The sequence below is a fragment of the Arvicola amphibius genome, chromosome 11 (assembly GCF_903992535.2).
Source record: "Arvicola amphibius chromosome 11, mArvAmp1.2, whole genome shotgun sequence".
Classification (NCBI taxonomy): Eukaryota; Metazoa; Chordata; class Mammalia; order Rodentia; family Cricetidae; genus Arvicola; species Arvicola amphibius.
The window spans coordinates 77,630,804-77,774,982 of record NC_052057.2 but is presented as its reverse complement, the minus strand read 5'-3'; the positions used below and the strand labels follow the sequence as shown (position 1 = coordinate 77,774,982).

The 144,179-nt window shown below is 40.7% G+C and overlaps 2 protein-coding genes and 1 long non-coding RNA gene across 4 annotated transcripts; 1 reads left to right on the top strand and 2 right to left on the bottom strand.

The window, feature by feature from the left end:
* Window positions 1-62,593: 62,593 nt before the first annotated feature.
* Window positions 62,594-83,851, bottom strand: Ggh (gamma-glutamyl hydrolase). Its single transcript, XM_042055951.1, has 6 exons — window positions 83,659-83,851; window positions 80,225-80,339; window positions 74,510-74,560; window positions 66,490-66,601; window positions 66,303-66,393; window positions 62,594-62,754 (listed from the first exon to the last, which is right to left on the bottom strand). The coding sequence occupies exons 1-6, from the start codon at window positions 83,765-83,767 to the stop codon at window positions 62,654-62,656; spliced, it is 579 nt and encodes a 192-aa protein (XP_041911885.1). The 5' UTR covers window positions 83,768-83,851; the 3' UTR covers window positions 62,594-62,653.
* Window positions 83,852-92,564: 8,713 nt separating this feature from the next.
* On the bottom strand, window positions 92,565-115,861 carry Ttpa (alpha tocopherol transfer protein). Of its 2 annotated transcripts, XM_038348404.2 has the most exons (5): window positions 115,612-115,851; window positions 109,508-109,661; window positions 101,630-101,823; window positions 98,219-98,329; window positions 92,565-94,471 (listed from the first exon to the last, which is right to left on the bottom strand). In XM_038348404.2, the coding sequence occupies exons 1-5, from the start codon at window positions 115,813-115,815 to the stop codon at window positions 94,298-94,300; spliced, it is 837 nt and encodes a 278-aa protein (XP_038204332.1). In that variant the 5' UTR covers window positions 115,816-115,851; the 3' UTR covers window positions 92,565-94,297. The 2 variants fall into 2 exon arrangements, with proteins under 2 accessions (XP_038204332.1, XP_038204333.1); XM_038348405.2 differs by lacking the exon at window positions 98,219-98,329 and having other exon boundaries at window positions 115,612-115,861.
* A 9,175-nt stretch (window positions 115,862-125,036) lies between these two features.
* On the top strand, window positions 125,037-130,686 carry LOC119826524. Its single transcript, XR_005287441.1, has 3 exons — window positions 125,037-125,094; window positions 126,139-126,231; window positions 129,430-130,686. It is a non-coding gene; the product is annotated as an uncharacterized LOC119826524 (long non-coding RNA).
* The last annotated feature ends 13,493 nt before the right edge of the window (window positions 130,687-144,179 follow it).

Here is a 144,179-nt window from a genome sequence, read left to right as displayed (position 1 = left end):
TGGCCTCTCTTCATTTTCACTCTCTGCCCCCCATTATTCCCAAGGGATTGATGAAGTAGATCCTGATTGAACACCCTGCTTTCTTCTCTCTTAGGGATCTCCCTCCTCCACAACAGGCTTTCTCATTTCTAAGTCTCAGGTCCTAATATCCAGAAACAACTCTTACCTGGAACCCTCCACTGCCCCCACCTATCAAGACCCCAGAAAGTTTTCCTACAGTCAACACATAGTTCCCACACTCTCCTATGATCCAGGGGAAAAACAAAACCCAAAGGAATAAAATACCCACTAAACAAAGGCAAGACCAGGTATCAGCACGCAGCATTACAATCTTCCCAATCCTACATGCCTAGCTACCAGCATAAAAACACAATAACAATCAGGACAATATGTCTCCACTAGAGCCCAGTAATCCTACCAAAGCAGCAGCTGAATATTCCAATATAACTGAACACAAATAAAAGCCAGCCTTTATAAATATGTCAGAGGTTCTTAAAGAGAAAATTAATAAATCCCTTAAAGAAATCTATAAAAACACAAATGGCGGAGGAAAACAAATAAAACAATTTAAGACCTGAAAATTGAAATAGAACCAGTATTTTTTTAAAAGCCAAACTGAGGGAAATATGAAAATTAAAAATTTAAGAACACAAACAGAAACCTCAGAGGCAAGATTCACCAAAAGAATACAAGAGATGAAAGGGAGAATCTCAGACATTGGAGACATGAGAGAAGAAATGGATACATCGATCAAAGAAACTGTTCCATCTAAAATACTCCTGGTATAAAACATCCAGGTAATGTGGGACACTGTGAAAATACTAAATCCAAGAATAACAGAAGTAGAGAACAGAGAACAAGCACAGGTTAAGGCATGCAAATATTTTCAACAAAATCCTAAAAGAAAATTTCCCTGACCTAAAGAAGAAGATGCCTGTCAAAGTACAAGAAGCAAAGAGAACACCAATAGAATGGACTAGAAGAGAAAACCCTCTCAGCACATAATAACCAACAGATTTAATGTACAGAACGAAGAAAGAATATTAAAAACTGCAATGGAAAGAGAACAGGTAACAAATAAAGACAGAACTCTTAGGATAACACCTGACTTCTCAATGGAAACTCTAAGCATCAGAAGTTCCTGGATTGATGTCCTACAGATTCTGAGACCACAGATATCAGCCCAGACTGCTATACACAGCAAAACCTTCAATCACCATAGATGAAGAAAATAAGACATCCCATGACAAAACCAAATTTAAGCAATATCTTTCTACAAAACCCACCATACAGAAGATGCTAGAAGGCAAACTCTAACCTTAAGAGGTTAAATACAACCAAGGAAACACAAGGAATAAATAATCATAGACTAAAAAAGAATCAAAAAAAGAGAAACATACACACACACACACACACACACACACACCACTACCACCACCACCAACAACAACAACAGCAACAAAATCACAGGCATTAACAACTCTTGGTTATTGATATCTCTCAACATCAAGGGTCACAATTACCCAATAATAAAGACACAGACTAACAGAATGGTTATAAAAACAGGCTACATCCATTGGCTACATCCAAGAAATACACCTCAACATTAAAAACAGCCATCATCAGCCGGGCGGTGGTGGCGCACGCCTTTAATCCCAGCACTCGGGAGGCAGAGGCAGGCGGATCTCTGTGAGTTTGAGACCAGCCTGGTCTACAAGAGCTAGTTTCAGGACAGGCTCCAAAGCTACAGAGAAACCCTGTCTCAAAAAACCAAAAAAAAAAAAAAAAAAAAAAAAAAAAAAAAAAAAAAAAAAAAAACAGCCATCATCTCAGGGTAAATGTGTGGAAAAGGGTATCCAATCAGACAGACCTAATAAATATGCTGGTGTAGCCATATGACTATCTGACAAATGGGCTTCAAACCAAAACTAATCATAAGAGACAGGGAAGAACAATAGATACTGATCAAAAGAAAAATCCACTAAAATAACAGTTTAATTCTTAACATCTATGCACCAAACATAAGGACACCCAAGTTTACAAAAGAAACTCTACTACAGCTTAAATCACATATTGAACTCTCTCCAATCGACTGGTCATCAAGACAAAAACTAAACTAAAAACTAATACTGATGCTAACTGATGCTATAAACCAACTCCACCATTGTAATTTGAGACTGCTCTTTCATTCCTGGCCACCCAGACCCAAATAATCACACCGAAACTATATTAATTACAACACTGTTTGGTCAATAACTTATTTTTAGCTAACTCTTGTATCTTAAATTAGCCTACTTTATTATTCTGTGTATTACCACAAGACTGTGGCATACCTGCTAAGGTTTTAGCATCTGTTTTCTTCAGCAGCTACATGGCGCCTTCCTGACTCTGCTTACTCTCTATATATCTGTTTGGATTTCCCACCTGCCTTTACTCTGCTAAGTCATTGACCAAAATGGTAATAAAACATATTCATAGCATACAGAGGGGAACCCCACATCAGGCCATATGTACCTTGAACACAAAGCAAGTTTCAAATACAAGAAAGTTGAAATACAACCTTTCATACTAACTGATCACCACAGATTAAAGCTGGATCCCAACAACAGCAGAAACAGCAGAAAACTGACAAACTAGTGGAACAGGTCCCTAAGGAATGAAAAATGGGTCGGGATAAAAATTAAGAAAGAAACCAAAGACTTTCTAGAATTGAATGAAAAGATTACACAGCTGAGCACAGTGGCACACATCTTTAAACTCAGCACTCCGGAGGGACAGGCACATCTCTGTGAGTTCAAGATCAGTCTGGTCTACAAAACAAGACAGAGAACAGCCAACTATTCCACAGAGAAAACCTGTCTGAAAAAAAAGAAAGAAAATGAATATACAACATAACCAAATATTCAAACTTATGGGACACAATGAAGGTGGTTCTAAGAGATCGAACTCATAAAACCAAGCACCTACATTAAAAAAAATGGAGAGATCTCATACCAGCAACTTAAAAGAACACCTGGAAGGTCTCAAACAAAAGAGAGAAATCACACAAAGAAGGAGGAAATGACAAGGAAAAATCAAACTCAAGGCTGAAATCAATAAAATAGAAACACACAAAAAAAAATACAAGGAATCAATAACACAGAGACTCTTTGAGAAAATAAATAAGGCTGACAAATCCTTATAAAAATTAACTAAAATGGAGAAAGAATATTCAAATTAACAAAATTAGAAATGAAAAGGAAGACATAAGAACAGACACTGAGGAAATCCAGAAAATCATAAGACATGGTGTAAAATCCTATACTCCACGAAATTGAAGTGTCGGAAAGAAATGGATGATTTTCTCAATACTTACCACTTACCAAAGTTAAAACAAAATCAGATGAATAATTTAAACAGGCCTATAGCCCCTAGTGCAATAGAAGCAGCCATGGAAAGTCTCCCAACCAAAAAGGCAAAAAAGAAGAAAAGAAAAGAAAAGAAAAGAAAAGTCAGGGTCAGAAGGTTTCAGTTAAAAATTCTATCAGATTTTAAAGGACACTTAATGCCAATACTCCTCAAATTATTCCAGGAAATAGAAACAAATGGAACACTGCCCATTTTGTTTTACAGGGCCACTGATACCCAAATCACATAAAGACCCCCAAAAAAGAAATTCAATTTCCCTTATGAACATATATGAAAAAATACTCAATAAAATATTATCAAACCCAATCCAAAAGTAAATCAAAAAAAGGTCATGAACCATGATCAAGTAGGCTTCATCTCAGAACTTCAGGAAAACAAGGGACATAACTAACACAGTAAGGGGGTTTATGGCAAGCCCATAGCCATCCTCAACTTAAATGGAGAGAAACTAAAAGCAATTCTACTAAAATAAGGAACAAGACTTGGTTGTCCACTCTCTATATACTTATTCAATATAGTACTTGAAGCCTTAGCTAAAGCAATAAGAAAACTAAAAGAGACCAAGGGGATAAAAAATTTTAAAAGAAGAAGTCAAAATATCTTTATTTGCATATGATATGATATTATGCATTCATGACCCAAAAAAGTTTCACTAGAAAACTCATACAGATGATATACTTTCAGCAAAGTAGCTAGATACAAAATGAGTTCAAAAAATCAGTAGCCCTCCTATATACAAATGACTAATGGTTTGAGAAAGAAATTAGGGAAACAATGCAAACTTTTCACAAAGCCCTCAAGTAATATAAAATATCTTGGAGTATCCCTAATCAAGGAAGTAAAAGCCTTGAATGATATAAATTTCAAGTCACTGAAGAAAGAAATTGAAGAAGATATCAGAAGATGGAACATAGTAAAAATGGTCATTGCTACCAAAAGTAATTTAGAGATTCACTGTAATCCTCATCAAAATTCCAAGGCAATTCTTCAGAGACTTTGAAAGGAAATTTTCAGCTTCACATGGAAACACAACTCATTCACATACATACCCCAAAAATACCAAAACAGTCCTCAATTGTAAAAGAACTGCTTGAGGTAGGCACCATCCTTGATTTCAAGTTGTACTACAAAGCTACAGTAATAAAAAACCAGCATGGTGTTGGCACAAAAACAGATACATCAATCAATAGAATTGAATTGAAGACCCAGACATAAATCCACATACCTAAATGAACACTTGATTTTTGATAAAGAGTCCAAAATAGATGCTGAAAAAAGGCAGCATCTTCAACAAATAATTCTGGTCATACTGGATGGCTACATGGAGAAGAATCCAAATAAACCCACCCTTAACACCTTGCATAACACTTAACTCCAAATATAGCAAACACCTCAACATAAAACTAGATATACTGAATCTGACAGCAGACAAAGTGGGAAACACCCTTGAACTCATTGGCACAGGAGAAGATTTTCTGAACAGAACACAATTAGTTCAGGTACTAAGATCACCCGTTAGTAAATGGACCTCATGAAGCTGAAAAGTGTCTTCATAGTAAGGGAGGCCATCATTTGGACAAAGCAGCAGCCTATAGAATAGAGGGATAATAGCCAAAATATATAAAGAACCCAAAAAAACTGGATATCAAGAAAACAACTAGAAATTAGAATTTTTCTACCCAATTAGAAAATGGGGTACAGATCTAAACAGAGAATTCTAAATAGAGGAAACTCAAATGCCTGAGAAACACTTTAAAAATGTTCAGCATCCTTAAGCATCCTGGAAATGCAAATCAAGACAACTTTAAGACTCCATCTTAAACTTGTCAGAATGGTTAAGATTAGTAACACAGGCAGTAACTCATGTTGGAGAGGATGTGAAGTAAGGGGAACTTGTGTGAGAGGGAACACAAACTGTTATAGCCACTATGGGAATCTGTATGGTGGTTCCACAGCAAGATGGGAATACACTCTTGGGCATATGTCCAAAGGATGCCTTGTCCCACCACAAGGACACTCAACCGTGTTTGTGCTGCTCTATTAATAAGAACCAGAAATTGGAGCAACCTAGATGTCTTTCAACAGAAGAATGTATAATGAAATTTAGTTATATTTACATAATGGAACATTGTTCAGATGTTAAAAAGTGATATCATGCTATTTCCAGGTAAATGATAGGACTAGAAAAAAAAATCATCCTGAGTGAAGTAACCCAGACCCCAAAAGACAAACAGGGTATGTATTGTATTCTTTTATACTTGGATACTAGTTATTAGATCAGGGTTAACCAAGCTATACTACAGAGATGCAGAGAGGCTAGGTGTACAGTAAGGGAATAGAGAGAACAGACTGATCTCATTAGAAAGCGAAAATAGAATAGACAGTAAGTGTATAAGGGAGGTCTGTAATGGGAGTATCAAGTGAGGAGGAGGAGAAGGGGGGATAAGAGGGTGTGAAAGGGAATATTGGGGGAGACAGCTAAAACTAAGGGGCATTTGAAGAGTAGCATGGAAACCTAATACAGTAGAAACTTCCTAAATTGTATGCATATGTGAAGGCAATCTAGATGAAATTGCCAATAATGGTGGAGACAGAGCTCCAACTAGATATCTCTTGTCACCAAACAAAGCTTCCGGTATTGGGATTGGGTAACATCTAGTTGAATTGGTCTCCCAGGCGACTCCTCAGGAATTTCCCCAACAACCCAGGCTGTTGACAAGACTGTAGGTTGCTCTCCACAAACTGACAGAAATACCCCATTATTGAAGACAGCACCTACACAACTCATCAAACATGGAGATGTCCGGTCCATGCCTTGGTGGAACCTTCACTCCTGCTTTCCAGTGGCAGTGGTACAGAAGGTTCTCTGCATGCTATCCAAAGGTAAATGTAAATGCCAAGCCAGCCACAGACCCTTCGTTAGAATGGTGTACTGCCTGCAGAATATGCTAGTGCAATGTTGGCACAAAGCTTGTGGGAGTAACCAACCAATACCTGATTTGGCTTAAGGCCCATTCCATGAGATGGAATCAGTCAATACCTGACACTGCTTGGGTCACCAATAACCAAAGATTAGATATTCCAGGTACCTAAGGTAAAACCAAATACTATTGTTCTAAGAAAAAAAATAGTAACAATAAAATGACATTCTGCTACACTCATAGATAAGTGTCTTGTTCAGCCATCATGAGAAAAGCTACCTCCTGCAGCAATGGAAACAAATACAGAGACCCTCAGATCTCTGGGAATCCCTGCAAAAGAGGAGGCAGAAAGTGTGTAAGAGCCAGAGGGGATGGAGGACACCAAAAAAACAAGGCCCTATACACACCATGAACAAAGCTCTTATGAACTCACAGAAACGATAACAGCACCTACAGGGTCTGCACAGATCTGTACCAGCTCCTCTGTGTATATACTGTGGCTTCCAGTTTAGAGTTTTTATGAGATTTTTAAGTGTATTAATGAGGGGGTTGCTCCTTCTTATGCCTGATATTGGGCTCTTTTCTTTCTGCTGATTTATCTTGCCCAAATTTGATATGACAGTTTTTTATTTTATCTTACATTTTATTTTGTTATATTTTAAATGAATGAATGAATGCATAGCGATAGCTACTAGGATAAATGTTAACAACTGAACTGACATTTATACCTGCTGAGAGAGGGAAAATCAGTTTTCTCCAATGGAGTGACACTGGGTTTATCAACCACTTCAGGGAAGGCTTCATGTTCAGGAGTCATTGATCTATACATAGTGGACTTCAAAGTTTTTTGTGTGCTTTTGTTTGATACAGTTTTGTTTGGGATTTTTGTTGTTGTTGTTGTTGTTTTGTTTTGTTTCCTCTTTTGGGGGGTGTTTTATTTTGCTTTCTTGATTTGGCAGTTGTGTTGTTATATTGGGTTTTTGTTTGAGAAAGAATTTAAAATTGAGTGAGTGGGTCGCGAGGGAGAGATCTGTCAGGACTTGGGAGAGGGGAAGAATATGATCATAATACATTTAAATTTAAAATTGTTTTAAGTAATAAAATATAATAAAAGAAAAAACCTTTAAGAGGCTAACTCTGAGCAACAGTGACTAGAATAGATGAAAGATAAATAAATGATAACTGTCCTATGCTGTCTGCATTTGTTCCTGATAGGCTTTCACAGCTTAATACTTACCAAGAGAGTATTTTGAGATATGTAAAATCTGCTTGCTCTGTCCCCTGTGACACAGGGAATACTCTTAACAGACATCTGCTCCTAGTGGTGGCTGCCTGACTCTTCCTGTTGCTGAGCACAAGGTCACACTCATGGAGAGCCACCATCCATCCTTGGAACTGGAAGACACTTTGAGAGATATTAACCTTTGGGGACCATTTCAAGGGCACTACAACCGCAGCACACTCACACGGATTCCCTGTATGCATGCTTTACTTAGCACAAGGATAGCTGCATCCCAGCTATCCTTGCTCTCTCTGGTTTGGGAGCACTTTGCTTCTCACTGGCATTTGGTGACTTTCTGATTGATTATACGAATGTTAGGACTATTGTAAGAGCATATGCTAAAATGTGGCCATTGTGTGAAATGCTGAGTTTGGATGTAGATCAGTTTCATCACTATAGTAGGCTAAGTACCCCCGTCCTCACTGGAGAGGAAGGTAGTCACCAACACTGCAGATGTAAAAGTTCAAAGTGGTCACTACAAGCTAAGGTCAGTCAACTATCCTGCTCTCCCTGGGGACTCCTTCAACCTTTTATGTGACACTGTGAAATGCATCCTCATTCTCTGCCCCTAGAACTTTGTAAAACCCAGTTCTCGCCTGACTTAGTTAGGGTTTGTATTGCTGTGAAGAGATACCAGGACCATGACAACTCTTATAAAAAGAAACTTTCAATTGAGGGGGCTTACTTACAGTTTCAGAGGTTCAGCCCATTATCATCATGACTGGGAGCATAGCAGCATACAAACTGATGTGGTGCTGGACTTGAGAGCCCTACATCTTGCAGGCAACAGAAAGTCAACCGACTGTCACATTGATTGAAGCTTGAGAAAAGAGACCTCAAAACCTGTCCCCCCATTGATACACTTCCTCCAACAAGGCCACACCTCCTAGTAGTGCCACTCCCTTTGGGGTCCATTTTCTTTCAACCCGAAGGAATAACCGTGCTGCTGTAGATATAATGCCATACAACACTATACAAATTCAGATTTCTAATCACAGTCATTTTAACTTCTCTGTTCATCTACAAGGCACTTTAGGGCAAGAATAAAGTTCCCATTCATGCTACACAATCATTTATTTTTTAGAAGTAATTTAATATCTCTATCTCTCTCTCTCTCTCTCTCTCTTTCTCTCTCTCTCTCTCTCTCTCTCTGTGTGTGTGTGTGTGTGTGTGTGTGTGTGTGTGTGTGTGCCTGTGTGCCTGTGTGCGTGCGCTGTTTGTGTTCTATATGGCAGACATGTGGAGGTCAGAAGACAGTTTGTAAGGATCTCCCTCTGCTTCCACCATCTGGATTTGTATTCACATTAAAATACTATTTGCTTCTCTTATTGGAGTGGCATAATTTTTATTGACCGGTAAATCAAAACAGGGATCCAACTGTATCAAAATGGATTTTTTTTTATATTTCATTTCATTCATTTTACATACCAACTACAGTTCCCCCCTCCCTTTCCTCCTCCCCTTCTCCCCTACCCCCAACGTGCCTGGCACATTCAGCTGAGGCAGGACTAATCCCACCCCCATCAAGGCTGAGCAGGGTATCCCACCATATGGAATGGGCTTCAAAAGGCAAGCCCATGCACTAGTGATAGATCCTGGTCTCATTGTCAGGGGTCCCACAAACATATCAGACTACAAAACTGTAGCCCACATGTGGAGTGCCTGGTTAGGTCCCATGCAGGATCCCCACCTGTTGTCGGTCTAGAGAACGTGAGCTCCCAAAGTCCAGGTCAACTGTCTCCATGGGTTTCCCAGTCAGGATTTTGATATGACCCCCTCCCCCACCTTGCTCTTTCAAGACTGTAAAAAAAATGAATAAATAAAGACATTGAAAAGAACCAAAGAAAGGGTAGACCACACATACACAGACACATGCACACACACGTATGCACACCAACTGTATCACCAAGAAACTTAGAAAGCAAATAGAAAAAGAAATCCCTGCAAGTCTTCCAGGAATATGCAGCCAATGACACTCTGATCTAGCAACATCGTCTTCTGATGGACTTGCGCTCTGCCTTCGGAGCAGGGTTCATCAAGCCCTTGCTGAACTTTATGTACATATTTAAAGTGGGAGGGGATAGCATGATTTCAAGGATTCAAAATGAATGCACTCATAATACTAAAAAAGATATTCTGTGTTCTTAGATGTACCATGTGAGAAGCACATACCACCACTTACAAAGCGCCCATTGATAAAGTCAGGCCTGACCTTGATCTACTATTGTAGAATAATGAGTCAAATCTGGATATGCATAATAAAGTAAGAAAAAATTAAATATGAGAAATTGTTAATAATTAAATAGCTTGAGAAGGCATAATGGTCAAATAGAATGTAAATTATCATCTCAACGAATCTACTGTAATGAAACATTTCTAGATAATTAGAGAAATGCAGATATGAAATCTATATTAAATATTATTAAGAACTGTGGTGATGGAGACAAGGTAAAAGCAAGCAGACAAGTTGGTAGACTAATTTGTGCAGTCGGGCAGGTTGTGCTGGTCTCCGCACTTTGTCACTGGGCCAGTTAATTCCTTGTGTCAGGCTTTTTCCACTGTGGCAGGGAAATGCAGTGGCATCCTTAGCACCCACGTACTAGACACAGTAGATCGTAGCCACGTCACCGAGACCGGCAACGTGTGTGCACAAAGAAACAATCTTTAGAAGCTGTACTCTTCCTGCTAACTTAAGATTGTGGAAAAGTACAAAATTCCATTTTTATAATCACATCTCTCTATCACTCCATGGAAATCCCTGTTAAAATGCAGAGGGAAAGGATTAGACTTAGTGGTTTGCCATCCAGACTCCAGAGAAGGAGAAGCCTGAAGTAAATGCTGCCGGGTGACTCCAGAGGACCAGAGGCCTCCTGGGGTGTGCGGGGGGGGGGTGGACTTAGAAAGTTGGAGATATCTTAATTATTTCAAATGATGGCTGAAAAGTCCATTCTGAGCCATAGAGTCAGTCACTGAATTGAGTTAATGGAAGAGACAGGGTTGTGAAATTGGTTGAAACAGCCTGAATTGCTACTACAATGGTTACAATGATTTTGGAAGGGAAAACTCACACGACTGAGAGAAGCAGGGTAAAATCACCAGGGACACTAGTGGCCACGAGCTGCACACAGGGAACGGTAGAGCACACCTGCGTTCTTGTGACCCAATACACCTCAGCAATGCTGAGTACCAGTAGAAGTGCTCAGAGGCCAGTTTCCACGCGCCTGTCAAAGGAGAGTCTGTTTTAGATCAGGTAAGACTTCACAGGAGAGAGAAATGCAGAGACCTAACACGCCCGCCCGATTAGCTCTTACTGGGTGCTGGCTACGCAGGTACTGTGCTGAAGCTGACTTTGTGCATGAACACATCATTCAGATCCTCGCATTCCAAAGACAAGCAGAAGAGGTGATGCGCACCGCCATCTCCAAATGGGGGCAGCAGAATGACCAACACAGAAGGCTGTAGTGCTCCTGTTTGCCAGAGAAGTAAAATTTACATCGGGGGCACAGAGGGGATCTGCTGGAGAGAGACAGGAAAAAGAAGGAGAAATGGAAGGTGAAGCAGGGAGGAGGGGAAGCGATGGAGGAGGAAAGAGAGAGGAGAGAGTTGTTGAGAAATTGGTTCATATTGTAATGGAGCCTGGAAAATTGCAATCCGCCCAGGAGGCTGGGAGATGGAAGAGAAGGGGTAAGTCAAATGCTGCCAGTGATCTAAAGAGACAAACCCCCGTTCCTCTGTGGTAAGGTTTTCAACAGATCCCACGATGTTCACCCACACTGTGGGGCAAAATATAATTTAGTTGATATATTTATTTAGATGTTAATCTAATCTTAAGGACACTGACAGACATGGGCTTTTTTTTTTTCCACCAAATATTTGGCCACGGTGGCCAAGGCACATGGATACCTAATGTTATACATCCCAGGGCAGGATGTTTGTGAGGATGTTAGGTCCATGATTTGTCTCAGACCAAGTTGCCTATTAACAATCTATTAGAACGAGGCTAGCGGGCTGGAGCTAGTAAATGGGAATGTATATACTGCCTTCGCCTCTGAGACAGCAAGACCACTTCATCCCATAATCTTGTGGCTGTCAGGCCGCAGCCCCATCCGCGTGGCCATTTCCACAAGCGTTCAGAAAGCAGGGGAGCTGAGCGGTCTGCCCACCTAGCTGCAGCTGCGAATCAGACAACAGCGGGTTCACCCTAAACTGCTTTGCATTTCAAGCAGCCTGGAGAAAAGGGCAGGCTTTTTAATTTATCAGCATATCATTCATTTACCAGTTCTTTAAAGCTATTCATATTTTCTTTTTCAGGTCGAAATAAGTAATGACATTGACTCTGAAATGCGGCTCCTGGACTTGAGTTAGGGAACAAAGAACCACTGGCCTCTGGCACTGGGGATCCTACAGCGTCACCTTCCTCCCAGACAGCAGGACTGCAACCCCAGCGGGCCAGGGAACATGGAGCTGCGAGGTCTTTGGTCTTAGCCTGTGTAACATTAGCGTTGTTTGCTAGATGCGTTCTGGGTGCTTGGGTGGGTATTTTTTTAGTCATCTCTTTCTGATATGAGCACTTGTAAATTGTAAGCAGAAAAAAAAGAAGAAAAAGAAAAAAGGAAGAAAGAAAAATGGTTTTTAATTTTTTTACAATATTTAACTTGAGGCATGCAAAACTGTGAAAATATTCTCAAAGTTATTTCTATGGAGACTGTCTGTTGCTGAGGTGGGTGTGACGTCCGTGCTGCTGAACCCTGCTATGCTAACGGGTTTGTGTGAACAGACATTGGCTGTGGGCACCAGACCCAAGGGCAGACCTGCTGCAGCTTGCAAAGAACTGAATCCAACCTTCACACTAAGCACGGATCACTGTTTAAACAGCACCAGACACAGACAAAATATGGAGTCCCTTGTTCTCAACTTCTGAACACTCCACAACAATATTACGGCAACCTAAATTTCCAGATTCACGCATATCTTGTTCTTGCAATATTCTGAGACACAAATTTATGTATGCGTTATATTATTGTGTGTACAAAAGGAGAGAATCAATTAGCGGAGGTCACTCTACTCTGGAGGGAGGCTGGCTGGCTCTCTGCTTCATAGTCTCTGTTTTAGTTTGACTCCCAACACTGATGTCAGACCTAAGCATACAGCTCAGGGGCTGCAGGCTAGAAACCACAACCACAAATCAGTAGTCAGGAACTTCTAGAATATTCAGAGAGAACATTCAAATTCTATGGAATTCTCTATAGAGACCTGTAAAGAAAATATGTATGTTTGAGTTACATCAATTTTTCATTTTCCCATCCATCCCAGTCACCAAGGAAATTACATGGGAAACCTAATTTTCTAAGAAGAAAATGGTTCATCTTGAAAAAAAGTAAAACAATTGTGGGGCTTTTTTAAAATTGAGACAAAATGCACACATGGTGGAATGCGTAGGTTTTAAGGGAACAATGTAAGAAATTTTGAGAAATGTACAAACTGAATAACCAGTGCTTCAATCAAAATACAGAACATGTCTGACACGTGAGAAAACTTCCTTGGGCCCCTTTCCATTGTCTACGCTCAGTACATACCACTTTATGAACGGCACTGTGCCTGAGTGTGTCTGCCGACGTAAATGCTAATCTCATCTGGTTTTCTCCAAATACCTGGACAAAGTGACATGACCAAACGGATAAAACTGGAGTCGGCTCTCATGGCTGAGGTTTAACTGCATCGCTGATTAACTGTCTGCTCGTGACATAAGGCAGGCCCTTGTCTCGCATCAATGTTTTTCTGTCTCTCTATTAGTTCCCATGTGAAAACCCAATTGGCTCCTTTGGTATACACATGAAAAGGAAGTTTTCCTGCCGTTGAGGTTCTGTCTGTGCACTGTTTGCTCCAGGGATGAACCAATGTGGCTCACATATCTCTAAGACTCCCGTAAACCACTGGAATGATGCAAATGTTTGTTTGTGGAAGCCTCTCTGTTCCCCTTTCTTCCTCTTATGTGCATAAATTCTGTGAGTCTGTTAATGATCAGAATGTAATGCACTCACCTTTGCCCTAATGCCTCTAAGTTCATGTCCCCTAGGATATGTCCCTTCAGTCAGCTGTCACCAATACTTGCTGAGTTCTATCCTACAGACTAAATCTTGATTCTGAATGAAAAGCTCTTGGAACCTGAAAAGATGGTGCCATCAAGTTCCAATTCCACAACTGAGGGAGCTGGAGCCCAGGACTGTGGCAGAGAGTGGAAGAACGACACCGAGCCCAAGTCTTGTCTCTGTGCCACCTTGGCACCAAGCCTTGTCAGTCACGGCCCAAAGAAGGCTGTGCCTCCTATTGAGTGAATGACATCTTTCTTTGGGGTCTCCTGCTGCATTATGTGGCAACATAGAAAGTTGAGATGGCTCCACCTTCCAAACATGTTCCAAAGTCAGCAAAATTTAGGCAGGAGATGGATAAAAGGATTAGAGAACTCTCAGACACAACAGGCCTGTGCATGGAGCAGTCCCATCGGGGGAAAAAATGTGCTCCCCAAGGATCTTAGCCTCCCTTCCACCTGCTGGATGAAGGAGGAAGATGTATCTCCAAAGCAAAAAAAAAAAAAAAAAATTGTCTCCACACTTCTCCAAACCTTGAATGTGGTTTTTAGAAGACCACTTGGCACCTTGCTCAAGCAAAATATTAGCTCATTTCCTTATTCTTTCAGAAAAAAAAAAGCCAAGCCTTGCTGTTCCCATAGATCTAATAAGAGAGAGAGTTACCTTTGAGTAGCTGAACCTGACAAGAGATGGTAAGGCACTACTTCCTGCCTCATCCAACAAAGAGCTCACTTCTGATAAGAGAAATTTATCTCCATTAGAATCAAATAAAATTCATGTTGTGAAGACAAGGGAAACCATCATGACTGCTAAATTGAGTAACAAATAAGAACAAAATTTCACTTTTCATCTCTAAAAATTAGAATCTTGCCAAGATTAAACATTTTGTACTTAATTTTAGAAATGATGCTCCCAAGATGGTATCCCTAGGCAAAACATCCTGGGTGGAAAGTTTTTAAAAAAAAATATTTACCACTTGTGAGTCACTTTAACAAGAAAGTTGGAGAAACTTTTCAGTTGGTTAGAATTGAGTGTTTCTGACTTGACATTTTAGATCAAAACAGTGTCTGCTTCCTTTCCAGGGGTTGTTGAGTAAAGTAGAAAACATATAAATGACTGATGTGTTATGGACTAGCCACAGGCAGCTCAGCTACAGCCCAGTCAAGACAGGCATGTATATGTTAATGAACTAACTCAAGGGCGGCCTTAATATGGTAGTGAACCAGCCCTAAACTGTGAGCAAAACTACTGCCCTGTACATCAAAACGTGCGACTTTGGAGATGACCACTAGATGGCGCTGCTCTGACCCGAGACCTGGCTTCGTTAGCCTAGGCACCCATCAGCAGGATGGACGACTCTGGCTTCTGATGTGGCTCCCGCATTAGTGACTGTTGAATTTCTGGCACCATTGTTGAGCTCATACAGACCCACCTGTCTTAAAGATGTAGAAACCTTAAATTTGGAACTTAGAAAGTATGTGGGAACTGGGATAGGTATGTAAAATGAGAAAATATCGTTTTTAATAATTTAAAAACTATTTCCTCAATATACAAAAGGCCCCTAACATTTCAGAGTCAAGGAGTCTTTTAAAGTGTCCGGAAATCGAGTTTAAATATTTTTTATAAATAAGACAACAAATTAAGACGAAAAGCAAAACCAATGGGGCAAAAATTACCCCTTCTGTGACTAAGTAGTGTGCCATTCAGAAAGGGAGTGATTACATTTAAAACAATAAAAGAATGTACTTATTGATTTAAAAAAAGCTGGGGAAAATTCTCAAAATTCTCAAAAATTCTAGAAATAAATGCATGTTTTTGTGAGTAGCATCTGTTTCCTGCCTGAAAAGTTTAGAGAAATTGGCAGTTCTACAAGGTGCATAAATCTCCTTAAAAACTAGGATTTGTTGTAGGGAAATGGTGGCCACAGAGAATTAACCATTTTCTTTGAACTTGCATTCATATAAAGGGCATGAATCCTGTTAAATGTTAAATGTTGAAAAAATGAAGTATTCAAATAATCCAAAATATGCTTTGGCTTGAACTTGAGAGGTAAGTTAAAAGAATAAAAGAAAAAAAGGGAGGGAATAGAACAAAAAAGAAAGAGCAGGGTGAGAAATAGGATGAAGGAATCGGAATGGAAAGATGTCTCTCCTGGGTATGGACAATGCCTGTCCTTACCTTGCTTTTGCTTGCTTGGTCAAATGGTTTGTTTCACTGAGTGAAAACAAATGAGTTATTTTTCCACCAGGAGCACACTTTCCCCTTCCTCTTCAGAGATGAAGAACTAGTCTGAAGAAATTGATAGTTTTTCTCACAGAATTTATTTTTATAGAGAACCGTGTTGAACCATAAATGACTGTTACCATCAACACCACTAACAACAAAGGACTACAGCTTCGCTAACACTGTAGCCTATTCCTCCTCACATTCTAAACTTCTGGAGATAGCCAGCAGAGATTAGTATGTGAGCTTCCTAGAGATCTTGATCTCTCCTTGTTTCATCCTTTGTGGCTACCATTCTTAAATCATAATATCATTCAAAATCGTTGTGGAAGCTTATGCCTTTGCTTTTTTAATTTAGCCAAGGAGGGGGTAAAGTCATAAAGAATGATGTTTCTTTTGCTTAAGAACAAGTCTCAGAAGCTGACTGTATAGTATTTCTAATTACATCATTTGTCAAAGTTTGTTCTACACCAAAGGTTGCTGCAAAAAAAGCTGGGCAGAATATATAGATCCTATATTCTGGATGCATTGTAACCATCTAAAACTAAGAATAGTAAACACAGAGAAGAATATTGAGCAGATTCTACCACACACTTCAAGTGCACAGTCTTGTTGAAATGAGGTCTCAATTTCTTTTTCCTTTTTTTCCTTTTTGGTTTTTCAAGACAGGGTTTCTCTGTAGCTTTTGAGCCTGTCCTGGAACTAGCTCTTGTAAACAAGGTTGGCCTTGAACTCACAGAGATCTGCCTGCCTCTGCCTCCCAAGTGTGCTGGGATTAAAGGTGTGCACCACCACTGCCCAGCTAAATGGAGGTTTCAATCTCTTAATTATTGTAGATTATAAAAATGAGAAATATACTTTACAGCACTTAAAAAATGTCCTCATTGACTCCATGGAATAAAAAATTCTACTTCTTGCTTTTTATCCAGTCTCTATAGTCAGAAAGAAAACCTAATGTAAAATCTGAGAATAGTGAGGAGAAAAGACCAAATCCATGATTAAAGCAGCCTTTACTTGGGGGTACACCCAGGACTGACAAGCTAGCTGTCTTACCCTGAATAAAGATTAAGCCTCTGCTGGCCTCTTGAAATCCCTTTCACAGGAGAGATAAGGTGTTCCCAAGATCAAGAGAGTCGACTGTTGCACATCGTTAGAAAAACACAGTGAAGGGGAGGGAACAAGGATAAGGATGTACATCATGTTAATGGGGTTGCAAGCTTATGTTTGGCGGTTTACATCAGGCCTAAGAAACAGGAACTTATTCTTAATTACAAATAGAAACTTTTACTTGCAAGGACTTAACACAGGAACTTACTCTTTAACTACAAACAAATTTTTAACCTGCATCGGACAAACAGGAACTTATTCTTAACTGTCTTAACTACAAACAGAACCTTAACCTGCAAGGGATATTTTTTTCTGTTTTGGTCTCGCATTAACTTGCAAGGTATATTATTCCTGTGTTGGTCTCACAGTGTATGATAATAGAGCGTTCTGTGTTTTCTTAATTCTACAGTATGCATTTTGTCTTTCCTGCTCTTGGAAATGACTCTAACTTAAAGAGCCAGGCCAACACAGGGCTCAGTCAACACAGAACAGCACCAACAGGGTCTCTCTTCCCCTGGGAAACAGTCCGACTCAGTTCCACAAGGTCTTTGGAACTGATCAATAATGTCCTTATTTTATTTTATTTAGTTCAACAAATGCCTAGAGAACACAGTGCTTAGGAAGGAAGGTGAGGCAGGCAACTGAGAATATATAATCGTTTGTATGCTGGTGTTCTCTCTCTGTTAAAGTTGAGCTCAGCATGGTGGCACAGACCTACAACCTCTACTGCGTGGAAGCCAGAGACTGAATGAACATAGACTCAGGAACAGCCAAGGCAGCTTGGTAGGAGTCTGTCAGAAAAATTAAGAGAGGGAGAGGAAGAGGGACAGGGAGAGAGAGGAGAAGGACCAAAAGAAGAAGAAACAAAAGTAGTTGAAGTGTAAAGATTAAAATGGGCACTGGAGGGCACTTTAGCAGTGGATTGAACCCAAGACCCTAGATTCAATTACCAGCACTGTAAGAATTAAAATTTAAGAAATTTGAGCCGGGCGGCGGTGGCGCACGCCTTTAATCCCAGCACTCGGGAGGCAGAAGCAGGCGGATCTCTGTGAGTTCGAGACCAGCCTGGTCTACAAGAGCTAGTTCCAGGACAGGCTCCAAAGCTACAGAGAAACCCTGTCTCGAAAAACCAAAAAAAAAAAAAAAAAAAAAAAAAAAAAGAAATTTGAAAATACAGCTTTTTAAAGTTTGGCTGCTTTTCTCTTCTTTTTTTTTTTTTCCTCTTGAAAAATACATTATTTCCTAAGAAACTTACAACTGAGGAGAATTGAGAATTGTTTGTCTTTAGACTTTAGTGTGTCTTCTTCCTGGACTACTTGCAAGTTCTGTTTACTCGGCAACACTCTAGGAAGTGATTTCAGTCACTGAAGAGTGCCAGTCAGAGTCTCTCTGAGCATAAAATGTCTCCAAATCCCACCGCCGCGACAGATAATTTAAAGATGGCTAGGTGAACAGGGAATGAGTGTCAGGTAGCTGGAGCTCGGCGTTCAGAAGCCTCAGGTAGAATGACTGCTTGACCCTGGAAGTTTAAGGCCAGCAAGATACTGCTTGTTTGTTTGTTTGATGTTTGTAGTTTGTTTGTTTGTTTGTTTTAACATAAACAAGAAGGGCTGGCGAGATGGATCAATGGTTAAGTGTGTTCTGCTTGTCTCCTGCTCTTGCAAAGGACCCCAACTTAAGTTCCCAGCATCCACCTTGGTCAGCTCCCAACTGCCTATAATTCCAGCTCCAGAGGATCCGATTCCCTCTCTTGGCCTTCGTAGTCACTTGCACTCAGGTACACATCCCCACAAAAGTGTGTCCTTTCTCTGCCAGCTAAACCCAGCACTGAAAAGACCTATGCTATCTCCTTGTGCCCTGCCCAGGAGGACACTGAGGCTACTCAGAGCAGCAACATCACCTTGTGCCCCATTCGATCTGTGAATCAGTCTAGCCTGTTTCCTCTGCATTCAGGCCATGGCTCTCTTCTGCAGAGTCCCTACTGACTAGGCCTCTTCAGTCAGCTGTTCTGTGGTGACATTTGGCGCGGGTCTGCATGTTCACGTTGCAGACCTACTGTTGGCCACCTATCTCTGTTTTTCTTTTAGCAGAGTGACTGGCAAGAGGACATTGTGTTCTCTGGAGTTTTTGGTTTTTTCTTGATTTCAGGTTTGTCTTCTCAGGGAAACTTGGAAGTCCCAGGCCACCTGTCGCTGTTTTTTACTTTCCACAAGATAGAGCAGCTTGGTCTCACTGTACCTGATTTCTTTGCTTGTAGCTTAAGCACAGACGTGTGGGCTCTAAATACCCTGCACACTGTGTTTTACCAGCCTGCATGTAGATAGCTTACTTGCAACAGTTGGAGGACAGGTTCTGGGGAAGTGAACGTGCTAAGAAATTGCTTAAAGTCACTTTTGGGGCCTGCTTCACATTTTCATCCCTCATAAGCCTCCTTACTCAAAGGGGAGCGCTGGCTGATTTCTGGCATCATATCTATCACAGCGAAAAGCAAACTCACGTACCGCAGTTTTACAGTGGTGTATGAAAACCACCTACCATCTCATGTGAATATCAGAGCCCAATAATCACAATGATTACTACTGAACTCAGGTGTTGACGATGGAAACAGGCATTGCTGTGGCCATTATCCAGCTTTTCGTTCAACACCTGCTTCGTAACCTGCAGCCTTCTCTTTGCATTGCCTAGGGTTTGTATAATTATAAACTGTCATCAATTAATCCATTTGTTCATCCAATATATTTAGGCATTTATCTGTGTTCTCATGTAGCTTTACATCTTTAGCATGCTTTTAAGATTCCACCATTTTCTGGGTTTGGTGCTTTAGGCAAAATATACTGTGTGAAGTAGTAAGGTACATATCTTTGTTTGTTTGAGGCAGAATCTCATGCCCTGAATGGCATGGAACTCAGAGACCCACCTGCCTCTGCTTCCTGATTAATCTGCTGGGATTAAAGGCAGGTGCCACAATGCTCAGCCTGCAAGCAAGACTAGAGCTCAGGGCAAGTCTTGGGGCTTACTTAACTTGCTTCTAGAAGACAAGCAGAACTCATTAATTCACTGTATTGTTTTCAAACCCCTTGCTTCTCATAATGGGTTTAAAACATCAGTTGATGACTGTTAGACTTTTTAATGTCACAAAGAAAAGTACTGAGGACAGACATCAAACTACCTGAAATAGACCCAGAGATCTGAAAAATGTCCCCTGAATCTGTAGGCCCTGCGGGGTCTGCTTTGGCTAGATCCTTGGCGAAGTAGGAGGCTTGGGCAGTGGTTTTAGCGGGTTCTAGTCATGTTTCTTTTTTTTCTCATTTGTTTCCGAGCCTGTAGCCATCCCCCTCTCTTGATTTCCTTCCACACACACCTTACATTTCTATACCTATAACTAAGGAGCTGAATAATAATTACACGCAACCTTTAAGAAAATGAAGTTCTTGTTAAAGCTCTGCTGCGGATCTGGGCTGCCACGTAACGGATGCTGCCACAGGCCCAGAGTATTATTAGCATCGGTAATAATTGTAATAAAAACATGCCTCTTCTTCTATTAAGGATGTCGCCGTTACACTTTTTTTTCCATTTCACATAACTCAAGAGAAATGTGGGTGTGAGCACTTCAAAACACTTTCAGAACCTCAGGGGAGACTCTGAAGTGGAGAGAATTGGAGTTAGTAGCTACATCAGTTCTCAGAGAAAATGCCTGCCATCGAATAACGAAGCAGCTTCTTTTCTCTTCCCCTCCTAGGAACTCCTAGGTGAGAGTTCCCACTGAGAACTCCAGGGCTGGAAACAATGAGAGGTTTCTGACTTCATAGGATTTTCCTGAGACTTCTTACAGATGAGGAGAGCGAGCCCCACTGCCTAGCAACCTCGTGCATACATAGCAGAGCCAAGGAGCAAAAGACAGATAAAAAGGTCTCTGCCACTCCCAGTAGGTTCTTTTATATTCCACATTCTGAAACTCTTCATGGGGAAGCTCTCCAACCTAGAATGTACTCCTCTTAATTGAACCACAACTTGTATTCATGTTAATAAAATAATTAGGATTAGGAGCAGAGAACATAAAAAACAGCTATTGGATAAAATTTAAAAAATACTGGCAACCATTTAGACCACGGCCCCTACAAGAATGCAGGGAGAAAATAGCGTAAGGACCTGAGTCGCTGGTTTATGGACACATTTGGAGGTAAAAATTGCCGTCATGGAGTCTTCATGCAGTAGGGCATTGCTCCACAAAGCAGTGTTTCATTTCGATGATCATAAACCCAGATGTTAGTTAAAATCCTGCCCGTGTGAACTGAGAACGAGCACGCCTTTCTCAGCGCAGCTCTGTTTCAGCGGTCTTGCATCACAATCGTTAGCGCCCTCATCTGTGTAAAATGCACTAGGTTCGGCTGCTGAGCACACAGACCCTCGTTGTTTATGCTTCTTGAATGTCGTATTGCTGCTTGCGACACAATATGCCCCGAGTAGGCAGCGGCCCCGTGTGTATAAGCATCCTCTGATACAATTGGGTTCATGTAAATCTCACTTTCGTCTCTGAAAATTTTTAAGTTAAAGACTTAAAAAGATTAAGAACATGGCATAGTTAATACCCCAGGCATCTCCCCTGCATGCCCCACATAAGAGCCTTAACATAGTAAGAAAGTGTCTGAAGTGGAGGGAAATTTGATTTTCAAGATTTAAGTTCCTAAAACCAGTTCCTGAGGCTTATCCCTGTAAGAGATTTTTCTTTACCTGGTAGTTACCAAATTGTCTCTTTGGGTGCAATAGCCAGCTTCCTCAGGCACAGACTTCTCAAAGTCCTGGGATATTTTACAGAAAAGGTGGAGCTCCCCCCAAAGCATGCCCCATTGATCTGGTGTGCGCTCTCTCTGCAATTCAAGAGTTCTGGCTTACATTCACCAAAACCAAACCTAGCTTCCTGTCCCATTTTCTCATCTATCGATAACTGGTAAAAAGAAAATCACTGAGCCGTACTTCTCATTCCTGGATGAGTCAGATTTGCCCTGTGGTGTGTAAAGCTGAGCACCCAGGAACTGCGACTGATGGGGAAATTTTATTGCAGGTCACTGCCATGCTTGGCACACTTGTCAGTGCAACAACTGGCACTGAGGGACACAAGAATCCATGAACCCCTCCAAGCCACATCCTTGCAAGCTGTGGTGACGAGCAGTGGCTACTGTGGTTCCCTCACAGCACTCGGGCGGAGCCCCTCACGTGGGTGGGGCACTCCTCAGGTATTAGAGAAATAAAGCAAAATAGCAGCAGAGTCGTCCACGGGGAGTACACAGTCTAATCACGAGGAGATATATTCATTGACAAAGCCTCAAGCATTTAGCATTCTAGACTGTCTGGGCCCTGGCAGGAGGTATGGGGGACTTCCCTTCCCACAGATTCTGAGTTCTGATGAGCAAACATGATGTCCAGCCCAAATGCGACTTCCTTTGCTACCTTGGGATTCTTTCAGGAAACACTTGCTAAGAATCTGCTGATGAAAGAACCCCTCAGCCCAAGGGGGAGCAATGAAAACAGATCAAATGTCTGATTTCTCCTCCCGAGAATTTTATTATCGGAATCCTCACAGCTTCGGGCAGACTTCTTTCCTTACAGAGCGCAGGCTCTGAGACACCACAGCTCACTCTGAGATGCTCAGGACACTGAAGTCTGAGCCACCTGCCCATCTGAGCATGCGTGCGTTTGAAAATAGGTGCCCTGTTCTTCGGGACCCTAGGAACAGATCTGAGAACCACCGGTCACCCACAGCACAGGAGCCAAGGGCAGTCCACGGCACTCCTGAGCTGTAATTAAAATAGGCCACTCTGCAGCCCCTGACAGTCCGTACAGTTATACTTACCTCAGCCACACACAGATACCTTCTAGTTAGCTCTGATGACCTTGGAAGGCTGCCACAGGACCTGGTGTGATTGGGCATGAAAGAAACCCAGCAGAGACAGCTAGGTGTAAGAGAACCAAATCAGGAGGGTCCTCGGTGAACCCAGGTATACTTGGGGGTTCACACACACACAGCTGTTCTCTTGCTGTTGTTTCTGACAAACTGGGAGCTATTAGTACTGTTGCTGAGTGCAGATATTGAAAAGGGAAGAATGACTCCAAGCCTTCTTTTGTAACTGTGATCAACAATGAATTTGCTCTCTCCTTTGCTACACCCAGTCTGCCATCTTGTGGAAAGGAATGGAAGCACCCGAGCGTTTCACTCTGTCTGCTGGTAAAATGACAGATCACAGCATCTGTGTCGACTTCTAGTTGCTTTTAAACCATCAGTATTTTTACCAGCAGAAATATTTGTTTTTTTTTAAATAATCAGTCTTTAATAGTTCTCGGATTGCTTGCTGACCAAGATGTCTCTCAAACTTGGCCCTGGACCTCTATGTGAAACTCAAGTGATATTTTGTATTAATATGCGTTTCTACTGTCAAGTAGCACTGTGAAGTGACTTCACCGTATACGAGTGTCTTTTCTATCATAGCTTGAGCTACCAAGTGAATTAAAGGAAAATAACTAAACTTATCAAGGACTGTTCTGTATAATATCGGTAGCCTGTGAGTAAATGAGTCTTTTTTTCTTACACACGCTGATAATGGGTCTTGTTTTCACAACTACTTTTTACATTTTTGTGCATATACCCGTATATTAAATTCTACAATCATCAGAACATTGTCATTTACTAAAAAATACATACATTTTATGTCTCTCTGAACACATTGATTCTGAATAAGTTTACAAGTTAGATCTAGTAAACTATTATTCTCAACCATGAATAAAGATGTACATTGAAATAGAAGGTGAATGTTATTTTTAGTGCTTTTCTTTGTAATATGGTTCAACAACCTGAATCCCCAAATCCAAAATTTAATACTTTTCTGAGCACTGGCATGAGGCCACAGGTCCAGAATTCCAAACCATGAAACTGTGGTTCACATGGCAAATAAGTAATCTGCATATGTTAAAATTACCTTCTGAGGCATCCAAAGAAAGGAATGCTGCATTTAGCTTTAGAGTTTAGCCTTAATTTCATTGCAAAAATATAAATATTCCAAAATTCAAGACCTGCGCTTCCAAGTATTTCAGAGAGGCATGCGTCCCCTCTCGTGTATTAGTATTAGTGTATTAGTGTATGAGCTTGGACAAGCATGCATCCTAAGTGTCCCTGAGTTCTTCAGATCAGGCGTTTATACTTCTGTTTCACATGCAATGAAAGACTATGGCTTTTGTGGAAAAAATAAAACAGTCCCTTTTCCAAGAAGCCCCAGAAGACTTGAAATACTGTGTACCCACTCAGCTGATTTGCCACTAGACACGGCTAAGTTGGTTTCTCAGCCAATGATCCACTCAGCCTCCACCGTTCAGTTGTGCTACCTGTTCCAAAGCAGAAACTAGGGCTATCATTTTAGTCTCCATGCAAAGTGAGCATAAAGCCTTATAACTAATTATACCAGGGTTTGATACTAACCATGTAACTATGTAGAACACAGCAGCACAGGAAAGAAATGCCTAAAAGTAGGCCTCAGGACCCAGTGTGCTGAAAATTATAATCAGTTCTTTTGGCCAGGCCTCTCCTCCTTCCCCCTGCCTGTCATCATGTTGCTTGTTCTAGTGATGCTCTTGAGTGGATCTTAAATGTCCCCCCAAATCCATGAGTTAAAGGCTCACTCTGCAGCCCGTGCACCACAGCAAGGTAGTAGAGACTATAGGAGATGTCACCTGGTTGGGGAAAGGGGACTCTTAGGTCACTGGAATTGTTCCCTTAAAGAAGATAATATGACCCTTCTTTCTTCTTGCTTTACTACAAGCTTCTGGCTTCTTGTTTCACCACCTGCTCTCCACCATGATGTCTTGTCTCACCAGGAGCGGAAGAAGAAGGAGACTAATGAGTCATGAGCTCACAACTGTGAGCCAGAGCCACCCCACTCTCCTTGTCACCTGGCTTGTTTCAGATATTCGGTACAATAGCAGAAGGCTGACTAGCAGCATAACCATGGCATAAACATAACAATATAAAAAAATCATAAATGCCACATCCCTATCTCCAGTGATCAAAGACTAAAATACAGTATATTCTCAAAGCACCAATTCACTCCAAAACAAAGTAAAGACCAATTTAAATTATCATGTTGAGTTTCCCTTGACTTAGCATGTGAATTCTTGCATCTAGTTTGGCAAAAAAAAAAAAAAAAAAAAAAAAAAAAAAAAAAAAAAAAAAACACCAAACGAACGAACAAAAACAATGACATTATCTCTTCCCCATACTCTATCGAGGCTATGGGATTAAACCACAATCAATCACATATTTTTCTCACTCCTTCCCTTTCTGCCTATGTCAAAGTAACTTTGATAGTATGGCTCATTTCTTAGCTCCTACTCTCGAACCCCACAACCTCTTTTTCAGGTATGAGTCTCATCATCTCTGCATTTAATGGCCTTCTGGGGGAGCTCAAGTGTCCCAAATGCCTTGCTTTAAATATCACACACACACACACACACACACACACACACACACACACACACACTTTAGGAGAGAAAGCCCCTGTTTTCCCAGGCTAGCTCTAAATTCTTTGACAGAAGAAAATGTTCCATCTCAGACTTCAAAGGGTGGGAAGACAGGTGCATGTTTCTGCACGTGGCAATGTAATGATGTATTTCTAAAATAACAAACCTAAGCTTTGTTTTCTTAAAATTCTGGAGTAGATGCCCGACATGGTGACACACACCTGTGATCACAGCCTCTGGGAAGATGAGGCAGAAAGAACAACACGAGTTCAGTGTCATCTGAGTTCCACATCAAAGGGTGGGGAAAGTCCCTATAGAGTTAAAATGTTGGAACAGAAACAAGGACTTGATTAAAGCTTTTCAGTTTGGTGTCTGAGATCTTCCATGGCCTGATGCATCCTGAATGATTGGCCTCCTTTCTTGCTGCTCCCCTATTCCAGCATGGGTCCCCACTTGGATTTTGTCCAGCATCACCCTCCTCTCTCATCCTTACAAAACTATAATTTGTCCAACCACTTAACTTGTCCCCTGAGAGTCATGTACTCAAAAGTCAGCCCTGGAACATCATATTGAGAAGTGGCTCTTCTGTGTAATTGGGTCAGGTCATGAGACGTCTGCCTTCACAAATATGAAGCGCTCTATTATAAAGGCAAGACTGGAGAACAATGACCCCCCCCGAATATGACAAAATATGTATATGTGAGAATATTGTAATGAAACCTATGGTATTGTGCAGCTAATATAGGATAATGCAAAATAGTCAAATATGTATTGCTCCAGCATGGTCTGTCTCACAGGTGATCAACCACGTGACAACACAGCAAGGTCTCACCAGCTGCTACCCTATAACTCTACCCTATAACTCTAGGAATTATAACAAACAAATCCCTGTACTTTTTAAATTCCATACTCTGTGGCATTCTCTTATAGTGGTACAAACAGATGAAGACAATACATCATTCTAAATTCTGAACATGCATAACATCTGAATATTAATTTCTAAAGAATCAGCTTACCCATTATTATGCTCAGGCTCATGGCATTTGCAAAATTTTCAAAATTTTATATCCAGAAAATGCTAATAAATAATTATTACCAAACTATCACATAATTCACAGCAGGCAGGACCCAGTGAGTCCTTTGACTAAGGATGTACATGGTACTAGATGGAGGGCCCTTCTGAAGCCTGGGCTCATTATCTCTCTGATCTCTCCTGCGGAGGCTAATGCATTAATGAAAATACTAGCTCTCTGGTCTAAAGTGTTCTGTGTCCTGTCATACTGTCTCTGGAGTCTTTCACTGACTTTGTAATATTTCATATGTTAACATCTTCCTTGGGATTTTCACTAAATTCATAGGTGATAATTTATAAAATCTTCTTTCTTTCATTTTCAGAATAATTCATTTTGTCTTCTAGCACCTCTCTCTTTCTCTAATATTCTCCCAAGTTCACTAATAACACTGTTCCCACCTGCACTTCTGGGCATCTAACATTTTTGAAGTAGTTGGATCTTCAGACTCTTCCAGGCACTGTGCTGGGCCAGAGGATCATTTCAAGGCACTCAGACAGAAAATTTTTGATTTTCTGTTTTAGAGGGTAAGTCATTGGGATACCAGCTACAAATTTATTTTTTAATGTAAAACTTGACTTTCTTTCTCATGATCTCTCTCCATCCGCTCCTCATCAGAACTTTGGGAGCTCAGTCCGGTGCTCCAATGTGGGGCTCTGTCTCTATCTCCATCCATCGCCAGGTGAAGGTTAAGGTTCACAGTGAGCCCGTCCATGCTGTAGAGTTCACATTCATTGCCGTTGTCCTTGGTTTCTGTCCTCCTCCACCGTCAGCCACATTCAGAGAGCCCGGTTTGGTCCCCTGTTCCGATGCGTTCACCCACTGAGACGGCAGGACAGAACTAATGGGAGACCACCAAGTCCACTTGGAATGGGACTGATGGAACATGCGACCAAATCGGACTCTCTGAGGGTGGCTGATGGTGGAGGCTGACCGAGGAGCCAAGGACAATGGCGATGGGCTTGGTCTCTACGACATGGACGGGCTCTGTGTGAGCCTTGTCAGTTTGGTTGCTCACCTTCCTGGACCTGGGGGGAGTTGGGAGGACCTTGGACTCAACATAGTGTAGAGAACCCTGATGGCTGTTTGGCCTCAAGAGGGAGGGAGTGGGGGTGTGGGTGGAGGGGAGGGGAGGGAAGGGGGAGGAGGAGGGGAGGAGATGGCAATTTTTAATAAAAAATAAATAAACTGGGAAAAAAAATAAAATGATTGAGAGAAGAGAAAAAAAAAAACTTGAAACAAACCAGTAAAGGCGACAGAATTTTCTTTGCTCACCTCAGCAGTCGGATTTTATAATTGGGACAATTCTGGAAAGATTAATATGGCTCCTATGTGGAAATGGTATGCTGTTCCCCTGGAATGGTCCATGTTTTAAATCAATAAACAGAAATGAATTGTGATGATAACAAGTGCCATCAAAAAGTTAGAGGAATGATGTGATAGAAGTTAAATGGGAAATAATCCCAAGAAATATGTAAACCTGGTACAAATTAGTAAGCCTATTAAAATTCATTCACTTTGGGCCACTCACATCACCCTTTCCAAGGCTCAGAAAACATCATGGAAAAGGGAGATAAAAGCATGAAATGCTGTCATGTGAGTGTGACATCGTCACAGCACTCATGAGTTCACAGGAGCTGCATGGGGTCTTCACGATACTGAGTGTGGACAGGCAAAACCAACAACCGAATAAAGCCTTGTTACTATGACAGTAACAGTGAGGGAAGGAAGGGTAGATGGTTGGGTGCAGCTAGAGTGTATTACACAGAACATATATGAAACTGTCAAAGAATAAATTGATTTTTAAAAAAATCAGTTCGTATTGGGACAGTGGTTTACAAAATGGACTGAATGATGTGATAGCAGCCATGCATGCGGTGGGATGGAGGGTAGGCCTCCTATTCAGAGTGGCCACGTAACCTTCCTCTGAGAGTGGACCACTGATCCAAGACCAGAAGACTGAGCAACCAGCAATGCGGATAACCTTGGAAGACGCCTTTGGACCTGAGGAAGAAGCAACCGTGAGGCTACCTGGTGAAAAAGCAGGAGGGTCTCACAAGCTCAGAAGCCTTGCAGGTAGCGAGAAGCCAAAGGTTGTTCGGCAGAAACCACTGGAGTGAATTAGTTTTTTATTATTAATTTTTAAATTAGCATACAAGGTAGTGGGTATCATTATAGCATTTTTGTATGTGTGTGTTCTTTATACTTTGCTCTGCCTCTCCCATGCTCCGTGTTCCCATCTCACTGGTTCACTTCTCTCAAAGTGACATACCCCTTCTGCTTTCATGACACATGTTGTATTCCAGCTCTCTTCCCTGACACCATGTCTTAATCATGACTGGGCACATTTGATCACCTGCAACAGGGCCTGTTAGCTCAGGGGAAAAATAAATAGTAAATGCTAAGATCTGAATTTATTGCCTGCTTATTTGTTGTTTGTCTGTTTGCTTTGAAGACAGTGTTTCCATCTGCAGCTCAAGATGGTCTTGAACTTAAAATCTTCCTGTTTCTGGCTTCCCAGATCAGGAAAAACAAGCCAGTACCAAGGCATCCTGCCTCATGTACCTTTAGGAACCAGAATCCTTCACAAAGGACACAGAGTCTGTATTCTTCCCCTTAATAAAGCAGAAATTAAATTTAATTATCTTCCTCCCTGAAGTCATCCAAACTGACGCAGTGGCACAACACACAACAAAGGACACTCTTGGTTATCTCAGAGTGATGCCTAAGAATTTGACATTAGTCGATATGGAAATTCAGTCACAGAAGACATTTCTGCCTCCAGATGTGTCAGAGTGACTTCATTAAGTGAGCTTTCACAATGCCTCTCCCGTAAAGCGGCCATCTCCTGTAAGAGCTGTATTAAAGGTCTCTAACGAGGAAGGCTGGCATTAATGGTACTTGATTCTGGCCTTGTCATTTTGTTGTTGAGAAATAGAAGATGATGGCATGTCTCCAGTTACTGCAGTCCTTTTAGAACTCTGATTGAATACCTCTTTAAGGACGGTGTGTCCTGGGGAATGAAAACTGAGGGAAATAGTTTCCTGGAATGGCAGTCCAGGTGCACAGTGAAGAGAGAAGCGAGTGACGCCACGTATCATGCTCCACCCCTGCTCTCTGTTCTCCTTTATCTTTTGTTTTTCTTCTCTGCACTTCCTCCCTCCTGCATCCATGCTTTCTGCATTATGTGGTCACCATATATTCTAGTTTCCAGACTCACCAATCGTGAACTCCATGCTTGTCTCATTGACACCGCTTATAAATAATTGACTTTTTATCAGTCTGGGTTTTCTGATCTATAATAGAAACCCAACACGATATGCTTTGATTATAAAGAGAGAAAAATCTATGAAAAGCAGACAAGACAGGCCTTGACATCAGGAGAAGACCTCCACAAATCTCAGAGATTCCACACCCATCTCACCCCTCCAATGGTCCTTTGTTCTCTTTCCCTAACATCCACAAGACAATGCGCTTCCCATGCCTCACTCAACACATGCACCCGTTTGGCATCCGAGGACTAGAGGCTGTGAATACAGAATTCAGGGCACTTGGAAGCATATTCTAGCAAGCAGAGTACCTATACTGATGTTCATTTCATAAGTATTAAGAGGTTTCAAAGACGATTTCCCAAACCTTACCATAGAACACTGGAGAAGAGCCACGGTGACTCCTTTGTATTGCAGCATTTGGGGAAAGGTCATGACCTTGACATCACTTTGCTTAAGGCATTGCCAAGAGAAAGTGTGGGAGCCCTGTGGTCTGCCTTCCCTCCACCCCAAGTGGAGTCTTTCCTAGGTGCTCACTAAAAAGGGTATTGAGGGTTTTTTTTCTTTAACTAAGGAAGGTTAGAATGTTTTCCATGGACAAACTGCCTTCTTACCATTTTTTTCAACTTGGCTATACAGCTCAGAAAAGCAAAAAGCAAAAGTAGGTGAAATAACAAAATTAATCCAATGGCCTTGGAGTGTTAACTAAAGCCATTAAATTTGTCATTCTGGGTCTAAATATTGAAATGAAACTTTAGTGATTCTGTGAAGTTTTACCAGTAGACAAATCCAGACTAAGGATACAGTAAAGAGTTTGCTTGAGGAATGTGAGGAACTTCTCACACCTGGCTTTTACATGAGTACATCCCCATCCTTGACGACATGAAGGGAAGTAGTTACACACATGCTTAGCCCATCAAGGCCCAGGGAAAGCAGATGGCTATGTAACTCTTCGATTAAACCATTAAGGTTCAATTAGATGGGCTTGGCACAGACATCTGTTGCTTGCTTAATCCCAGTGGATCTTTGAGCTGTGTGCCCCCTGGCCTCTTTGGGAGTTTATTCCAAATGGCTGCAGAGTGAGGGCTGGGTGAGTTAAGGCTATGAAGACAGACAGTATCTGGCCCCACCCCTCATCTGCCATGTATTGGAGTGGGTGAGAGAGAAATGTGTTCCTCCCCACTCCCCCCTCACTGCTTGTGGCAGGTGGGAGAGCTGACCCTGCCCCTCACTAACTGCCGCACTCAGGAGAGTGGGTTCTGCCTCTCAACCAGGCAACAGAGTAGAGCTGACCCTGTTTGGAGGGGCGCAGGAAAGCTATCTCTGAGAACAGGAAAGCTGACCCTGCATCCTTTCCCATGCACTATGTGGTGGCATGGGTGAGGTGGTATGGGGTAGAGGAAAGGGGGGGGGGTGGACAATGCTTTGGGGATTACCAAATCTTGGTATATTGTTCACAATGAAAGAGCTCCCTCCTTAACCTTTTAAAATTAAAATGAAGATAGCATCCAGACACCTACATTAATCTTTGGTGCTTTCTTTTTTTATAAAAAAAAAAAAAATCAGGCTTACATTTTCCCCTACAAGTGCTAATGGATTTGTATTATTGTGGCAGAGTTGTTAAAATTGAGAGCATGAGCCAGTACATTTTCAGTAGGCCTGGTATTCAGAGCCTCTGACCTCAGCACTTATCCACCGTATATTACGGGAGGTTTTAAACACCTTCGGGTTACCAGGTTCTTGTCACTCATTTTATGAACAAGTCTATCTGGTTGCCGTCTTAGAATGGGGTCAGAGTCTCCCCAGAGGTTAAGTGTAAAGAGAGCGTATAGTGTTAAAAGTAGTGAAAATTCCCTTAATGACGCTATAATTCAGCCCTCCAGCACAGAGCTCAGGAATGTGACTGTTCTCTCATGTGCATCCCAGTCAGGATTGTGGCTGGCACAGAGCACACTGCTCTTCCTTTATTTACGAGCCACCGGGCATATGCAGACAGTGATATAGGACAAAATAAAGTCCTTGTCTTCATGCAAATTGCATTCCAGGTAAGGAGGCAGAAAATAATTATATGAACAAGTAGATAAAATTATGTTGGATAGTTTTATAGACTGTGAAGACAAATGAGGCAGCAGACGGGAGCAACAGTGCCAAGAAAAGATGCTACTTACCACAGAGCTCGGGAGAGGCAGGCAGGAAGGGAGCAGAGATGTGTGTAAGGTCGATGCTTGGGTACAGAATGAGGGAGCATGTGCTGGATGGAGGTGAGATGGAAGAGCTTTTCAGGACCAGACCCTGTGACCTCACAGGCCCGTGTACAAATCAGATGTCACTCTGAGGGAGCTAGGAATCGGCTGCAGAGTTCAGACAAGGGAGCAAGAGGACAGAAGGATCCTTTGCTAACCAGAGACTAGTGAAGAAAGATAGAGATAGGCTTGGATGAGGAGGCAGAGGCAAGGCAGTATTCTCTCCACTAAAAGATGGGGTGGCTTTCCCCTCACAGTGATGGCCACAGTGGTGAGAGCTGACGGAATTCTCCACTCACCAGGTGTTCCTCATTACTTTCTGTTGCTCTGATAAAGCGTTGACCCAAAACAACTTAGGGCAAGAGATGGTTTATCTGGTTTACACTTCCAGATTGCAATCCATCTTTTAGGGAAGTGGGGGCAGGAGCAGAAGTAGGAACCATGAGAGAAAGCTGCTTACTGGCTGGCTCCCAGACTCATACTGAGCTACAGTCTTTATACAGCTTAGTCCTACCTGCCATATTGTAATACCTCCCTCAGTAGAGAGTCCCTCTTCCAGCAATTAGTGATATTGCCCCTCCTGACATCCCCACAGGCAACTCTGAGGAAGGTAAATCTTCAAATGGGATTCCTCTTTACAGGTGTGTCAAGCTGACCATCAAGATTAGCTGTCGCAGAGTCACGGGGTCAAGTCAGATGAGTTCAGTGGTAGAGGTCTGCTATGGTTTGAATAGATCCACAAACTAATTGGAACTCCATTGTCAAACTATGGAGAATTGGGACTTTTAGTTAGTGACGAAGTCATGAGGCAAAGTAAGCATGTATTAGTTAACACCTTCTTAAAGACCCTCTGGACACTTGTCAGCTCCTTCCTGCCCTTCTACTATGTGATGAAAATGTCACAAGAAGACCCTCATCAGATTCGCTGACACCTTGATCTTGGACTCTTCCAGACTGGTGAAGATTGATGCTGTGTGTGAGTTACCCAGGCTCAGTTATTTCATTATAGCAACACAGACAGACTAAGACAAAGCAAGATTCTTAGCGTAGAAAGAACCAGCTGACCACTCTGGACCTACCCGTCAACATTCCCATCATTTAAAGTAAGAACCGGAAGCTAAGTCCCCTTCTGTAGTGATACAAGGCCCTGTACTCACCCAACACCAGTATACTAGTACGCAGTGTTTCTGTCAAGGAGTAGATGCCACACAGACATAGAGGCATAACTTCTACAATGAAGAAACTGAGTGGCAAAAGAAAAGGAAATGCTGTGAGAATGTGGCTAATGAGTCACAACTGAGGATATTTATAGGACACTTTAGTAAACCCTCCAATAAGAATTGAGAACAAATTAAAAATTAAGCAGGAATGTATGGTCTAAGGAGGATTTTTTTTCTCTAGCCCTATTTGTGTTCAGCTTTACAATACATTCTCTCCCTGGCTTTTCTTGCAGATTCACAAACTATTTCCTGTGCATTCTCTGATTTTTGATTTTAGGCTGCTGTCCTATTGCTGCATAACAATTTATTCCAAATTGAAACATTCCATCTTAAAGACTTCTTGGATTCAGGAAGTAAAGAACTCACAAGTCTTAGAAAGTTCCTAGAACTTACATGATTCACAAGATCCTTTTCCAGAGTTATATAAACAGCAATGACTGCTAGGGACATTCTCCAACCTGCTTCCCTGTCAGTGAGTCACCAGGGAGCTCCAAGGTTGCAGCTTTCATAATTCATCAACCATGCTAGTAGAGGGATTTCCAGTGTTGCACATGCCTTTGAGGCTCTATCTTCCTGTAAGTAATCCCTCACTCTGAATCATATAAGCAATGTCGATAAACTCATTATCTTGCTAAGCTAGATTTGATTGGAATCTTCTCTGTGGGCAGTGTGTCCTTTGTACCTAGTGAATAGATATTTACACACACACACACACACACACACACACACACACACGCACGTCTCTCACGTGCACACATGCACATATATGCACACATTATACAAAACTTGTTCAGTGTGATTTCTGGTTCTTTCACAAGACAAGACTGTAAATACGCAAATGAGATTAGTCTCTGGATATTTCTAAGGCTTTCAGTACTTATTCAGTAGCTTCTACGAGTGTTCCTGATCTGTGGACAATTGTCTGCTATCAGTGACACTTCGGAGGTATTCTATTCACAGATTTTTCTCCTACCTGCACATTCACTCAGAGTACCTAGTGTGTGACTCTTCTAGATTGATAAACAAGTGTTCTGGATGACATTTGTGGTTTTGCAGCCTGTAGTACTCTTTATATTTACTTTTCTTTGTTCTCTCACTCCCAGCACGTGGCTGGTTCTTGACACAGCCCTCTTGCGGAAAGGGACTGTGGATGGTATCCTTGAGCTTTCTAATTTTTCTGCCATCCAGTTCTCTCAAAGTGGCTTTCACGGGTATTAATTTCCTCTCACTACTCCGGTTCATCTGTCTGGTTGTAATGATAATTTGAAGATGTTTAAACACTACCACCATATTGTGATACAACTACCTGATTAAAGAAAATTTACTTAATCAACCCACTAAAGAGATTAACCACCAAACCGCTAGCCTAATACTTAGTAAGGTCAAATGGTAACAGATATGATGGGATAGCCCATGATCATTTTAAGGTAGATTTTCTACTAGCAGTGATGTTGAGTACTTTTTTCAGAAATTTGTTGATGTTTTCTATGTCTTTTTTGAGAAATATTTGCTAAAGTCAGTTGAGAATCTACTTCCTCCAAGGCAAAACTCATATGATTCAGAAAACTAAGAAACTTACAAGGCTCAGGAAGTTGACAAAACGTACAAGTCTCTGGAAGTTCAGAAAATATAAGACTCACAAGGCCCCTCCTGAATGTCATACAAGCAGAGAATAATTGCTTAGAAAGATGAGATTTCTTTTCAAAGGAGTTTCCTGCAAGTTGGCAGGAAGATCCAAGAATCTCATGAATTGTCATGGAAGCTGGGGTGTGATTTTCAGTGAAGCAGCTGCCTTTGAGTCACCAATGTTTTCAGAAGTAATGACAATAACGTCCCTGAGGTTCAGCAGTCCCTCACCAGGACTTATAAAAACAACTTTAATAAACATTGACTCATCGAGCTTGACTTGGTTGAAATCCTTTATTTTTTCTTTTATTGAAAATAGATTGTTTTTATACAATATATTCGATTATGGTTCTCCCCCTCCCATAGTCCTTTTAGACCTCCACACCTCACCTCCCATTCAGATCCATACGCTTACTGTCTCTAGTTAGAGAACAAACAAACATCTAAGGAATAATGCTAATATAAAATAAGATAAATAAAAAACAAATAATAATATGGCAAAACAATGAAACAATAAAAATAGTTAAAGAAAGGGCACAAGAAATGCATATAGGTACAGATACACACATGTTCTCCCACATAGGAACCCCATAAAAAAGTGAAAATCAGAAGGCATACTATATATGCCAAGGACCTTATAAGGTTAAAAAAAACAGAGCTCTGATTATCATTATGAGACAAAGAACCTCCAAAGATGCCATTGAGTAAATGTTGACCTTTTATTGCTAATCATACTACCTACCCTTAAGACAAGTTTGTTTCCTGAGAAAGACTCTCTTGGAGAAAACTAATTTTTCATTTGCAAAAGGCTTTCAGTTTGTTATAGCTTGTGGGTTAGGGATGGGGGCATGTATCCTCTTCTTCTTTCAGCTCTAGGACCCCATCTGGTACAGTCCTATGCAGGCCCCATGCACAGTGCCATACAATCTCTGGGCCTCCATATGTGCCTTAGTCCTGTTGTGGCTAGAAGGCCTTGCTTCTTTGGTGTCCTCCATCCTCTCTGGATCTAACACTCTTTCTGTCCCTTTTGCAGTTCCCTGAGTCCTGAGGGAAGGGATTTGATAGAGGCATCTCTTTTAGTGTTGAGTTCTTAGGTCTCTCATTCTCTGTGTAATGTCTGTGTGTAGGTCTCTGTATTTGTTCCCATCTGCAGGAGGAAGTTTCTTTAACAGTGGCTGAGCAAAGCACAGACAGATCTATGAATATAACATAACATCATTAGTAGTCATTACAAGTCTATGTTTTTTTAGTAGAATAGTAATATTTGGTTTTTCCCTAGATCTCTGTCCATCTAGTCTCAGATTCTTGGCTACCCAACCAATACTGGATATGGGTTCCATCTCACAGAGTGAGTCTTAACTCAAATTAGACATTGGTTGATTACGCCAACAAGCTTTGTACCACAATTGCAACATCATATCTTGCATGCAGGTCACTCTTGTCAATCAATGGATTTGTAGCTGTGTTGGTATTTTTTTCTCCTTTCTTAGCATGTAGAGTATCTTCCAGTACTATGAACACCAGTTCATAAGGATGAAGACTCTAGGTAGGTATCAACTCAACTTCTTTGTGTTTAAAAAGTTGCTTAGATGTTGTCTTCAGTGATAACGGCCTTAGTGTCAGTTTGTGGAAAGAGGATAATAGCCTGGTTTGTTTGGGGGTCCCCATGGCATCTTTTTGGTAAACAACTCAATTAGTTGTAACAGAATCCTGGTACTGGAAAATTTTCTTTGTGACAAGAGATGGCCAGTTGGGAGCTCTATCTCCCAACTTTTTTTTCCTGATTTCATTTAGATTGCCTTCATATAAGTATATGTTTTAGGAAGTTTCTACTGTATTATGTTTCCAAATGACTATATGGCTTCTCAAATGCCCTTTAGTTTTAGCTGTCTCTCCCCATATTCTCTCCCTTGTCCCCTCTCCACCCCATTTCATTCTCTTATTCTTGTACCTCCCCTCATCTCTTCATAACTATCAATTCTGTTTCCCAAATCCCTTATGCTCTATCTAACCTGTGTGGTTATACAGATTGTAGTGATGTGGGATACCCTTCTGAATGCCATGAATTATTTTATTACCATTCGTTAATAAAGAAGCTGCTTTGGCCTATGACAGGACAGATTACAGCAAGGCAGGAATTCCAAGCAGAGATAGAAAAAGAAAGAAGGTAGAGTCAGGGAGATGCCATGTAGCTGCCAAAAGAGAAAGACACCTGAACCTTATCAGTAAGCCACAGTCTTGTGGCAATACATAGATTAATAGAAATGGGTTAATTTAGGATGTAAGAGTTAGGAATACCCCTGAACCATTGGCCAAAGAGTGTTGTAATTAATATAACTTCTGTGACATTATTCTGATCTGGGCAGCAAGGAACAAATGTGCAGTCTCTGTTTACATTGTAGCTTGCTCATAATGACTTAACAGTGAACATTCACATATAAGCAAATACGTACCATATTTGCCTTTCAGGATCACCTCACTCAGAATGATTTTCTTTCTAATGCCATCCATTTACCTGTGAACTTTATATTTCATTTTCTTTTAACAGCTGAGTAATACTCCTTTGTAAAAATTACCACATTCTCTTTTTCCATTCTTCTCTTGAGCAACATCTAGGTTGTTTTGAATTTCTGACTCATATGAACAGAACAGCAGTGATCATGGTTGAGCAAGTGTCTCTGTGGTAGGATAAAGCATCTTTTGGGTATATGCCCAAGAGTACTATAGCTGGATACTGGAATAGACTGCTGAGGAACCATCAGATTTCCAAAGGTGCTATACAAGGTAACACTCCCACCAGCAATGGATGAGTGCTCCTCTTGTTTCTCATCCCTACTGGTAGGAGCCCAAACATGTTTTTATTGATTTTAGCCATTCTGATGGGTATAAGATAAAAATCTCAAAGGAGTTTAAATTTGCATTTCCTTGATTGCTAATGTGGTGGTTTGAAAGAAAATAGCCCACAAAGGAAGTGTCACTATTAGAAGGTGCGGCTTTGTTGAAATAGATCTGGCCTTGTTAGAGGAAGTGTATCACTGTGGAGCCAAGCTTTAGGTCTGATATAAGTTAAAACCATGACCAATAAGATAAACCACTTCCTGTTGCCTATGGGTCAAGATGTAGGAGCTCCTTTTCCATTATGTCTGCCTTCAAGCAACTGTGACTCACCATGATGATAATGGGCTGAACTTCTGAATTGTAAGCCACTCAGTAAAATGCTTTCCTTTGTAAGAGTTGCCATGGTCATGGTGTCTCTTCTCAGCAATAGAAACCCTAAGACAAGCAAGGATGTTGAACATTTCCTTAAGTACTTCTTAACCATTTGTGTTTCTTCTTTTAATCTGAAGCCCATTTTTAAACTGGGTTATTTGTTTCCTTGATATCTAGGTTTCTTTGAGTTCTTCATGTATTTTGGATATTAGCACTCTATCAAATGCAGAGTTGATAAAAAATATTTCCCATTCTGTAGGCTGCCATTTTGTCAAAACAGTGGTGTCCTTTGCAATATAGAAGTTTCTTTGTCTCATGAGTTCCCATTTATTAATTGTTGATCTTAGTGCCTGTGCTAATGGTGTTCTATTCAGAAAGTCTTTTTCTGTGCCAATGAGTTCAAGGCTGTTCTCCACAATCTTTTCTATCAGTTTCAGTGTAACTAGTCTTACCCTGAGGTCTTTGACCCATCTGGAGTTGAGCTTTATTCGGGGTGATGACTATGGATCTAGAAAAATTATTTCTTGAATTGTCATCATTTTCCTATCTGGGGTAAATATATATTTTTAACATCTTCCCAGGAAAAGTCAAGTAATGAGGTCCTTTGTTCTTTTATTTTTTTTTCCTCTTTGGTGTTGTTAATTGGTCATTTGACATTCTTGTACATTTTATATATTTTCTTCCTACCACATCCATGGCATTAAAATATTTTCTTCCATTCTATGGGTTTTCTTTCTGTTTTACTAATTACTTCTTTGCCTGGCTGAGCTTCTCGGTGTAATATAGTCCCTCATCTAATTTTGTCTAATTTTTTTCTTTTTCATTAAGACTATCTTTGCACAGTTCAGTGTCATGAAGCTTTCATACTACATGTGTTTTTTCCAAATAGTTTTAAAGTCTCAAGTCTGAGTCTCACATTACTTTTTAAATCTGTCTTGAGTTGATATTTATATGGTACAAAGTGGGAATCACTTTTATTCTTCTGTATTCTGTTATCTAATCTTGCCAAAATTGTAGCTAAAAATATTTTCTATACCACTGGTCCCCTGGACCAGTTTCTCTCCACCCACCAGGTCCCCACAGCCACTTATGAAATAATCACTCAGAGACTAAATATCAATTATAATTGTTTGGCTAATGATTTAGGATTCTTACTGGCTAACTCTAACTATAAATTAACCATGAGGCTCAAGGCTTGTTACCTCACATCTTGCTTCCCCAACAGCAACATGACAGCTCTTTGACGCTACCTATTCTCTGTCTCTCTGTCTCTCTGTCTCTCTGTCTGTCTGTCTCTGTCTCTGTCTCTCTCTCTCTCTCTCTATATATATATATATATATATATTCAGATTATATATATTCATATATATATATGAATATATATATTCAGATTCCGCACCTGGATTTATTCTGTTAAGCCATTGGCCAAAACTGCTTTATTCACCAACCAATAAAAGTCTCACATATTTGCAGCATACAGAAGGATATCCCACATCACAAAATTATTTATTGAAACATTTATCATTTTTTTATTGTGTGTTTTAAGCATCTTCATCAAAATTCATTGATTGTAAATACATGAATTATTTCTGGTCTTGGCAGGAATATATAGAAAAAACTCATAGATTATTGTTGCAAATATAAGTTAATTCAGTCATTATAGAGAAAAATATGGAAATTTCTCAAAAATTGAAAATAAAAATACTGCATGAGTCAGCAATCCTACATCTTGGAATTTATCCAAAAGAATTAAAACCAGTGTCAAAATCTCTGTGCTCTCATTCTGTTTTTGCAGCACAATTGCTAAGAGCCAGCACATGGAATCAGTCCAAGTAGCAGTCAGTAAACGAATGGATACACAAACTTTGGTATATATGAAAATTGAATAATACTTCACCATTAAACACATGAAATCCTGTCACGTGTAACAATACTCTGCAGGGTGCTATGCTAACTGTAAAAGTCAGGCACAGGAGTACAAATACATGTTGGTCTCACAAATGGCATGTTGGGCAAGGTTCTCTAGAAAAATGGAATTGATTGAATGTGTGTATATCATAAAAGAGGATTTACTAGAAGGGCTTACAGCTAACTGATAGAGACTTGGCAGTGCAACAATGGCCATCTGCTTGCTGGGCAAGGCTGAGAGGCCAGCAGTGTTCAGTCCACAAAGTTGAATGCCTCATCAGTCCAAATTCAGTTCAGAAGGCCTAGAAGATTCCTGGAAAACTGTTGGCTTGGGTCTATGTTGGACGGCTGCAGAAGCTAACGTCTGAAGTCAGCAAAGAGCAGACATGTTCACAGCAAGAACTGAAGACAGGTGGGTAAGCACACAGTTCCTTTCTCAAGCCCTTTTTACCTGGGCCACCTGCCAGTAGATGCCATCTACTGTGGGAGGGTCTCCTCAGTCATCAATCCTTCCTATAAATACCCTCACAGAGCCACCTAGAGGTGTATCTCTTCATTGATTTGAGATTATGTCAAGTTGGCAATCAAGACTAATATAAGTTAAATCTTTAAAAAGTCAAACTCACAAAAGCAGAAATCAGAATAGGAATTACTAAAAGCAAAGGAACAAGAACAGGAAATGTGGAAATTTGGTTAAAAAAGAAAACAGTTTCTCTTAGGAAGCAGGAATACAATTTTAAGATTTATTGTACAATTGAGTGTCTACAGTTAACAATAATTTGTATTTTTAAAAATCTCAGAGAGTAACTATCAAATATCACATGACAGACAAGTAAATGAAAGATGTGTAACATTAATTTATTTGATTTAATCTCTCATATTTTTATACATATATCAAAAAACCACATTGTACTTCTGTCTTAGTGTGCTGTTGCTGTGAGGAGGTATAATAACCACAGCAACTCTTATTAAACAAAACATTTAATCAGGGCTTGCTTACAGTTTCAGAGGTTTATTCCATTATCCTCATGGCTGGGAGGATGTTGGCATGCAAACAGATGTGGTGCTGGAGAAATAGCTAAGAGTCCTACATCTCAATCCATAGACAGCAAGAAGAGCGAGAGCCATTGGGCCTGGCTTGGGCTCTTGAAATCTCAAAGTTCAGTTACAGTGACACACTTCTTCCAATTAGGCCACACTTACCCCAACAAGGCCACACCTCCTAATCCTTTTAAATAATGCCATTCCCTGATGACTAAACATTCAAATATATGAGCCTATGGTCCCCATTATGATCCAAATCACCACGTACTCCATAAATACATATAATTATCATTTGCAAATTATAACAATTTTTAAATTAATTTATTTTGATGACACCAAGTAAAGATTGTATTTTCCAAAGAGGGAAAAGACACAAAAAATATTTGATATATTATACTAGTCCTGTGGGAAGTATTGGTAACCTTGATAATGAGACATGAGGGTAAAAAATATCTAAGCCCAATGAAATAGTTCTGCAAGAATATGGAAGCAAGCTGGGTAATGGTAGTGCACACCTTTAATCCCAGCACTCAGGAGGCAGAGACAAGCAGATGTCTATGAGTTCTAGGCCAGCCTGGTCTACATTGAGTTCCAGCATAGCTGAGGCTGCCCAGAAATTTTCAAATAATAGGTTTACTAGTAAATTGAGAAACAAAATAGAGAGAATGGGGTAAACAGTGATTTTGAAAGTTGGAGATTATATATGAGCATGATGACCACAGTGATTCCGGACCTGGGGAGGGCTAGTGGTGTAGGAGAAATGCGGGTTAGTGTGATATCCCCAAACAGTGGGAAAGGGGAAGGACACAATATGTGAATGCCAAAAGAAGATACAGGGAGAACAGACAGCTCCTGTGCAGGTAGAGGCTGGCATGGCTGAGTAACGGAAGCTTGCAGGCATTTTTTTTTCCTTCTTTTCTGATTCATCTGAGTTCATAGGAGCAAGTGGATCTTCTTAAATGAAGGAGAAAGGAAAGTAGCTGGAACTTTGGAGGATGAGTGGGGAATCATTTACTAGGACAACGAGACAGCCACAGACTCGGAACGTACATTTAGGTTGCTCAGCAGCACTGAGGCTCCATTATTGCAGTGTCAAGCCCGACATGTTTGGCCTCCCAATGATCACCTAGTAACCATCTCTGATTGGCTGTCAAGGATTGTGTTGTGCATGAAACACAGATCTGGGGTTCTTTTATCATTACTACTTTTCCATTATTTTTCACAAGCTGCTGAGTTTGAGAAGCTGAGTGTCCATATGAGATAAATGTGGTGACTCACACCTGTATACCCTATCTCTCCAGAAACTGAAGCAGTACTGCTACAAGCTAGAGGCTCTCCTGGGCTACATAGTAAGCCAGTTTCAGCTATCAGGTGTGACTCTATCTCAAAGAACAAATGAATAATGTTTGAATGAAAGAATGAGCAAATGGTATCCTTCCCCTTTAATACAACGATTCACTCATCTTTCCAAGAATCATGGTTCTTGACCCACACTCATTCTGTTGTTCTCTCTGATTCTTTGCTCTCGGCAGCCACTTACACAGATGAGTGGAACACTGAGCCACTGTTCTTCAGATGGGACAGACATATGTTGAAGAAAACAAATAATAGAGGGTTCAGATGTAGCTCAGGAGTGGAGAACCCACTTAGTATTCACAGGGCCCTAGAGTCCACACCCAGTGCTGGGAAAACCAGCAAGTTGAATTTCCTAGTAATAGGCAACATTTGCCCTATCTGTTTTATTTACATCACAAGCAAGAATGCCATGACAGACTTAATCTTCAGACTTTCACTTCACCTCTTGCTAATAGTTTGCCTAATGCCCTTCCATTTTGTAAGGTCCAGCTTCTTTTCAATGGTTTATATCTCAACAGCTGAATGGTCACAACAGCAGGATTCTCTAAAGGATTGAAACCATTAAATTGGAACAGGAATGAGTCATTACACCACGAAATTATCAGAAATACTGCCTGACACCCTGGAAGTTAGCATTCCTTTTCTAAAGACAGAGAGCGGGGCAAGCCTCGAAGGACTTAACCTTAGAAGAATGAGATCCTGGCAGTTGTAAAGCATGTGCAGGTGCACTAAGGGCATTGTGAGATTGGCAGTAAAGCTCAGTCCAGGAAGGTGCAGTGAGAACAATTGATAACAGACCTCACTTTGAGAATAGCTCTAAGCAGAAGTCACATTGATAAGATGAATCGTAGACTTTTGTGGTTTGCTCTTATAGGCATTCAAAGCTCTGAGGGAGATTCATTATTCTATCTTCCTTCCTGTACAAATAGGAAGGAACTAAAGAACCATCGTGATTTAAAAGCTCTTCTCCCTCCCTTCCTCCAAGTCTAGTACCAGGGTCTTATCCTCAGCTCTGTAGAACACCTACTAAAGCTTCCTCTTTCTCTCAGACTCCCATCTCCAATGGGTCACATGGACTTTCTCCCCCAACCTTCCTTCCTCCAACTTATTCCATTATCCCATGCTCCAACATCAGCAGGCATTCCCTGAGAACATAACTATGTAAAAGCCACATGGGAGAAATGGTTACATCTATGTTTCAGAGGCTACAAAGATAAAAAGAAATGATAAAAAGAAATAAAAGCAACCTCAAATGCAATCTTTCCTGGGTATGGGAGCATGCACATGGATCGCAGCAGTCAGGAGTCAGAGGCAGATGGATCCTAGTGAGTGCCAGACCAACCACAGCTGCATAACAAAACACTGTCTTAAAAATACAACCCAAACAAAAACACAAAATAATACTTTTTGAGCTTCGTATATAAGTTTTGGCAAATTATTATCCTACAAATCCTTAACACTTGGATTTTATTTATTTTATTTGTTTCAGACTTTGTATATATAGAAAATTGTTGTGACAAATAATTTCTAAAGTTCCTTTAAATCATAGAATAGGCATGACCTTCCTGACCAGAGAAACAGATAGGCTAACTGCAGATCTCACCTCTTCTTTCTCTCCTCCAAATCCAATCCCATCTCCAGTTCTGTAACAGAACACCTGCTGCGGCCTCACCTCCCTTCCTGTCCTCATCTCCAATGAATCATCCAGACCTTCCCCCCCCCCCCCCCCGCAACATTTCTCCCCCACACTCATGGCTTACTTCCAGTCCCCAGCTCCAGCAGGCATTCCCTGGGAATTGAAAGGACAGTGGGGCTAGGGAAACATGAAGACTAATATGGTGACATTTCAACTGTATTTTAATAAATAAAGACTGCCTGAAGATCTGAGAGTAAAACAGTCCCACTGGTCAGCCTTACAGATGAGGTTATGGCAAAACACACCTTTAATCCAGGTAGCCACACTAGTTGCCATAGAAACTGAGTGGTGCGTGCCTTTAATGATGGTGGTGTACACTATTAGCCCCAGCCATAGAGAAGATTATAAATGGGTGAAAACAGCTCTCAACAGACAGGCTCATTCTGAGATTCCAGGAGGAAGGATCACCATTTCAAACTGAGATTGAGGTAAGAGCCAATGGCTGGCTGTTTTGCTTTTCAGATCGTTAGGTTAAACCCCAATTTCTGATACTGAGTTTTTATTAATTGTGTATCAGACTAACTGCAGATCTTCACCTCTCCCTTTATCCTTCAAATTTCCAAACCTCACCCCCATCTCCATAGTAGACCAGAAACTGCAGCTTCACCCCCTTCCTTGCTCCCATCTCCAGGTAGATCTCTTCTAACCATTGTCCAAAATCATGACTTATTCCCAGCACCCAACTCTAGCAGGAGTTCTCTGGAAACCTGCCAGCCAAGCCTGCCAGAGAAGCAAGTAGGACAGCAAAGCAGGTGGGCTAGCTTCAGATCTCCACTCTCCCTCCTCCCCTCCAAATCCAGTCCCCCAGTCTCATTCTCACTACCTGTTCTCCTCACTGTTTTCCCCCATTCTTAGTTGAGTAAATGATCCTAATGGAATATCTTGTTTTCTTCCCTCCTATGGACCACCTCAGCCATTCCCCATTGTTACGTATCAAGTTTCAATACCTAAAAACACATTTTTACCCAGAAACTCCAGGGAAAATAACAGAATCCATACCAGGCAACACACATCCACCACACCCTTCTAGGAATCAGAGAGGGCGACAGAAACTAAGGAACAAAACACCCACCAGACAATAATAAGACAAGATATCAGCACCTAGAATAATAATCTTCCCAAACCCAGATGTCTAAATGTCAGCATAAAACTACAATCAATAACAAACAGTACAATATGTTCCACTAGAGCCTAGCAACCCTACCATAATAGCCAACATACTTAAAGCACAACAAAAAGACCTTAAAACAGCCTTTATGAATATGATAGTGGTCCTTAAATACAAAATAAATAAACCCCTTAAAAAATATATGAAATGCCGGGCGGCGGTGGCGCACGCCTTTAATCCCAGCACTCGGGAGGCAGAGGCAGGCGGATCTCTGTGAGTTCGAGACCAGCCTGGTCTACAAGAGCTAGTTAGTTCTAGGACAGGCTCCAAAGCTACAGAGAAACCCTGTCTCGAAAAAAAAAATATATGAAAGCACAAATAAACAGTAGAAGGGAGTGAATTAAATAATGCAGGGCCTGAAGAAATAGAATCAATAAAGAAACACAAGCTGAGAGAAATATGGAAATTAAAAAAATATGAACTCAAACATGAATCTCATTGGCAAGCCTCACCAAAAGAATACAGGAGATGGAAGGAAGAATCTCAGTCATTGAAGACATGATAGAAGAACTGGATAACTTGGGTAAAGAAAACGCTAAATCTAAAAATGTCATGGCACAAAAACTCCAGGAAATCTGAGACACTATTTGAAAACCAAATCTAAGAATAATAGGAATAGAGGAAGGAGAAGAAATACAGGTCAAAGGCACAGAAAATATTTTTGAATGTTTATAGAAAATAATTTCCCTAACATAAAGAAGTAGATGCTTACATAGGTACAAGAAACACACAGAACACCAAATAGACTGAACCAGAAATAAAGTCCATTTGTCACATAATAATCAATATGCTAAAAATACAAAAAGATAAAAGAATATCAAAAGGTGCAAGGGAAAATGATGAAGTAATATACAAGGGCAGACTATTAGAACACCACTTGATTTCTCAATGGAGACTTTAGAAGATGAAAGGGCCTAGATATGTGTTCTACAAATTCTAAGAGAACACAGATGAAAGCCCAAACTCCTATACCAAGCAAAACTTTCAATCATCATAGAGAAAATAAGATATTCCAAGACAAATCCAATTTATAAGCAATATCTATACGCAATTCTAGCCCTAAAGGAGGTGCTAGAAGGTAAACTCCACCTAAAGAGATTAACCACACACAAGAGGACACAAGAAATAAATAATCCCAAACAAACCAATCGAAAGATGGGAAATACACACACACACACACACACACACACACACACGACAGAGAGAGAGCACAACCACAAAACCATAAAACACCAGAAACAAACACTGTTCATTGATATCTCTCAATAGCAAATGTCTAAATTCTCCAGTAAAAAGATAAAACCTAACAAAATGGATATGAAAGCAGAATACATTCTTCTGCTGTATCCAAGAAACACAACATAACATCAAGGATAGGATAGACATCACCTCAGGGTAAAATAACAGAAAAAGAAATTCTGAGCAAATGGACTTAAGAAACAAGCTAATATGGTCATTTTAACATTTGACAAGATAGACTTTGAACCAAAACTAATCAGAAGATAAGTTAGGGAAGGACACTAAATATTCATCAAAGAAAATAATCTACCAAGATGACATTGTAATCCTTAATACCTATGCACCAAACACAAGGACATCCAAATTCATGAAAGAAACTCTACTACAGTTTAAATCAAATGTTGACCCTCATACACTGAGAGGGGAAGACTTCAAAACCCCACTTTTGACAATAGACGGGACATCCAAAAAAAATCTGAGGAGAGAAATGCTGGAGCTAAATGGTGTTATAAACAAAATGGACCTAATGGATATTTACAGAACATTTCACACAAACACAAAAGAATATAGTTACATCATGGAATTTTCTCCAAAACTGGCTGATGTGGAATTTCCCTCTATATTCTGTAAATATGTTTTATTGCCATTAGTTAAAGAAGCTACTTTTGGCCAATGACTGAACAGAGTAAAGCCAGGCAGAAAATCCAGAGATGTAGAGAGAGAGTAGGTAAAATCAGAAAGAAGCCATAAGAGAAAGACGCTTGCTGGAGCCTGCCAGAACTTTGCCAGTAGGGCACAACCTTGTGGTGATGCACAGATTAATAGAAATGGGTTAATTTAAGATGTAAGAGCTAGCTAGGAGTACACTAGAATCATTGGCCAAACAGTGTTGCAATTAATATATTTCAGTGTGATTATTTCTGGTCTGGGCAGCTGGGAAATGAACAAGCAGCCTCCATCAACAATCGGCCACATACTTGGACACAAAGCAAGTCTTTAAAGGTACAAGAAAATTGAAATAACACCTCTATCCTATCTGAGCATCATAGATGCATTAAAACTAAATATCAACATCAGAAAGCTGCCAAACTCATGGAGACCGAACAGTTTATTACAGAACAAAAATATGGGTCAAGATACAAAATAAGAAAAAAATTAAAAACTTCTAGAATTGAATGAAAATGAATACACAACATACTCAAATATATAGGATACAATGAAAGTATTCATAAGAAGCAAGTTCATAGCACTAAGTGTCTACACACAAAAAGTTGGACTGGTCTCATACTAATAAATTAGCACACTAGAAATCTCAGCCTTCCTAATTCTGTGAACTTTTAATACCATTCCTCATGTTGTCATGACCCCCAATCATAAAATTATTTTTGTTTCTATTTCATAACTTAATTTGTTACTATTATTAATAGTAATGTAAATATCTGATAAGCAGGATATCTGGTACTCACCTCCCAAAAAGTTCATAACCCGCAAGTTGAGATCCATTGCACTAGAACAAGAAAAAAAATCACACCCCAAAGTAATGCCAAGAAAAAAATCAAACCTGGGGCTGAAATTAATAAAGTAGAAACAAACAAGCAAACAAACAAAGAACAATACAAAGAATCAATGAAATAAAGGTTTGGTTCTTTTAAAAAATCAATAAGATTGACAAGCCCTTATCAAAATTAACCGAACAGCAGAGAGTACATTTCCAAAATGACAAAAGTAGAGATGAAATGAGACACATAACAACAGACGCTGAAGAATCCAGATAATCACAAGGTCATACTTTAAAACCTGTGCTCCATCAAATTAGAAAGCCCAGAGAAATGGATAATTTTCTTGATGCATAATACTTATCAAAGTTAAGCCAAGATGAGATAAGCCTTTTTTTTAAACAGACCTACAATCCCAAGTGAAATAAAAACAGTACATAGATGTCTGTCAACCAAAAAAAAAAGTTCAGGGCCAGATGGTTTTAGTGCCAAAAGAAGAATTAATGCCAGTACTCCTCAAATTATTCTACAAAAGAAAAACAGAAGGGACATTGTCTAATTCATTTTATGAGGCCACAGTTACCCTGATACCCAAACCACATGAAGGCCCAACAAAGAAAAATTGCAGACCAAGTTCCCTTATGAGCATAGAGGTAAAAATAATAAAATAACTTGCAAACCCAATTCAAGAACACATCAAAACAGATCATCCACCGTAATCAAGTAAGCGTCATCCTGAAGATACAGGGATGGTTCAGCATATGAAAATCAATTAATGTAATTCACCATATAAACAAACTGAAAAAACAAAAACCACATAATCATCTCATTACATACAGAAAAGGCCTTTGACATAATCCAACACAACTTCATGATAAATATCCTGTGAGCTTAGAGATATAAGCAACATTCTTCAACATAATAAAGGCAATTTATAAGAAGCCCATAGTCAATATCAACCTAAATGCAGAGAACTCAAAGCAGTTCCACTAAAATCAGGAACAAGACAGGTTGTCCACTCTCTCCATACCAATTCCATGTAAAGCTGTAAGACAAATAAAGGAAATCAAGGGGATTACAAATTGGAGGGAAATAATTTAAAGTATCTTTAGTTGATACTTTTATGGTGTGATAGTATACACAAATAACCCTAAAAAATTTCCATCAGGATACTCATAACGCTGATAAAACACTTTCAGCAAAGTAGCTAGATGTAAAATTAACTAACAAAAATCGGTTTCCCTCCTACATACAAATGGCAAACAGTTTGGAAAAGAAAAACACACCATTTACAATATTCTCAGATAATGTAAGACATGTTAGAGGATCTCCAATGAAACAAATGTAAGACCCAGATTTAAAAAAAATTAAGACATAGTAAGTCTTTTTGCACTTGTACTTTTGATGCCACATGTGTGCTTTGACTTGGATCTGCCTCATTCCTTGACTTTGGACCAGGTAAAGGAGAGTCCCTGCCCTTGTGGAACCCTTCTACTTTCTACACTGACTAATCCAAACCTGCTCAGCTCAACCTGTACAGCTCAGTAGCTCAGGTGTCCCATCATCCCAAAGAACAGCTGGACTAGCAGTGTGACAATGTCAAAACATACTTTTTTGATCCAGTAAAAGTGAAAGAAAACAGGGTATAAATTCCATGTACAACTGTATGTAAACATGTCAAGGGGAAGTCACAGAAGGTGATTTTCAATTCAATATTTTAAAATTATCATTACTGTATTGGTATTGTTCTAATGTCTATTCTAAAATAGTTCAAAACTGTGTTTTAGGCAACAACTTTCACTCAAAATTGGGGTCACTCATTATCTTTAATTTTATCAGTAGATTTGCATAAGCTCCTTTTGCCTTGCCTAGACACTAGGAAAGAGCAATTTAGATTCCTTTGACAACAGAAGAAAAAGAATGCAAATGACCCCTCCTCTCTTCAACTCACTTTTCACAGTTGGAGGAGAAATAATAGGTTCTTCTATGGGAAATGTCAGATTGCTATTCTGATCCAGGACAAAAACCCCTGTTTAACTCTATAGAAGTATATTTTCCCCAGATTTTCACACACTATAAAAATTTCTATTGGGGTTGTACAGCAAGCACTGTGCTGAGTCAATAACTGCAATCTTCTGAAGACCAGCTGGATCTACTTGCAAAACACCCTCACAGCTGGGCTTGTTGACTAGCATTCCCTGCTAACAGGAGGAGTGGAGAGAGTGTTTTAAAAGACCCTCACAAGAGGATCCAGCCACTCTTCCTGAGCTTGTGTATATAATAACTCTGTCCTAACTGCATGGGGTCTTGAGTGCTTGAGGAGGGGCTAGAGTATATAACTTGGGAGGACTAGGGAGCCCACCATCCACTCATCCGAGAGGCCATCACCCATGCTAGGCACAGATTTTCCAGCGTGTTTGCTTTGGAGTCACCCATCCTGCTGCCCATAACCCCTCACCCAGGCTCCAGGAAAAGTCAATAAACTCATTGGTTTTCCCGGTTGAACTTTGGTGGAACTGAACTTTGGTTGTCATTGAGACCTTAGAAGAAGGATAGATGTGGCTTAGTCCCCATGACTAGGACAAATTAAGTCAGAAAGGGAGTTTGAAAACTTTTACAACAGTTTTAAAGGATATATATATATAATGTGTATATATATAATGTGTGTATATATATAATGTGTATATATATATAGTTTTAAGGCTAAGACTACGGCTAGGACAAGGGTAGAAATAGGGCACGATCTGTGCCACCCTGGCTTCTGGTACTTTCTTTCCCTCTTACCCTCGGGGAATCTACAAGATACAACATGTGACTTGAACAAGAAAGAACTGTCACCTGTAGCTCAGGAACAATTCATTATAATTCAGAAGTAATGTGGCTAAATAAGCAAATATTGTTTAGGTATCACTAGTGGGGATCAAATGTCCCCACTGCTCACTGGGATAATCAACGTTCTCTTCCATTTTGAGATTTTCTAACCCTCCCACCATTCTTACTGAACAGCTTTCAGATGGGATTGGGTTGAATTAACTACAACTGAAGGTATTTATTGTGACAGAGTGATTTCTAAAGATCAGTTTCATTATGAAACTGAAGTTGATGAGAATTACTACAAATGTCAAAAAATTGAAGCGTAAAATCCTGCCAATTATATATGCAGAGAACAAACCCACCAGGAACCTGAAGCAGTAAGAGCTTTGTCACAAACCCAGGAAAACCAAAACATGTTCTTCAGCACATGTTGACAAGGTTTACCCTCCAGGGAAGAGTGCCCACGTTTGCTTAAAGTGTCACTTGTATGTCTTTATAGAACTGAAGGCATGGTCCCTGACTGACTTTGAGCCTTCCTTGCAGGCACCCACATCCCCATGGTCCCTGACAGACTTTGTGCCTTCCTTGCAGGCACGCACATCCCCATGGTCCCTGGAGGGCTTTGAGCCTTCCTTGCAGGCACCCACATGCCCATGGTCCCTGAAGGACTGAGCCTTCCTCACAGGCACCCACATCCCCAGGAGCAAATTGCACAGGAGCAGCTGGTTTGTAGTACCCAGAAAACCGTCTCTGGGCCTGAATTTTGCCAGGTAGAAAGGAAGAGGAAATAACACATTTGGGGGTTTTGCTTTCTTTGTTTGTTTTGAAACAGCATCATGTTATAGAGCCCTGGTTAGCCTAGAGCTCACTGTATAGCCAAAGCTGGCCTTGAAATAGTGGCAATCTTTCTGCTTCTGCCTCCTGGATGCTGGATTACAGACATGTATCATTCTGCCGAGAAGAAATTTGAATATTAGATATAATCCACACAATTATTTCTGGTGTGTAAAAGCCCTGTCTCTTAATAGATGGTTGAATTATTTTGTTTCTGACTTTTACTTAGTCAGAGCTTCCTCATAGATCAGATGGTATTAGAGGTAAGCCTACATTTATACAGCCATAAGTAGTTAAATAATCACAACTGTACAGTAGCTATTGTTTGAGCTCTAGCAGTTTCCTCCTCGAATCTACAACTGGTTAAACACCAGAGGATTCGGTTCTCTCCTGACATCTAGTGTTCTCATGTATTCCTACAAGATAGCTGTTAAGCTAGTTCAATGGGGAAATTATATATGAATAAACATTGTATACTTTTCAGTATAAAATAATTTCAATAAGACGAATACAAGTCCAAGGAACAGTCACAAGGTGTTTGCTTCTAAGGAGGGAAAGACTTACTTCCTTCCCTACCTTCCTTCCTTCCTACCTTCCTTCCTTCCTACCTTCCTTCCTTCCTTCATCCCTCCCTTCTCCCCTCCCTCCCTCCTTCTTGTCAACTTTTCCACCAACCTAAGCAGATCTTGACTGCTGGACCTGGGATCTGAGGACCTGAAAGAACGGGGCTGTCTAATGCTGTAAGTTTCAGTGTACTTTTATGCATGAATGAAATGCAGAAAGTAATGATCTAAAGACGATTGTTTGGGTTTAGAAAAACATGTAAATAAATGTCAGTAAGCACATACTAATATTAACAAAGCAGCCCTTCCCCAGAACTTTCTGGGAAACAGACAACTTAAACACAATGCCTGCCACATACTATAGGTTATATTTGGGAAAGCACGAAAGTAAGGCAGACAGACATATCCAGACTGCAGTTACCCTGAGAACAGCATGCAGCAGCATATCCTTTCATCAGACTGGGCTCTACAGCTGTGTTCTGACATCCAACAGGAATAAACATGTCTTATGAACTGAATGTAAATGTTTGTCACAGGTCATCACAGGAAATCACATCCAGAAATAATCCAGGGAACAAGATGCACATGAGGTAAAAAGCCCTCTGTCCTTTATTTTCTGGAGCTCCCCTCACAGGTCCTCATTGCCTTGTTCACCATGTGTCATTCTTTTGATCATGTTCCAACACTCTCTCTCCCTTTTTTTCCTCTTTCTTTCTTTTTTCTTTTTCTTTTTCTTTCTCTTTATCTTCCTCCCTCCCCTCCTTCCTTTCTATTTCTTTCTTACTAATTCAATATTCTTAATATAGTAATTTATACTTACCTTTGAGAATTTCACATATGTATAAAATGTAGTTTGATCCATATTCATCCCCTACTCTCTGCCTCTACCTCCTCCCAGACAACCACCCCACATCCCCCTCTGTCCTAGTTAGAGTTACTGCTGCTTTGATAAAACACCGTGACCAAAACAACTTGGCTTCTCCTTCCACACCACTGTTCATCATCAAAGGAAGAAAGTCAAGACAGAAACTTAAACAGGACAGGAACCAGGAGGCAGGAGCTGATGCAGACACCGTGAAGGAGTTTTGCTTAGTGGCTCAGCCTGGTTTCTTATGGAACCTAGAACCACCAGACTAGGGATGGCCCCTCCCACAATGGGGCATTCCTCATCAATCACTAATTAAGAAAATGCCCTCCTGGATGACTCAGAGACCTAGGATCGAACCAAACATGACTGATTAAAAGATGTCGATGTAATGAAGTCTAACATAATTGTTTTGCTCATAAATTGGTGCCCAGCGCAGTTGGCATCAGAGAGCGTCATTCACCAGCTGGTAGAAACAGATGCAGACCTATAGCCAAACATTAGGCAGAGACCTGGGAATCCTGCAGAGGATGAGCAGGAAGGATTATAGGGGTCAGAGAAGCCAGGGGCACTACAAGAAAACTCACAGAATCAACTAAACTGGGCTCATAGGGGCTCACAGATACTTAACCAACAACCAGTCTGCATGGACTGACCTAGGCAATCTTCATGTATATGACAGTTGTATAGCTTGATCTTTCTGTGAGACTCCTAACAATGGGAGTAAGGGCACTCTATGACCCTTTTGCTGGCATTTGGGGCCCTATTCCTCATACTGGATCACCTAGCCCAGCCTTAATACATGAGGAGGTGCTTAGTCTTACTGATTTGCTGTGCTTTGTTGATAACCATGGGAGGCCTGCCCTTTCCTGAAAAAGAAATGGGGGAGGTGTGGATTGCGGGTACGACAGAGTGGTGACGGTGGGGAGGTACTGGGAGGAGAATAAGAAGGATAAATTGCATCCTGGGAAGGAAGAAAGAACGAAAGAAAGAAAGGAGGGAGAGGGTAGGAAGGGAGGGAGGGAGAAAGGGAGGTGAGGGAGTAAGAAAAACAAAGAAAAAAAACCAAAAACAAAGAAAAGAAAGAAACAAAAAAGAAAAGAAAATACCCTATGTCTTGCCTGCAGCCCGATTTTATGGAGGTATTTTCTTATTGATATTGTGGATCACTCATCTCCAGTGACTCTAGCTTGTGTTCAGTTGACATAAGGTCCCGATGAGGAGCAGAAGGAGCGAGAACATGAGGGAGAAAGTCAGGAACGAGAGGGGTGCGTTCACTCATGGAAACGGTGGGACAGAACTAATGGGAGATCACCAACTCCAGTTGGAATGGGACTGATGGATCATGCGACCAAACCCGTCTCTCTGAGTGTGGCCAACAGCGGGGGCTGACTGAGAAGCAAAGGACAATGGCTCTGGGCTCTGATTGTTCTTCATGGACGGGCTCTGTGGGAGCCTTCTCAGCTTGGTCGATCACCTTCCTGGACCTGGGGGGAGTTGGGAGGACCTTGGTCTTAGCATAGAGTGGGGAACCCTGATGGCTCCTTGGCCTTGAGAGGGAGGGAGGGGAGGTATGGGTGGAGGGGAGGGGAGGGAAGGGGGAGAAGGAGGGGAGAGAAGGGGGAGAAGGAGGGGAGGGAGGGGGGAGGAGGAGGGAAGGAGATGGAAATTTTTAAATATAAAAAAAATTAAAAAAAAAAGAAAAAAAAAAAAACTAACAAGCATATCCTCCCTTCCAATATCCCATCTTCTTTGTCTTCTTTCAATCCACTGAGTATAATTATATCGTCATGGGTATCAGGCCATCCACTGGAGCATGATCAACATACCAAGAGCCACTGTCTCTCCCCAGCCAGCCATCAACTAGCAGTATCTCCTTGGCTGGGGATGAAGACTTGTTCCAGTTTCCTTTCTGTTGCTGTGACAAACACTATAACCAAAACAACTTAGGGAGAAAAGAATTTCATTGGTTTTCAGGCTACAGTCTCATTTTTCAGAAGAAAATATTTAACATTTTATTTATATGTTGTATGAGTACGGGCGTTTTGCCGGTGTCTTGGGGTTAAGAGTGCTGTGATGAAACACCATGACCAAAAGCAACTTGGGGTTTAGCCCAGTGACACTTCCAGGGAACAGTACACCCCTGAAAGAAATTGGGGCAGGAACCCGGATTTGATGCAAAGGCCATGGAGGAACATTGTCTACAGGCTTACTCGCCATGACTTGTTCAGGCTGCTTTCTAATCCATCAGTCCAAGGCTGTTCCTACCCACAACGGACTGGACCCTTTCACATTGATAACTAACTAAGAAAATTCTTTACAGGGTTGCTTACAGCCTTATCTTTTGAAAGGCATATTCTCAGTTAAAAAGTTCATCCTTTCAGATGACTCTAGCTTGTGTCAAACTGATATAAAATCTACTCAGGACAGCATGCATGTGTGTCTGTGCACCTCGTGTGTGCCTGGCTCACAGAGGCCAGAAAAGGGCATTTGATCCTTTAGTGCTAGAATTACAGATGATTGTGAGCCGTTATGTGAATGTGGGACTCGAATCTGGGTCTTCTGCAAGAGCAGCCAGTGTTCTGAACCCCTGAGCAATCTCACTAGCTCCACTAGTCTATTATTGAGGGAAATGAAGACAATAATTCAAGCAGGAACTTGGCAGAAGCTATGAAGGAGCTACTTATTCACTGATTCATGCTGAGTTAGCTTTCTTAGATAGTTCAGGACCACCTATTTCAGGGAACGGCACAGCACACTGTGAGACCAATATCAGTTAAGAATCCAGGCAGTTCACCACAGACCAATCCGATCTGGGCAAACCCTCAGTTAAGGCACACTTCTCATTTTACTCTAGGCTGTGCCACTTTGGCAAAGTGACTAGGACAGGGATCATGCACCCCTCCCCCAGCTGACGTGGGATGCTGAGTGACTTGGTCTTATACAGCTCTAGGGGATGCAATCTCAGTTGCTGTTAGCTAGTCATACCCAGAAAACACTGCTTCACCCCAGTGCTCCCTAACTGTTGACTCCTAAACACTTCCCATTCCTCTTTCAAGTTCCCTGAGCTTTGAGGAGGGCATGCAATATAAACATCCTATTTATTCTTTGATAAAATAACTGACACTTTGTTCAGTTTGGAGCTTCTGTATTAACTGCCATCTATTGTAAAAAGAAACTTCTCTGATGAAGACTAGAGCTACACTAGCCTATGGGTATAAACACATCTTTAGAAGGCAGTTTGATATTATGTCCATTTAGATTCCCTCTAAGGCCTATGACCTTCCCAGGTCTTAGCCAGAGTTACAGTACCAAGCATGGATTTCCTCCTGTAGAGTAGCCCTTACATCCAATCAAAAACGCAAGATGGTTACTCCATAACATTCATTGCCACTATTGTACTCGTGAGTATCTCTTGTCAGGGTAGTATTCATTACATTGGGTTGCAGGGTTCAGATCCTAGGTAAGACCATTGGTGAACTTTCTTCCCAGCAACCTATATAGCACCTGCTGGTACTTTGAAAGATCAAGCAAGGAGGAAGCTTCCAGATCAATCCAACTTGATTTCTTCGTGTCTTATGTTAGTATTATAGGATTCTGAAACAAGATATGATGCCTAGATTCTTTCAGAAAACAGTTTTAATGTACAAGCATAGACTCAGATGAACTATTGTTTGTAAAGAAACTAAGGCAATGAATACAGTAAAATGGAGCTTTTTATATGAATTTTACTTTTTTTCTCCTATATATAGTAGCATAATTTTATTGGTTATTTCAAAACATTAAGGTGGGATTCTAAAGATGTGATGAGAGGGAAGGACACTTGAGGAATATAAGGTCTCACAATAAGGCATTTTGCAGCAACGTGAGCAACCGTGACAGTCCTTCGTCCTTCCTTCAAGGTCTCTAAACAAGGAGGTGGTTACAGAAGGGATGTGGTCAATTTTATGGAGATCTATGTTAAGTCCCTCTAAGGTCCTCATTGTTGTCTAAGTTCTCTAGGATTGTGGTTTGTGGGCTTGTTTTCTTTGCTTTATGTTTAAATGATGTAGGTGTGTCTCTACTATCTGTTGATTTCATTTGTTAATAAAGAAACTGCCTTGGCCAGCCCTTAGGGGTGGGTGGAGTAGACCAGAACAGGAAGAAGGAAGTGAGGTAGATGGCTCAGTCAGATGCACGCCTCTCCTAAATGAGGCAGACCGCCATGCCTCTCCTCATGGATGAAGATGCGATGAAGCTCCAGCCCAAGATGGACGTACGCTAGAAACTTCCCGCTGGGGAAGCAGGAAAAAAGTTGTGCTATTTTAAAATGGCTGGCATTCTGGTCTGTACTGCCAAGACAAACTCTGACTCTTTCAAGGCAGGGCGGTCCTGACTATGGAGCTTTGATTGTTGTTTAACACTGTTGCAGCTTGCTGGCTGGCAGGGACCTTGAAACCTGTAGAGCTGTGGCAATGAACATGGCTCTTGGCTGGTAACCACCTCAGCCGAAAGGCTGAAATCGCTGAAAGCTAAGGAATGGGCTGGATCTAGCTGTCAAAGCCACGGCTTTAGTCCTACAGATATTATTTGGTAAATTAAAGACTCATGTAGTCAGAAAAAGAGAGATACCACAGTAAAAGAAAGATTCAAGTCGAAGAAAATGTCAAAATGGTTTACAATGTGTTAGAAAATATATGCAGGCTAAAAGGTTTAAAGTTCTTAAAAGTAAAATGAAAAATAAAAAAAGGAAGTAGTTTGTTGGGTGGTACACACCTTTAATCTCAACACTTGGAAGGCAAGATGATAGACCTCTGTGGACTTCAAGTTATGGTAGCCACACACACTTTAATCCCAATGCCTGGGAGGCAAGAGGACAGACAGATCTCTGTAAATTCAAGGTGTTGTAGCATACAACTTTAATCCCAGCACTGGGGAGGCTGAGGTAAGTAGACCGCTGAGTTTCAAGGACGACCTGGTCTACAGAGTTATTCCAGGACAAAGATATACAGAGAATCGGTCTCAAAAAATAAAAGTAAAAATAAACGAAATAGAGGTTAAAATAAAGTCGTATAAGATGGAAAATACACAGAGAATCCTTGATACTGTATGCTATTATGCTCTCTTTGAATTGTTTGAATGCTGAGGAAGAAGCAACAGCTGCTAAAAGATATTTGTTTTCAAATGCTGCTGAACGAATCCAAGATAGTATATTTGAAATACCTTGACTTCAGAATTTGGATCTAAGGATATGATACTTTGGAAAAGAGATTCTTCTTTTATTTTTACAGAAAATGAGACCTGTTTGGATTGATTCTATCCCAATATGGTATGATAGACCACGCCCTCCTGAAAGGTTGCTGTGAACACCTCAGAAAATTACTCTACCCAACTGATGACTGAGATGAACCTGGCACACAGGTTAAACCATGAAAGATCGGATTAAACAGCGTCCCCATTTCAGCAGGAAGCAGTTTGGAGAGAAATAACTGCGTCCATATTCCCAGATATTCTTTATAAATGTATTCTTTTACATTTAAAGGGGGATATGAATAATTTGCATTGATATGGATTTTGCTTTAGTGATTTAAATTTAAGGTCAGTTTTTGTTATATGTATATGTATTTCTGATCTTGATTAAGGTATTGTGATTGAATAGTTCATTTTAAAAATGTAATGTATAATTAGGAATATAGGTTGTTAATGGATAATCATTGATAATAGTAAAGCTTATAGTCATGTTAGTTAGATTTCTAGATATATAGAGATATATTTCAGTTAGATAGGCATTCCTAATATCTTCAAGACTACAGAAATATTCCACTTAAATGTTTTAATAACTTAAGGCTTTTCATGACAATGAGAACACGTCTGCTCCTGGCAGCACCAATCTACTTCAAGAAGATGATGGGCATCGAAGAGGATCCTTATGGAGTTTGATAGGCAATTTGCGCACGAAACTGCTCTTGCCTGGACTGTTGCAGAAACTGGACACAAAGAACCCACAGAGAGAGGACTGCTGAACTTGCCTAAAGGTGAGATGATTCTTTGGGGTTCCTGACTCATGAAAAAGTCTGCGGAGACATTCTACAGGACACAGCAGATACTGACTGAACCTGTCTTTGAAATTTCCTGCTTCATGGGAAAGTCTGCTGGATACTGTGGGCCTATAGGCTGAAGGATAGATGCCCCAACAATACAAAAGAACTTTGGGTGACTGTTCAGGCAGTGAGATGTCTATATCATTTCTAGAGTTTGGAAATTGCATATTTCTATTTACTTAGGTAATATTGTGCCCTTCTGGAGTCTTTGATGGAGCTGAAGAAGAAGAGGCTGAAATTAATGGGCCAGGCAGTGTTTAAAAGAATACATGTTTTCCGTGTAATTATTTCGGGCATAAGCTAGCCGGTGGCTGGGGCCGGGCGGCGGGAAGCCGGCCCGCAGCTCCACACTACATTTTAAAAACTACTATGAATGAGTACATGTGATAACTAACTTCCTTGGTCTGGATTACCTCACTCCATCCATTTGTCTGCAAAATTGAAAATGTCATTATTTTTTTCCTGCTGTGTAGTAACTCCATTGTGTAAATGTACCTATATTTTCCTTATCTATTCTTTGGTAGAAGGGCATTTAGGGTTTCCGGGTTCTGGCTAGACAAACAAGCTAACTATGAACATAGTTGAGGCACATGTCCTTGTGGCACAATTATAAGCATTCTTTGGATAATATACCCCAAAAGTAGTATTATGGGTCTGAGGAAGGTTGTTCCTAATTTTCTGAGATATCACCACACTGACATCCAAAGGAGCTGTACCAGCTTGCATTCCCACCAGCAATGCAGGTGTGTTCCCTTTATCCCCAACCTCTCCAGTATAATTGTCATCCATGTTTTTATTTTGGCCATTCAATACTTCAACATAAAGCCAGCCACACTGAACCCACTCATAGAAGAGAAAGTGGGAAGTCCAGTCGAACGCATTGGCACAGGAGACCACTTCCTAAATATAACCCCAGTAACACAGACACAGAGAGAACAATTAATAAATGGGACCTCCTGAAACTGAAAAAGCTTCTGTAAGCAAAGAACATGGCCAAAACACAAAATGGCAGCCTACAGAATGGGAAACGATCTTCACCAATCCCACATCAGACAGAGGTCTGATCTCCAAAATATACAAAGAACTCAAGAAATTGGTCATCAAAAGAACAATAATCCAATTTTAAAAATGTAGTACAGACCTAAACAGAGAACTCTCAACAGAGGAATTAAAATGGCTGAAAGACACTCAAGGAAATGTTTAAACATCCTTAGTCATCAGAGAAATGCAAATCAAAACAACTTACACCTATTTTACTTTTCTGCACATAAAATCATTCATACATCCTCCAGCATAATTCCACCTCCATATATCATCTTCACCAACAGAGTGGAAAACAAACTTATCAGCACCATTTATTAGACGCATATCAAGTACTCTCTCTTTCTGGGGCTGAGGAGATGGAGTGGCAGTTAAGAGAGTGTACTGTTCTTGCAGAGAAAGGGCCCAAGTTTAGATTTTAAGCACCCATGTCAGTGGGCTTCCAGCCACCTGTCATTCTAAGCTCCAGGGGAACAAACACAACAAACACAAACACCTACCCACACACCACACAGAGACACACAAAAATATACATATTAAATATTTTTTTAAAGTTAGAAAAACCTTTATTTCCTAGCAGCTCACACATCCCAAGGATACCTATGTTTTAGACTTTTGAGGATGTATATGGGCTAGGAAGAGTAATACAAAAGAGAAATATACTGGAACACACGAGAAATATATGTATGAAGTTTTTCAATTATCTTCCATGGGGGGGAACTTCTCATTTTACAAGTAGCCACAGGGCATTTCTTGGCAGTGTAGTGTTACAATATTATGGCAGAATAAAATTAAATATACAGACTCTGATTTCAGTAAATTAAGTAGCCACAGGTATTTCTTGGCAGTGTTATGTATTATGGCAGATAAAAATTAAAATATACAGACTCTTGATTTCAGTAAATTAATCATGAGCTAACTAGCAAAACAGAAAGAAAAAATGTCTATATATCATTATGTACACACAGGTGTGTGCACATAAATGCACACGCGCTCACACACACATACGCCTGTCATTCAAATCATAGGGACCTGGAGGTAGAACTTAAAAAGACTTAATCAAAATAAGATGGGTAGATTTGGGGTGGCTTTTACTCCTGGAAACAATAAGAAATCACACAAAAAGTATATTTTAAAAAAATTATATTTTTCTAATCTTAGACACCAAAAGTTATTTATGAAGACACCATGACTATTTATCTTTTTCATTGTCAAATTATCAAATCTGATAAAAATAATCATGTATTAAGTGAAGAATCAGAAGCAGGCATAGAAAAGGAATCTGTGTGGCTTTCTCACATTACTTGTGAGCAGTGATTTAGCAATTCAATCTGTAGACAGAAATCCCTGTCACTGAATTACGCCAAGTTGCTTTGTTACCAAATGAAGACTTTCAGTCAAACATGTACATTGCTGAAATGAAGAAATATTTCCAGTAATAAACTGGAGAGAACTGATAAATCAAGGATTTCCATCTCCTCAAATTCATTCTCATAGTGGTGATTGTTCTTCCGAGCTGCAAGAGAAAAATAATGTTCATTTAAAAAAAAAAAGATTGGTTGACAAGATTTTCAAAAGACTACTTTATAATAGTTCTTCCTGAGATCAGGACTATTCACTGGGGAAGAAAGGGCAAGAAAAACTGCCTCAGAGATGCATACAATACCAATACAACTGTGCCGATGTAAACTACACAGCCGCTGCTGTTAGAGCAGCTCTCGCCCCAGTTCAAGTCTACCATTCATTACAGGCTACATGTTGCACAGGACTTGATAGAGGCCTGGGGATGAAGTAGAGACAGGACATGGGTCCATTACCAGGGAAGTAGAGCTGAGCAGACACTTGCAGAAACTAAATGGTAGATTTCTTTTACCGCACACATGCACTGGGAGGGTGCACAAGTTAAAGGAGTGGAGAAGCTAAAGTGGAGCGCCAGCAGAGGAAACAAGGCAGAATATTCAACAGAGGAGGCCAGTGAGAAGTTTGTAGACGGGTGAGAACTAGCTTTGAGAATAATGTCAGGGTCAATACAGGTCCTGATATTTTTATAAAGCATGTTGGCAGATATAGATCCAACAACCACCATAGATTTAAGCTACAGCAACGCCTGCTCTGCCCACTAAGGCTGTCCACTCCCACCCATAGAGGAAGATGCTCCTTTGGCCAACACTACGTATGGGATGGTTTTGTTGTGTTTAAAACTCACTTGGAATGGTTTTCACAAATTCCTCCATTCAACTATATGTATTAAAAAATATACAGGAGCCAAGAGATGAGCACACAGTTTCCCCTCCAAAGTCATATGGAGTAAAAAGATCATACACCCTACATACATTACCTTCAGAAACAAAGAAATCTGCCAAGTAAATGCAGTCTTCACACAGCATTTGGTGCATGGGAAATACCTTCCAAGTCCTTCCACTCATATGGGGGCTTTCTCAGGATGCACTGGACAGCATATACTGGATATGTAAATCCTGAGTGGAGAACACACACCAGGAAGCACAAAGAATGGTTTATGATGATGTTCCTACATGTTTCATGCCACGTGCATGCCATATAAAACATTACAAACTCACCAAATCACAAACCCTAAAAGTTTGCACATACGGTCTCACACAAAGCACTGCTCATGGCCAGGGCATCTCACTGATTTGCATCCTCTTAAAATGTGATTAAGTGTATTTCCAGGAAAGGAGAGTGAAGTAAACACAGCTGGCCTGGGAATCCTTCAGTTCAACAGCCAGGTGAACGGTTTCTTGACTGTGCATCTATCTAGGGCCATACATACCCATGCCAAGTATATATTCTACCAGTGAGTTCATCTTCAGGCCTGAGTGTACACTCAGATGGTGACACACAACTCTAGGTCTGCAACCTTGCCCCTCTTCATACATTTGCTAATCCCATACGACCTTAAGGAAGTAAGACAAACCATGCCATCATTTTTATATTCACAATCTGTCTCAGCCTATGGGATGATTAGTGACTCTTTTAGGGAAACAATTGCTAAACATAAACTCTGATAGTTTTTACAATAGCTGTACTCTGAGTGAATTGTAGAAGTCAATTATGTTTAGAACTCTTAGATATTATACATACTCTTAGCTAAGTAAAATTATTTAAACTTTAGATTAGGATGAAAACAGTTCAGTGTGGGGAGGAAGTCATATAAGAGAATGGCCATTTGCATGCTGACTGGTTTAGAACTGGAAAAATGTCATGCATCACTTCCTCACCTTTCCTACATGCTTTAGCAGTTTGTCAGTTTTTTAGGACAGTATCTATCGCTGAAAGTCTTTCCTCGTTTGAATAGAAAGCAACAGCTGCCCCTCCCCCATCGGTGCTTCAGCATGGAAAACCATGATGGCTTTCAGAAAGCACTGGAGAACACAGCCGTCCAGAGAAGAAACGCCATCCTTCTCACACCCCACTCTGACCCTCCACTTGCACATCAGGTTGAAAGTAAACACTTGCATCCAGCCTACTGGAGTGCAACAGGAAGCCAAACACTGCCAGCGAGCAGCTCTAGACACAAACCCCTCCCACCCCTCTGCCTCCTCCCCCTCTCATGCTGCTGCACTGTCTCGCTCTGTTCTGGAGGACTCACAGGCAAAAGCAAGGCTGAGGTTAGAAATGTCTAAATGAGGATTTATTTGATAATCAGGCCCACACAGACATATAGATGCTGACATTCAGAAACAAGTAAGGCTTGCTCTTTAGAAAATGGTTATTGAGAGCCCAAAGGCATTCCTACTGTGCAACTGTAGAAATTATAACTAAATTAGTGTCACTAATTTAGAACATGATCAAAAGTAAGATAAAATATGCAAGAAGCGGAACATCAAGGGTTCCGACTCACGGCTGTCATCGAAGTACCAGGCCTCTGAATTTTCACAGGAATGATGATCAGAAGAACCAACGAACCCAAATCTCCTAATTTCTAACCCTATACTCTGGTTTAAATGGCTATTCATTCATTATCTGTTCTTCCCCAAAGCCCTAGAAAAAGGAAAGAAAGACAAACTCCAGTTCTCAGCGGGCTCTTAGTCTAGAGGGAAAGGCAGAGCTTGAACAAATACAAGGTAAAGAGCAACATTCCCAAGGAACACAAGCAAACACACAGAGCACCAAGACAAAAAGAGAAAAATGATGAAGGCTTCTCAAAGATGAGACAGCTAGCTTGAGTTTTTCAAGGTAGGAGAGAGCTTACCAGAAGGCATCAGGGACCTGAGGAGATTTGGGTAACATGAGAAATATGGGGGAAAAGAGAGGTGGGAAACACTGCTGTCTGGAGAGAGCAGAAATGGATGTACAAATATCAAAAAAAAAGCAGTCTGCAGGGAAAGCAGCAGAGAGCATGGGTTACATGATCAGGTAATTCTAGGCTTGCTTCTCAGTGAGATTTCATGCCCAGGTGCAAATTACCTGTATGGAAAGTTAGGAGGAAGCTGGGTAGAGAGGAGAAAGTCTATACAAGATGGACTTGGGAAACAGAAATCAGCTTAAAGTTTTAAGAAGCAGACTATGAGGCAGGGAAGCCAAAGTGGACTCAAGATTTCTACTGCAAGATGTTTGGGAGGTGATGATACTAGGAAGTGGGTGAAAAAATAACAACCTCATTTCACCCTGAGCTGACCAACATTTCTCAGGATTTCCTGCATAGATATTTTTCCCACCTCTTTATTTAACAAATATGCTGATTTAGGAGTATTCCCCCAGATTTGGGTGCTGGAAAGTTAATTCTTAAATCTTGTTACTGGTGTACAGAAGTGGAACCTGTAGGAACTAGGATTAGAGCAGGCTAGACAGGTGAGGCCATAATTGCATTAGTGACTCTATAAGAAGGAAAAACTGCCCTGACATCCCTTCGTGATTTGCCATGTGAAACTCAGTGATGCTCTTTATAGCTAGGAGGTCCTCACCAGATGCTAACACTATGTTCCAAGACCCACCAAGGTCCAGAAGAGTGGAGATTAATAAACCTCTATTCCTTTTAGATTATGCAGTCTCAGAGATTCAGTCACAGCAACATAAAACAGACGAAGTCACAGTGGCAAGGCCAATCTCCAAGGAACAATCACTGCCCCACCTTCCTGTGGTATTCTCCTCTCTAGGATTCTGTCCTCTCAGGTTTCTCTCTCCAGCCTCACCAAATCAAAGAGTCTACATGATACAAAAGCAGAGAAAGTGTCTTCTGCCTCTGGTTCCCTTTCCTGTTTCCTGTTTCTAGCTCCTCCAAATACCCCATCAGCCTTTTCTCATAGAGGGTCCCATTTAATTTACAGCCATGCAGTCATCATACATTCTGAGAGACAGAACATAAAGCCAGGAAAGTAACACCTTTTAAAAACTGTATTCGCCACCACACACACTAAAACAATCAAGTGTTACCAACACCTGCAAATCCCCTCTTTGGTGCCATAACTAATATAATAATTGTACGTCACCTCTATGAAAAATATTTTCAAGTTACCATCAAGAGTTATAGATCTGTCCTGACATCATGTTTTGAAAGATCATAGAAATGAAAACTAGATTTAATAGATATTACCATCTAGGAGGAAGCATGGTAGCACACACCTGTTACCACAAAGCTCAGCTGGCTGAAACAGGAAGACTGCAACAGGCTGGAGGCCAGCCTGGGACAGAGAGTTCCTAGGAGCCTGCACTACAGAGAAAGACTGCCTCAAAAAGCAAACAAAAATATAATATATATTTTGTCATGCGTTTTTTTTTTATTAACTCAAAATTGTTTTCAAAGACCATTCGCAACGAGGAACACAGAGATGTGCACGGACTTAAGTGACAGAGTGCCTTCCTCCATCTGGTTCTTCATCCTCACCCTTCCTTGATCCTCACTCTCCTTCTCCATCATCACCCCAGGTCAGCCTCAGCTGATCTGGAATGTGGACAGGATGCTCTGTCTTTGAACTCTAAAGTCACATAACTTCACTCCCAAGAAAAGAGGTCTATAAAATTAGGGCGAGAATTTTAAGTCTATATGCTCTATAGTGACACATACCTTCCATGGAGGAAATGAACTCTATATCGCCATCTGTATTTGTGGTTAATATATTGAAAACCTTCTTTAGCTTTGCATTTTCTGTAAAGTTCTAAAATATAAGAATAAACAGGGGTCAATTCCGTACTTCCCCTAAATGTGTTCTTCTCCCCAAGGAGATGCTACTGGTTGTGTAACCATGGGATACCTTCACAGAGAGGCTCCACTTGTGAAAATTCGCAGTCAGAGGCTCTAATGCTAGTGACACCAATAACTCGGCAGGAAAATTCCGGAACATTCTGCCCCGTAATGCACCTAAAATAATTTAAGCACAGAGAAATGACTGAAACACATGAAAATATAAAACCTAATAAGTCACTTACCTGCAGCCAAACAGCAGCCATTATTAAGACATAATTAAGATGAGTAAATGCTGAGCAAAGCATGTTTCACAGAAGTGTCTGCGGTAAGCCAAGGCCTGGCAAACGTGGATACAAAGATGATATGCTCCAGATGGAATTCCCTGTTTTTAAGTTTCTAATATAAATAACTACAAATAGGCTAGCCATGAAAGAACAAAGAATCTTAACTCTGGGTCTCAGAAAAATAAGAACAATTTCCAAATCTGTATGCTTGTGTTCCCAGAAAAGGACGTAGCATTTCCAATGTATTTTCAAAGGTATATAGGACTTAAAAGGAGAGGACATGGAGAACAGATTAATGAAAACCAAAGGCCATAAGAGAACCTACTGCTTTGTAAACCAATTCAGACTTTTAAGGTACAGGGCTGGATAGACAACTCAGCAGTAAAGAACACTTGCTGCTCTTGCAGAGGATTCAGGCTCAATTCTGAGCATCCATGTACAGCAGCTCACAATTACTTCTAACTCCAGCTTCAGGAGATTCTACTCCTTCTTCTGGGGTACACACACACACACACACATACATACAACAGAGAAAGAGAGAAATAAAAATAAATCTTCTTTTAAAATGTATACATTTAAAAAAAGGAAAAAAGAGAGACACCCTGCATGACTAGGAAATGCTGCTTCTACAAATCCCAGTGGTAGGTGTGGGACACAGCCTTATGAATTGCTGGTCAGTGAGGAAAACGAGACTCCTAAAGCAATATAAGCTGTTTCTATTCCTCTTGGTTGCCTCCAGAAGTAAATAGTAAGATCCATTGCTGAGGATACCACACCCCTTGGATACATAAAATGAAGAAACCAAGCTGGAACTGGGATGGAAGCTTCCTCCCTGCTGGAGAGCTTGCATAGTGCCAGAAGGCGCCGTGCAAGTTGTTGAGGGAGAAAAGGCAACAATGGCTTCACCCAGCTGTGAACCCTGTAAACTACAGTGCCAACCTGAAAAGCAAGATATGCTCCTTGGTCAATAAGTGTCATGATTGCTACGGGAGTGAGGCAACTTCTCTTAGATTAGATTTAAGGCTGCCTTCATAGGAGAAAATCTATGCCTGGGCTTATAAAACCCAGGCACCTAAAATAATTTAAGTATGGAGAAATGACTTAAACACAAAAAAATAAAATCCACTGAGTCACTGACCTGAAACAGCAGACATTATTAAGACATAATCAGGATGAGTAAATGGTGAACAAAACACAGTGTTTCCAGAGAAGTGCCTGTGGTTGGGCCAATGCATGTCTAACATGGATGCTGGGAAGATCGTGGGCCCTAAAGGGAAACTCACTACTGCTGTATAGCTAAATTGACACGGTGACAAACCACAATCTAAATATTTGTGTTTATACCTACAGACAAATGCTAGCCTTTAGTTAAAGAATTTTCTCTTTGCAATGAATGTAGACTTGTGGCTCATCAAAGTGATGAGAATAAGTGAGGCTTGAATGCTCAGTCCTAAACAGGACATTCATCCCACCCTCTCCACAGTTCAAGGAACATGGCAGCAGGAGGAGGAAAAGGTGTAAAGGTCAGAAGAATGCTCAGTCCTAAACAGGACATTCATCCACCCTCTCCACAGTTCAAGGGACATGGCAGCAGGAGGAGGAAAAGGTGTAAAGGTCAAAAAATGTTCAGTCCTAAACAGGACATTCATTCCACCCTCTCCACAGTTCAAGGAACATGGCAGCAGGAGGAGGAAAAGGTGTAAAGGTCAAAAGAATGTTCAGTTCTAAATGAGCATTCATTCCACCTTCTCTACAGATCAGGGAACATGGCAGCAGGAGGCGGAAAAGGTGTAAAGGTCAACAGACAGAAGGAATGTGAAATACCTTTCAAAACCCAGGATCACAGAGAGGCGTGGTTAAAATCAGTGAGTAACAAAACAAAAATCAAAGACATAAATGAGGGAAAGGGAGGAAGGCAGTTAATGGGTAGGAGGGAGGAGAGGGAGATGAGAGGGTGTGGGAGAATAAATATACATTATATTCGTGTACGAAACTGACAAAGAACGAGTTTAACCAACTGAAGAAAGGTTAAGCATACCAACTAAGAAGAAAGGAGCACCAACTGAGCCAAAGAAAAGATCTGCTCTGCAAACAGACAAAGGGAGCAGTGTTTCTCCACAGACCACCTCAGAATGGGGCTGATTACCAGAGAGACTAACCATGTGACTAGAGAACTTGGAAGTCGCCATCCTGTGGAAATGGGAGAGGCATGGGGGACTATAGTCAGGCACAAAGATTAGAATACCAGCACAGAAGTGAAACACAGTCCTAGAGTGTTCAAGGCTGATGCCAAGCCAGGCTCACATTCTTGCTAACAGCTTTAGTTGAGAACACAAGCACGCTGAATAATTGCTTTGTTGTATAAACTGGGCTTCTGTTATATTGCAACCCCAAAAGCCCAACCTTAAACATATACTTCCCATAATATCCTTGTAATGACTGAAATATGAAAATAAGATTTTTGAATTTATGGGACATTCTATGAATTCTATGAATGATCACTACTCTTCCCTCCCAAAATCCTTAATGAGAACATCTATAGTTTGTAGGACTTAATCAAAATGATCTATAATTTGAATGGAATTTGTTTAAGATTTCTAAGCATGTCTTAAACCACTGAAATTTCATGAGTAATATTATGCTAATGAGATGATTAATACTGAACCCTTACATTACTTCAGAATGGGGCTGACTACCAGATAGACTAATCAGTGACTAGAGGACTTTCAACCAGCCCAAACTCTGGAAATGGGAGAGGTTCAGGAGACTGAATTCATCCATTTGAACAATAATTCAAACATGCTTTGAAAGAAAATGTCAATAAAAATTCTGGAACTCTAGAAACCCAAGCTCATGGAAGTTCCAAGATGGTAAGCAAACATAAGTACCTTCCTGAGCTCTGTGAAGTTGCAGCAACTAGCAAGAGTGTGTGTGTAGCCTAGTGATTGGTCTTTCAGTAACACACAAGCACAATGGTCTTGTTGGGCACCGAGCCCTTTAATTTGTGAAGTCTTGCTAATTCCAAGTGTTTAGTGCCAGAATAAAACCGCAATATAATACATTCAAGACAAAAACAACATGTGTAGACAAAGAGAGAATTCTGGCATGAGAGCAATAATATCTTTTTTTTTTCATGGTTTATTTTTTTATATTTAAAAATTTCTATCTCCTCCCCTCGTCCTCCCCCTTCTCTCCCCTCCTCCTCCCTCTTCCCTCCCCTCCTCCTCCCCCTTCCCTCCCCTCCCCTCCACCCATACCTCCCCTCCCTCCCTCTCCAGGCCAAGGAGCCATCAGGGTTCCCTACTCTATGTTAAGACCAAGGTCCTCCCAAATCCCCCCAGGTCCAGGAAGGTGATCGACCAAACCCGTCTCTCTGAATGTGGCCAACAGTGGGGGCTGACTGAGAAGCAAAGGACAATGGCGCTGGGCTCTGATTCTTCTGCATGGACGGGCTCTGTGGGAGCCTTCTCAGCTTGGTCAATCACCTTCCGAGAGCAATAATATCTACTTATAAGATTTGTACTTTAAGTATTACACATGCATACTGGAAATCATCATTTTGATTAATTCTCAGAAAGAATTTATAGAGGTAAAAACTTTTTCAGTGAAAAGACATGAGACTAAGAGAAACTGATGGTTTCTGAATTCTTAATCACATGATCCTGAGACCAATAGAAGCAATATATTAATTATCAAAAGACAAACTTTCCTGTCATCTCCACAAATGAGTAACAGAGTGAATTCATGGCTTTTGTCTCCACATAATTCAAAAGACTAATAAATATTTCTGACTTGATGACTCAGTGCTTACTAGTGCTGTTGAGAAATATTTTTAGAAGAGTTGGAGTGTATTTTTAACCTTCCGTGAAGTTCAATGGCCAATGGCACCGGAGACAGTGTTTGTAAGCGTTAGTAAGCTCTCATCCACTAACCAGAAGGCAAGCGCCTCAAATCCAAGTGCATGTTCCCCACACAGGAAACTAGGTCTCCATCGTCAAAACTCTTTGGAGAATACAAAGAAAAAACTATGTTCATTTCAAACTTTGCAGGTATGTGTTTGTCTGTCGTCTGTCTCAAACAAGCAACAGACACATAATGCATGTTATTTACTACAACACAGATTTCTGTAGAATTTCTGGGATTCATAAGTAGACTACACTAATCTGTCTTCAGAAATACTCTGAGGCAGGTTGGAAAAAGGCAGTTGTAGGCACGTTATGTCTTGACCCAAAGAATTTAAAAGGGCCATGAGTTATTTAGTCTAGCTATTAAAGTTATTAAGCAAGTATCTCAAAAGAGTTGTTATGAGGAAAATGTTTAGGAAGAGGCTGGCAAGATCTGAATGTCAGAGACAATAAATGAAAAATTGCTAACAATATTTCAAGCGGAGAAACAGGAATCTAAGAACTATGGCAGAAGTGCAAGTCCAAGGCAAGGCATGCATAGTGGCTACGGGCTCTGCATGGCTAACAGACAGGGCCCGATGTATGTGAACTGAAGTTCTCTGATAAGCCACAAGTGTCTTGCAGAGTCTAGACTGACTAACTAGAACTTTGTGCCTGTGTTGAAAACAGCATGCTGTAGACTAAGAGCCTGAATTATCTTGAAGCTATCTATCTTAATCTGTTTTAATAGGTATTATTACCAACCTCTGTGTCTCACTTGATATGTTGATTAGGTACAGTCTTTGAAAATATAATGCTGAACATAGCGAATATCTTGGCTTCCCCAGCCCTAAAGCTAAAACTTTTGTAAGCTAGCACCTGCAGCCTCACATAAGAGACCTGTCTGCTCTACTGTAGTGTGTCACCATCAACTTGGCAAACTAGTTTTTAAACTCCTTTTGTTCTGTAACTCTTTCTCTTTGACTTGTTACTTGGCTCAGAATAAAACCTCTCTAGCATGAGCTGCGTCTGGTGTCAACATGTGGCTCTTGAAGAAGGGTGAAGCTGGATGTGAACAACCAAGAAGAGGGCGTTAGTAGTGCAGGCACTCAACACACCCAGTACATAAAGAACAGATCAAAGAGAGGGGCGAGCTATACTAGATCTGCTACTAGCTCTACTAGCTACGAGGTGTGGCTCACTCCTAGAATCCCTAAATTACATGAAACAAAAATAACAGGCTGAAACAGACACTTGATTCCTGCATAGCACGTGTCTGACTGCTAAGGGACGAGTAAGACTGGAGTATCTGTGAAGGCAGCAAGACTATACATTTTATGAAAGATAATCATCCTTATGAAAAGAGACAACCCATTTGGAGTGATCCGCAATGGCAGATTTACCTCTATATGGCCTTGTTGTAAAATATTCTGGCCGCATTGGAATACTCTGAATGTGATATGCTAGCACTTCTCCAGGAAAAAGGATCTGAAACAAAATCAAGATATATTTTCTTCTCCATTCAACAAGTAAATAAATATGCTTCATTTAAAAATGTCATTATTACTATTACATTATTACTATATATATATATTTCAAGTATACATATATAATATTTATAATTCTAGCCATTCAGAAACTATTTTGGGTTAATAATTTTGTACAATATTCCCTTAAAACTTCTTCAGTAAACAAGCTCGTTGAACAAAATATAATCTGAACAAAACAAAAGCAGAAAAAATAAAGGGAGAGAGACTTAAGAGGGGGGAGATGAAGAAACAAATCTCAAGGTGTGGCTGGCTATGAATCAAGGTGATCCGCAAGGCCAAGCCAACTATAAATACACATCTATTTTAATTCCCAAGAGAGAATAAAACTACAAAGCACATAATCAGAACATTTACTTTGATTAGAATTAAATGTCTACAAGAATTTGCTTCTTCACAGTCCTGATACTTCTTAAGAAATAAACACAGAGCTGGATGGTGGTGGCGCACACCTTTATTCCCAGCACTTGGAAGGCAGAAGCAGGCGGATCTCTGTGAGTTCGAGGCCAGCCTGGTCTACAAGAGCTAGTTCCAGGACATGCTCCAAAGCCACAGAGAAACCCTGTCTCGAAACACACACACACACACACACACACACAAAAAGAAAGAAATGAACACAGTATTAGGAAATCTTGAAAATCCACACAATTGTCATTCTCAGAAGTCTTAGATGAGTCACAAATGTTAGATTTCTTTTCCTTCTACCCAAATAAATAAAATATATAAAAAATTCTGATGTTTTTATATCATGGTTTTAGATTAATTTTAAATGTTTTAATTCTTTAACACATATTGAAATAACCACTATATTGAAAAAACAATAGTTTTCAATATATTGTTGAGATAACAAAGGCTATTCAAAAGTGGTCTGACTTTTCTGGCCAACAAAAGTTGAACTAAACATATTAAAGTTCTAAAAATATTTGAATATGAGTTTGTAATATTATGCTGGAGTCTTTTATTTTGAATTTACCTGTGTGTGTGTGTGAGTGTGTGTGTGTGTGTGTGTGAGAGAGAGAGAGAGAGAGAGAGAGAGAGAGAGAGAGAGAGAGAGAGAGAGAGAATGTGTGTTTGGGAGAGAGAGAGAGAGAGAGAGAGAGAGAGAGAGAGAGAGAGAGAGAGAGAGGTGTATGAAAACAGAACATGTGCTCTCTTTCCACATGTGGGGATGAATTCAGCTCACTAGGCTTGTGTGACAAATACATCTTAGGCCCTCTTACCAGCCAGAGGCTATTTTTGCACTGAAGAAATACATCATTCTTCTTCTATGATTCAGGCTTGGTGTCAGCCTGTGACAAGACTGGTTTCCATTGTCAGGAAACTAAGTCTGTGTGCTGAAACACTACTCCAGACCACAGCAGAAAGCCTTGGATTGCTGGAGGAGACCAATCCCCATTTTAAAAGCTGCCTCTGACCAAACCCAATTCATGGGACCTTACAGTTCTTTACACAGTAAAACTGGACCAGCATCCCCAGATAACAGTCTCCCTGAGCACAGGCTCCATACTTTGTCTGGTATGTGTTCTTCCATAAGAGAGTGTGAAGTTCACTCCACATTACCTCAGGAAAAGTATTTTTTGAGCTTACATTATTATACTTTATTTTTTCTGTTTCCATTCAGAGACAGTAAATTACAACTGTCTAGTGTAATTTTCACCAATCTGGTGCCCAGCTTTCACAGTCTGTGCTGTGGAGAGGGAGTCATTCTCTGATAGGAGGTCAGTGTCTTAACTTCCTAGGTGTCTTAACACAACCTCCTCAAGCTGAAAGCAATAAAGAGTAGATTCCATTGGATTTCAAATCCCACTTTAGGGGCTAACTACTCACATATTTTATGGTGAAGCAGAGAAATTCTTTTTTAAGAACTGTTCAAATTACCTCTGGAAGATGATCAACAACCAGTAACCTCAGACATAGGACTTGGATATTTCAAAATATTTAGGCATTTAAACAAAGATTAAGTTAAAAATCATGGGTAACAATTTCACATTCCTACTTGCTTCCTGCTCAGGACTATGACTAACCCTGAACCTGATGGACCAGGCAAGTCCTCTACCACTGGGCTGCACTCTCGGCTCTCTTTTCTTTTTCTTTCTCAGACTGGTGAACTTTCTGCTCTCTTCTCTCGAGCTCCCAGAGATCTGGAATTACAGTACAGGCTTCAGCCTCCAGGTCTTGTCCTACCTCTCATTCTTCACTGCGGCTTTATGTCTCCCTTCAAAACAGCCGACAAAAGCACTTGGGAAATTACCAGAAAACTTTAAGATAGCTCTATAGAAACATACGAAACTTATATGTACATTTTGCAAAACTTTAATATGTGCACACTGGCACACTGTATTAAGACTTGATACAATATTAAACCAACTTACCCATTAATAGATCTGAAAAGTTCTGTATATTGTGTTTGTGGAAGATCGAGCCTGAAAATAATAAAAGCAGTTTTACAAAGGAAATCATTTCTGAAGCCTAAGAAAAAAGAAGTCACCACCTTAATTTTTAAACATTTAAATAAAAAATTAAGTCTTTTTAGGTACTACAGATTGAACCCAAGGCCTTGAACATACAGGGCAAGTGCTACAACACTTTTACCTAAATATCAGAAAATACTGCATTTCTACACTAGAGGTATTCTTGTCAAGCTATGAAAATCACAGAATTATACCCTGTGTAGCTAATTAGAAATGTTAATCTCTTTTTCTGGGATTAATTAAATTCAATATTTTAAAGTAGATGCTAATATAATCAAACACCAGACACTAGTAATATCTATTAGCCAAGAAACCTAAAAATATTCAGCCATTTTATATAAAGGAAAAAATTTGAAAGTTTTATGGGGCTGGAGAAATGGTTCAACAGTATGAAGTTCTTGCTGCTGATCTAGAACATCCAAGTCCAGTTGTTCACACACGTCATGGGCTACTGTGTTATACAGATCTTACACCCTCTTTGACCTCTGTGAGTACCCGCATGTGCGCACGGAACACACACATACGCACACGCGGGGGCGCGCGCGCGCACACACACACACACACACACACACACACACACACCACACCACAAATACATCTTTTTGAAAAGCTTTACTATCACACATGTTATCTACAGGTAGCTTGGAGAATAGAAACAGTATGAATGGACACCAAATCCCAACATCTCATCCCCTCCAACCAGCTGCAAAGGACTGAGTACTCTACTTGAAATCCAGAACAATCCAGATCTAACAACACACTACTTACAGACCTCTGGGACTGGCTCAGTTATTCTGAAGCATACCTGATCAAGAATCCTTACAAGATTTCTTAGCAATCACCATATTACTGATGATTTTATTTCTTTTCCCCAGAGAAAATCCAAAGAAACTAATTCATATACAACTTTTAATTACATCACAGTGTGATGTCTGTAGAAAGTGTATAAAACACAATAACTCTCGACACTGTTTCTACGAGACCTCTCCACACACCTGTCCACACACAGGGTGATAAAAGTTTACACTCCTCAGTAGAATACGGTCCATTTCTGCCCCAGGGAAGAGATATAGGCGGATACAGGTGAGTTGAGAACATGACTCCTGTTGATGCTAAGGGAGCTCTAATTCCTAGCATGTGCCTATGCTCTGCCAGTAAACTTTCCCGGCTCTCCTCTAAGTCGCAGTAAACTCTTGAAATCTACATGGGTTGTTCCAAAGTCATAGTAAACTTCTTTTCGGTGAGAGCCTCAAAGCCATCAGTGAAACTCCTACAGAATGATTAACTGACCGGCGGTGACTGTGCCTTGGGGTGGATAAGGAGAAAAACTGTGAGTCCCTCCATGTGCTCTCAGTATCCTGGACAATCCCCACCTCTTCAGACTCCCACCAAATCTCAGAATCTTCCTCATGGACCACGATGGCAGTCACTCCCACCAGCTGCATACCCAAAGCCCCTGAGCCGGCCTAACCAAGTAGGCTCCACACCATTTGTGACTATGATTTAACCCCTGCTCCCTCACTATTAATAGGTCACACGATTGTGGAGTATGACATGAACATACCTGTCTAAGAAAATGCCAGGGAAAACAAGGCATGATTTGAACAAAGAGGTCATTTGCTTCCTGTCAGATGTTTCTAAACACAAAATTCTTGTCAGGCTGCCCACTGGCCCCTGTTGCTGTAAGACACCATATACTTTGATTGCACAACACAAAGAAATCAAGCTGAACTAATCTGAAAAGTTTACTTCCTGCTGGTTAGCTTTCCTGGTGCCAAAAGGCAGTATGCAGGAAGCTAGAGAAGAAAAAATCATCTCAGTTGAGAATCTTACAGACTGCAGTACCAGTCTGCCAGGCAGGATTGTCCACTGGTGCAGTCATGGCATGGCTGTTGAGGGATAACCAACTGCATTCTAATTCAATATGAGGCTAATTCTAAAGGACTTTCATGCTTGGTGCTATGGGTGTAGGCAAAGGCCCATGGCTGGGGAGATCACAGGCTCTAAGAGTAAACCTGCTTCTTCTGTTTTACTAAATGGACATGTTGTCAAACTATTCCCTAAATATTTATTTATTTATACATATAGACCAGTGCTGCTCCCAAGCCTTGGCCAGAGAAGCTTCATTTTTACAGCAAGCAAATGGTGATTAACGCAGAAACTCATAACCAAGGTGATGAGAGTGAGTGACTGTGGAATGCCCAGCTCTAAACAGGATACTGGGATCACTCCAAAGTTCAGGGAACATTGCAGAAGAGACTTAAAGAACTTAAGAGCAGGACAAAAAGGAGGACTCTAAGATGCTGTCTTTGTGGATATGACAGGTCTCCGTATCCAGGAACTCACAGCAGCTGCAGGTGTCTGCATAGAGCCTGCACAAGATTGGGCTAATGAGCGTCAGCCAAGTATGATAAAAGGACTCATAGGATCCTCATCCTTCCCCTGAGAACTACTGGCAGTCATGGTTGCCTAGGGAAGGAAGGTTAAGACTTCAGTGGTATAGCTACTGTTGAGTTGTCCAGACTATTAGGCCCATATTTCTATATGGCATGGCAGCCAGGCTCTCAAGCCATAGTTGGCACCTGAGGTGGTCATGTAGCCTTCCAGACAAGCTATCGCTACCCTAACAAAGGGTCAGCATGTTGTCCTGCTCCTTTGTAATTTGGAGAATGCCTGGGATAGAGATGCTAATTCAGGCCTACGTGACAGAGCTGGCATACAGAGCAGGAAGATAGATGTGACAAAACGGGCATAGAAAGGTGCGGTCAAAGGTGTGGGCGTGACTAAAGCCATTCACCTGGTTACCTGGGAAACAGAATGCTAATGAATTTCCCCCTCAGTTTATGTTTTGATATACAAGGTTGTTTGGAGAATAAATGCAGAGGAATTTTCAGTATGTGAACTCAGGATTTCATGAGGGTTCACTGAGAATCTCCCTCCTGATAAAGCTATGTGAGTTGTGTCTTTATTCCCACACCTCCATGCCAGTCCCAGAGAGATAGCTTGTGTTGGGGATGGACCCCGACACAGGCTTCTAGGGGAGAACTCTACCAAATGTCCACTGGTTAAACCAGGAAGGTTACAAAACAAAAACAAAACAGGCATGAAGATGGGAAAGGGTTCACTAGGATGAGAGGGTGGCTGGCAGGGGTGGGAGGGAATAGGAAGAGATAAGGCTGCTTACGACATCATACACTTTGGTTGTAGGACACAAAGAAATCAGTCTTGAACTGAGCAGTAGTAGTTCTGCTGGCTAGCTTTCCTGGCACTGAAAGATGCTACACTGGCTTTCTGCAGAGGAAAGCAGAGGAAAGGATTCTGCATGATGAAATAACAGACCTCCCACACAAGATGCACCCCACTGGAACAACAGTGGCCAACACTGTCTTTGAGAATACACAACTATTCCCTTGCTTGAATTTGAAGCCTGTCCCACAAGAGGGCTTTCATCAATGGTACTGAAAACATAGTTAAAACTCATGGCTGAACTCACAGTAGCTATGGTTACAGGCACTAAACTTACACAAGATCAAACCAGTTAAAAGCTCCAGCAGACATGGGGGAGGGGCTACCAAGGCCCCACCTCTAGATAAGGAGCTGATGGCAATTGGTGGCTGTTGGGAGACGGGAGTCACTTTTTCTTTTGAGATATTGATAGGTTGTCCATGCCCCAGTGGATATGAATATGAGCCCCTAATTGGATTTACTGAGAAAGGTGATCAGAAAAGGTATGCTGAAACCAAGATCAAGCATCACCTACAGTAGAGTTCTGCCTAGGTCTTCCATCTGCCTTCTTCTCCCCTCTGAATCAGAAAGTAGCCCCAGCAACCAATCTAACAGTAATGCTGCAAAGTCTCTTCATTGTACACGTAGAATCTCTGCCCCAAACATTACAGTTACTACAGGATCACATGATCCCAATTTCAAGCAGTAGGTCTCAAAATCAACTTTAGTGCCAACGCTGGAGTTTAGCCCACATGCTGTCAATCAGGTTTTCAGTATCTGCTACTATTCCACAAGTCATCTGGTTTCAAGACTCCCCAGCTTCCATCACTCCCACCTATTTCTTTCTCTGCACCCTTGTATTTAATGAGTCATCATTTTTTACTGATTTTTAAGGCCACGTACCTATCAACTCATAACCTCAGTGGCACCTCGTCTTTTATTTCACACCCACTCTCTCAGCAGCCTCTGGACAGGCTGCCCACTGTGATGGCTCTGCAGTGTGTCTCCCACATCCGCACTAACCTATTAAGTAGTATTTTAAAACTTCCATAAACTTTGAAACACTGTGCTGGAGACTCTTGGGGGCCTTCTTACTCAGCCCTATAACTTGAGTGAATGATTTCACATGAGATCAGCATTCAGCACAAACACACACTAACCCCTAAGGGTAAAGCGTTAGTCGAGTGTTTGAAACAAGGCAATCCTTAGGAATCTCAACATAAAGACTATTTTTCATAAAACCTTAAATCTGAGAGTCTCAACCTCGAGTCATAACCCCTTTAGTAAACCTCTATCTCCAAAAATATTTACATTAGGACATATAACAGTAGCAAAATTACTGTTATGAAGTAGCAAAAGAAAATAATAGCTAAGGGTCACCACAACACAAGGAACTGTGTTAAAAGGTCATAGCATTAGGAATTTTGAGAAACCGCTGCTCTAAATCATAATATTTGCACTTTGAATACTAATAGTATATAAATTATAACTCCTTATTGCAATTATTTGCACAATAGGTTGCAATAGTTGTTTGTGTATGAATTTTCACAATAGATTAGATGAGAATCTCTACAAGATTCTCATGTACTGATTTTAGCTTACAAGATGTTTTAACTTTTTTCAAGTGAAAATGAGTAATGAAATCAACCCCTTTGAGCTGAAAGTATGAGTTTAATCATGTTATTTTCCTGAATCATATATCATAAATAAATACTTTTGTAAAAGTGTTTTTATTACTATATTTCTTTAAGTGTGTGTATTGAGCGCGCGCGTGCGCACACACATGGCCACTAAATGTGTGTTGGATCCCACACAGCTAAAGCTACAAGTGGTTGTGAGCTGCCCTACGTGGGTTCTGGGAGGCAAACTTTTATCCTCTAGAAGAGCATCAAGTGCCTTAACCACTGAGGCATGTCTCCAGTCCCAAACTGAACACCTTAAAATTAAAATACCTCTCATTGACACTATAGCAACACTAATACAGTCATCACTGGCAAGCTTTCAGCAGATGTTAAAGTATATTTTATAGTCATCTTCTAAAATATGTCCTTCATCCCTTAAGTGTTCCCTTATGCTAGTAGTCGGCAGGAAGACTGACTAAACCGGAGATTCTGTTATGTGTTATGGTGTCTGTGAGGAGTGTCTTTTTCGGGGTGAAGGAAGCACTCATGTCTTTCTCCAATGCTAACAGACATAAACATACTTTCGGTGACATTATAGACATACAGAGCTTTAAAACAACTTAATGGGAGTCTACTGGCAATAAGTTTATGGCTGAAATCAAAGGGCAACAAACATTCCATTTAATGATGCAATCATAGGAAAGAAGGTATTCATTTTAGAGATAAAAGACCCCTCTTTACACCCGTGGCGGAAACCCCAGAAGCATACCTTATGGGTACAACTCTTGCACCTGCGGACTCCAAGTACTTCACATAGGATGCAGCAATGTAGTATTTTCCCAGCTTTTTCATCTCCTTGGTACGGCATTTTTGCATTAATATTCCTAAGGTTTTTTTAAACAAAAAGTATTAATTTCAAGCAATGTACTTTATTTCTTCCACAAAACTGAATGGCGGCATAATGCAAAGGTCACCATTTTGGTTCTCAGTTCACAGACCTGCATCTCCTCCAGGTCTACGTACAGTCATTGGGAGAGCAGTGGAGAAGGGTGATCACAGTTTGTTACCACAACCAGGAGTGTTTGGGAAGTCCCCAGAGCAAGTTACAATAGCCCCAGCTTTCTTCACACAGCTGTAGACAACCCACTAAGGTCTATAGGGGTGCCAAACCCCTTGACCCACAAAGACCCCTTTCTATACTTGTCAGCAAAGTCAAAGTGAAATACCTTTCATCTCTATATCTCTCTTAAATCATCCTATCTAGGTAAACCAGCCTTCACCAAACCCATTGACACTACGGAAAGGTCTTTATCCTTTTCTTAAGGAAACCTTCAAACTTTAGTTTCCCACAGAAATAAAGCCGGATCTACTTCACCGGCTCCCTCATCCATTCACTATGGCTTAATCACACTGTATGCCAGGCACTGAACTAGGTGCTAAGGACACGGAATTAAAGAAAACGGCGAGAAAAACTCTTCCCCCGCAGGCCTTTTAATGGTAGTAGGTTGGAAGAGAAAGAGGTTAAGACAAACAATACAGAGATTTATTTTTAGATCAATTATGAGCGGCTAGTGCTTGGGGTCAAGAAGGAAAACAAAGAAGTAGGTGTTTTCCCATTTACAATGTCTCTTAAACAGGGTGGCAAGTCCTCCCTGAGAAAGTAGAACAAGTCTTCAGAGAGGTGGAGCAAGTCCTTCTGGGGACGTTTGATTCACTGTGCCGTTTCATCCAAAGCATCAGTGGGGTGCTGCAATGAACCATACACCCACATTTGGAAGAAGAGAACCTCAGGGCAAAAAAAACAGTACCATGCCAAGGTCATGCAGTTAGCCGGTCACTCTGCAAGAAGTCCATCAGACTGGAAATATGTAGGAGAAAGCCAAGAAGGCCAACAGTTAATGGAACAGAGACACGCAGGCCAATAGGGGCTACCATCTTCATTATATTCCTCAGTGATTACTGGAACTTCATAAGCTCTGCGACTTCATGCTCTGTCCCTCTCACCTCTCTGAATTCCCCTTACCAACGAAACCCAAGTCCAGCACACTGACATCCAGCATACATCAATGAATGACAGCGCATGCTTAACATGTACAATGTCTTGGATCCATCCCTAGCCTCCAAAAGGAAAACAACGAGAAAACATCATATCTGCTCATTGACTATCAGTGACTCTGTGAGTCAGCATGTCACTCGAACTGTCTCAGTGGGACAATCACATTCTTGGGTTCTTACAATAGTTGACATGAATCACTCCTGAATATCAAATGTCCAAATGTATGTAGTAAGAATGTTTCTCTCCTCCCCATTAGATAAGATAGTCTTCACAATGAAAACTGAAATTTGGCTAAGAAGAGTACAGCAGTACCCTGGGAGACAGAGTGATGTAAAGCAGGAGGGCAGGTGCACAAGGACTGCATGAAGAATCATGGGAACCCAAGTGCCTGCAACAGTAAATTAATTCCACCATCACACCCCAACCCATTCATTTCTCCCATTCCTAGGCAAAGAGTTCAGACTGTATGCCCTGTCTCTCAACATGTCTCTCAACTTCAGGGTATCTCACAACTTCTGTGGCTGTCTTGTCCTTGACTCCTTTGTGTTTCCATAATAGTTTACACAAACTATATGCTCCATCAACTATATTATCTTAATTGATTGGGTAGTGGGGGCTTCCAGATGGATTAGCAGTAGGTACAGGCACTTGTTGCTGAGTCTGAGGACCTGAGTTCAATCCCCAGGGACCCATATGGAGAGAGGAGAGGAGGACAACTCCTAAAGTTGTTTTTTTTTTTTGACCTTCATAGGTCTATGTGACAAGCATACAATATAGCTGATAACTATAAATCTAAAAGAAAATAACTACATGCAAAATAACTATAAATATAAAAGAAAAATTGCAATTGATCAGGTTAACCAAAAGCATTACTTTCTGCCATACTCAAATGTGAGTTGTTTAGATTATAAAAAACAAAATGAATCTTGTGTCATCTTTTTTCTCTTTTCCCTAGACCTACAAATGCAAACCACTACATATGTTACATGATTCAACTTGAAGAACCTAACCATCACTGGAAACAGCTATGGAGGAGGGGCTCCTAGTGTTAGTAAGCAACCCATTTGAAAACTGGGTCATTCCTGAATTCATAAACTAATTTTCTAGTTTCTGTTTAGTGCTCAAACCGTAACACCAATCAAAGGCATAATCCTACATATGTTTACCCATAAACATCTTTTGTCCAATTTTTACCAAAATTTCTCCTTGGTGGCTTTTCAAATGTCTGACATGATTGCAAACCATTTTTACCATCTGAAATGCAAAATATGCTGGAAACTATTATATGCTTTACTTTTCAAATAGAATTGACATTTCCACTGTTGTCACTTGATGCCAAGAACTGCAAAGGTCCAAGCCACATTTTAATTCCTTACCTATTTCACTTTTCTATTTAATTTATTGTATCTAAATTTATGTCCTCAACCAAGGAAATGTGAGTAATTTAACCATGTGCAGAATATCTAGGACAAGAAAGGCAGGGAAAATGGTGGGGACACAGGGCAGGAAAAGTACCCCTCACACTGGAATCTGAGTTAAATCCTCCCACCAGCTAACACTCCAAGAGTGCATTCACATTTATAAAGGTGTTTCTCCCTTCTCTTTAATTTTCTAGGAGTTTCACTTCATTTGCCAAGTTAAGACATATCCTAACCCCTTACTCTGCCTCAACCCTTGAAGTTCTGGTTTTATCCTATTCAGAACATCTCTGCATCCTCTTTATAATCTTAATTATCATCATGGAAAAAGAGAACAGGAATAGAGAGGGAGGTCCTGTGGAAACCTCTTGAACAATGACCACTTGGTCATTAGAAGTGGAGTCTTCTGTGTAGACTCCATGCTCTCCCGTGTGCTTCATTTTTACCCTGAGAGTCTCTCTTAACACTTTTGATAAATCCCAGTTCGGCTTCACAACTCGCTCTTTCTAAAATTCTTTTCGCTCAAAAGCAGAAGCCCCAAATCCTGAGTTTGCCTGAGCTGTGTGCTTCCTAAAGTTCATGGGACCACCCCAGGCTGCTCTGATGAGAAACAGGGGGCGTCGAGGATCCGCACACCTCTCCGAAGCAGTGACAGCTTCGCGAGCTGCCCCTAGTCGACACCCGTACCCATTCTGAGTGCGTCCTAGCCTTGGTCCCAGGCCTCCTTACCGATGATGGGTTTCTTCGGGCCGCGCTGATAGGGTCTGGATAGCCCGGGGCTCGAGGGCCCCGCAGAGCAGCAAAGCAGCACGCACAGCAGGTGGCCCAGGCTCGCCATCGCCCCTGGCCCGCCCGCGCCTCCGGCCGCCTTTCAAGGCTCTGCGGCGCGGGCGCGCGCGCTGGTGGGGCCAGGCGGGGGCGCGGCCCCGAAGCCTGGGCGGTGCTCGGGCCTCGAGGGCGCGCACGGCCGCGCCGCTCAGGCCTATGGGAAATGCAGTCCGGGCGCCCGCGTGCGGCGGCCGCGGGGCGGGGGCGGGCGGCTCAGGGAGCGTGCTCGGCGCCGCCCCATCGCCCTGCGCGCGACCCGCGACCCGCGGCCCCGCGAGAGGCACGCACCCGGCGACCGCTGCTGACCCTGTGGAGACGCGGCGGGTGGACCCCCGCTGGCCTCCGCTTGTTGTGAGTTCTCCCTGAGAACTATTATGTCTCCCGGAGAGAGGTCACCCACACCGAACCACAGAACCGAGACGACCAGACCAGGACCTGAGGGCGACCTCGGGTCCCGCCTGGCCCTGTGTGGTAACCAAGTAGCGGAGGCCTGTGAGGTTCTAGAAGTCACCAAAGAACTCTGCTGCATAAAAGCATAGGTCCCTGGCTCAGATATGCTAACAGCATTCGATGTTAGGACGCGGGATGACTTCCTGGAGACATTCTACTGATCTCTATTTATTTGGGCACAAGGACTTCTGGAGGAACTGAAGAGCAGACCACAGAGGACACCTTCACGCTCTGGTCCCCTTGCCTTAGAACTGGGTTAAGGGAAGAACTGACTCCTGGAACCTACCCCAAAAGGTCATGATCAGGCCACACTCAAAGGATGCGTGGTCCTTGATAAGCGTCGTTGTTAGCGCCAGTCCCAGAAAAGTAATACTTATCATATAAAATAATGACAAGAGCAATATAGCTAAGCAATTAAAGGCTCAGGTTGGCAAACGTATTTTGAAGGTACAGGAAGAATGCGTGCGTTCATAGCCTGCAGCACGGAAGTTCCTATTTGTCAACGCTCAGTTAGACTCCAGATTAAAATAGAAAAATCTATTGAAGATGAACAGATCTATTAAATGGTAACTTTCTGTAAAAGGCTTACGCTTTAGAAAAAAGACAGAAGGTGACTTGTGGAAAGAACAACAGCAAAGTTCTGGCATGCATCAAGAAAAACAAATGCAAAGGAAGAATACTGCAGAAGGGTGTGGTGAAAGATAGTGAGAAAATGCCAAACAGGTTTGAGCCTAATTGAGTTGATAAGGATCTATTGTAAGTATGCATCTATGCTTGAGGAGAAATTGACTCTTCACAAAGGGGGGGATAATTGCCTGCAATTAATCAAAACAATCAACTCGAGATGGAGAAGTGATAAGTGGGAAAGGTGAAGTACTAGACTTTGGTAGGTAAATATAGGTGTTTGTGTGTGTTCATAACTTTGATGGTCAGATGTGTTCATAAAACCAGTTTATGACCATCAAAAAACATTTAAACCAGTCTTATGAAAATCACAAAACATTTAAAATGAAGTATTATTCTGGTAGATTATCTTCTGGTAGATTGCTAGTTATTTTAACTCTTTTAGGAAGCTATTAGGTAATGTTAGATACCACATATTCTGTAATCTACCACTTCTCAGATATAAGTATGTGCCTACAGTGTAACCTTGCTATGGTGTGGCACCCTTCTCCCCTCACACATATGCTTGAAGCTTTGTCCTCAGTGAGACCATGCCGAGAGATGGAAAATTTAAAAGGTAGGGCCTAATGGAAGGTAAGTAGGTCGGTCCAACTCCACCTTCATAAATCAACTGATACTATCTCAGAGGTGTGGATCTGGTCTGGTAGGAGTGGAGTGTTACTGTATATGGAATAAGACTAGCCCCTTGGGGGTCTCCTGCTTCCTCTTTTCTACCATGTCAGCTCTTCACTTCCTATGTGTTCTGCTAACTGTAATGGCATTGGCCATAAGGCTCACCAGAAACCAACAAATGCTAGTTTCTGTTAGAACAGAGACCTACCCTTTAGTTAAAACCTTTTTACTTAAACAGAAAAGGGGAGGTGATGTGGGAGTCCCCTCTGTGTGTTGCTTGTATTGGTTAATGAATAAAGAAACTGCCTTGGTCTAATAGGGCAGAACTTAGGTAGGCAGAGAAGACAGAACTGAATTCTTGAAGGAAGAAAGCAGAGTCAGGAGACGCCAAGGACCCGCCGCCAGAGATAGATGTGCTGAGACTTTGTTGGTAGGCCACGACCTCATGGTGATATACAGATTAATAGAAATGGGTTAAATTAATATCTAAGAGTTAGCCAATAAGGAGTTAGAGCTAATGGGCCAAGCGGTGATTTAATAAGAAAGAAAGAAAGAAAGAAAGAAAGAAAGAAAGAAAGAAGGAAGGAAGGAAGGAAGGAAGGAAGGAAGGAAGGAAGGAAAGAAAGAAAGAAAGCTGCTGTTCACACTAAGAAGCCAGATCTCACACCTTAAAGAAATCAGGCAATGCAACTCTCTCCCTCAAGAAGTTGCCACAAATCTGTGTTCCTAACCACTTCCTGGCTCCTCTGTGCACTTTGTCACATATGTAATCCCGGATCAAATCAAGTAATGTGAAATGTCCTACCAACCATCAAAACTAATTTATAAAGAAGAAAAGCCAGATGTGTGGTGCACACCTTTCATCTCAGCACTCAAAAGGCAAAGAGGCAGCTGGATCTCTGTGAGGTCAAGGTCAGCTGAGGTTACACAGTGAAATGCTGTAGATAGCAATGTGCATTCGTGTGAAATATATTTTAAGTATGAAAGCCACGTATTTCCCATGTCCAGTGGATTTCTCTGAAAGCTCCTCTGGCTTCCCCTGTTACCATGTTTTACAATCTCTTCTCTAAGCTTTCCCTCATACTGAAACACCTGTCCAGGATTTAAAGAGAATCCTCTCATTTTAGGGCCTGTTATGTTGTCATTTAGTGATTTACCTGGAACTTAAAGAGCTTTTCCTCCCAAGTGCCAAGATTAAAAACATTTACCACCACTTCTGGTTCCATGGTGATTTTAAATCCCATCAAGTTGGCAATTACGATCAACCATTCCAAGACCTCAGGAAATCAAAAGGCTTCTGACAGGCATGAGAAAGTGTTAGTCATGTGAGGAGATAGTCTACCGAGTAGGACCAAGTCTTTACCAACTGTACATCTGTCAAGGACTGATACCTAGAATATATTTTTAAAAATTCAAAAAATATAAACAACAGCAAAAATTAAACAACCTAATCAACAACTTGAGTAATAAAATAGTTCTCAAAAGATGAAACACAAATAACTAATAAATACATGAAAACACATTCAACCCACTAGCTATCAGAGAAATCTGAATTAAAACTACATTGATATGTCGTCTCACCTCAATCAGAATGACAGTCGTTAATGACATTAAAGAAATAACAAATGCTAAGTGAGATATGGACAAAAGGAACTAAGGTGCTGTTGACTAACGTGCAAAGTAGTTTATCTTCTACACAGATCAGTATGGAAGTATTTCCAAAGAGCAAAAGAGGGACTATTGAAAAATCTCAGTGGATTTGGGTGGCGGTGGCACACACCCTTAATCCCAGTACTCAGAAGTCAGAGGCAGGCGAATCTCTGTGAGTCCAAAGCCAGCCTGGCCTAAAGAGCGAGGACAGGCTCTAAAGCTACACAGAGAAACCCTGCGAGGACAGGCTCTAAAGCTACACAGAGAAACCCTGTCTCAAAAAAGCAAAAAGAAACCTCAGTGGGTAAAGGTGTCTATCACCAAGTGTGATGAGCTGAGTTTAATTCCCAGGACCCAGGCGATGAAAGCAGAGCATCAATTCATTCAAGTTATCTTTTGACCACATATGCACTGTGGCATGGACATGCTCACTCCATACAGACAGAATAAATAAAATGTAACAAAAGTTAATTTAAAACTAGGTTAAAAGTAGATCTATCAGAAATCTAGCTATAGCATTCCTGGGTATTTACCCAGGAGACTCCAAGTCAGCATATCACAGAGATTATTGCATATTGATGTTTATTGCAGCACTGTTCACAATAGGTGCATTATGTAACCAACCTACAGATGGAGCAACAAAAGAGAAGATACAGAAGAGGTGGTTTATATACACAATGGAATTTTTTCAGCTATAAAGAGCAAAGTTATGTCATTTGCAGGAAAACGGATGCAACTAGAGATAATCATATTAAGTGAATTGAGATAGTCAAAAAAGCAGATATTTAATATTTTCTCTCAGGTATGGTTTCTAGTCTTTATAAAGATACACAAGATCATTTATGTATATAGGGCATGAAGTAGAAGTTTTCTAAAGGGACCAAGAGAACTTCAGAGATGAGAAGGCGAAAGGGAAGAGTTAAGAATAGGATGAGGGATACATTCAGCATGCAATGTATCCTGTTAATCCCACTAGGCAAGAACAAGACCACTATCGCAAGCTTTGAACCAAATTTGAAGCAAACTTTAATTAAATACTGGCCAAGACAAAGGACACTAACCAGGTCCATACCAAGATTCCCAGAGAATGGCCACAAATTATGTTAGGTACTTATTAAAGGCAAAACCCACAAGGCTATATTCTTCCTGACTTCACCGAGCAAATATACATCCTGACATACTTCTTGCCTATGTGTGATCAAGTACATCCTGTGGGGCTGGGGCAACCAAGCTTATTGATAAATGTGGAAACACCTGGCTCGTTATCTTAAATAAACAGCCCCCAGCATTCCAGGAATTTATCTGTCCTTGGGCAAGTGGGGCTTTCAGGTTAGACGTATTTTTGTCTTATAGATCTTTTAAGCACAATAATTTAAGCTTAAAACATAACTTTAGTCCTTAAATACTTATATGAAAGTGTTCTTATATAATTCAGAACTGTGAACTAACACTGACTCAATGTATACAAATCTACTGTGCATAATCTATAATATTTAATGCTGTTGGTATCCAAGGCCTCCCATATTCTAAAATGACTGAGTCACTCTCTCATACCATCCCTCTTGACAAAATGCATGGCTGTTTTCTAGTCTCAAAAATGTCCTACCTGTTCACCTCTCTTTGTCTTTGCCCGTGTTGTTTTTTCTTGAATGAAAATGGACCCACAGGCTCCTGTGTTTGAATCCTTGTTCCCCAGTTGGTAGAACTAACTGGTTAGGAAGGATGAGGTAGTGCAATCTTGCTGGAGGAGGTGCATCACTAGGGACAGGCTTTGAGGTTTCAAAAGACTCATGACATTCCCTGTGTGCTCTTTGTCTCTTACTGTTCAAGACGTGAGCTCTCAGCTATTCCTGCTGCCATTATTGGAATTACTCAGATGTCTTTTACTATATAATGTACTGTTACCCGATCATTTCTATAGACTGTTTTCTCTTTCCTAAGTAACATCTAATTAATGTTTGTAATGGATATCTTTGAATTCATAGTCACCAGGGAGTGAAACTGTGAGGATTGGGAAGTGTGACCTTGTTGGAGGAAGTGTGTCACTGGGGGTGGACTTTGAGATTTCAAAAGTCTATGCAAGACCCAGTCTCTCTCTCTCTCTCTCTCTCTCTCTCTCTCTCTCTCTCTCTCTCTCTCTCTCTCTCTCTCCCTCCCTCCCTCCCTCTCTCCCTCCCTCCATCCCGCCCTCCCTCCCTCCGCCCTCCCTCCCTCCCTCTCTCCCTCCCTCCCTCCCTCCCTCCCTTCCTCCCACCTGCCTACTAGCCTACTACCTGTGGATCAGTATCTAACTCTCAACTACTTCTTTAGCATCGCGCCTTCCATGCCTGCTGCTGCCATGTTCCCCACCACAATGATAATAGACTTGCCTGTGAAACTCGCCCCCAGTTAAATGCTTTACAAGAGTTGCCTTGGTTACAATGTCTCTTCACAGCAATAGAACAGTGAATAAGACAGAAGTTGGTACCAGGAAGTGGTGTATTCCTGTGATAGACTTGCCCAAGCTGATTGCTTAAAGAATGCAGAAGACTCTGGGACTTCGGACTAGAAAACCAGAAGCAAGTCTTCAAGAGCCATACTAGTAGGAGCATAGGAAATCAGGCTTAGGTTTAGCAAAGGTGCTAAGGGCAATGTGAGTTGTGAGGACCCAATCCAAGGTTTCAGAGGGGAAGATATTATCTGCTGATCTGGAAACCATTCTTGTGCTATTTTGGTGAAGAATGTGGTTATGTTTTGCTCTTGCCCTAAAATATCTGCCTGATGAATTTGGATTAATGTCATTGGTAGAGGAGATTTCAAGATGGCCTAGGATTGACTGGCATGTGGTTAGTAGGGATCACTCTTAGGCAGATCTACAATGTGTAATGGCTAAGAAAGCACTCTTCTGTACCAGTACCCTCCTTAGGAGCTGTTGGCCTTTGAAGCCACCTGCACCCTCCCCTGAATGGTGTGGCTACTACGTGGTAACCACTTGCCCTGGCTTTTGTAAACCTGCTTATCTCTGTGTAAGTGAGGGTGAGACAGCTCCTTATCACTGTGTAGCAGTGAGCAAGAGGGACAACTCCTCACAGCTGAGAGGTGTGACATCGTTTCTCAAGCACCTGCAAATTACACCTTTAAAATCCCATGTGTGGCTCCTTCTGGGTGGCATACCTTCAATCTGGCTCCAATGCTGTTTTCCTGCTAACAGTAATAATAAACTCAGTCATAATTTGGATTGAGCCTTATATCTTTTCCCATAGTCTCAAAGTCCATAATAAATGAAAAAGAGCAAACAGGGCAAATACACACACACACACAGTTTGAGAAGAAAAAGAATAAGAATTTTTTTCTTTTAATTTTGAGCCAAGTCCAGCACTCTAGGACATACAAAGTTTAAAGAAAAACCTGATGCTAAATAGAATAAAAGGAATACTAACCTCAGGACAAGACCCCATCCAGCTAAACTTCCAACTTGTGAGAAGGAAGTAAAAGAAACCTTAAGCAGTGAAGGAAACCATCAACAACAGAAAGCTGTTACAAATGTAATTGAAGGCAAAGTAGCAGCAGCAAGCAGGAGAACTTGGCAGATTTGGCCATATGGGGCTGGCTTTAAAGTCGAAGATACAAGAAAGGGGTTTTTGACTCTCTGCAGGGAAGGAAAACCACGGAGGCCAGGTATGCGTTAGTGTATCACTGCGTGAACCGTGAGGGTAAAGCGGTTGTAGACCGCTAGATGTGGTAGATGCCAGAGGCATGGGATTCCTGCCAAGCAGAGCAGCAGACGAGTTCTCAAACTTTGAGAGAGAAAAGTGTTGCAGTCTGCAGAGCTGAAAGGAAGTGGAGATTCGAAGAGCACTTTGATATCAGACAAATGCAGAATTTGGAATTTGCTCTCCTGGTTTTTGGCCTTGCTTTGGGCCAGCATTTCCCAACTATGCTCCCCTTCATCCCTTATAGAATGGTAGTATATATCTGGTTACATTTTATGTTGGAAGCGTATGGTTTGCTTTTTGCTTTTGTTTTGACATGAGGTTGCAGTTAAGAGATTGCCTTTGGGACTTTTAAACAGTCTTGAGTCTAAAAGACTATGGGACTTTTAAAGTTGGACTAAATGTATTTTGCATTCTGATATAATTACTAGCCCATAGAGACAGGGTGTGGAATGTGGTGGTTTGAATAAGAATGGCCCCCATAGGCGCATGTGTTTGAAGCTTAGTGGAACCAGGGATTAGAACTGTTTGAGGATTAGAAGGGTTAATATGGCCTTATTGCAGGAAGGGTTCAAAAGTGCACGCCCGGCTGTCTCCCTGTCTCTGCCTGCTGTCTGTGACCAGGAATATAGCTCTCAGCTACTGCTTCAGCACCAAGCCTGCCTAACTGCTGTGTGTGTGGGAGCACTGAGGCTGTGGGGGGGGGGAGCACTCAGGCTGTGGGGGGGAGCACTCAGGCTGTGGGGGGAGCGCTGAGGCTGTGTGGGTGGAGCACTCAGGCTGTGTGGGAGCACTAAGGCCTTGAGGGAGCATTGAGGCCTTGAGGGAGCATTGAGGCTGTGTGAGGGGAGTGCTGAGGCTGTGTGTGTGGGAGCACTGAGGCTGTGTGGGGGGAGCATTGAGGCTGTGTTAAGCAGTGGTTTCCACCAGTCTTAATATGATTGGTTCCATGTTTGTAACTCCCAGTTCCCCCAATTCTGCCATCTAACAAAGGCAAAACTCAGCATATACAGTCTGTGAGGAGTGTTCCAGAAAGTACAATGTCACTCACTGGCTGGGTTGGTTTCTTTCTATAATTTAATTTTTGATCTATATATTTAATTTAAGTTGTAAAGAGAATATTTTGAAAGAACTTTAATTCTATTTCCATCAGTAAAATCTAGTTTAACCAATAAAATCATGATCTCGGTTGGTAGGAAGCAGTTCTAAAATTGGATTATCTACGTTTTACTTTGTTTTATGAAATGCTGGGACTAGAACCCATATCCTCAGACATATACATACAATGAGCCACAAAGCTAACTGTAGAAAGCTAAGCTGGACACACTTGAGTTAAAAGTCTAAGCAACATGAAAATAAAACTAAAAACCACAAATCAGCGTGCTACTGTATCAACCAAATGATTTGTTTTTCTTGACTAGGTTTTATTTTTTTAGGTATTTTTTTACTCTCCATGTAAAACTGCACATGAACTCCAAAGACAGATAACTCTAGGCCAGAACTGGAGTGTGTGGCACAGTGTCGGTACTTGACACAGCCAAGGCCACCAAGCTCAGCAGCAGGATAAAGCAGCCCGCACCTAAGACTTAGAAAGAAAGGAATCAACATTCATATAATGGGAAATGAGAAGTATTTTGTCTTCATTTTTTTCTGAAAGAAAAAGCATTTTTTAAACAGTGCCTCATTTACATTTTAAATTAAAAAATTGACACCATGGTGTATGAGAAAGATATTTATTTTTAACAATATTAAAACAAATTATTGTGAAGTGCAACATAGTAAACACCTATGGAATTCACCTTCCAGAAAACACTTCTGGCACATCTACAGTGAAGGCACATAAAGAATTCCAGTCATTTGCCCAGAATCATTCAAAGCTGTCTACTCACACTGTTAATCAATGGTCCTCATAGAATTGCTGCATTTTATAAAAATTTCACCACTAATGCACACATTAAAAAGACATTTGCAACATTAGCTTTTATAGGCATGTGCCATTCCTCCACAGAATCATGCAAGTGATTGAACAGCCACAGGTAAATAAGAAACATCTGAGTTTCCCTCTAGGATTAAAAGTTTCACTAGCTGGAGGTGTTTTATTGCTGTTTATTCCTTTAACTAATTTTCTATTTTTATTTATATTATTTTAATTTTATGATTTAATAAAGAAGACTAACGTTTTAAGAAAAAAAGCAAGATTTTCCTTTAGTAAAATTAATAGTAAAGGTAGCATCGAATTGCTAAATCAAAATTAAACACGTTCTCTGAAGAACATCTGCACCTCTTCGATTTTGTCAGAAGTATATGTACAGAGAATCATAAGTATCAGCTCATCTGATTAGACTCATTTTCTTATAAAGAAAAACACCCTGTGCAATGAAAACTATCCTTGCACAAAGATACTAATATATGATTAATACTGAACACATATTTAATAAATTCTCTACTTTGTATTCTTTCAAGTATAAAATAAAATTAATAGACAACATTGAGTACAAAAATTATTTCAGGAATTTAAGACTGAACTGAATAAGGGATAAGATTACATCTTTCCCAATGAATGAAAGTCTTAGAAATGAACCACACTGTGGCACAGACAGCACACCCTACCTATGACTGTTTAAACTAAACATGAATCATGGAACTTAGACTATTCTGAGATAATAGGAAAACTCAAATTCTTTTATGACTAATTTGAAAAGTGCTAGTTATACTTGCTGATGGCTAAACATGATGTAAACTCTTTGTGTAGCTCTGTTTTGTTTTTTTTTTTTTTCAGGTATAAGCAGACTGTGTAGAACATTAACAGAAGCCACAATTCTCACCTCTACTTATTTGAAAACATAAGGCTGCATAAGGCAGCATCAACTGTGGCCAGAATATTTTCTAAAGTTTTAAATCAGTTCTATCAACCATAGTGATTTCATTGCATACAATACGGTGACATGTAGACTTACATTCAAAGGCTTCTTCTGCTGTTCATTTGCTAACGTAGGATTTTCCTGAGATAAGCTATCCTGCCAGCATAAAGTTGAACTCAGATTGCAGTCTGAATGTTAATCTGACACCATCCTCAACTAAGCACAGTTTGTCCATCACTTGATATGCACAGGATCTTTGCGGTGGACTAGTCATCAATCTAGTATTAAACAGTATGATCATAAAATTTTCCTTAAAATGAAATTGTCCGAACCATACAAAGATACACGGGAATAGGTACTTTAGATGTAGCTATGTTTGTTCTTCTCATGTAAACAGGAATCTCTTCTAACATTAATTAATTCAAAGGGAAGAGCATTGTAAAGTTAAAACATTCCCCAGATATCCATGTTGCATGTTTAAAGGTCTGATAAGCTTCAATTTATTTAGAAGGCTTGCTCTTGAATTTAGTAACCAGATAGGACCCCATCCTTGAAGTTAAAATGAGGAAGTCATCCCCAGGAAATAACTTCTCATTGGATGGTCTCAGAAATGCTGCTGAGATAATCTTCAGACTTCATTATAAAATTCGTCCACTCCTGGCAAACATCCTCCATGGAGAACTCCTCACCTCCATATTCCAGAGGAAGAATGTCTGGGAAGTGCTGAAGAAGGCTTGATTTGTCGTTGTTCCCATGCAGGTGAATCTGAAAGAGCCACAGTGTTTTAGAAGGTGTTGTCTTTGACTTCAGCATGATAGAAGCATTTCCAGTGGAAACACAAACCTCACAAAACAGGATACACTGGGCCTGGCAGGTACATATAGACACTGTACCCTTTATTCTTCTCCTATCCAGGAATGGTACTTAGGTATTTAGATAATGCTGATGTAAATGATAATTTTATTGTTTTCTTAGATTTGCATTTGTATATTTACAAAAGGATGATAAAATTTACTACCTGATATTGATTCACAGTAAATAGAAGCATATAGCTTTATCCACAATTAGGCTCATGAGTAATTTATATGATTGCAGACAATGGATGCAATACCATCAAGAAATTACAGTTGTGAACCCTAAATTTTCATTTTAAATTTTAAAAAGTGTAGAATGCCAGTAAAGGCAAAATAAAGCAAGCCATAGAAATCAAAAGTGGATCTTGCTAAAGAAAATAAGCAAAAATATCTTTCCCACAGCTAGGGCTGTAGAACGACACGAGGCCCAAGGGCTTACAGATAACACTAGAGAAACCAGAATTGCTAAACACACATGCTTTTTTTTTTTCCCAATGGACAAAACTGACATCTGTCCACCCAGAAGACTGGAGTGGATGCTGTTTAACAATCTGGTAACCTTTAGCTGTTCTGTTGAGCCAGCCATCACCTGAATCCCGCAGACTCCTAAGTGTTGTTTCTCAGTCACTATAACACATTCTTATGGAAAAAGACCCACGTATTTTGCAAGAGAGGCTTTTTAAAAAAAAGATTTATTTATTTATTGTGCACACAGTGTTCAGCCTCCTTGTATGCCTGCAGGCCAGAAGAGGGCACCAGATCTCATTATATACAGATGGTTGTGAGCCACCATGTAGTTGTTGGGAATTGAACTCAGGACCTCCGGAAGATCAGCCAGTGCTCTTAACCTCTGAGTCATCTCTCCAGCCCCCACAAGGCTTTTTTTTTTTTTTTTTTTTTTTTTTTTTTTGCTGTTATGCTTATTACGAACCTTTGCTCCCTAGACCCTTATCCGCCTCAGTCAACAGAACCCATTCTTGTGGAAGGGGTCACTGGAGCTTTCACTGGAGATACAGTTTGCAAAATAGTTCCCACGTAGCACCGCCTTAAGCTTGGTTGTGACAATTCTCAGGAGGAAACTTGTTCTCCAAAGTTTTACAGTGTTTAACTGTGTAAGAGACAAACCGCCTGGAGTCAGGCTCCAGAAATTTGAACCAGCCTGGCTAACGAAAGTCATTGCTGAACCGAGTTTCATTCTTGCCTCTCTGCGGATCATTTCCCTGCAGAGCTGCAGGAACAATGAGGGTTGGGAAGATGAGAGAAAGCTCAGCGAACCTTCATTCCCAGCACCCACACTGGGCAGTTTGTAACTCCAGATTGCAACCCCTTGACTTTTTTAGACTATCTAAAATGCAATCAGTTAGTGGAGAAGAAATCTTCTAGGGAAAGGAGAAATATTGACATGTATATTGTTGCCAAGAGGCTGAGAAGGAAAAGTGCCTGGGTTTGTTACCCATCTTGGCAAGTCTGATGTGAGTTGACTTTCACCAAGCTGCTTCACTTAACATCTGAGGTTTTTTTTTTTTTTTTGTTCGTGTTTTGTTTTATTTATTATGTATAAAGTGTTCTGTCTGCATGTATGCCTGCAGGCCAGAAGAGGGCACCAGTTTTCACTTATAGATGGCTGTGAGCCCCCATGTGGTTGCTGGGAATTGAACTCAAGACTTTTGGAAGAGCAAGCACTGCTCTTAACCACTGAGCCATTTCTCCAGTCCCAACATCTCAGCCTTTAAAGTTTTTCTCTTTTTGGTTTATATTCTCTTTTTTCATTAGATTTAGTTATTCTCATTTTTTTAATTGTTCAGAATATAACCCAAAATAGATATACTTATTTTTAGAACTTTAGGAGTTAATCAGATTGTACCCAATGTTACTAAGTTACACTGAAGGGACAACAAAATGGCCTACATAAAACGCTAAATGCAAAGTAGCCAGAAGTGGCCAGCTTCACTAGAGCTTACAATTAAGGGATGATTTTTCTGAAAGACAGAAAGAAATTGGCCTGGAGAGATAAGATTGCTTGAAGCTCTTCCACAGGACCAGAGTTCAGTTTCTAAAACCTGTATCAGGTGGTTCCCAACCACACATAACTCCAGCTCTAAGAGATCTGACACTCTCTCCTGGCCTGCAAGGATGCCTGCACTCATAGATACATACCTCCCCGAAGACATACACATAACTAAAGAATAGAGCAAATCTTTTTTTTAAGCCAGAAATACCCACTGGAAGTCACAAATAGCAATAAAAATACAAGAAAGAAGGAGAGGGACTGGGTAGGAAGAAGTAGTTCAATAGCAGTGAGAAAAAGGGTAAGGGGTAGGGGAATGAGCAAAATAGATGAAATACATACTTAGAATTGTCAATGAATAAGGAAATAAATTTAAGGAAAATAAAGAGAAAGAAATACCAGCTGGATCACCTACACTGAAAAGAATCTCTATAGGATCATAATTTTCTGACCAGGTATAAGATGTTATGCTTTCTAAAGAGGGAAGAAAAGTTTCAAAGTATCTCATTATAATTATAATTAATACCATCATAATAAATGCCATCACTACTTATATTTTTTAGGCTTAAGTCACAATGTTCTTCCAAAGACATTTATATCAGGCAAATGGTGCAACCTGTGCATCCCTCAGCGGCTGAGAAAGCTGAAGTGGGAGGGTCACTTGAACCTAGAAGTAAGGGACAAGCCGGACAGCTTAACAGTACCCTGAGTGGAAGCTGTAAGAATATTCCTCTGTGGATCAGTGCAGGGAAGCAGTTGCTGTTGTGAAGAACAAACTTTTAAACCTTTCAAACATTATAAACAACAAAACTTGAATTAAAAAATTCTACAAAAAACTCAGCAGGACAGGTTAGTGAAAGCCAACTCCTTTGATTCAGCTGTCAGATGTGAAATCATACTCCCCAGGCATGATAAGTTTTAGTTGCATGTATTTGATACTTAAGACACTATGCATTCTTATTTATATAAGTAACACATTCACATAACTTAGAAATCAAAACAAGATTAAAAACATACCGGGATTTTGCTACTAACTCTGCTTTCACCCACCCTTGCTGGGTCATTTGGAAATCGCCCATTTCTGTTTATCCTGACAAAATACATTTTGGTGCAAACATAATTATATGTTCTTACTCTCCCCCTTCCCCCCCCCCCAAAAAAAAGGTAGCCTACTATCAACTGCATGGAATATCTGCCTAGAATGCATCTCACCTTGAAACACACCCTGCATTCTTGTGTGCATTTATCACAGTTACTTCGACCAGCCCCTCACGGTGAATGCTTGGTGGTTTTAATCTTTTTCTGTATCTATGTTTTTGTTGGTACACAGCTATATCTAGCTGATGAATTTCCAGAAAATGCTGAGATAGTTTGTCATAACTATTACCACACTGCCCTCTACAGGGAATATATTTTACTCTCCAGTGATAAATGCACTTCAATTTCCCCAGAGTCTCACAGCCAGTAATGCTAGATTTTTTTAAAGTAAATTTTAATTTATAAGAGTCCTTGACATGTTTGATAAGATTTTCAATATTTTTCCAATGGTTTTTTGGCCAAGGGACATGGGTATATAGTAAAACTGTCCTTAAATGGGAAGAGGTAAGAATGTTCTCAGGAGATAAAATAACTTGAATATATTTTACTCACCCGGCCCTTAATCTTTTCAGTCAGAAATGGTTTAATCATGGAAAAGACAGCATGGAAAATGACTGGCTCGTTTATCAAATGGATGCCACGAACTTTCAGTGGAAAGGAATCCTTTTGAAAGGATAAAGAATCAACCTTAATAACACAACATAAATACTGCAGTGACATTCCTAAAGATAAGTCTCTTCCACGGACACATTATAAGTTTATGGTAATGGTCTGGAAGACGGCCCATTGGGTAAAGTGATTCTATGCAAGCATGGAGCCCTGAGTTCAGACCACAGGCAGTCACATAAACAGTTGCCATGGCTATGCCTGTCCCCAGAGCAGAGGACCAGAGGCAAGCGATCGCTTCTCTAGCCAGCCGGGAAGAAATGATGAGCTCTAGGTTGATTTTAAGACCCTGTCTCAAAAAATAAAATGGAGAACACTAGAAGACATTAACCTCTGTCCTCTATGCATGCGTGTGGTGCACACACACAGACACACACACGCACACACACATTTACAGCAGACTCTAAAGTGTGACTCCATTTTCAAATGGTTTATTCCATCAACACAAAAGCCTGGTTTATCTATCACTGTCAGTGGACTCAAAAAGACCTGTAGGAAGGCTTTATCCTCCTAGTTTAGGCCAAGTATTTAATAACCATCTACACACTTTGATCAGAAAATCCACTCCCTAGTCACACATAAAGCTTCTCCTAAGGAAACAATCACAACTTGAGACATTTTTAACTTAGTATTTTTACCAAAAATATTTTTAGAGGAAAAACATCAAGCATCCATGAAAACTGAAAGAATATCACAATAGGCACACATTTAAATTTTTTACATTGGTATATATCTTTAGTGTCCAAGTCATACACTGCTTAGAAAGCTTAAAAGGTTAATACCTGAAAAAAAACTCATTCACAGTTTTCTTACCCAAAAGTTTAGTAATTGAGGTTAATACATACTTTTTTCTCTTCTATGAAGAATTTTTCCCCTTCTTGCAATTTTGAGATGTATTATTAATTGGGTTTTCCCACAGTCTATGTATAATTTTATTTAAAATTAACTGCCTTCTTGCATTCTGTCCTGTCTCATTGTTGCAATATGATTTGTGGTGAGCATTGTGAGTTTTAATGTTGCTGAGATGGTCCATCAAATGGATGTCATCATTTAAGTGCTCACTTTCTTATTTTGGGGCAAGTAAGTTGTATCTAATTTTCTTCTACGTTATGCTGCAAGGCACTGTCTGTGTCTAGGAAGAGAGGTGACTGTAGAACAGCTTTTGCCCTCTGCAGACTGCACTAGGATCCTTAGGTCACTGCTGATTTGAAATTGTCATTGTCTGCCATCACCTAGGATGGCCATTAACTATAAAAACATTTGGAAGCCTTAGAAAAGTATCTAGCACATAGTAAACTATTATTGCTACAACATACACTGCCCTTACTGTATTCAAGATAATTCATTAGCTGGGTCCGAGAAGTAGTATTAATAGGTTAAAAATAATGGCATTTAAAAAAGACTTTGGGGGCTAGAAAGGTGGCTTAGTTACTCATCTGCTTGTCATGCAGACATTAGGACTTGGGTTTGATCCCTAAATTGATGAGTTGTGGGGAGCTGAGCATGTTGGTATATGATTATAGCCCTAGCACTGGAGTGATGGGGAAGGCCCCTGGGGTTCACTGACCAGCCAGTCAGCCTAATCAGTGAAGACCAAGGAGAGATTGTGTATCAAAATAGGAGAAATGGCAACTGAGAAACGAAACCTAAGGTTTTCCTCTGGCTTTCTTACATACATTCATGCATGCGTAAGTATACACACAAGAACACAGGTATACACACAAGAACACAGGTATATACACAAAGATTTGATTTCTGAAGAAAAGCATATCAATTTATAGCTAGCAAGACATGTGACATTGCACCATTGTTAAATTTTTGTAGCAGGCTTTATAGACTGCCAGCCCCCAAACCATGACACAAGATTTATTATTAATTATGAATGCTCAATCTTAGTTTAGGCTTATTTCTACTAGCTTTCTAACCTTAAATTAACCCATTTCTATTAGTCTATGTGCTGCCCCAAATGAGGCTCGTTTACCTCATCTGTGTAAAGTCCATCTTATCTTCCTGCTTCCTCTGTGGCTGGCTTGGCCTGGGCTAGATGGCTCCCCTTTTCTCCCTGCCTGCCAGTCCTACCTATCCCTGGCTATTGGCTGTTTAACTTTTTTTTTTTTTTTTTTTTTTTTTTTTTTTTGGTTTTTCGAGACAGGGTTTCTTCTGTAGCTTTTTTTTGGAGACTGTCCCGGAACTAGCTCTTGTAGCCCAGGTTGGCCTCGAACTCACAGAGATCTGCCTGCCTCTGCCTCCCTGGGAGTCCTGGGATTAAAGGCGTGTGCCACCACTGCCCGGCTGTTTAACTTTTTATTAGACCAATCAAATGCCTTAGGTAGTGTTGGAGGGAGACTGTTGGTTCCTGGCTGCTCAGTCCTAAAATAAACACACAAAAACTATATTATTCAAATTACTGCTTGGTCCATTAGCTCTAGATTCTTATTGGCTAATTCTTACATATTAATTTAACCCATTTCTATTAGTCTGTGTATCATCACGTGGCTGTGGCTTACCAGCAAAGTTTTGGCATGTCTGACTCTGGCGGCTGCTCCATGGCTTCTCTCTGATTCTGCCCTCTTTCTCCCAGCATACAGCCTAGCTTTTCCTGCCTAGTTCTGTTCTGCCCTTGCCACAGGCTCAAAGCAATTTTTTAGTCATTAACAAATAAAAGCAACACATAGACAGAAGGACTTCCCATACCAAGGCAGGCAAGGCGAAAGAGAAACACATCTTTACATAGTTAAACAATATTCTGCAACATAAACAAACGTAACACATTTTTACATAGTTAAACAAATATCCTATTCCACAACAATTGTTAAGTCAACTTCTGTTGTTATTATTGTTCTGACATTAGGTCTCATCAGGCTGGCCTTCTGACCTTCCTGCTTGTACCAGCTAAATGCCAGAATTTCTGATGTATTCTACCACACCTGGCTTGAGTCAATATTTTAGTTTAGGAAGAAAGCTTAAATGACAAAAATAAAATAAAATCATGTTATATTTAAATGTATATATTCTGCATTTACTTAGTTTGAAAGTATTTGTTTTGAGGTTTGTTACATTTTTAATAAATTAATTATATTTACTATTGACATTCTTTAAATATTTCTACCATGTATAATATTTAAGTTTCAAAAAATGTACAAATACAATTAAATACTATTATACATTTAACAGTTACAATGTATACATGCACTGGCCCCTGAGCACACACGCACACACACACACACATAATACATACATACATACATATATATATATATATATATATATATACTAATAGTTTCAATATATACTCACTGTAAGTACAGCAGCAATCTTTTTGGCTACAGATGGGGTAATCTGGAACGCATGAGAAATTTGCCAGCCTTCTAGGTCAAATATAGCCTTGACTCCATTCCGTTGAGTTTCCACCTCCTGTACAATGAGCTCTGATGTGATCAAACTTACACGAAATACATCATAGGCTGTAAAAACTTTTGGGTCCCAGGATGCTACAATAAATTAAAAAGACATTGCATCTTAGCACTGGGTGAAGAATCAGAAAGATTCTTTAAGGGAACAAATTATTTTGAGGCCTAAAGAATGTATAAAAATAAAATCATGAACAAGGAATCATGAATTAAGTAATAAATAGATTGAACTGAGGTCCAAATATTTGCTTGCTTCTCCCTGCTTCCTTTAATTTCTGGATATGAATAGATTTTAAAACATGGCCTAGGAATGAATGCAGACCAAATTTGATTGACAAATGAGATCACATCATCACTTCAAGAGAGGGTCGTGCCTGGAAATGAACATGTTTAATGCCTCTGACAGTGCTCCAAGATCAGAAATGAAAAAGTGTGAGCCTGGGTTGCAAACAGCAGCAAGGATCGCAGCAGCTTGTGGTTTGGATCTGAAGTCTACCCACCAGCTCATGTGCTGCAGGCTTGGTTTTTAGTCCATCAGGTTCAGAGGTCATGCTGTCTGGAGGGAACTAGCTCAAGAGGGCCCTAAGCTCATCCGTGAACTAAGGCATCTATGGATTCATAACTTAGCGGACAGGCGGCTAGTACTGAGAATTTGGAGATAGGACCTGGCTGGAGGATGTGGGTCATTATGTGTGTGCACTTGACGAGGATATTTTGTCTCTTGTTCTCAGCTGTTGACTCCTGGTCCCCATAATCTTGTCAGCTGTCCCCCATCACATTCTCCCTGGTATGGCATTCTGCATCAACACTAGCCCACAGTAATGACGCTAACTAATGATGGGCTTAAACCTCTGGAGCCAGTCTTTCCTCTTTCCTCCTCTCACAAGGATTCCCTCAGGAGCCCTGTCACAATGATGGACAGATGACTAACACAGCAACCAAAGAGGTTGCTAAAGAAAAAGCCTGTAGAGCAGATAGACAAGCTGGTCATCTGCCAGATCTCAGGGACCAGCACAGATCAGTCATACCCCTACAGGCTTGGGCGGGAAGCTTGGCTTGGAAAGGCAGCTATTCACACCCAGAGAAAACACAATATCTATGGTAAGAGAAGGTACTGATACTCCTGTCCACAGAGCCTGTCCTCCCCACCATCCTTAAAACAGGTATGGAAAGCAGAAATGTTAGTGGTAATGGCCAGGGAAGGAGGTTGTATTTAAAAATGATCAAGATTTATTAAAAATTGTCATATAATACACATACAAGAAGACAGGAACCAAACTCCATAGACAAAGCAGTAAAAATCAAGAAAACACTTAAGGGGCTGAAGAGATGGCTCAGAGGTTAAGAGCATTGCCTGTTCTTCCAAAGGTCCTGAGTTCAATTCCCAGCAACCACATGGTGGCTCACAACTATCTGTAATGAGATCTGGTGCCCTCTTCTGGCCTGCAGGCATACACACAGATAGAATATTGTATACATAATAAATAAATAAATATTTTAAAAAACAGTTAAAAGAGAAAGCTGCATTAAAAGAAGGAATGGCTTCACAGATGTAAGGGATGAAGAAGAAGCTATTTGTAAGGATAGATAGAGCCAGGAAGATGGTTCAGTGGGCGTAGTCTTTTGCCACCAAGTCTTACTGCTTAGCTCAATACCAGGAAGCAGAGTGGTAGAAGGGAAGAACAGGTTCCTGATAGTAAAGTAGACTTCTGACCTCACCCATGATGTGACACCCATGCACCCACACAAGCATACACACAATAAATAAAGAAATGTTTTGGAGAGGGTAATTATTGGTGATAAGACCATATTGCTGAAGAAAACCACACACTTCGATCATCACAGGACCGGGAAGCCTCCTCATCGCTAACTAGCTTTCATGGAGCTGAAAGGTGTAATATATGCTACTGCAGGATAAAAGTCATCAACACCCTTACCCACCTGTGAACCCAGAGAGATTCCGTAATAACAGATCTAGCCAGATTTGCCCATTGTGGCAATAGTGGCATAACCACTATGCAAGCAACTCCTTCCCAATTATATGTGAGGCCTGCCACATACCTGGTATTGTAAATCTGGTCACAAGACTATAGACAGGAATGTCATAACCCCTGTGGGGGAACCTATTACTGCGATTTTACTAAATGATTATAGTATCAAACTACCTTCTAAATACTTGTTTTTATACACGTAGATTAGTGCAGCTCTCTGCCCTCATTGGAAAAACTTCTTTTTGCAGTGGATGGCAGTTAACACTGACATTTACAAACTGTCGAAGTGGAGAGACTAAATGACTGTGGAGTAGAGTTCTCGGCCATAAATGGGACATCTATCACACACACACGCGCGTGCACACACACAGGCGCGCGCGCACACACACACACACATACTCACACACACCCCACATCAGGGACCATCTCAGAAGACCTAGTGGAAAGATTGTGAGAAACAGAGGTTGGCGCAGACTCCTGGGAAACCATGTCCTCTGGGTGTGGCAATGCTGGTGAGCTCCCGACCTCACGACAGCAGTGGTGGTTGTGATCAAGTCAGTGAACATTCCAGCGTTAATAGGGGAAGGACTCAGTGCGCCCCCATCCTGGCCAGAAGCTATTGTCAAATGACCTTTCTGGGAAGGGAAAGCCTTCTGTACTCAGGGATGCAACCCCTGCTCAGCTGCCGTGTTCCAAGGGATGTCATTTGCATATGGACAGTACTAATTGGACTTTAATGGGTTATTAAAAAGGACAGGAGTTTGGAAAGGAGATGTGGAGTGATGTCTGTGAGAAGCTTGACAGGATATATATGATCCAAATATACACATGAATAAAATTTTCAAAGAATAAATAAAAATATTTTCTTTTTTAAGAGAGGCTATTTTTATAAAAATCAATTGAAATCTTAGAAATAAAAATTAACTCAAAAATATCAGTCGATGGGTTGGTTAAGCAGCAGAAGAGAGCCAATCAGTGAAAGAATAATGGTTTTAAAAAAAGCCAAGTTGAGGGATGCTTTCCAATCACACATAAAAGAACAGAATCTGGTACTGTCAAAAAATTGAGACCAATGCAGCTGAATCTGGACATTTCAAAACCCAAAGAAGTCAGAAACAAATAACAAACGAAAAGCAGGAAACAAGAGAGGAACATTAATGATAGAGAAAATAATCCTTAGTTGAAAAAATGCATAGCAATTCAGACTGGAGTCCACTGAATGCCTAAAGCGTATGTGAAGCAGAAAATGTTTCAGGTCGGGTGTGATGGTGCACACCTGGAATCGCAGCTCTTGGAAGGTAGAAGCCAGAGAATCAGAGTTCAAGGTCATCTTTGGCTATACACTGAGTTCAAAGTCAGTCTAGGTTCTGTGAGATCTTATCGAAGGGAGGGGAGAAGGGAGGAAAAGAGGGAAGAAGAATAAAAGAAAGTTTAATAACTAAGAAATTGAAAAAGCTCAGAAATTCAAGTATCCTTGCTTTGGCCTCCAGGTAACTTGGCTGTGTTATTTATTGAGATAGTGTTTGGGGGTAGAAAGATCATATGTACACATTCCACAATGTTGACCAGAAGACTGCCAACTGGATGCAGGAAGAACAGAAAACCAATTGTATTAATCTGAATCCCCAAAGAATAAAACATGGTAAAGACACAATTCTGGTAATCATTTGTGTTTATATAATACTTATAATAGAGACTGTCTAGAATAGATCTGTTTTCCTCCTTTATAGGAGAGAGAGAGATAAAGATAAATATGAGAAGCTGATGGGCTGGAGACATGACTCAGCAGATAGGAGTGTTCTATTCTTGCAGAGGACCTGAATTTCATTCCCAGAACCCACGTTTCTCACAAACATCTCACAACATCCTGTAACTGAGTTCCAGGGGACCCCATACTGTCTCTGATCTCTCTGGCCATCTTCAGTCGTATGCACATACCTCTATACAGATACACACAAATGCACATAACTTTCTTAATTTTTAGAAATAAGATACACGTGAAATGGAGACTGAGGCCAGTGTCCCGAGGAATTTCAGAACTGAAAAGCTGATGAAAGCAGGTACTTCCTGTGGTAGAAATGAAGAATACCTGCTCTGGATGAAGGAAAACCTCCTGCGATGCGTGGTAACAGAGACACAGAACAGTAGTTCACAGGAGAGAAGTGCTGGCTTACTGCAGAAGCCAAATAGAGCCTGGCCTGTTAAGCAGATTTGCTGGAAGGAGGATTGCTTACCACAGTTGCCTAACGTCCTTTCAGAGAGTTGGGAGGGAAATGAGATCAGGGCTTACATGAGAGTCTTGAGAAACCATGTCCGGTGACTGGCAGGAACACAAAGAGTCTGGCTGAGGGCAGGAAAGTTGAGAGCAGAGTGTGGCAGGTGGAGGCTGGAGTGAGACCAAGGAGGAGTTTTTGGTTTCAGAGGCTGACTTAACAGCTCTAAATGCTAGTTGGTATTAATAACGCTGTGAGGAAAAAGATAAAGACCTAGAAAGGGAAGAGATGGCCATGAGATTTCCCTTTGATTTAACAGCAACTCAGATTCTTGGTAAGAATATGGGAAGAAACTGGAACACTACAGATATGCACAAATGCACACAACTTTTTTAATTTTTAGAAATAAGACGCATGTGAAGCGAAGGCTGAGGCCAGTGTCCTGAGGAATTTCAGAACGGAAAGCAACAATAATGAAACGTGAGCTCACAACGGGATTTGCAGACCATAAACAGTTCTTCTGACTAATTTCTGAGCCAAGTGACCTGTCAGACCTGTTCTGCACTGTATTCACCTTCTGTGAGTATAAATTAAAAGTTCAGTTCCTCATCCCAGCAGCTTTGGTTCCACCTTTATGCTATAGTCATGTGCAGGCTAGTAGTTACTGTCAAACAGGGGCATCACTGAGGGTTCTATTGCACGGTACTAGCTAAGTAAGCACCATAAAGAAAGACATGAGAAATTAGAATTTTATTTCTTCCCTAGATCTTCTTAGCATTTATTAACTATTGTGTGTCAGTTAATGTTCTTATTATATATATGTATGTGTGTACATATATGTGCGTGCATTGTTATATGAAATAAGATGTAATTCTCACAGCAACTCTATGCTTATAGGTTTTTACTCTGTGCATTGTGTAGATTTCAATAAAGTCAACATGCCCCATTGCTTCAACTCATAATAACTCAATTATGATTGAAACTGAATCTTCATTGCTAAAATTGCTTTTTCTGCTATATTATGGTAGTATAAAGGCTTCAAATTACATCCTCTGTCATGGTGCTGATAGAAGTCCACCAGAGAAAAGGGCTCTGCATTTTTTCACTGCTTTTACTGTGCAGACATAGTACAGAGGGGAGGTTACTGCACTGGGCTTCTGGGGGAAAACAGATGCAGCTATTCCATCAATTCAATTAGACTGAGAAAATCTACAAAATCTTATTCTGTCCTTTTATTTTATTCATAAAATACTTCTAAGTTTCTTCCTTTTATTCTAGAATAACGTAACACACAGGAGGCTTATAATATACCTTTCTTTTCTGACCTTCCTTCTTCAACCTATGTATCTTTGAGGTTAAATATCTTTGAGTTAAACAACACCTCTCTCTCTCTCTCTCTCTCTCTCTGTCTCTCTCTCTGTCTCTCTCTCTGTCTCTCTGTCTCTCTCTCTGTCTCTGTCTCTCTCTGTATGTGTGTGTGTGTGTATGTGTGTGTAACATGCACATGTGGCTATACATGGAGATCAGAGATTAATGGTGAATGTCTTTATAATTCTCTCCCTTACGTTTTGAGCCTCAAGCTGACTGATTCAGCTAGACTTATGGGCAGCAAACCCCAGGCAACTACCCGTCTCCATCATCAGGATTATAGACAACGCACTGGGGCGTGCACTAGCTTTTTACATGGGTTCCGGGAATCTAAACTCAAGTGCTCATGCTTACATAACAAGCTTTTTATCAGCTGAGCTGTTATCCCAGCTCCTAAATAACACACTTTTAAGTAACTATACTTCCAGAAGCCTAGGCTATACAATAGACCTGTTAATGTGCTACTAAGATATTGGTGATCAAAAAATCATATTGCTTTCTCACTATAAAAGTTTGTCTTCTCACCTATTTTGTCTCAGTAGCTAAACTAGAAAAAAAAAACAAAAACAAAAAAAAGAACAATGCCCAGACAGCACTCCAAACCCAGACACCTTAAAAGGGGACAGAGGGCTAAAATAAAAGCAGCAGGATGTTTCACTTTTATGCTCTCGGGACTTAAACACAGTTGTTGCACAAAAATATAAGCACCACTTAAAGGTGAATCTCTGATAAAACTGGGTACAAGATATTAGTATAAGTGTGTCCTGGGAACACTAAAAACTTCTTTGTGGTTTATCTGAAAATTTGAATTCTACTGTTTTAAACCCTAAGTTTCTTGTAATATGTTAGTTTTCTTTGCTAATTCAAACATATATGTTGGGCCACACCATTCCTAAGAAACTTCCTTTGAAATGCATGGAGCAACAGAAGGACAGGAAAGCCACTACTATGTGCTTGTTGATGATACATTAAACTGGAACAAAAAAATGCAGAGTCCAGTGATACTCACTTACATCATACGTTCAAGAGTTAAGACAGTATCTTCATCCCGACAAAGCAGCAAGCAATTGAGATAACGGCAGAGGTCTTAGTAGTGAGGTAGGAGTGAACACTGATACATGTGCGTTTTAAATCTTTAAAGAGAGGGCTACTGGGCGTGGTGCCTGCCTGTAATCACACTGAGTACTAGGAGGCTGAGGCAGAATGATCGCTTTAGCCCAGAAGTTCAAAGTCAGCTGACCTCAAAGTCCAAAGTCTGCATGACCAGTATTTTGAGACTCCACTGAGGTAGGCAGGCAGAGAGAGATAGTTATTCGTAAATACATTACAAGGAAATTCTGCTCCTGAAATGTCGGCTAGCTGCATTCTTTCAAATGGACTAGGAGGCTGGGAGAGTGAGTCTCTTCTCTCGACTGGAAGTTTCAACCACACAGAACTAAAGAAGCAACAGAGATTACAGGTCACCAGTGACGGATCTGAAAATTTATGTCTCCTCCAAAGTCATATGCTAGAAATCTACCTCTAAGTTCATGGTAGTGCTCTGCCTGCACCCCTCTGACACACATACACACACATACACACTCGCATACACGCACACACACACAAAGACAGAGACCGGCACACATACATACATACAAACAGACAGACAGAGAGACAGAGACAGAGACAGAGAGAGCGCATGCCAAGGTTCAAATGTAGAAGTCAGAGGATAATTTTAGGGAGTCGGGTCTTTCCTTTCGTTATGGGTTCCAAAGTTTGTACTCAGGTCATCAGACTTTTGTAGCAAACACTTCGATTTGCTGAGCCATGTTAACAATGTAGTTCATGGTGTTGGGAAGTAGCTTTGGGAAAATGAGTGGGAAAGAAAGGTAGAGTCTCCATGAATGAGATTAGTGCCACTTTAAGATGCCCCAAGGGCTACTATATTTTTTATACTATGTGATGTCAGGCTGAGAAAATCTCTGTGTACCAGAAAACAGGCCCTCATCAGATCAAAATCACTGGTGCTTTGATGTCGGATTTCACAGCCTCCAGCACTAAGAACTAAAATTCTGTGTCTAAGCCACCAGTCTATGGGACTGTACTATAGCAGCCCGATGAGATAAAACATTGGCGAAAAGAAACACCAGAACAGCGAGTAATGAAAGAAATGTCAAAACAAAACAGGAGGGAGAAGAGCTGCATATGACTTACCAATTCTGTAAATAAGAACTCTACTGCCAGTGGGATCCCTGGATCTCAACACTCCATGGTAGCCAGCCTTCAAAAGTCCAATGATGCTTCGAGGGCGCAGATCTGCACTTAACTCTGGGCATTCTGCTCGCCATTTATAGTAGTTTTTCAGTAACTGAAAAATAAAATTAAATGTGGCCATAAATGATGTACATGGTAAACATTTTGTAAAACAGTTGAAAGGCTTGATATTGTGTGTGAACCTTGTATCTATCATATCAGAACCTGGAAGAGTTTTTTTCACTATAAAAGACAGAGCTCCTTTCATTAAGAATTTAAGACTGCAAGAGTTGGCCATGAACTCAAGTCAAGACTCAGTATTTTTAGTTGCCTTCTATAATAGTCTCCCAAAATAGTCACCAGCAAGTCCAGACTGATGTATACCTTCCCGAAAGGTGGAATTGGCTTTAGATGTGAGTTGGTCTTATACCCTTCTTTGTCCAATACTGTAGCTGTGGAAATGAAACTATGCTGGACCCAAAAGCCTGGTGCCTTCTGAGTTTGACCCAGGCATATTTAAGATTACAGGATGGGAGCAGGGCACATGGAGAAAAGCCCAGGAAGGGGAGAGGCCATCCTACATAGTCTAACTTCAGTCAGATTACCACTGGATACCATGAGGAACCAAAATGCATCATTGCCCTGAGCTTTTGCCAAGTCACAGAGCACAGGCAAGTGTGGAGTCATGCTGTACATCAGAAACATTAAGGGAGGTTTCCTACTTAGCAATAGATAACTAAAATACTACCCCTAGTACTTTTGGAAGAAGGACTGAAATCCAATCAAATAAATTAGAAGTAAAGAAGCTATATAACTACAACTTAGATCTTGGCAAAATATAGTCTAAAGGAAACTCACTGTGTCACCTATAGAAGTGCCATAATAATTGGCCAGTCAACAAAAAGTTATTATCAATTTTCTTTTGATTTTTGGCATTGTCATATTTCCTAGATTGGCATTGAATTGTTTTATGCTTCAAGGGTGCTCTTAGCCATGTCAAACCTCAGTTAGGTGAAAGGCAAAGAAATGGCAAGCATTTTGTGGAAATACTAGGAAGATACTGCATGGGAACCTTGTCCTTCACTGACTTAGGGTCTTAATCTGGGGAATCTTCATCAAAGGAACTTCCTATTTGAAATCTATTACCATAAACATGATAGCTGTAGCCATAAAACAGTGGTAATCCAGAGAATCCTCCTGTATACTAGCTTATACAGAAGGGGAGTTCTGAGCTGGGAAATAAGGCCCTGGCTGGGACTGAGCTGGAGAAGGGCCAATTGGACTGTGAGAAAAGCATCACCATGGAGTCCTCCAGGACAGAGCCTCTGTGGTCCTCCCTCTCTCCCTGTCCTCCTTCTTCCTATTCCTATTCTCATGTTGTCATCTTCTTTTTCTGTCTGTCTCTGTCTTCTCTGCATCTAATGAAGTCTCCTTAGCTTAAACAGGAGACGTGCTAAAAGTCAAATGCAGCAAAGTAAGAAAGAAGAAAGTCAGTCAATTTGCCAGCAAAAATAATTGGTGACCTAAATAGACATTTCCAAAGGCAGCAAGAACAAGAGGCACATTGTAGCTCTGATGCATTCATTCTGTCCACTACTATGACTGTCCCTTCCTCCTCCTGCCCTAGGTGGCATCAGAATCAGTGTCAATAGCATTTTATGATGCTCAGTTGTATTTGGACAATTTCCTCAGACAAAAATCTGTATTCCATGTAAATGCTGAAAGCAACACCTCGGTGATCATATAGAATAATGGTTTTATTGTCCTGGGAATGTAAAAGTGTGTCTTGCTAGAGAGGGTGGTTCTAATGGAGGCAGCACATCCAGCAAATATCTTCAGATTGTGGCCTCAGGAGATGAAAACAGGTTGAATAAAAGAACAGATCAAGGTGTGAAGCCATCAGCTGTGCCCATGCTTGAAAAGAATCATCTCTGTAAATATGAACAATTACTGCCATGCGTCTTGACACTTCAATCTCCCAAAGGCTAAGAACCCAAATCTCTGGTCATTTATTCTACACTGATAAACAAATTCACAAATACAGTTGGCATAAATGTTAATAATAAAAACAAATTGCTACTAAGCAATTCTTGGACCAAACTCGAGCCCATAGCAACAGTAACAAAAAAAAAAAAAAAAACCCCAGCCGCAAGTGAATATTTTTTACTATTGTTACTGAAAGCTGTCTATTTCAGTCAGAAATTGGAAATGTCTATTTAAAATGTTCTGTTTTGGGGTACCCTCTTACATTTTCTGTCTGTTTTCAAACCATGACATAGACACCACACACATACACACACACACAAAGTATTCATGCCACTTTTATGAAGTACAATACCATCTTCTCAGTTTTGCCTTATAAGTAACTACCATTATCCCCTTACATAGATAATAACCTTAAGAAATTATGTTTATCCACCAAGAAGAATGAAGATTAAAATTTACATATGGTATGATAAACCTCACAAAAAGAAGCCAGTCTGATAGAAATTGTCAGGAAGAAGAAAAATTGTTTTGGGTTATTTTGTTGCTAATAGTATAATAACATAGATGGTGCCTCTTACAAAAAGATGAAGTTTATTTTGGCTCACAGTTCTGGCCCAGATCTAGTGGACCATGTACACTATTGGTCTTCTTGCCGATAGAGTCCTCAAAAAAATACCAGGCATTATATGGCAAGACTCAAGGATTACATACATACATACATACATACATACATACATACATGTGTGTGTGTGTCTGTGTGTGTGTGTGTGTGTGTGTGTGTGTAGTATGGTCTATCTTGCTCTTATAAAAACTATCAGTATTCTATTGTGAATCCTTCCAGCTTAAGACAGAAATGTAAGGAACTAGACATTTTCTTGTCAAACAGATGGAAGCTATTTCATGCTTACTGTTCGTACCTGAAGGATCCAGGGAAGCGATTCAGTAGCACAGGCTTTCCTGAGCTTCAACCAAGTTCAAAGCCCTGAGCCACAGATTAACAGCTATATGAGTACTGATGAGTTACTTTACTGTGCCACTGCTTAGCAGTGAGTACTGATGGCTTACTCTAGAGCTGTGTGAGTACCAATGGCTTACTCTAGAGCTGTGTGAGTACCAATGGCTTACTCTAGAGCTGTGTGAGTACCGACGGGTTACTCTACAGCTGTGTAAGTACTGAGGGGTTACTGTACAGCTGTGTGAGTACTGAAGGGTTACCCTACAGTTGTGTGAGTTCTGACGGGTTACTGTACAGCTGTGTGAGTACTGAAGGGTTACCCTACAGTTGTGTGAGTACTGATGGGTTACTCTACAGCTGTGTGAATACTGATGAGTTAGTTACTCTACTGTGCCGCAGCTGTACTGAAAGCTATTAAGACTAGAAAATACTAATTTATCGTAACTTAGAAAACCAGAATAATAAGAAATGGCATTATAACTGAGGGTATTTTAGAATTTTCTTCCTACAAAGTGTTAGAGCTTATATACCATGAGGAGAGATTGCACTAACTACCACTTCAGAAAAAAAATAGAAAGTTGCATACATTTGCCCTTTCCTCTTTCCTCCCAGTTGGCAGACAAAACAGAGAGGTCACAAGCAGAGACTTGGTTTCTGTCCAGCGGACTCAGACACAGTCCTACTAGGCAATTCATCAAGGGTCTGTGCAATGAAAATCATTCAGCAAAAGACGGAATACAGGAAATGTAAACATTCTCGCGAAGGCTACAGACAGATTCTATATCCTTACCTGCTTATTCATGACTGTTTAAAAAGCAGCTAAGACCAATAGCTCATAGATTTAGTTATTAGATATCTCTCTGTATTTTTAAAGACTTCTTTTAAATATAGGGACTATGTTTTAATATTCAGTAGCTGCCAAGTGCATGCTAGTGCATTCATTGATCACGGTGTTCAGAAACTTCACACCCAGTAAGAACAGGGAAAGAAGTGAAGTGATAATTTAATTTAGTAAGTGCAGCTGTTATTTAATTTCTAACATCAAAATAATCTCACTAAATTGAAATCAACATTAAAAGAAAAGCAATTCATAATCCATTTCTAAAGAAATTGTTGGCAGGAGCATTTATAAAAGGGCTGGGGATGCAGCTCAGTTATGGATGACTGTCTTACTATGTACATGGCCCTGGGTTCAGTCTCCAGTTCAAAAAAGAAAGAAAAATGCCGGGCAGTGGTGGCGCACCCCTTTAATCCCAGCACTCGGGAGGCAGAGGCAGGCAGATCTCTGTGAGTTCGAGGCCAGCCTGGTCTACAAGAGCTAGTTCCAGGACAGGCTCTAGAAACTACAGGGAAACACTGTCTCGAAAAACAAAAAAAAAACAAAAAAAAAAAAAAAAAAAGAAAGAAAGAAAGAAAAATAATTTTACAGAACCCCAAACAGAGGGTAGGGGTGTCATACAGTAGTATAGTGCGTGTTTGTCCTGTGCAAAACTTGAGTGCAGTGTCACAAGAGGAAACTGCTGGTTCTGTGAAAGGCAGAGCGCCAGTGTCTATCAAGATCACAAGGCTCTTCAAAAATAAATAAATGTATATAAAAATAAATAAAAACAAGTATCGGTGGAAGGATGGAGAAAGCTTGTTTCCCCAGCTCCACGGCAGCTGCACATCAGGACTTAGTCCTGATGATGACACAGTGAGCTTGTGAGCCTCCTTCTGATGCACTGCTGACGTCACCAGAGAACACAACACCAATGAAACCCAAGAGCAAACAAAAAATAGTCAATACTTTTAATCATATTTAAACACTCTAGTTCTTTCAGATAGGTCAGGGTTTAAACATCAGAAAGGCTATAAGCTAGGACAAAGACCTTATTTCTTTGATGTAGATAGGTATTTTGGAAGCAAAAAAAAATAGAACAAGTGGCTAAAACAAAAAAAGATAACTGGAAAAATGAGAACACTAAATGAAGGGCTAAATGGCAAGCATGGCAGTGCTGGGTCCCCATCACTGGATGAAGTCATGAGCAGTGAGCATGGTGACACTGGGTCCCCATCACTGGATGAAGGCATGAGCAGGGAGCATGGTGACACTGGGTCCCCATCACTGGATGAAGGCATGAGCAGGGAGCATGGTGACACTGGGTCCCCATCACTGGATGAAGGCATGAGCAGGGAGCATGGTGACACTGGGTCCCCATCACTGGATGATGACAAGGCAGCACTGGAGGAAGGCATGAGCAGTGATCATGCAACAAGTGGCCCAGAAAAAGCCAAAATAAACAATAAAAACACAGGCACCTGTTTGAGAGAACACAGACCACATGCACGAAGTAACCGGTAATGTTACTTCTGGGCACTCAACTACTAACTAAAGTTTGTGGTGGGAAGTTTTGTCCTTTTTAGAAGTTCCTGTGCACTTTTTACTAGTTTGTATTATTTGTGTTGCTTTGACCATATATAGCACTTATCCAATAAAATTAGTTTCAATAAATTTGGAGATGTTGGAATTCAGCACCCTAGTGTTTTCCCTTGGAGAAAGGTCTCGGTCATGGTCAGATCCTCCCGCTGACCGCTGACCACTTACTCTGTGCCAAGCACAGGGCTGAGCACATCTTGTTCTAGAAGTTACAGGTTAACGTACAATTCTCGAAACTACTGTCCTGTCCTCACAGTTACTGAACAGATAAGAGCTGTGACCCTGATGGACAAACTCAAGATCGCACCTCTCCAGTCCCCCAGTCCCAGGGTCCCTTGCCTGTGTGGCTGTGGATACCTGTAACACAAAAGAATCGCGCTTCCCGCCCTGAATTGCAAACATGCCAAACTGCCTGACAGCCCTGTCATGTAGCTCTATTAGCATAGTCCTTTTCAAGACGCCTTCAGGTGTCCATCTAGTTCTTCTCTGACCTCTCCTGGAGTTATCTACTCAGGTGTGTAAGGGCTGAGTTTCGGCATCTCCACTTTGCCTAATCCTGGAGACGGTCTTGGACGGAGAGAAGTCCGACGGGACGGCCTGGACCCCAGCTTCCGCGGGGAGGGGAGGAGGGACACCCGGGGCTCTGGGCGCACCTGCAGCCACATCTCCAAGCCCGGCTCCCGTGGATCCTGCCCGGTGCACACTTACCCGCCAGGCCAGGTCCAGATCGAAATCCCGGGCGCGCAGGAAGCGCAGCAAGAAGGCATCTGTGAGCGGGTGTGGGGTCTGCGGGACGCCCGCCTCTTCCGCTCGGCGCCTCAGCTCCCTCAAGCCGGGTTGTACCAGCGGCGAGTTGTCGGGCAGCGCGTTGAGCTGTGGCCCGGCCACTGGCCCCGACCGCATCTCTGCCATGCCCGCCGCGCCACCGCCGCTGCCAGGGCGGCGGGGAAAAGCGTGGGCCCAGCGCCACCCTCCGCCCCTCGCCGTGGCCGCCGCCCCACGCACACTCACCCGGGCAGCCCTGGACTCTCTCACCCCGCCGGGGCAAGGGACTCGGCACCCTCTTAAAGGAACCCACGTGGTGCCCTCCGGTGCTGATCGCGTTCTTAGGGCTTTCTATAGTAGCCGGAGCCAGTCTCAGTTAAGGAAAGTCCTGGTGTTGAAAGTCAAGAAGTTACTTGGAATGTTAGTAGGCTGCCAGAGGACCTTTCCCGCCGTTTCCTTTTTGCCCTCCCTCCCCCACCCCCATCCTTTCTGCAAAGCTGTAAAGAGCCTTTAAATAGCTATCTAACAGCCTGAGGCAGAAACTCTAGGCGTCCTCCACACTACTCCTTCCTTAAGACTGAGTGAGTTCCGGTATTGTAACTCTTTCCAAACTGCAGTTCAAGGAAACAGCCTTGGCAGCCTTACTGCTCCTCCCGCTCCTTGCTTCTGTCCAGGAAAATGCTTCCCAGATCTTGGCATCTAGCTCAGTTAGAGTCATATACAAATGCAAGGGGGTGGGGTGGAGGCGGGACTTTTTAGACATCATAAATGTGTGTGTCTAGATTTCACCACCAAACTCTTAAGTGATGGTATCAGGATGTTTGGTGAAGAAGACCAAACCAACAGATGACCCGGAAACCTGAAAATGCATAAAAGAACTTTTTTTCTTCACCTCCATCCATTGAAATTATTGTAGAATTGAACTGCCACCTAGACAGAGGGGAATCCATAAAACTAATTCCTCTTGAATGTTCAGCGCATGCTCACAGAAGGCTGGTCTTGGAAGTGAAAACAGACCCTCGCCGTCAAGGAACTCAGAAGGGGAAGGGAGCAAGAATGTCAGATGTTTCAGTCATTATGAAGTGGTTCTTGGGTGGTACCCTCTGAACAAAACAACACTCTTCTTGCCTTGGAGAGGTTTTCATTCTTGTGTGGGTTGGGGTAAAAACAACAGAGATAAATAATAGATTAACAAGGGTGCTGGTTAGTTTCTTTGTCAACATGGCACAAACTAGGCTGACCTGGGCAGTTGAGGAATTACATCCATCGGGTATCTGGGTCCATCTATAGAACATTTTTCTGGTTAATGACTTATGTACAAGAGCCTACCCATTATGGGTGGAGTCACCGAAGGCAGGGGGTGCTAGGTTTTGGAACAAAGCAGCCAGAACAAGCCACAGAATGCATGCCAATAGGCAATTCGCCTCAGTGTTCTTTCTCCTCTTCGGTTCCTGCCTCCAGATTCCTGTCCTGAGTTTCTGCCCTGACTTCTCCCAGTGATAGACTCCTACCTGGAAGCATATAATGAAAGAAACTCCTTTCTCAAACCATTTTCTGTTGGCCATTATTCTATGACAGCAACAGAAAAGCACATTAGAACAAGACAGACACAGCTTCTCTTCAAGAAATAATTCATTTCAAAACTACCTTCTGAATGGTTCCTAGTATTAGCATCTGCTTTTTGGAACTTAGGAAGAAAGTAAAGTATTCAAGCATGTTGAATATTGCATCCTTTTTGGAAAGTTCACTATATGTGTTTGTTATTTATGCATCTGCAAAATTTAAATGCACAGCGTTATTCTTATTGATTCTATTAAGGTTATATAAACAGAGCTTACTGGCAGCCCACGGGCAGGTGCAAAGGTTTCAGAATACAGCAGAAAATGGCGGGTGAACTGTGGAAACCAAGCCACCTGAGGAACACTGTTAGGGCAGAGAGGAGTTGGAGAAACAGTGATGGAGCAGATACGCACAGTATTCTTACAGTAAAAATCAATTACTTTAATGGGAAATGTAAACATCCTGATTTTTCAATAATGTATCTTAAATTTACATAAAAACTTCAGGATTCTCATATGTCATTAAGGTTTATGATTGTTGTTTGTTTTGGCATTTTGAGATACAGGTCTCATTTTGTAGTTCAGGCTGGCCTGGAACTGAGGCTTATTATTAATTATGAAAGTTTGACCTTAGTTTTGGCTTGTCCCATTAGCTCTTATAAGTTGAACTAATTCATTTATCTTAATGTATGTTCTGTCACATGGATTATTACTTCATCTCTCTGTACTGTTCAGGCTGTTTCCTCCGTGTCTGCCTGGAGATCCGCCCTCTTCTTTCCAGTGTGTGCTCTCGCTCTCTCTCTCTCTCTCTCTCTCTCTCTCTCTCTCTCTCTCTTTCTCTCTTTCTCTCTCTCTGTCTCCCCAGAAGTCCCACCCATGTCCTGCCTAGCTACTGGCCATTCAACTTTTATTGCAGCAATTACAGCAATACATTTTCACACAGTGTAAAAATATCCCACGTTTTCCCTTTTATCTAAGTAAAAAGGAGAATAATTAACATAAGAATTTCATTCACAATGTACAGTCCATTTATATTTGGCAAATTGAGAAAAACGACTCTATTATCTACCTTATCTTGGTGAGTCCAAAGTGTTGTACCTAATTCACTATCATAACTTATATTCCAACTCAAAACTACCTTTTTAGACCTCAAAACATTTTCCTAGATAAATAATTTAAGTTTTTATGTCTCTCAACCTTATATACTTCATACCTCCTTTTGTGAGTTTCTTTTCAGAATTTGGTAGCAAGGAAAACTGTAACTATCTAGTCTTCAACCCCATCAAAGACCCAAAAAGGATGTAATATTACCTGAGTAAACAGGAAGTGCAGAGCAAACAGATTCCAAAACTATAGAAATGACAGAAACGGCTGGCTGCCTGGAGTGTTACCCAAGGTTCCTCTGCAACATTTGATGCATCTATCTTTGGCCTGCATGCCTAGAATACCTGACAGACTTCTGTGAAGCAGGAATTTTGAATTCCTACATTGTCTTGACAAAATTTGGCAGTTACCTCTTGTGTGCTGCTCATCTGATTTGGACAGCATACTATCAGCAATTGAGGCAAGAGCAGTTTCTTGCCCAGTGGCTAACTTCTACACAAAGAAAGCAAATTCCATATGGAGGTGCTTCAATACCCATCATTCTTTTACGAAGTAATTTGGTACTGCCAGGAGCATATGTGTCTCACTGTCATGAAAAGCCTTAGGTTATTCAAACACCTTAATTGCTGTATTCTGTAGAGCTCTGAAGTGTTTGAAGACCACCCATTTATCTAAAATATGTCTGTTTGACCTTGAACACATCTCTAACTTTCCAAATATTATTGCCCTTATATAGTAACCACAGCATACTAAACATGTAATACTCAACTGTTATCACTTAGGCTTCTAGTAAACAGCAGGATAACAGTTAGGTTAGGTGGAAGTCAAAAGGTACAGGTTGTTTCAGGAAGATGGTTTAGCAAGTAAGGGTGCCTGCCAGCAAGCCTGACTACTTGAGTTCACAAGACTCCAGGACCCACATGGTAGAAGGACAGAACAGACTTCAGATGCTGGAAACTTGTCCTCTAACCTCCATATATGCACTATGGCTCATGCACACAGGTACCCATACACAGACATGCACACAAAATAATAAAACAAAAAAAAATGTTACAGACTTTAGGTGTATGTATGTCAGTGTCTCTAATCTCCGTCTTTCAGGTTATTGTTCAGCTACTTAAATACTTCACTTTTTTACAAAATATAATAATATTAATTTTTATCTTGTAAGTATAGTTTTGACTACATTTATGTCTACACCATGTGCTTGCAGTGTCCTCAGTGGCCAGACAAGGGCATTGGACCCCTGGGACTGACTTTATGATGCTTCTGAGCCACTATGCAGATGCTAGGAATTGAATCCAGGTCTTCTGGAAGAACAACTAGTGTTCTTAACTGCTAAACTATCTCTTTACCTCCAGTGTGGATGCTTTTGACATCTTACTCTCATTTGACAATCTTCAAGAGACTGTACCAGTTAGGGTCACAGCAGGAAATAGACAACACATCAAAGGGACCAGTTGACTGGAGCTTAGAGAAGGGGACTATTTCACAGGTGTAGGCAGAGAAATCACCAAGGGAACGTGAGACATAACAGAGTCCACTACCATGGAAATCGCTGATGCTACTCACTTGAACAAGGAGAGGAATAATTGTACAACCCAATGAGACCCAAATTGTTAGGAAGGTACGGTCTCCATCAATCTCCGTCTTATCCTGAGTCTTCACTTTTCACTATATGAATTATCAGGTACTCTCAGTAAGCAGATCAGGTCTCCATCCTCCCTTTATTATACCCGTGATTGTCAATATAGAATAGGAGAAAGATTGCTGTGACATCCTGAGCAGAGTCTCAATATGTCTGTTGCCTCTCCACCTGAATTTCTGAAATCATCATGAGAATGTGTCCATTGCAGGGTGATACCTGCAGCAAAGCCAAGTTCCAAACTGAAGCTATTTCAGTCAGGAGATTCTTAGTCATCTGAGTGAGCCAGATGGATCAGCAGAGCCTGTTAGCCAACCTTGGCTGAGCTCAGAAACGCAAGCAGTAAACCTATTGAAGTTGCCTGTTTTGCAACGTGTTGATAATAGGTAATGGATTAGTTTTATCTAAGTTAATATTAGTAGCCACCTCATCTGTTATCCATCCCATGGTCCCTCTACTCTCTTTCAGTGGCACAAAATTCTTTACCTGAAGAGATGGTTCAAACCTTTGTTTCTATGGACTCCAGGCCTTCGGTGGTCCTGATGTTAGTGGGTGGAGCTTCCGTAGATTGCTGCCACAGATCACAGGACTCCTGAGTGAACCTTCTGGTCGCAAACATAGTCTTTTGTCCCTGTTGTGTAACAGAAAGTCCTTTCCTATGGTGATTTCAAACACTCACTCCCTCTTCTAATGGTTTATTTAGAAGCTTCGCCTGACTATTGGAAGTTTCAGTTTATTTACTGGAATAACTAAGTTACTGTGTTCCCCAGTGATTTTTTTTTCCTTTAGGAAATTAAGATCTCCAAGTTTTCTAAGCCAAAACTTCAGAGTTTAGTAAGTGGAAACATTTCTGTAGTCGTAAGTTAGATGTCACAGCAAGTGGAACATGATCACTGCTGCTTCCTGAGTAAATGGTGGATGCTAAGGCAGTAGGTAGTGACCGACCCTGTTTAAGTTATTTCTAGATCATTGGGACAACTCACCAACCAACAGAATGTTCTTCCAAGTAGAACTGGAACTAAGCCTTAGGCTGCTCTTTCTCAGTTTTTACTACTATATGAGTTTTTTTTTTCTTGCTACTGTGACAAAAAGCCCAACAAAAGCCACTAAAGGGAGGAGAGGTTTATTTGGGATTAGAGTTCAAAGGTGCCGTCCGTCATAATGAGGAAGTCAGAAAGTAGGTGGCGGTCAGAAAGCACAGAGAGATAAACTCCCAAACTTAGCTTGCTTTTTCTTTTTCTTTGGTTCAGGTCCAGAGAGGGATTTCCAACCCCAATCACCTTAATGAAGAAAGTCTTGCACAGGCATGCCCAGGAGCTGACCTAATCTAATGAGCCTTCAAAGGCATACCCAGAGAGTCTAGAACTTGTCAAGTTGAATCAATATTAGTCAACACACTGGTTTTTAGGTCAGCGGCTGTTGTTACTGTAGGGATAGAAAAGGCACTGCAGCTTCTATTTGTGTGGACCATTGCTATTCTTCTGTGCTAAAAAAACAAATTTTGCAGTCAGGGGAAATATGTATGGGAGACCACACTGAAGACAACGTGTCTGTGGGGGCTGCTTGTAGGACCATAATGGTTTCTCTGAAGCTACTCTTATAAGAAAAGTAGACACATACATATTACCCATACATATTAGCACTGTTTTAAGGACCTGCCACTGCTCCTCCCCAAAGAAAGCTACTCAGTGCAACCCAAGGAAAGGATTCAGGGGTGACTCCAGGAAACAATGCTACATTAAAGTTGAAAGCTAGTTTTTATTGAGGGCAAACTGGTGAAAAGCATATAAGAGTTGTTGAAAAAACCCATGTTTTTGAGTTTTAAGTCCATGTGTATGTTATTTTCCCACCATAATTCACATGCTGTAATTGGATGCATTGAGCAGGTCCAGATGAAGAAGAATAATCAACTCCAGGAAGGGTTGCTTTACCCTCTGAAAAGGAAAGCATTGTCTCAGGAAAGGCCCTTGGAGGACTTTTGACTGCACCTATCCACTACAAATATAAACACTATTAGTACTCAGCCTGTGCCCACTCAAGAGGTACAGCCACATATGTTTCCACTCATTGGCCTGACTCTCAGTTCTCCAGGACGGCTGCTTCCAAGTCCCTCATTTGACTCCACCTTTGGCCACTTTCTGAAAGTCAGAGTAAAAATGTCATTCAGGCCTGAAGTCCTCCAGCATAAAGCAGATGGATAACTGAGCTCTACCTCCTGAACAATGCCCAGTGGTAGATTTCCCTTCATTCTATCAAAATTAGCATGAAACAGGATGATCATGCAATCATTGTCCATACCCAACTGACGCTGCTGTAGTGTGTGCCTACTTGAAAACTCTGCCATGTGAATCTTTCCTCCATTGAATTACTTAAAGGGCATCTCTATGATGCCTCAGATGTGAGTGATGGGAGGGATAACATATCAGTAGGAGCAAGTGTTTGGAGAATTTAGGCTGCATTCATATGTGGTGTGGGTTCTACAGTTGGCTACAGAAGGTGTTTCTCAGCCTTCCTGGTGCTAGGATTTTTTTTTATACAGTTCCTCATGTTGTTACTGTTCCCCAACAATAAAATTATCTTTGTTGCTACTTTTTAACTGTTATTTTGATAGTAGTATAAATCATAATATAAATATATGTTTTTTTCCAATGGTCTTAGGCAAATCTTGTGAAAGAGTCATTGGACAGGTTGAGAATCGCTGGAAGAGAACCTTACAGCATTTTGGTACAACACGAACAGTATAGGTTGGTGGGTCAGATAAGCTGATAATAAGCAATACAGTACTGCAATCACTCCTTCTTCTATGGCCAAGAATTCTGGCTCTAACAAGGCCAACAGCAAAGGAGGATCGTGTGTGTGTGTGTGTGTGTGTGTGTGTGTGTGTGTGTGTGTGTGTATTGGTTTTGTTGTATGGGATTTGTTTGTTTGCTGTTGCTTTTAACTTGAGAGAATTCCCCTGCCTCTGTCTCCCTATATTGAGATTAAAAGCATGCACCACTGTGTTCAGCTATTTTGTTTGTTTATTTTTTGTTTGTTTTGAGATGTATCTCACTATGTTACCTAGACCGGTATCAAGCTTATGTATTCAAGTTACCGTCTTACCTCAGTTTTCCACAAAGCTAATGCTACAAGTACCCATGAAGAAAACCTGACTAGCAGCTGCATTTATTAAAAAGTGTTATGAATAAGACATGGTTTATCTGACTTCTGTTATATTTTTTTAAAAAATCACAATGTGATTCTTTGAATGTGTACATAATTCTAACACCATTTAGTAAGTCAGAATGCCAAATATCAGGACAGTAGTACCAGTAGTACTTGGCTCTACAGCTAAGTCTTTTCCTATACCAGGCCCCTTTCAACACTGCCAGTCTAAATGCTGTGTGGCAAATGGGTTTTATGAAATATATAGAATCAGAAGTGGTTTTGGATTTTGAATTTAAAATTTGTTGCTGTATTTGTCTGCTTAATGATACTACAACAAAAATTACTGCAGGCAGCTAACTTATCAAAAGAACAAGATTTATTTAACTCAGTTTTTGGGGATCAAAGTCTAAACATGGGTGACTCCCCAACCACCGCCACTTTGCCTCAGCAGAGGGCAGCAGATGGCACCACGCAAGAGCAGGAATGTACATAGGAACAAGGTGTTATGACTCAGACAGGAGCAGAAAGAGAAAGAGGATCAAGTAGTAGACTTTATGTTTGTCTAGTACTACTCTCAAGAGAACTCAAAGGGTTGCCCAAGGACTGTCTCACATTCCCAGTGACCCCAGAGATTTCTCCTGAAGCTTTACCACTTCGCACAGTGCCAACGCTTTCACCACAGTGTCCCTGGCAGGACGAGGACATTCCTATCATACCCAAACATCTGAGCTATTTTAGCGATGAAATCCAAGTGTAAACATGAAATTCATGTTTTGGTTTTTTTTTTTCAGTGTCCATGGAGACCAGAAGCATCAGATCCCCTGGAAACAGTGTTATAGGCAATTATGAGCTGCTTGATGTGGCTACTGGGAATGAAATGTGGGTCTTCAGAAAGAACAAATGCACTGGTAACAACCCTGAAATTCAAGTGTTTTTATATAACAGGCACAGCAAATCAGGAGTATCTCACTGACTAACATGGAACAGTGTTAAGAGTGTGTAACAATCTCCACTCTCATCTCAGATACATCCTCCCCTCAGCCCTCTCTTCTTTAGATATGATATGGTAGACATATGCAGCATCAGCATGGGGCCATGTGTGTAGGTATGCATGTGAGCAAATGTGTGTGTGTGTGTGTGTGTGTGTGTGTGTGTTTGGTGATGCTTATTTATATGCATGTGGGTGTGGGTGTACTTTTCCATATGTGTACATATGGAGACCAGAGGTCAGCATCACATATCTCCCCCTAATTGATTTCTATCACACTTTTTTCCATAAGAATTAATTGATTTTTATTGAACTCTACATTTTTCTCTGCTCCCCTCCATGCCTCTCTCCTCCCCTCCCCTTCAATCCTCTCCCAAGGTCCCCATAATCCCAATTTACACAGGAGATCTTGCCTTTTTCTACTTCCCATGTAGATTAGATCTATGTATGTCTCTCTTAGGGTCCTCATTGTCGTCTAGGTTCTCTGGGAATGTGATTTGTGGGCTGATTTTCTTTGCTTTATGTTTAAAAACCACTTATGAGTGAGTACATGTGATACTTGTCTTTCTGTGTCTGGGTTACCTCATTGAAAATGATGCTTTCTAGCTCCATCCATTTGCCTGCAAATTTCAATATGTCATCATTTTTTTTCTGCTGTGTAGTATTCATTGTGTAAATATACCACATTTTCCTTATCCAATCTTCAGTCGAGGGGCAGTTAGGTTGTTTCCAGGTTCCAGCTGATGTAGGTGTGTCTTCTATCTATCTCATGATTTCAGTGGTTAATTAATAAAGAAACCGCTTGGCTTAATAGGTTAGAACATAGGTGGGTGGAGTAGACAGAACAGGAAGAAGGAAGTGAGGAAGATGGCTCAGACAATTGCCCCGCCTCTCCTCTCTGGGACAGACTGCCGTGCCTCTCCTCAGGGAGAGAGACGCGATGAAGCTCCAGCCCAAGATGGATGTACGCTAGAATCTTCCCGGTAAGGCACCACTTCGTGGTGCTACACAGATTGTTAGATATGGGTTAATCAAGATGTGAGTAAGAGGCTGGAACTAATGGGCCAGGCAGTGTTTAAATGAATGCAGTTTGTGTGTTGTTATTTCGGGGCATAAGCTAGCCAGGTGGCTGGGAGCCGGGTGGGAATGCAGCCCGCAGCTCCTTACTACATCCAGCTATGATGAACAAAGCTGCTATGAACATAGTTGAGCACATATCCTTGTGGCATGATTGAGCATTCTTTGGATATATACCCAAAAGAGGTATTACAGGGTCTTGAGGAAAGCTGTTTCCTAATTTTCTGAGATATCTCCACACTGATGTCCAAAGTGGCTGTACCAACTTGCATTCCCACCAGCAATGCAGAAGTGTTCCCTTTTCCACAACCTCTCCAGCATAAGTTGTCATCAGTGTTTTTGATCTTGGCCATTCTTACAGGTGTAAGATGAAATCTCAGAGCTGTTTTGATTGCATTTCTCTGATGACTAAGGATGTTGAGCATTTCCTTAAGGGTCTTTCAGCCATTTTAGATTCCTCTGTTGAGAGTTCTCTGTTTAGGTCTGTACTCCATTTTTTATTGGATTATTTCTTCTTTTGATGACCAATTTCTTGAGTTCTTTATATATATTGGAGATCAGACCTCTGTCTGATGTAGGGTTAGTGAAGATCTTTTCCCATTCTGTAGGCTGTCATTTTGTCTTGTTGACCATGTCCTTTGCTTTACAGAAGCTTTTCAGTTTCAGGAGGTCCCATTTATTAATTGTTTCTCTCAGTGTCTGTGCTACTGGGGTTATATTTAGGAAGTGGTCTCCTGTGCCAATGCTTTCAAGTGTACTTCCACTTTCTCTTCTATAAGGTTCATTGTGGCTGGCTTTATATTGAGGTCTTTGATCCATCTTGACTTGAGTTTTGTGCATGGTGATAGATATGGATCTATTTGCATTCTTCTACATGTTGTTATCCAGTGATGCCAGCACCATTTGTTAAATATGCTTTCTTTTCTCCATTTGACTTTTTTTGAGACAAGTTGAACCTGGAACTCACCAATTTAGCAAGCTTAGCTGGGCATTGAGTCCTTTGGATCCACCTGTCTCCCTGCCTCCTACCACTGGGGTTAAAGGTAGGTGTCCTGACATTTTATGTGAGTGTTGGGTATCTTAGTTCATGCTTGCCTAATAAACATACTACCCATTGAGCCATCTCTCCAACTCTAAAGTTGACCTTCATTGATTTCCTCAATGTGCATTTCTGACCTCTGGCTCCTATCCATGTTTGGTGAACAGAGGGTACCAGTTGGAGAATTTGAGATTGGCATCATTCCCTTGGTTCTCCATCATGAACTCACAGATTGGATATACTCCATTGCTGAATGCCATAATGGTGCCTGACTTGTAGCCATGATCTTGCTTTCTAGGTATTCTTAACTACCTACCTTTTTATCTATTCAAGACTGTTTTAGTTTGTGTGAGCTGCTATAACAAAATGCCACCATCAGGGGTTAGTCGACAGAGATTCATCACTGCAGTCCTGAAGCGACTCTGAAATCCAAGGGTTGTGGGGCCTTGCTCCTCTTTTGGAGACTCTGGGTCAGATATGTTACACTCTTCCTGTCTTTTGCTTCTTGCCAAGGTGTTTGATGTCCCTTGTCATATAGCTAGCTATATCACACCAATTTCTGTGAGCATTTATGTTCTCTATGTATACTTCTATAGTCTATTTTCTGTTCTTACACTTTCATGCTGCCAGGTATACTGAATTAGGGCTCACCTAACAAGGTGTGGCCTTAGTTTAATTTAATCACATCTACAAAGGCCTTATTCCCAAATATATCCACATTCTGAGATCCAAGAAGGATAATTACCTTAGGAGTATTTGACTTAGAACAAGGTCTGCAGGTATTAATTTTGGATTCTACACCTTTTTGGTGCTATATACAATTCTTTTGTTAAACCACACTAATTATACAATTTGATTATTCCAGCTGCTTCTGTCCAGAACTGCTAGAGGACTATTAAGCTTATTAAGGTCACAAGTTTCCAAGGGAGGGAAGCAGTTAAACTGTCCGTCCCATCTGTAACACCAAGGACCGTGACAATTACCAGCATGGCAAGATATGAATAAAAGTGCAGTAAGTGACACTCACGTGTCAGTGGCAACCAATAGTTGTGTAATTGGCATTAAAACCCAGTCAAAAGGAAGGAATTCATGTCTGGTACTGGGAACTTAGCCAGCTTCCCAGGGCTAGTGAAGTCACAGACCTTAGAACATAATCTACTATGGCTAAATCAGTATAGTTTCTTGCTACATTCTAAATTTTATCCTTACTACATAAGTATAGCTGCCGTACCTCATAAAGAAGCCTCTATTTACAGCAAATGAGAACCATCATAGAAAACCACATCTGAACATAATGCAGAGTGTTGCAAGGAGAGCCAGACTGCTTGTTCGTCCCGGCCGCCCGGCTAGTTTAGCCCCAAAATAACCACACATAAACTGTATTAATTAAAATACTGCTTGGTCCATTAGCTCTAGTTTCTTACTGACTAATTCTTACATCTTAATTTAACCAATTTCTATTAATTTGTGCATCGCCATGTGGCAGTGGCATACTGGGTAAAATTCCCAGCGCCTGTCCCCAGCAGACCCATGGTATCTCTCTACTCCACCCTTGCTTTCTCCCAGCATTCAGTTCTGTCTTCCCTGGCCACAAAAGTTCTGCCCTATCAACAGGCCCAAAGCAGTTTCTTTATTCATTTATGGTATTTAAGCATAAAGAGGGAAATCTCACATCAGCAGAGATCAGCTAGCTGATCATGAGGAGACCAGCTTCAGTGGATACATCCACATCATAGTTCCTTAATCCATGGCTTGGGGAACATCACAGAAATGTGGGTTGAAAGGCTTGTAAGAGCCAGGGTCCCAGAAGTCTTGTATGAAACAGTCTGTCCTAGAAATGACTACAGAAACAAGACTGGAACAATGCCAACGGGAGCAAACATGTTAACACAGAAGAGGGAAATTTCACAAGGTTCCACCCCTACACAGAACTGCAGGGAGCTAATGACGGCTGAAGTTCCTCTTGGATTGCTGTGACCCGTAGTCACTCTTGCAGGGTGTGTCTGGAAGGGACTTGACTTGCTCCCAGCCAAGAAACCTCACATATGGTGAAACCAACACACAAACTCACAATTGGAAAATGTGCAGAGGGGGAGAGATGTTGGAATAGCCGAGTCCTTAATGGGAGGTCTTGATCAAACCCCTTCCCTCTGGGCTCATGAAGAGGATGCAGAAAGATTGTAAGCGCCAGAGGGGGTGGATGACGCCAAGAAAACAATGCCTTCGAGACACAGCAGGACTGACACACAGAGATTGCGGCAGAATAAACAGGGCCTGCGCAGGTTCAAGTTTGAGAGGAACCCAGTGCCTAGAAGGGGAAGAGGGCTCAAGCTTCCATCCCTATCCAGAAGCCTCTCTCCAGCTGATATCATCTGCAAAGGAAAAATTAGTTTTCCCCAATGGGTCTCATTGACCATAGTAACCACACTTAATGGAGGTCCTTTGCCCAACAATAAATGGTCAACACAAAATTAGTTTAATGGTTATTTTTTTGTAGACTTTTGTCCCATATCAATTTGTTTTGGGTATTTTTTTTGTCTTAATGGTCTTTTACTCATATATTAAGGTGTCTGATTTTGTATTTTTATATCTCTCACTCTCTGTGTGTGTGCGCATATATTTCTTGTGATTTCATCTCATTATTTTTTATTCTGTTTGGTTTACTTTTTGTTTGCCTTTTACTTGTTTTCAGAGAGAAAAAGACAGCATGGAGTTGGGAGGTGAGGAGGTAGGAGGATCTGAGAGGAATGGGTAATGGGTGAACCACGGTCTGAATATATTGTATGAAAGGGTGTTTTCAATTAAAAAAAGAAAGTAAAAAAAGCAGAAACAGCAATTTAATAATTAGAAATTTATTTAGATGTGTAAACAAAACATTTATTTGTCCAATTTTGAAGACTTCACACCATCCCATCACTCTACAATAAAAATCACATAGGCCACAAATAATAAAAGTTCCCTCTAAATGGTGTCGTCCAAATGCTGCTGTCTCCCACATATAAGTATTGAAACTAACTGTTCATAAATACAGCGGCCTTTAAGAAGTGGCTAGATCATGAGCGGCCTCTCATGTTAAATGGAGTCAGTGCCTTTATGGGATTTTTTAAGGCACATTTATGCCTTCTGTGAGGGTACAGAACAAAGGCACCAAACATTTTTATTTTATTTATTTATTCATTTATTTTTATGTTTATATGTGTAGGTGTCTACAGAAGCCAAAAGAGAAAGTCTAATCCCCTGGAACTAGAGTCACCAGTGATTGTGAACCACATGACATGGCTGCTGGTAAGTGACCTCAGGGCCTCTGCAAGAGCAGAAAGAGCGATTAACCACCGTGCCATTTCTCCAACCCTGAAAGACATCATTTGGATCTTAGAACAAGCCATCCTCAGACACCGAATTTGCCAGAGCCTTGTTCCTGCGTTGCAAGAATGTGTGTGATACACTGCTTTTGTTCAGTTTGTTGTTCGGGGTCTGAGTTTGGGTTTTTATTGCTGTGAAGAGACACCGTGACCACAGTAACTCTTATATAGGAAACCATTTCATTGAGGGGACTCACTTAAATGAGTTTCAGAGGTTCAGTCACTCATCATTCTGGCAGAGACCATGGTGGCGTGCAGGCAGAGGTGGTGCTGGAACTGAGACTGCTACATCTTGCAGGCAACAGGAAATCCACTGACTGTCACACTAAGAGAAAGTTGAGAAAAAGACCTAAAAAAGACCTGCCCCATAATGACACACTTCCAAGAGAAAGTGTGTTGCAGATTAAAGATGTTCCCTTAAGCCTCAAGGTCTGGATTAAAGGCATACATCACCCAGACTCCTCTAGCAAAGTGACACTTTCTCCACCAAGGTCACACCTCTTAATTGTGCCATTCCCTAGGAGCTTATGGGGGCCAAATACACACAAACTACTCTACTGAGTCTAAGGTACTTCACTATAGTAGCAAAGATGGGCTAAGAAACAGAAATAATATTTCTTATATCACTGCTTAAGAATTCATCTGAGCCCTGTTGCACCAGAGGCCAGCCTGGTGTGGAGACTCCCCTTCTATAAGAGACCTCTCAGACTAGAAGAAGTTCAGGTAAGCTGTCCTCCCCTCAAACTACCCCACTATCTCACTATTTTGGCATCCCCCTCCCACTGTACCCCTGGTCCTTTCCCCATCTCCAACTGGTGTGGAGACTCTCCACTCTACGAGAGAGCAAGCAGACTAGCAGTTCAGATAGCCTGCCTGCTGGTCAAACTCTCCCACTTGCTCAATATCTCAACACCCACCCACACTGTCACCTGTCCTATGCCCTCCTTCTTGCCTTTCCCCAGACTCCAACTGGGACAGAGACTCCCACACTACCAGAGACCAAACAGACTGAAAGAAGCCCAGGTCACATAGATCAGAAGACCAGAAAGGAAACAGAAACCTAGGAACAAAGCACCCATCCAATAAAGACAAATTGAGAAATCAATACCTAGACTTTTAATTACTCTCAACCCAGATGTCTAGAAGTCAGTGTAAGAACACAAGAAACGACATATGTCAATATGTCACCATCAGAACCCAGTTTTCCTACTATAAGCCCTGAATATTCCAACACAACAACAAAATAACAGGAATTAACAATCATTGATCATTACTATCTTTCAATATCAGTGGACACAATTCTACAATTAAAAAGACAAAGGCTAACAGAATGGATGCAAAAACAGGATTCATCCTTCTGTTACATACAAGAACCACACTTCAGCATAAAAGGCAAGCATTACCTCAAAACAAAGGGTTAGTAAAAAGGTTTTCCAAACAAATGTACCCAAGAAGCAAACTGGTATAGTAATTTGAGTATCTATACTCAAATAAACTTCCAACCAAAACTAATCAAAATGGATGGTGAAGGACACTTCATATTCATTAAAGAAAAATTCCACCAAAATGACATTTCAATTGTAAATATCTATGCCCCAAATGCAAGGGCACCCGCATTTGTAAAACCAACATTGCTAAAGCTTAAATCACACATGAACCCCACACATTAATAGTGGGAGACTTCAGTACCTCACTTTCAACAATGGACAGTTCATCCAGCCATAAACTAAACAGAGAAATAACGGAACTAACAGATGTTATTTCTCAAAATGACCTAACAGGTAACTCCAGAACATTTTGCCCAAACACAAAGGAATATACCTTCTTCTCAGCAACTCACAGAACCTTCTCCAAAATTGGCCAGATACTTGGTCACTAAGCAGGCCTCAACAAACACAAGAAAACGTAAATAACCCCCTCTATCTTCCAAACCACCACAGATTAAAACTGGTGTTCAACAACAATAGAAACAACAGAAAGCCTATAAACTCATGGAAACTGATCAACTCTCTACTGAATGACCAACTACTGGGTCAAGGAAGAAATAAAGAAACTATAGATCTCCCATAATTCACTGAAAATAAATACACAGCATACCAAAACTTATGAGATAAGGCACAATGAAAGCAGTGCTAAGAGGAAAGTTCATAGTGCTCAGTGGCTTCATAAAGAAATTAGAGAGATCCCATATTAGTAATCACTCCAAAGCTCTAGAACAAAAAGAAACAAACTCACCAGGAGGAGTAAATAAAAGGAGGCTGAAATCAATGAGATAGAAAAAAGAAAACAATGCAAAGAATCAATGAAACAAAGAGTTGGTTCTTCAAAAAAAATCAACAAAATAGACAAAATCCAACACTTCTTCATGACAGAAGTTTTGGAGAGATCAGGGATACAAGGAATATTTCTAAACATAATAAAAGCAATATATAGCAAGCTGAAACAAACATCAAATCAATACCACAAAATAAGAAACAAGACAAGGCTGTCCACTGTCTCCATATCTACTCCATATCTGTTCAATACTTGAATTTCTCTCTAGAGCAATAAGACAACTAAAAGAGATCAAGGGAATTCAAATTAAAAGGGGAGAAGTTAAAACATATTTTCTCAGATGATATGATAACATACATAAGAAGCCAAAAAAAATCTACATGGAATTCTTATAGTTGACAAAAACTCCTAGTGAGCTGACTAGATACAAGATTAACTCAAAATAATCAGAACCCCTCATATATACAAATGATAAAATGTGCTAAGAATGAAATCAGGGAAACAACACCCTTCACAATAGCCACAAATATCATAAAATATTTGGTGTAACTCTAACCAAACAAGTGAAAGACCTATATGACAAGAACTTCAAGTCTTTGAAGAAAGAATTGAAGATAATAACAGAAGATGGAAAGATCTCCCATGTTCATGGATTGATAGACTAACATAGTAAAAATGCTCATCTTACTAAAGACAATCTACAGATTCAACACAATTGAGTTCAAACACATCAAAATTCTAACACAATTCTTTACATACCTTAAAATAAGGCCTCAACTTTATATAGAAAAACAAAAACCCAGAATAGCTAAAAACAATCCTATACAAATAAAGAACTTCTGGAGGTATCACTATCCCTCATTTCGAGTACTACTACAGAGGTATAGTAATAAAAACTACATTTTATTGACATAAAAACAGACAGGTGGATCAATGGAATCAAATTGAAGACACAGAAGTAAATCCATACATCTGTGAACACCTGATTTTTGACAAAAAAGCCAAAATTATACAATGGAACAAAGGGATCTTCAAAAAATGGTGTTGGCATAACTAGATGTTAACATGTAGAAGAATGCAAATAGATTATTATCTATTGCCATGCACAAAATTCAAGTTCAAATGGATCAAGGATCTCAACATAAATCCAGTTACACTAAACCTGATAGAAGAGAAAGTAAAAGTAGGCTTGAGTGCATTGGCATAGGAGACTATTTCCTGAATATAACAACAGTAGCACAAACTCAGAGGTTGACATTTAATAAATGAGACCTCCTGAAACTAAAAAGTTTCTGTGAGGCAAAGAACATGGTCAGCATGACAGAACAACAGACTGCAGAATGAGAAAAGAACTTCACCAATCCCACATCAGACAGAGAGGGCTGATCTCCAAATATATGGAGAAATTAAGAAACTAGACCTCAAAATACCAAATAATCTAATGAAAAAGTGGGGTACAAATATAAATAGAGAATTCTCGGCAGAAGAATTTCAAATGGCCGAAAGACTTTTAAGGAGTTGCTCAACATCTTTAGTCATCAGGAAAATGCAAATCAAAATGACTCTGAGATACCATCTTACACCTGTCAAAATAGCTAAGATCAAAACTACTGATGACAGCTTATGTTGGCGAGGATGTGGAGTGAGGTGGACACTCCTCCACTGCCTGTGGGAGTATATAGTTGTGCAGCTCTTTTAGAAATCAATATGGCCGTTTCTCAGAAAATTGGAAATCTATCTACCTCAAGACCCAGTAATATCAATTTGGGGCATATACCCAAAGTATTCTCAACCGTACCACAAGGACGCTTGCCCAACTGTGTTCATAGCAACATTATTCATAACAGCCAGAAACTGAAAACAACCTAAATGTCCCTCAAGTCAAGAACAGATAAAGAAACTGTGGTATGTTTACACAATGAAGCAGTACTCAACTATTAAAAATGATGATATTATGAAATTGTCAGGCAAATGGATGGAACTAGAAAAAAAGTATCCTTAATGAAGTAACACAGATCCAGAAAGACAAGCATGGTATGTACTTGTTTATAAGTGGATATTAGTTACAAAATAAAAGATAAGCATGCTACAATCTACAGATCCAAAGAAGCTATGTAACAAGAAGGATCCAAGGGCCCATTTGAATGTACCTGGGAAGGGGAAATAGAACAGACAACACAGGTGGAGCAGGCAGTGAGGGTGAGAACAGGAGGTATTGGTTTGGGGGAGGTTGGAAGAGAGAGTGCTGGAAGAGACAACTGGATTTGGGGGCGTCTTGGGGATGAACTAGAAACCTAGTGCAATGGAAATTCCCAGGAATCTACAAAGGTGACCTTAGCTAAGACTCCTAGCCTGAATGGGCCATCTCCTGTAACCAGACAAGACTTGCAGTGGAGGGACTGAGATACCCACCCAGCCACATTTTGTTCAGTCTATAATGAGTCCTGCCTACAAAATTTGCTGGGATATAGATGGTGGGGAAATTCTGGGAGTGGTTAATCTATGACAGTTTGAGACCTTTGCCAGAAGAGGGACCCCACCCCTGACACTGCCTAGAGAGCCAGGACTCAGAGTCTGGAAACCTAGGATAGAACCAAACATAACTGAAAAAAAAAAGAACAATTAAATGATTCCTAAGGGTTTTCTGCTATGCTAATAGATTGGTGCCTAACTCAACTGTCATCAAAGAGGCTTCATCCAGCAAGCAGTGGAAACATGCACAGCCAAACACTGGCCCTGACTCAGGGAATCCTGCTGAAGAGAGGAAGGAGGATTATAGGAGCCAGGGGATCAAAGACATTACAAGAAAACCCACAGGATCAACAAAACTGGGATCATAGAAATTCTCAAAAGCTGAACCAACAACCAGGGAGCCTGCATGGGACAACCTAGGCTCTCTGCCTACGTGTTAGAGTTCCGTAGCTTGATCTTCATGTGAGACTCCTAACAGTGGGAAAAGGGGCTGTCTCTGACTCTCCTGCCAGGTTTGGGGATCCTTTTCCTCATATTGTGTTACCTTGTCTGGCCTTCAACTTGATATGCCATGTTTTGTTGATATCCATGAGAGGCCTGCCCTTTTTTTAATAGAAACTCAGGAGGAAGGGATGGTGGGGGCAGAGGGGGACTGTGGGGAGGAACCAGGAGGAGAAAAAGCAGGGGAAACAGCAGTCAGATGGTAAAATCAATAAATAAAATAAATATTTTAAAAAATAATTTATTTGAAAGCAACTTGTGCTAATAATGTATATGAAAATACATTAAACAAAAACTTACACACCTACATTATATATGCTGGGCAATATGATATGTTCTTCACAACTTTTTTTAATTGATTTTATTGAGCTCTATATTTTTCTCTGTTCCCCTCCCTTCCTCTCTCCTCCTCTTCAACCCTCTTCCATGGTCCCCGTGCTCTCAATTTACTCAGGAGATCTTGTCTTTTTATACTCCCCATGTAGATTAGATCCATGTATGTCTCTTTTAGGGTCCTCATTGTTGTCTAGGTTCTCTGGGATTGTGATTTGTAGGCTGGTTTTCTTTGCTCAATTTCAAGTCTTTCATTTTCACTGCAGTCCTACAGAATTGACTCTATTACTCAGATGTTATCAAGGAAACTGATGAACCGAGACTAAGGAGCTTTCCCCAAGGCACACAGCTAGTAATCAGTCAAATTAAGATTAATATCCAAGCTAAGCCTAGGAGCTCATGCATGAAATCTCAGCACTCTGACAACTGAGACATGGCCTCAGTATCAAACCTCAGACTCAGTACCTTTCACCAATATGTATGCAGCTTCAAATCTATAAATGCTTTTTATATAAACTTAAGCGACAGAAATCAAATTACCATCATATAGAATTGACTGATCAGGTAGATATTGTCATCATTATGAGAAATACTAAAACCCTTGACTGAATATATTAAAAGTTATTAATGTTTACTGTTTTGTCAGCTATTGTACTGACTATTTTATATATATTATTTTTAATTCACCATAATGCTGTGATGTAGGTAATACCATCCCTGCTTAGAAATGAGACTATCAAGTTTCAAATACTTATTGCTTTGAAACACAGTGTCAGGCTGAGTGTTGTTGGTGTTAGCACAAATGTTAGCACACTGCCTTAGTACAAATGAGATCTGGTGCTCCATCCTTGGAAAGACTACACCCAAACACACAAACTCACACAGACACACTTATCACATGCATATAAAAGAGAACTGGTATTGGTCGGTTCTTGTGTGCCTCACAGAATGGTTAAAACTGGCTCCCGGCATGAGTGAGTCCCTGCCACTTGAGAACATTGCAGGGATTTGAGCACAGCCTCTGAGTGGTCAATGGTTGATAACATCAAACTCTGGAGCCGAAAATGGACCCCAGAATGCCTCTACATATTCGTACTTGGCTCATCTGACTCAGAACCCAATCTCAAAAGACTTCATATACAAAAAAAAAAAAAAAAAAAAAAAAAAAAAAAACCCTGGCAATACTATAATACTATCTTTCCTGTGAGGAAGCCTGAAGGGCCTTTGTTTAGAATCTAAATACAGGGCTAGAGCCAGCTTCTGCTTCTCATTGGTGAAAGACTGTGGAGACTCAGTGTCTTCTCTGGGTGGGATTGCTCCTTTTCTTTCATATTGGGTGTTTTAGCCAAATAAAAAAGAATGTATTGATTAAACTGAAGGCAGATACAAGTTTACTACATAAGCTGCATTTTTCTGTTTGTTCAAGCGCTTTACCTTATGATAGATATATGCATGATATTTATCTTACTTCAACACACCAGAATGCTCACACTTGATTTGTGACTAATGATGGTTTGACTAATAATTTAGATTTTCTGCTTCATAAATACTGCTTTGTTATGAGTGTTCTTACATGAATCTGTCTCGTTATTTATTAGTGAAATCTATTTTGATTTCTATCTTTGCTTGTACTAACATGAAAGTATATCCCAAGTCCTTGAACTTCATTGCTTCTAAGAAATACATTGATCACACTTTCCATCTCTCTAATCCAGATATCAATGGACTTAACAGCTAGCGTCAGTCAAGCCATATGTGTTGCATCATGAATGTTGCTCCAGCATATAAGAAGGCCAGACATAGTGATATATCCCTTCAAATACCAGTATGTGCAAGGCTAAAGCAGGCTTGGAAGTTCAGGATCAGCTTCAGTTAAAAAGTAAGGGTAAAAGGAGAGTGGCCAGGAATTGTGGTGCACATCTTTAATGCTAGCACTAGACAAGCAGAAGCAGGTAGATCTCAAAGAGTGCTATGTCATCCTGGTCTACATAGAAAATTCCAGGTCTGCCAAGGCTACATAGTGATACCTTGTTAACAACAACAAAACAAGAAAAAGTAGAAAAAGAAGGAAAGGAATATAGAAGAGCATATAGGAAAGTTGGCAGAGGAAACGTGAGGGATGTTGAAGAAAAGCTAGAGATAAAGTCATGGTATAATCTTCATACATTTACTTTTGGCAGTAAATACGAACATATAATATTTATATTATCACTTTATATAATATATATGAAATCACTTTAGTAGCTAATAACTAGATATTTGAGATAAAATCCATTCATCCACAATGTACTCACTAGCTCCTGATAGCTCCTATTCTAGGTTCTGTCTCTATGAATTTACCTATTCTGAGTACCTTATACAAGTGGAATAAAGCAGTATTGTCCCTCTGTGTGAGACTTACTATCCTTAATGCTGTGGGATAATGCTCTTGGACACTGTAGAGATTTGTTACTCATATTGGTTTAATAAAATGCTGATTGGTCAGTTGCCAGGCAGTAAGTATAGGTGGGGTGATCATACCTGGAGAATTCTGGGAAGAGGAAAGGCAGAGAGTCAGTCACAAGCCAGATGCAGAGGAAGCAAGATGAGATTGCCTTACTGAGAAAAGGTACCAAGCCATGTGGCTAAATATAGAGAAGAATTATGGGTTAATTTAAGTTGTAAGAGCTAGTTAGTAATAAGACAGAACAATAAGCCAAACAGCTTATAATTAATATAAACCTTTGAGTATTTATTTGAAACTGAACAGCTGTGGGACCAGGCAAGAGAGAAACCTCCATCTACAAATGGAACCCAATGTTCAGTAACTATATCCACATAAAACCTGAGAGAACTTGGGAAGGGATTCTAGACATAAAAGAACAGAGTCAAGTACAGCTTCTTGGTAGCAGCAATTTCTCAGGTGGGCTCTGTTTGCTAGAGGAAAGCAGATGCACGGCTCCCTTAAGAGAGGTTTCCTGACTTAGCATTGGTGGCAAAAACTGTGAGGCTCTTTTAAGAGACCCTGCTACCAGACATTTAAATGTTTATCAGCTGGGTGATGGTGGAGTAAGTCTTTAATCCCAGCACTCGGGAGGCAGAGGCAGGTGGATCTCTGTGAGTTAAATGCCAGCCTGGTCTACAAGAAGTAGTTCCAGAACAGGTGCTAAAGCTACAGAGAAACCCTATCTTGAAATAATTTTTTAAAAAATGTTGTTTATGAGCAGCCAGCAGCATGCTTCTTGGTGGTGGAATGGGCCTAGAAACTCTACAGAATTGTGGCAATAAATGTGGCTCCTGCCAGTATTTTTGCCAATAAGCTAGACTCTCAGGAAGCCAAGGAATGAGGCAAAGCCAGTTATCAAAGCCCCAGCTTTGATCCTAGCCATGTTGCTTAGCAACTTAAAGATTCATGTGGTCAGAAAAAGATATACACAGTAAAGACAGATTCCAATGAAAAAAATCTCTAAATGGTTTACATGTGTTTAAAAATATAAATAGGGTTGGGAAAGAAAAGAAAAGGGATAGGAAAAGTCCTTTAAAAAGAAATAGAATAATAAAAAAGCCATGTAAAATGGAAAATACAGAGAGAGATTGAATACTGGATGTTATTGGGTTATCTTTGAATTGTTTGACTGCAGAGGAATGAGCAACAACTACTAAAAGACATTTGATTATAAATGCTGTTGGACTAAACCTATATATATATATATATATATATATATATATATATATATATATATATATATACCTTGACTTCAAAATTTCAGTCAAAAGATATGTTACTTTGGGAAGGAGGTTCTGCTTTTATTTCCACAGGAAATGAGAGGCTGTGGATTCATTATGGGTTAGGAAAAATCGGGTTTGATTAAGGAAGATTCCCTGAAAAAATCTCTGATAAGAGTGGATGGCCCAGATGATCCGCATCTCAGAGTACCTCTGTTGCAGTTTTCTCTGAGTTATACATTTAGAACAGTGACTATCAACAAACCAGCATTTGTCAATCACCACAGATTGAAGGAAATACCAAAATCTCTTGGGAACTCTTATTCATAACATGGGCCATATATAAGTCACCCCATATTGCAGTCACAATAAGTAGTACAATTACTAACCACTAACACAGAGAGCCCAAGCTTCAACCAATGTAATGCCTTTGGAAATCGTGTTCACTACAGTTCGACATGACTGACCACACAGAACAGGGTGAGAATCATGTAACTCAAGGCCCAAAGAACTTTGAGTGGAATTTCACATTTCAAATACATACGCATACCAAGAATGTGCCAATGAGAGTACTACAAACTTCATGTGTCTTGTGTGTTACAGATTGGCAGTCTGACTTAAGGGGAGATCAAAATTCTCCAATATTTAGTACACAGCAAATTAAACACTAAGCATATGTACTGCTACTTAATTTCATCTTATAAATAATGTAAAGTGTGAGCTTGCACTGGGCCCTTGCTGCAAGGGGCTGCATGGAGGCTTATTTTGTAATATCAAACTAAAACAGCTATTTTCAGGACTTAAAGGACTGTAGTCAGGTACAGTGATACTCAGGAGGCCAATTAAGAAGCATTCTCCGTCTGAGGACAGGCTGGGTTATATGGAGGCAGAACCTGTTCTAAAAGGGAAACAAACAAGCAATAAAATAAACACATAGTTTTTTCTCTTACATTGAAAATTATTGACTGTCGTATTTCAGAAATAGCAGCGAAGTGCCTGAGCACAGTTTTGGGGACAACATGTGACAGCTGCTGTCTGTTAGATTCAGCAGTGGCCTTTATACCCTTCCTGGTGTTGTAAATATCCAAAGACCAAACTCCGGCGTGTTTACTCACCCTTGCCCTTTCAGTTTAGTTCTGGAGACCAGTTTGAAATTAAACTTCCGTCCTCTTAGCCAAGTTCAAATAATCCTTTGGAATAGCATTTATGTAAGTTGACACCACATAAAGTTGGAAATGTTGGTCTGTGAGTCTTTTAATATTTCAAAGACGACATTTTTATTACCATTGGATATTGTTTTGCCTTTAAGAAGCTTGCATAAAACCATGACAGAAGAAATAAAGTGGTATGTTATTTGTAGTGCATCAGGTTACAATTGGTCAAAAGAGAGGAGATACAAACAGATCGTTGACAAAGTCATTAGAGGAAACCACTATTTTCACAGAGTTAAGTTAGCAGAGTCCATCTAGATAATTTCGGTGACATAAATCCAAGCGCTCTGACCAGAAGGATATATGCCATTCGACCCAGAGACTTACCCAGGGAAGGTGCTCAGACCTGACAGAAAGGTCTGCACTCTAGAAAATTTATTGCTCAGCTCACTAAATATTTGAAGGTCAATTAAAGCATGAAGTCCCTGGGGGAACCCCCTAACAGATATGACAAGAGGCACCTTCCCGCTGGGGCCGGTCAAGCTGTATCAGCATGAGTGCTATAGGAGTGTTGACTGGAAAAAGCCCCGTGTGGAGTATCTCCGCAGGGGCCTCTCACACTCAGCAGTAGCGGCCAGCAGTAACAGCCAGCAGTAGCTATCCGGCCACAGCAGCAACAGCAATACATTAAAAAAAAACTGCCTTGATTGACAGGGGAGATGGATGATACACAGCGCCATCTCCAGGGAGTGTTTTAGGGTGGGAGGAGCTTTTCCAGGATTGAAAAGTAGAAGTAATATGTGGTGCAGTTTGGATTTACAAAGAAAGGAACCTAGAGATATGGGAATAGCAGGAAAATGATACGTTTTGCACTATGCAGTTGGCATCACAAATATGCTACTTTTTGATTTAACTGTTTTATTCATTAAACATGATGAGCACCTTTGTAAGCTGTCAGAAACTAGACTGGAATACAAGGTCACAAATGTTGGTTTCTACTAGTTTATAGTGGGACATAATTCTTAACAGCCATTTTAAATTTAAACAAATTTTAAAGTATTTAACAGAAATCTTAGCAATATTCCATGCTATTTTTGAAAAACAATGTAATAGATTATCATGTAGTAGTCAAGTTTAGATATAGAGTTTATCTTATCTATGAACACTAACACTAAACTTTAAACTTCCGAGAATCCAATAATGCAGATTATCAACTAAACAATTGATACTTTTCTAAACTGAACAAAAAAAGAGGTTATGAACACTGATCACCGTTTCAAGTTACTAATTGTATGTATGACTCCAATCATTGCTGCATGGTGATCAGTATGATAAATGATGCTTGTTTTGAGGAGCGTAGGGGAGCAAATTCAGGTTAGTAACTTCAGAAAGCCCCTAACCCTTTCTGCATCTTGGGACAATAACGCACAAGGCAGTCATCAGACACCAGAACTGTGGAGGAAGCACCCCTAGGCTGTTGCTGGGACCACAGAAGTCTTCTAAAATGATACTGGATCTGATGAAAGGCCACAAGTACCCCCAAAGTGCCACTGGGATTCCTGCTAGGCCTCTCCAGTTGATCTGTATGCTGTTGTTGGGACTGAAGAAGAGGTGAAGCCCTTGGTGACCTTGTAGTTGGAAAAGACCTCTTCTGGTCGAGGTGTGGTAGTATAGTAGCCTGTCATCTCAGCACTTGCAAGCAGAGCAGGAGGAGCAGAAATCGGGGGGTCAGTTTGCTTCTCAGTGAGCTAAGGAGCAGCTTGAGCTACCCAGAAGCCGCTGCCTCCAAAACTTCCCAGGGGCGGAAATGGAGACACAGTGGTTAGAGTGCTTCCTACAGTTTACTCATCAACCTGTGAACAAAAGAGGCACTCTTTCTTTTTTCAATTGATTTATTGAGCCAAACATTTTTTCTTCCTCTCCCTCTCCCCTTCCTCTCCCCTCCCGTCAACACCCCTCCCATGATCCCCCATGCTCCCCAATTTTCTCAGGCGATCTTGTCATTTTCTACTTCCCATGTAGATTAGATTCATGTATGTCTCTCTTAGTGTTCTCATTGGTGTCTAGGTTCTCTGGGAGTGTAAAAATGCTGCTGCAGAAATACTCGCAGATTAAAGACTAAGTGGATCTTTCTCCTTTCTTGAAAGCTGGCCTGAAATCAGCTGGGATTCTGGGAAAGATGAAGTTTACAATGTTCCCAGTGGATACATACCTAAAGCACAGAAGGCACAGATGGGCATGTTAAGAGGCAGGAAGCCTGCAGAGAGGGGGGTGGGCAACCTGTTAGAAAGCCTGGCTGAGTTTGACTTTAACCATGAACCCAAGAGAGCTTTTCTAGAGCAAAAATAATGAGTAAATTTCCTGGCTGTCTGCTGATTTGAGTTTTAAATAGGAACATGTGAATAAGCCTCAGTTCATTTTAATTTCATGTATGGACCACTTTCTGTTACAACTCATGCATGTGGTATCTTTAGGTAGTTTAGAAAAAGCCATCTTTAAAAATAAAAATTACACCTTTATATATGTGTACCCCTCAGACTTTAGGAGGCCAAATGACAGCTTGAAAGATTGGTCTCTGGTAACATAATGTAGGTCCCCAGGACAGACTCGGGGACTCAAGCTTTTCTTTGCTTAAGGCACCCCCACCAACCCAGGGAACATTGTGTGTTGGGGTTATGTTACTTGTTTGTTTGTTTGTTTAATGTGAGGCACCAAAACCCAGGGATTCCATCTTAGAACAGCACAGAAAACAAGACATAATAATGGATACGTGTATCCCCAGAACTCCTACAGTGAACTGCGCGACAATCGAGTCTAGAGAAACTCACAGGCCAATTAGCCTTGCAGAACCAGCAGCAGTGAACTGGAGGAGACCTACTACACCAGACAGCGCAGAAGTCAAGGATAGGCATCCTGAGTTGTCCTCTAATCTCCACTCACAGGAGTTAACATGACATGGAAACCACATACAAACTACACAGATATTAAAAAGAAAAAATTCTATCTTCTATAGATTGTCACAAACATTACCTAAATTAGTTTCTTTTGTTTTCTGCATAGAAAATATATTTTATTTTCTTTTTCTTTAAAATTTTTTTTTGTAAAAGGTCTCATTATGTAGCCCTGGCTAGCCCAGAATTTGCTATGTACACACAGCTGGTCTTGAGTTCACAGAGATACACCTGTTTCTATACCACCTAAGTTCTGAAATTAAAGGTGTGCACCAATCATGCCTCACATAAATATTTCTCAATATTAAATTTCAAGGAAATGCTATGGCCTTTCTGATAGCATTTCTGTACACGCTTAGTGTTTAATGGTTGCATAATGTCAAATGGTATTCACTATAAATAATGTTAACCTTTGAAGACTAAGAGGCAGATTCCCTGACCTATGGGAGAGAGGCCATAAGTACCACATACAAATAGTTATGTCTTCCCCACCCTGCTGACTGTGACAAAGGCCTGGCAGCTTTCAACGAAGGCCTTGTGAGGTTTTTCTTCCTCAAGAAACTTTTTGCTTGTAGACTGGTCCACAAGTTCGAGGCCAGACAGGAATAATGTGTTTAGAACAGAACTGTGGACCTACTTGTTCAAACTGACCAACCCTGAATTGGAAAAGAAAGACCATTTCAAGAACCTTTAAAAGCCCTGTGTCTCATGGAGAGATTGGATTTCATGGTTCCAAGTTATTCTTTGCTTTGCAGAGGATCTTTCTCTGTGCACCTTGCTTCACCACCCCTAAAATAGTCTTTCTTTGCTAGCTGATTCTGTCTGCTGCGTCCTAAAGTGTTCCCTGTTGCATTTGAAAATTCGTTCCTACCTTCTAATTCTTTAATTGACAGAAGAAAATAACCTGATCAAGACCACAGGAAGATAAAATGGAACACTCCAAGGTGTTTAAATATCAGATTGCCATACTGAACTACAAGAAAATTGTTCTTAGGGCTATCAAAGTCATTTTCTCACAACTCACTTCTGAGTGTGGTATTGTCAATGCCAAAACAACAACAGCAACAACAAAATCTTAGCTCCCATATTAAAGGGAAAAGGGGATATTTTATTCTTGAGCATTTTGAGCGACTAAAACCCAGGAACAAAGATTTGGATTACTACAAATTCCACATTGCAGCACAAAAGCAGTTTCTAGTTTTT

Coding starts and splice junctions, on each gene's coding strand:
- Ggh (XM_042055951.1), bottom strand. CDS start 83,767: ATGGCGAGCCTGGGCCACCTGCTGTGCGTGCTGCTTTGCTGCTCTGCG. Junction 80,340..83,658: donor CCCGAAGAAACCCATCATCG/GTAAGGAGGCCT, acceptor AAAAAACCTTAG/GAATATTAATGCAAAAATGC. Junction 74,561..80,224: donor GCAAGAGTTGTACCCATAAG/GTATGCTTCTGG, acceptor TATTATTTTCAG/GCTCGATCTTCCACAAACAC.
- Ttpa (XM_038348404.2), bottom strand. CDS start 115,815: ATGGCAGAGATGCGGTCGGGGCCAGTGGCCGGGCCACAGCTCAACGCG. Junction 109,662..115,611: donor ATCTGGACCTGGCCTGGCGG/GTAAGTGTGCAC, acceptor TTTATTTTTCAG/TTACTGAAAAACTACTATAA. Junction 98,330..101,629: donor AGATTGCTGCTGTACTTACA/GTGAGTATATAT, acceptor TCCTTTCAAAAG/GATTCCTTTCCACTGAAAGT.